Here is a 133,350-nt window from a genome sequence, read left to right on the forward strand (position 1 = left end):
AATAAAATCCAAAGGCACCCTCGCACAATTTTTGAGAATTTTTCCTCTACTAAAAACATGGGTCTAAGAAAATTGACAATTTGGATGAATATTTATAATTATTTTTTAATTTATCCAGTCAATTTTAAAAATTAAATATCTAATGTTAATTAAAAAAATATTAATAATAAAAATAGCCAAGTCAAAAATGTCAGCTTCCTATTCAACTACTAGACAAAAAAAATCCTTGCCATATTTCCACCACTATACCAAATCAATGCTTTTAAGGGGTGCCACGATATCACGACTATCTCTCAATTTCATTGACTTTCTTAATATTGACTTAAAATCTTCTAATAGATCTAGTGGCTAAAATATTTAGAGAGTATTTAAAAACAAAAAATAAATCGGCACTTTTCTAATATACATTTCTAATTAAACTAACTATCCACCAAATTTAACAATTTGACACGCAGCATTAATTCATTACTTTTCTTAATTTTATAATTCACACGGTTTTATTTTTATTTATGATAATTATTAAATATAACACGGACTTTTAATCTTTTAATAAATCTAACGTGTAAAAAATATTAAAGTTTTGTTTTTCCGTAACGGCACTATTATGCCACAAATGTCTTTAAATTCATGTAAAATTCATTGCTACGTTTTAGTAGGATGTAATTTATCTTTAACATAATCAAGATTACATTACAAGATTAATTATTTTGTTTGGTTTAATTTTAAACTTATAATATAATATAATTTGGATTATAAAGATTAGTGAAGTTTGTAATATGAATTATAAAGTAAATACTATGTAATCCGATTACAGTACAAGGTCACCGTTTAATCAAAATTAAAATACCAAATATACCTCTAATTCGTTGTCGATCGTCGTCGCCGTAGGTCGTCGCTGGCCATCGTCAATGCTGTAGTGCCGATGGCGGCTGCTAGCTCCAGTAGAGGTGCAACAGCTAGAGGTCACAAGATATTTTTATCATTTTATAATAATACAAATTACATTCCTTATAAAAAATAATGGACACCAAACAAAATAATATAATCATTATCATAATCAAAGATTATGTATATTATATTAACAAATGTAGTAATGTAATTAAGATTACATTACATTACATTACAAATTAGATTATATTACACTTAATCAAACATCGCCAAATATTAACACACATCCAAACGAGATTCATCGCTAAATATGATAAATTCTATAAAAGTTTTAAAATTTATTAGATGAATTATATACTTTCATAAATATAATTTCAAAATATTTAAAATATATATTTTGATAAAATTAATAACACATTAAAGTAATATAAATTAGTTTAGGAGTAAAATATTTTTTTTGAAAAACAAATGGTGGTAAAAAATATAATAGTTTTAGTTGAAAATGATCATATAAAATTGTAATTAAATTTAATAGTAATTTTATCAAAAATATTGGATTATTATTTTTGACTCATTTGGTTAAATTTAACCGACATTTAAATTTTATCTTCGTATAATAATTTCAACTACAATTATTATTTATTACTAGCGATCATACGCATGCATTACGTGAGCTAGACCCCTTGTACCAAGTGAGGCAATGCATTGTGTGAGCTAGGCTCTTTATACCAAGTGAGATACTATAAGGAGAGATATGAGGAAATAAGAATTGATATATAGAAAATAATTTAGTATTATCCTTACTTTTATTTTTGTACTAGGCAAGTCTTTAATATTTTTATAATTTTATAATTTTATCCATCTCTAGAGGTACTTACAAAAATCCCACCAAAACTATACATGGTTTTGCCTAGCCTTTGATTACATATGTAATATAATACATGAATACGTGAAAATAACCGACTCTTTTTTATAAAAAATTAATTTAATTCTTTATATTAAATATTAAATTACACTTAATTAATCTTAGTCAAAAGACGATCCATAAATTGGATAAGGGTGACCATGTAATAGCACAACACTAGAATGATGTTAGATAATTTTAGCAACTATAACAGACCTCCTTTATAAAAAATTAATTTAATATCTAGATCTATGATTGATGTGTTGGTAGAAATTACTAATAAAATTTGAAATTATTTTAACTGTGAAAAGAAAAAAATATTAATTTAATTTTATTTAAGCTTCACCAAAAATTAATTAATATAGGAGATAGATTCTTAATAAAATAGTAAAATAAGATATAATAATTTTGCAATCCTTTCATTGCTTTAAAAACATTAGTCCAACAACAATAAATTTTATCCTATTTCATTGGATCAGTTATGTATGCTTTATCCTTTATTATATTATTATTTATATTTAAATAAACTTTATAAAATTCTTTCTAAAACGGTCAGTTAATTTTAAACTTTTTATTTTTTTTAATTGGCATATTTAATTTATATTTGGCTCTGTATATTTATATTTAATTTATGTCTATTAGTCTTGGTTTCTTAACTTGCTCATCAAGATAATACAGATAACCCATTTTTAGGAGTTCAAATCCTTTGTCTCCAAATTTCTCTGTCCCCGTGTCTTCTTGTCGATCGGACGAATCAGATTATATTTCAAGGATGCTTTACACATCATGAGGATACTGTACACATCTTAAAAATATCATAATATCATGAGATATAATTTGGAGGGATACGAGGATAGAGAAATTTGAGATTTGAACTGCATTTTTAGAACAATCTCCCGTTAAAAAAAATCATCTCGTAATACCTCACATCAAAACATCTTTCGAATATTTGACTTAGATATTTGACGATATTGTAATTTATTTCCTTAATTTCTTCAATTTTACAAAATGGTCCTCAACGGCTCCTATAATTTATCGTTTTGCCCGAATTGGCGTCAAACAAGCGCAACAGAGCTTTGGTCGTCTCAGATCTCAGCGGCGACTCCTCTCCTTGCTTGTGCTCGGTCCCTCTTCGCCAAAACCTCTTCCCTCATCGCCGTTCTTCTTCCTCTTCCGGAGGGTGTCGTGATTGGTTTGTGATGACGACCGGTGAGGCGGCGGCGGCGTCTCCGAAGGTTGGCGGCGCGTTCTCCAACCGCCTCCGGCACGTGGAATCCATGTCCCTGCACCCCTCGGGCGCGGGTCGGATCCCACACCTTAACGCCGTCATCCTCGGTGAGCCCCTAGAATCCGAGGAGAACGACCTCGTCTTGCCGTCACAAGAATTTTCCAGCCAGGCCCTCGTCTCCTCTACCGAACAGGTGCGTGCTGCTTTTCCTTGAACTCTTCGGTTCGAGCTTTCTTGAGAGAACTTCGTTTTGTGGGCTTGAAGGTTCCTCCTTTGTTGGACAGTCCGTTGTTTTGTTAAGTAAGTTTTGGTTTTTTTAGGTTTACGTAAGTTTTATTCTTTTGTGGAAACCTGGAGATTGTGATATTTGCTATTGTACAGAACTAGTTGTGTGTGTGTTTTTTTTTTCCGATTCGGAAGAATGCGAAAACGTTAAAATGAAACGTTGTTTAGTTTCTTGGATAAACTTGTTTTGCCTTTTTTTTTTCTCCGCATTAATATCACGTATCTTCAGTATCGGAACATGTACGAGAAATCGATAGAGGATCCAGCTGGATTCTGGTCGGAGATCGCTTCCCAGTTCTACTGGAAGGAGAAGTGGAATCCGGAGGTCTACACCGAAAACATTGATGTGAGGAAGGGAACCGTCAAATTCGAGGTGAGTTGTCTTACACTTAATCTTGTTTGGTGGAAAATTTTGATCTGCAAAAGACATTGACTTGATGATAACAGTGGTTCAAAGGAGGCAGAACGAACATTAGCTATAATGCTTTGGATCGAACCATCGAAGCGGGTAATGGTGGAAAAGTTGCTATCTATTGGGAAGGCAATGACCTGGGTGATGACGGGCGCTTGACTTACGCTGAGCTATTGGAGAAGGTTTGCCAGGTATGCTGTGGAGCATTCCCAAGTTAGGTTCAATAAGTATGAAGTTTATCTTGTTCACTATATTGTATTTTCTTGTCATAGCTCGCCAATTATTTGAAACATGTCGGCGTGCGAAAAGGAGATGCAGTTATTATTTACCTGCCTATGCTGACAGAGTTGCCAATTGCAATGTTAGCATGTGCTCGTATAGGTGCAGTCCACTCAGTAAGTCGATGAAATCTTCTCCCAAATTTTCAGTTTAGATTTGTTTTAAGAAAAAAAAATATTGATTACAAGCTCCATTCAGGTGGTATTTGCGGGCTTCTCTTCTGAATCACTTTCACAAAGAATTATTGACTGCAAACCTAAAGCAGTAATAACCTGCAATGCTGTGAGGAGAGGTTCCAAACCTATTCATCTCAAAGAGATAGTTGATAGCGCCCTCAGAGAATCTGTCAAAAATGGTGTTACAGTAGGTATGTTATTTATTCGATTAATCTTCTGAACATGGTATGGAGCACCACATACCTATTAAGATGTGCTGTTCAACTGCGTACTTTCAACTGCTTTTACCATCCTCAATGACATGGATTGAATTTTGAGATGATTTTATTAAATTTATCTCAGCTTTTCATTATAACTAAATTAATTTTTTTGGCTATGTTGTGCATGACTGAGTGTTTTTGTGTTTGATTCATTCACCTGACTAGTTTGTGTCGACGAATGAGAAAGATGTAACAAGTCATTCTTAAATGTTGTTTTTAGTATAAATGGCATTCCCAAGGCAATGTAATGCATTGTTTGACCTGTATTTTTTTTTTTTTTTGTCAGTGTTTGCTCTCAAGACTCAGCACTATTTATGTCTGACTGATATCTTTGTTCCTTCATTGATGGAATCTTATTCTGCACCTTTGTCACTTTTGGCATGAACAGACCTGTGTTTGACTTTTGAAAACAAATCAGCCATGAAGAGAGAAGATACCAAATGGCAGGATGGGAGAGATGTCTGGTGGCAGGTCTGTGGACTAGATTGCTCACTATTGACATATTGCAGTTGTAACTTTTGGCTTATTTTGTTCTGACGTCAATTGTTGAGGATTTGAACTTAGTTACAAATATTTTCTTAGTCGCCTATTTTTGGTTAGCAAGTAGCACAAGAGACTTCATCGTTTTGTGTTTGTATTGTGAATTCAGGATGTTGTCCCTCTATTTCCAACAAAATGTGATGTGGAATGGGTTGATGCAGAAGACCCACTCTTTCTCCTGTACACTAGTGGTAGCACTGGGAAGCCAAAGGTTGCAAATTTAGTATTAATGGGTTTTCACCATTCTTTTGTACTAAGTACTGGAGACTTATGCCTTAACATATAGGGTGTTTTACATACAACTGGGGGATATATGGCATATACAGCAACAACATTCAAGTATGCATTTGACTACAAACCTTCAGATGTATACTGGTATGCTTACCTCTTTGTCTCTATGGGTTACTCCAGAGTATTCTTTGAAGTTAGTTTTCACAAAACTTATCTGTTCTGCAAATGGATTAAGTATTTCCTATCTTTTGAATTAGGTGCACTGCTGATTGTGGCTGGATAACAGGGCACAGTTATGTTACTTATGGCCCACTTTTGAATTCAGCAACCATTGTGGTGTTTGAGGGGGTAAATAGTGTCTTTCCTCCTCTCATTTTTACATAAATTTTTTCCTATCGTTATCTTTGTAGCAATTGGCAATGTATAGAGAAGTCATCTCAGCCCAATTATGAAGCGATTTTCATTCATCTTATTGAAGATGTGTGATTCCATAGTCTTTCTAAAATCACATAAACAAAATAGTTCATCTTGCTAATTCAATGTGAACAATTCATTCAGGCTCCAAATTATCCTGACGCTGGACGCTGTTGGAATATTGTTGATAAATACAAGGTGACAATATTTTACACAGCCCCTACCCTAGTGCGCTCCTTAATGCGCGAAGGTGATGCGGTAAGAATCTTGTTGTAATTTTATTTATGATTTATTAAGAATCTTGTGTAATTTCATTTATGATTTATCATTAGTTTCCTTCAAGCAAAATGTTTCCTGTTTCTTTGATACTTCCTAGGTTTAGTAGATACTGATATATGAAATGCATATCTTCGCATCTTGTGTTAGAAGTCTTAGAAGTAAACATGTGCCTGTAATCTGACATATCAAATCAGCTTCTTCTCTTATCATATGCATCTCAAAGTCTATTTTGTAGAAGCTAAATTTTCTGTCACTTGTTTTTTTTTTCTTGTTTGGTCCTCTCAGGAAGTACCACTCTTTAATTCACCAAGCAGATGTGCACTTCTTGTGTCCATCTATGTGATAACACGGGTTGTTTGGTTATTGATTATATAATGGACAAGACAATATCCCATAATAGCCTGTCAAATAACATTTATATGACTGATTCTGACTACCAAGAAACTAATAGACTCAAAGCAGTATGTTTATCCTGTCACATGTAGCAACAGAACCTATTCCAGCAAAATGACAGACCCGAATGCCATTATTGGTCTTGTTAAAGGTAATGGCAAATCATACATGACCTCAGTTGTATTCTTGACCAAAACAATAATTTGATGAAGTACTTTCCTTTCATGGAATATTATGTGCTCCCTAACCAAAATGGGGTTGAGCTGTATCTTTAAACAGAATCTGTCATTAATCTTGTTCATGACCTCAAACAGTATTCATGACCTCTTCTTGTTCATGTATGTTTTGGGTTTACTTCACAGAATCTGTCATTAATCTATGAACTACCAATTTGACCATCTGATTCTATTTCACTAACCCTTCGTTGTTTGCAGTATGTCACTCGCTATCAACGGAAATCTCTCCGTGTTCTTGGTAGTGTAGGCGAGCCAATCAATCCTAGTGCATGGAGGTTCACCTGGACCCTTCAACTAGCTATCTTCTTCTAACTTTTTTTTCACTATAACAGCTTCCTTAATATATCTTATATACATTGCTTAGGTGGTTTTACAATGTTGTTGGGGATTCAAGATGCCCTATATCGGATACCTGGTGGCAAACAGAAACTGGTGGCTTCATGGTAAGTGGGCTCTGTTCCATCCATGGTTTTCTATTGCCAGTTATCTACTTCGGTGGAAACACTTGTATTGTTTCCTGCAGTTTTAAGTTCATCACTTATTAAATTTAATTCTCTGTTAATCTGAGCTGTATCTTTAAATCCTATAATTTGATTACAGATAATCTGAGCTGTATCTTTAAATCCTATAATTTGATTACAGATTACGCCTTTGCCTGGTGCATGGCCTCAGAAGCCTGGCTCCGCAACTTTTCCTTTCTTCGGAGTTCAGGTATGTATTAATCAGACTTATATATATGGAAATAGTCTTTAAGCTGTATTTAGTAATACTGTTTGAGAAAGTACTGCAGCCAGTTATAGTTGATGAGAAAGGGAATGAGATTGAAGGTGAATGCAGTGGATATCTTTGCATCAAAAACTCATGGCCTGGTGCATTCCGGACACTTTATGGTGATCATGAAAGATATGAAACCACATATTTTAAACCTTTTGCTGGTTATTATTTTACTGGGGATGGATGTAGCAGGTATTTTTTCCCCCCTTATTGGGTGCCAATTTTATATAGGCATAAACTATTAGGAGACAATTTACTGTGTTCTAAAATTCTTTAAGACTTTCTATTGCAGATGGGTGTTCTGGTTCTGAATTTAATTATGGCCACTAACATGGAATGATTTGAACATGACACCTAGTCAATATCTTATTATTTGATTAGCTGTACTTTTTTTTAGAAGTGTTAGATATTAAGGAGTGCAATATACTCTCTTTTTTTTTTTATGTACCAACATAGTGCTGGATACCATCTCACTTGAGAATTTAAATATTATAGCTCATCTAAATTTTCTCACAAAGTTCTTATTGTGAAAATAACATGGTTCTCATCAGTATTAACTGTATATTAATTTGTTAGGGACAAAGATGGTTACATTTGGCTCACTGGAAGAGTTGATGATGTCATCAATGTGAGGTACTCTAAATAAATGGCTGCAAACATATCACTACTTTTTGGATAGATATTATCAACCACAGAATTTGTTGAGCATTTTATCTTATGGGGTTGACGGGTTAGAGAATTTCTTTTATTCTTTGCAGTGGGCATCGTATTGGCACTGCTGAGGTAGAATCTGCCTTGGTTTCTCATCCCCAATGCGCAGAGGCTGCTGTAGTTGGAGTTGACCATGAGGTATAAGAACACTATACTAGTTGTCTGCAGCCTATGCCACTTCAAGCAATAAGAACTTCATTTGTAGAAAATCTGATTGCAATAATTTTTCCTGTTCTCAGATCAAAGGTCAGGGAATTTATGCGTTTGTGACTTTAGTGGAGGGTGTTCCTTACAGTGAAGAACTTCGGAAAAGTCTAATTTCAGTAGTCAGAAATCAGGTGTGGTTTTCTTATCATTCCTGGTTACACAATCAACTGTGGGCATCTATAAATAATTTGACTTACAGAAATCTTCTTTGTTATTTTGGATATGTTTTCGAGTTTTATGCCTCATGCTCTAGAATTAGGTTCAATTTTCTGGCTCTATGTTTGCTACATCGATAGTGATGTGTCATATTTATTTCATGAAAGTTGAAACAAAACGTCTCTAATCTTAACTTTCCAGGCTATGCATGAAGGTTTTGCATATCAATGCTATGTAAACTGATTCAGCAAACTGATCATAGTTTTGCATCTCACACTGAAAACTAACTGCATTAAAAATTCAAATGGCCAACTAGGGATTGATTACCTGATGATTATCCACATTTAAGTATTTCTGAACAAGGATGGCATTACTTTATTTCCTGGTTATGTTCAGAACATGGATGGATGCTACCTTGGTCGAACAGTGTCAATGCTACTACGGATCCATCATCTTTGCTTTGATTTTGTATAGCTTATAGTGCACTCATTTATCAGATTGGTGCATTTGCTGCCCCCGACAAAATCCACTGGGCGCCTGGACTTCCGAAGACTAGGAGTGGAAAGATCATGCGGAGAATCTTACGAAAAATTGCATCTAGGCAGCTAAATGAGCTTGGCGATACCAGTACGCTTGCTGACCCAAGTGTTGTGGAACAGCTAATTTCACTCGGTGATTGCTAGTGAAGGAAAGGTGATTGTAACAAAACAGTCAGAGTATAACTTAATGCATATTTCTTGTGCTCTTTTTGGGAATTTTAGCATGGTAAAGAAATGTGAGGCATTGTGTGTCTGGTTTATTGTAGTTTTTCTGGATGCTACTTCAATTATGTTCTTATTGCAATGCAGCCATTTGAAATTGTTACAAAATTAAATAAAAGATCAAGGATTTTCACCCTGTTTGAGTAAAAGTATAAACATCTATCTAGATATATTGACGTCCTGTTTTATAAATATATATATTGCAGTCATTTGAAGTTGTTTCTTTTAGTGCCGCTGAGTTCTAGATTGAGAAAGTTGGCTAGTGAAGATTGATCAGGAAAGAGCGTGGCTGAGTTCTGTTATGGATTAGGCTTAGGACGATCGAAAGGTTTGGGGGCTCCTTGAAGTGGTTCGGTTGGATTACATTCAAATTATTCAAAATGTGTTAATTGTAGTAAAAAGTGTTCACGTTCATCTCAGATAACTCTCGTAGTTTAATTAGGAAAGGAGTTAAATTATGTGAAGGAAGTTAAATTATGATGTTGACTTATAATTAACCGTCAAGTTAGCTAGGAGATAGAAGGAATTTATTTTTTTTTGAGAATATGCACCCGTCAAAAATTAATCTATTGTTCTATTATAATAAATTTATTTACTCTTTAGTCTTGGCGCAACAGTAAAATAGTTTTGTGATAAAAAAATTCACGAGTTTAAATCCTAAAAATAACCTCTTGCAAAAAGTAAGATAAGACTATATACAATAAATCTTTTTCCGAGATCCTGCATGACATGAACTTTGTGTATCGAGTTATTCTTTTTTTAATGCTCTGACCAACTGGACATCCATGAGACTATCTAGAATGGGCTCATAAAATGGCTGTAGGTGGACAAGGACATCAATGCTTCACCTTATTAAAAATATTTGGATGGTTTTAGGGTTCAAGGCTCGGTGGTAAAACACAAACCATTTAAAAGATCAAGATTTGATTTTAAGCACAAGATTCCATTTTATTTAAATTTATTTTATAACTGTTGAAAAAAAAACATAGTTTAGAAGAGACATGATGAAGTTTGAAAACTAGGAAGAACGCTACAAATTTACAGGTCTAATTGTAGAAACACCTAATAATATGAACAATTTTTAAGGACAGGTGGTATTAACTATATCAATCTTAGACAATTCTCGTTCACAAAACTCCTATGAAGTCGTCAATAGCTAAAGTAACTGGGCAATGAACATACAAAATGGCTGTGTTGCAATGTGGAATAGGAACAAAAACAATTTCAAGCAAAAAAATGTAACCGCACAAGCGTGTTGGATATATATAAGTGGAATATGATGCAAGAAATTATAGTGATGAAAGATTTTCAAAGAATACGAGATTCTATATCCGGGGTACTATCCGTTCCACATCGCATTTATTTGAAACTCTTTACAAATACAAGCACCATCAAGGTGTTCATGAAAAATAAAGGAAACTAGAATTACAAGGCGTAACATAACATTTGTAACATTATCTGACAGAAAAAAAAATTATCCCAAAATCCATTACAGTTCCCTTCATACCGATGCATTATTCTCTTTACCGTTACGTGATGTTGAATCTTTGACATCCAGTTCTGGAGTAGCAATACCATTCAGAATACACTTGAGCTAAACTAATTTTGTGGAGTTTTGAAAAATCCCATCAGTTGGCTCAAATCTGCAACCAGTCAGATATCCCTTCTGGAAATACAAGCCCCCTTGGGCAAAATCTTCAAATACCATCTGTTGAATGTCAGAATGGACCTGGCTATAATCCTCCAATTTACACTTCCCGTTTCACAGGCCATAAAAGGGCAAAAAGAATTGAAGTTTTTTGCAGTCAATTATGTAGGATTTGGAAAATTACGATGCCTGTCAGCAAAATCTCTAACGATGCGCTTGAGAGTTCTCCCCCCTTTACCTAGCATGTGGCCATGATCACTTGTACCAGTTTTACTGGTCTTGCTCTCAATATAATCTGAGGCTGCACTAGACAGGGCCTTCAGCCATAATGGTACGATACTTTCTACCTCACCTTGCTTCAGATACTCTGAAGGGAGAAACTGCACCTATTTGCATGAAAAATGGAAATTAAAATGGTAAAGTTTGTAATCAGATGTATGGACAAAATTATATTGTGCTCATGTCAAGTAGAAAATGAAGTCAATACAGAAGGTGCTTTAAATAACAATCAAAAGAGCTCTCATCTAGAACAAAGAACAAAGTAAAAGACCAGGTAAATTTGCAGAATAGGAAAACACCAAGTACATAGACTAGCCTTTTCACTCTTTGCAAACTGTTTCATAATGCTGCCAAATGCTGCAAATGAAAGAGTACAGTTTTTTTTGGAAAAATCATGCTAGAATCTAAAATGACATTTCAGGCAAATTATTAATATTTTTCCTGAATTACAGGATTCTCCATCTTTCAATTCTAATAATTTTATTCATAATGTAACTACTGAAACAATTCTATCCTTGAGTCAAATCCATATTATCTTCAATTCACACCGATGTGATGACTGAGTTGTTATGTAGGATGTCAAATTGTTCAATAAAATTTAACAAAAATAAAATCCAGTGGATATAATAGACGATATTCAACTTTATCAATAAGCCATATTATATATCCACTAAGTTTACCACATCAACATTCAATAAGCCGTCTCATAATCAACACCACGCACCACAAAAACATTTTTAACTTCAAGTCAATAATTCTTTCTCAGTGACCAACCATGTGAAAGACTTCTTTTTTTTTTTTCATTTCCACCTTTACTCGAGGCTCTAATGCAATTGGAGGCCAACTTTCGACTTAAGTCTAGGAGTGCAATTAAGCATGGCAAGTTGGCTGTTGAATCTGAGGATTGCTACATCTTATGCGCTAGAGGGACACAATATTTTCTCTAAACAGAGTCATCTAGCCAGAGCTTTAACTAGATAATTTCTAACTTTATCCGAGTTTCTTTTTACCTATAAAAAAAAAAGAACAGCCCGGTGCACGAAGCTCCTGCCATGCGGGGTCCCGGGGAAGGATCCATTGTATTTTACCTATGCTTATAAATAATATTTTGCATTGGTTAGCTCTTCATTTTGAATATTTGGTTTAGTTTTTTCCGCTAGATTCTTTCTAAATCTGTTTCTAGTAATCCATGGTATGCCTCAACATATATTATGGAAGTAGTAATATGAATTAAAGAAGGATTAGATGCTATCTTGTCATCTCTGATTGAATTACAATCATTGTTTAAGACAATCGCCTAGGCAGTTTAGGCACGAGCATTTCACCTAGTTGTTAGATGGTCCTTGTTAGGTAACTCTTTTAAAAGTAGGCCAGATAAACCATCTAGGGAACCTAGGCAATCTACTTAGAAGGCACAGATGGGTCTAAGGCAAATAAAATAAAAATTTACAAGTTTCTAATGCATTTGATATTAAAAAACAATCCTAGTTCTCCCCATTAGCCTACATCACTCCCCTTGTTTATTTGAGCATCCCATGTGACTTCTATGTCATTTTTTTTAACTCGATGTTGGTGTCCTACACTAAATTTTGATCATTTTTCTACCATTCTTTTTTATTCTCTTCCCTAGATGAGTTCTCTCTTCTCCGGTCTCTTTTCCAAATTTTACAATTAGTTTTCTTGGTTGCAATGTGAAATTAAAATGTTTTTTTATTACTTGTTTGTTAAAATTCATACATGAATATTAGTCATTCTTAATTTACCATATTTCTTTTCTATTTTGATATATCTTAATGATAATTGCTGAGGCCTACTGGCTGGGCACTAGGCAATAGACCCCGTTTACTGCTTAGAACCAACTTTTAACACCTTGTGTGCAATCAGTTGATTCAGATCCAATTCCTTGGGTCACCTTAGCTCCATTGCAAAGGGTCTCAATGCCAAGAATCGTGTAGTCTGATCACATAGATGTTATGAGATCCCACTTCATCCATTCTATTTGATTGTGAGTTCCCTCAATCCAAACTGCAATTGTGTGAATGTCAAGTGATCCGGCAGTTAGAACGGGGGACCCCCATTCTGAGGGGTCCATGCCACGCTGGAGTCAAAAGGCCAAGTGGCCGACCGGATAGGCAGACCAACCGGTGAATAGCTGAGGCAATAGGTGCCCTGACTAAAGTTGGGGTTTCGACGCTCAATGAAACAATGTCTAAGAGCCGAGCGGAAGGCACTCGCCCGGAAGTCTCCCCAGCATTTCAACGCAAGCGACAGGCGAGACGTGAGGGGCGTGCCGCCCAGCCGGCGCAGGGGATGAAGGCCGTCCGGACGATGGTCTCCGTCCAGCCGGCCGGACGTACGTCCCGGCCGACGGTGGGTAAAGGAGAACAGGAACATCTTCTGACAGCCGTCAAGTCATATGGCTAAGCCATACTCCTAGTCTGACAGCGGGGTGTCTTGTTGTCCCATCGAAGGTGCGATGGGACTGTTGCAGTATGGCGTCAGGTAAGCTTTCTGACAAACACATACCGAGGTATGGGCTGCGGACACGTACGCGCCTCGGTGGGCGTGTAGAGGCTCTTTCACCACTCTATATAAAGAGCCGCAGACTTCGCCGGAAGTACGCATTCTACAGGCTTTGGAGCCACCTTCTTTACCACTTGCTTGCCTGACTTGAGCGTCGGAGGGTCGCCGCCGAGAACCCCTTCCCGGCCCGACTTCTGTGCAGGGTCGCCGGAGCTTCGTACGACCAGTCGAGGACCCACATCCGCAACCGGAGAGCGCCACATGCCCAGCGTCCGTTGAGTCAGCCGTTCGGACAGGACCAATTTGGCGCCGTCCGTGGGAACGCTCTTGCATCCGATCGGCAGCAATGGACGAGGCTGGACGACAACACATGGTGACGCTCTCGAACGAGGAACTCGACGCTCTGATCGAGATAAGGGCCGCCAAGCTCGTGGAGCAAAAACAGAAAGCCACAGCCGAGCGGCCGGAGCAGCAAGCAACATCAGCGTCTGGTGGTCGAGCGGAAGCACCACCGGCCCCCGTTGCATTTCATCGAGCCCTATTCCGCACCCCTGAAGCCGTACCAGCTCATAGAGATAGGGGATCTTCTTCGGATGAAGTGCCTAGACGGGATGACAGAAAGGGGAAAGCCCCCCGAGCGGACGCATCACCTGAGAGGATTAATCGCCAATTTTCAGAGGCCATTCTGCAAGATCCTCTGCCGAAGCACTATGTGCCTCCGACGATCGGCGAGTATAATGGGACAACCGACCCAGATGATCATCTGGGTAAGTTCGATAACACAGCTACTCTCCATCAATACACGGATGGAGTAAAGTGCCGAGTTTTCCTTACCACTCTCTCGGGATCGGCTCAACGGTGGTTTCGGAGGTTGCCGGACGGATCCATCACAAGCTTCAAGGACTTCCGAACGGCCTTCCTCCACCATTTTGCAAGCAGCCGACGCTACCAGAAAACGAGCGTGAGCCTGTTCGCCATTAAGCAAGAAGCCCGTGAATCGCTCCGAGCTTACATCCAGCGATTCAACAAAGTGGCGATGGATATTCCAACGGCCACTTCGGAAACCATGATGAATGCCTTCACACAAGGCCTAGTAGATGGGGATTTTTTCCGATCACTCATCCGAAAGCCGCCCCGAGATTACGATCACATGCTGCACCGGGCTAACGAATACATCAACGTGGAAGAAGCGCAAGCGGCAAGGAAAAAGGAAACACCAGCCGAGCGGGCTCCTCCGGCCGAGCGGAAACAGCACGCCACTCATCAGCCGCCTAGAGGACCAAGGGCCGAAGCAATCCGATCCCCCCACGCCAGGTCCCATGTGCAAGAGGTAGCTGCCGCCCGGCCCAAGCCAAAGAAGAGATGGACCCCGATGTTCTGCTCCTTCCACCGGACGGATACGCACAACACAAGGGATTGTCGAAGTCTTCCCTTCGTGGCTCATCCTGTGCCCCGGAATGCCGGACGACGGTCTCCCTCAGTCGACAGGCGACAGAGAACTCATGAAGCCGATCGGACGCGAGCTGGTAGGCCACAGCAACAAACTCCCGATCGACATCGTTCTCCAAGGTGAGAGCCGAGCGTCCGAGAGCGGTCTAGACCGTCCGCTCGGGAAGAAAAATATAAGCAATACTTCCCGAGGCGAGATCAACGTTATTGCCCGGCCGGAGGAGACTCCAACCGAGCTAGAAAGGCGGGCGTCCGTCAACTCCAGATAGCAAGGAGAGAGCTGAAGGACCCGAAATTAATTTCGGCCCGGGACTGGAAAGAGTTGAAGTACCCCACGACGATGCTCGCTTCATCAAAGCGGTAATAGCCAATTATACTATTCATCGCGTATTAGGGAGCTCGATCAACATCATATTCAAGAAGGCGTTCGATCAGCTGCAAATTGATCAAACCGAGCTGCAGCTCATGACAACTCCGCTCTACGGGTTTACGGGTAACGAGGTTCAGCCGGTCGGACAGATCCGGCTGGCTACCTCGCTGGGAGAAGAGCCGCTCAGGAGGACAAGAACAACAAACTTCGTGGTGGTCGACTCTCCCTCGTCCTACAACGTCATTTTGGGACGACCGGCGCTCAGCGAATTCCTAGCGGTCGTCTCAACCTTCCATCAGAAGATCAAGTTCCCCGTGGAGGACAAAGTGAGAGAAGTACGGGGAGACCAGCTAGCAGCTCGGCGATGCTACATCGAGATGGTCCGAGCAGAAGCCAATTCCGCTCGGAAAGCGCCCCTGATCGAGGTAAACGCCATCACCGAAAAGCCACCCTCTTTAATTTATGAAGAAAAAGAGGAAGTGCAGATTCACCCAACCCGATCGGAGGCCACGACTTTTATTGCGTCCGATCTGGAGGAGAAGCAGAAAGAGGAGCTGATCCAATGCCTCCGAAGAAATCATGATGTTTTCGTCTGGTCGACACATGAGCTGCCCGGAATTTCGCCGAACATAGCGCAGCACGAGTTGCATGTCCGACCGGACGCTCGGCCAGTAAAGCAAAGAAAAAGAGACTTCAGCGCCGAGCAGAATTCCATCATCCGAGCAGAGGTGGAAAAACTTCTGGAGGCCGGCCATATACGCGAGGTGCAGTTCCCGAGCTGGCTGGCGAACGTAGTATTGGTCTCAAGCTTGCCCGAAAGATTTTTATCCTCTGCCCCGGATAGATCAGCTGGTGGACTCTACGGCCGGCTGCGAATTAATCTGTATGCTCGACGCCTACCAAGACTATCACCAAGTGCCGCTCGCCCGTGAAGATCAAGAAAAAGTCAGCTTCGTGACGGCCGACGACACTTATTGCTATAATGTGATGCCGTTCGGATTGAAGAATGCGGGAGCCACATATCAGCGCTTGATGAATAAAGTATTCAGAGAGCAGATCGGGCGGAATCTAGAAGTTTATGTGGACGACATTCTCATTAAGTCAGTCCGAGCGGCCGATCTCTTCAAGGACATGGAAGAAACCTTCCGAACGCTACACAAATATGGAATCAAGCTAAATCCCCATAAGTGCCTGTTCGGAGCAAAAGGAGGGCGATTCTTGGGGTACATAATGACCGAGCGGGGCATCGAAGCAAATCCCAGTAAGGTGAAAGCTCTGCAAGATATGCCGTCTCCAAGAAATACAAGGGAAGTGCAGCGTTTGACCGGTCGGATAACTGCTTTGTCCAGATTCATCTCCAAAACTGCCGACCGGAGCCTCCCTTTCTTCAAAATCTTGCGCAAGACCACTAAGTTTCACTGGGATGAAGAATGCAATAGGGCATTCGAAGACTTGAAGGCATATCTGAACTCTCTCCCGGTATTAGCCAAGCCGACTGTGGGCGAGCCACTTTATATGTACTTGTCTTTAACCGAGCATGCAATCGGCTCGGCTTTAGTGAGGTCGAGCGGAGAGGAGCCTGTGTATTTCCTTAGTCACATTTTAAAAGATGCTGAATCTCGCTACACTGGGCTCGAGAAGTTGGCTTTCGCTCTGGTTCTCGCCGCTCGGCGCCTTCGTCCATACTTCCTGGCGCATACGATCATTGTCAAAACCAACAGCCCGCTCGGACGTGTTCTACTAAATCCAGAGGCATCCGGGCGGCTCATCAAGTGGACGACAGAGTTAAGTGAGTTTGATATACAATACCAGCCCCGTTCGGCGATCAAAGCGCAATCCTTGGCCGATTGTGTGACTGAGGTGCAAAGGCCGGAGCCGGAAGCTATGTGGAGAATATTTGTGGATGGGTCGTCCACTCGGCTCGGAAGCGGGATTGGAATATTGTTACTCTCCCCTCAAGAAGAGAAGATGCACTTATCCGTCCGGCTGGATTATAAAGCTACCAATAACGCTTGCAGGCAGCTCGGCATGTGGGAGCCGGTCGGGTAACGCTTCACTTGGATTCGCAGTTGGCCGCTCAAGAGCTCTCTGGTACCTTCGAAATCAATAATGCTCGGCTCAAGCTTTACGTTGAAGCCTTCGAGAAGCTCAAAGCCGATTTTAGAGAAGTTGTTGTCCAGAAGATACCCAGAGCAGAAAATCAAGCAGCTGATGAGTTAGCCAAACTCGCGAGCTCAATAACGCCGGTCGCCATTCAGCAGCCAATTGAAAAAGTACTATTGGTGGCACACGTCGACCGGATGGAAGGCCTCACATTTCCAAGCGACTGGCGGACACCCATCATAGAGTTCCTCCGCTCGGGTGCCACACCATCCAGTGAGTATGAAGCCCAGCTGCTAAGGAGGAGAGCCGGTCGGTTCACACTCATCGGCGATCAGTTTTACAAAAAGGCTTTCTCACGCCCATTGTTGAAATGCGTGAGCTCGGAGGACTCGGCTTACATCCTCCAAGAAGTACATCAAGGATCGTGCGGAGGGCATCCGGGCGGACGATCGTTGGCCAAGAAGATCCTCTTGGCCGGGTACTTTTGGCCAACTTTACAAGCAGACGCCGCTCGAACCGTGTCGACGTGCCTCTCATGCCAGAAGTACCAGAACTTCAACCACCGACCGGCAGAGGAAATGAAGGCATCAACAGTTTCATGTCCGTTCGATCAATGGGGAATGGATATTGTCGGTCCATTTCCGATGGCGACCGGGCAGCGGAAATTTTTGCTAGTGGCGGTCGATTATTTTTCCAAGTGGGTGGAGGCCGAGCCGCTAGCCAAGATCACCGAACAGATGGTCAAAAAATTTATCTGGCAACACATCATCTGTCGGTTCGGCATCCCTCGCCGATTGGTTTCCGACAATGGGCGGCAATTCACAGGGAAGATGCTAGAGGATTGGTGCAAAAGCTACGGCATCGAGCAACACTTCACGTCCGTGGCTTATCCCCAGAGCAACGGTCAAGCCGAAGTAGCCAATCGGGAAATTCTTCGTATTCTGCGCGCTCGGCTCGACCATTTGGGAGGAAGTTGGCCGGATGAAGTGCCGAGCGTCTTATGGGCCATCCGAACGACGCCGAAGGAAGGGACGGGCGTCACGCCGTTCCATTTGGTGTATGGCGGCGAGGTGGTCATTCCGGTCGAAGTCGGCGTTGAGTCCGTCCGGATCCAGAGCTATGATGATGGCAACGTCGAACGGAGGAACATGGAGCTGGATTTGGTCGACGAGGAGCGAGCCAAGGCGTCCGTTCGGCTGATGGCATACCGGCAGCGGATGAAGCAAAACTACAACCGCCGCGTAATCCCCAGATCCTTCCAGGTCGGCGATCTCGTCTGGAAGAAAGTCAAGCCGGTCGGCGACGTCGGCAAGCTTGAAGCTCCTTGGGCGGGCCTATTATTTGGAGGATGAAGACGGGCGGCAGCTGGATCGACCGTGGAGTGCGAATCATCTCCAGCCTTATCGAGCGGGGTGAAAGGTGCACGAATGTAAATCATTTTTGTATATGTTAGTCGCCCAGGTCCTTGTAATGCAGGAAGCAAAATTAATTCAAAGGATGGCCAAGGGTTCCGCCGATCGGCAATGTCGAAGTTAGCCGTAAAGGCCGTTGAGCTCCGACGTTAAATATCGAGAGACGAGCCGGCGTCTATAAACGTCCGAGCGGAAGACCGTCGAGCTCCGACGTTAAATAGAGCGGAAGGCCATCGAGCTCCGACGTTAAATATCGAGAGACAAGCCGCGTCTATAAACGTCCGAGCGGAAGACCGTCGAGCTCCAAATTTAAATATCGAGAGGTGAGCCGGCGTCTATAAACGTCCGAGCGGAAGACCGTCGAGCTCCGACGTTAAATATCGAGAGACGAGCCGGCGTCTATAAAAGTCCGAGCGGAAGGTCGTCGAGCTCCGACGTTAAATATCGAGAGACGAGCCGGCGTCTATAAACGTCCGAGCGGAAGACCGTCGAGCTCCGACGTTAAATATCGAGAGACGAGCCGGCGTCTATAAACGTCCGAGCGGAAGACCGTCGAGCTCCGACATTAAATATCGAGAGACGAGCCGGCGTCTATAAACGTCCGAGCGGAAGACCGACGAGCCGGCGTCTATAAACGTCCGAGCGGCTCGCATGCGAAAATCTAGCGAAAACCCCTTGGAGGTAAGGCGCGAAGCAAAAGATGGTTAATCGGAATTAAAAATGCGAGCAAGTGAACAAGTGACGTTCGTGCGCCGAACGGCAGCTCAGTCGCATAATGAAAGATGTTATTAAAGACAATCGACTTGTCTGACAGAGCGTGGGGCCGATCGGAGGAGTTTTAAAGAACACTTTCGTTATGACGAGAGGAAAATTTCTTGCCAAAACAAAAGCTGAAGGAAAGGAAAAGATTATCTATTAAGCACAAGGAAGTTACAGCAAAGATAAGTTTGGTCGAACGGCGGGGATACAAAAAAGTTCATAAGAAACACTCCTCATGCGTCGAAATCAAAAAGAGCATCAGGGATGGCGCCCATCACGGTCGCGAGGTCCTCGGGAGGGATGGTCAGCTCGGCGGGCAGGTGGCCTTTGGCCTTTAAGTGATCCACAGCCGCTTTGATCGCCTCTTCAAAGGTGAGGGAGATCTTGTCAGTAAATTTCTCCCCAAAGGCATCCGAGCGGACAAATGTCTTCCTCACCTCGTCGGAGCGAGCCGACTCCCCCTCTTGATACTCTTTGAGCTCGGCGTGGGCAACGTCGCTGGCAGCTTGGAGATCCTTCAATTCTCCATCAAATCTTTGAAGATCGGCCGAGCGGCTCTCCTTCTCAGTGGCCAGAAGAGCATCCAGATCCTTGATGCGTTGCTCCAGCCCTCTGATCTCCACCTTCATTCGATCCATGTCATCGATGGCCTGGCGCTTCCGAGTGATCGCCGTCTTGATATCCTTATCTCGTTGTTTGACCATCGCTTCGAGCCGAACGACCTTGCTCGCTAGATCGGAAGCCCATTTCCGTTCGGCTTCCAGTAGTTTTTTGGCCTTCTCCAGAGCGGTCGTCGACTGTTGGCTGTCCTCCGCGGCTTTGAGTTTTTTCAATTCATCCTCCAGCTCGGCCAACCGATTGCTAACGGCAATCTGCTCCACCCAGTTCTACGAGCAAAAGTGAACAGGTTAAAAACTTAATTCAAATACACGAACAAAAGAAAAGAGCATACCCCGGTGGCCTGTTGAAGGTTGCTGTCGCCGAGCTGCCCGGGAGTCATCGCTTTTATTCGGCGCCGAGCGTCCTCCCAAGCTTTTGCAAGAGGGCCTGTCAAGGTGATCTGCTGCTCGGGGACCACTGGCCGATCAGCAGCAGCCATATATTCCTCTGAGGGGAGGCGCAGGACGGTTTTTATTAAATTTGAGCCGCTCGGCTCATCCCGAGAAGCATCGGCCTTACCGGATGGCCCACCGGTGGATGAGGAAGGAAGCTCGCCCAAACGCCTGATACGGCGCAAAGTTCTTGAAGGGCTGGACGGCGGCACCTCAGAACTTGCCCTCGGAGAGCCATGTGGGGTCGGGGTACTCTCTAGGGAAACAGTCCCGGACAACACCGGAGCATCCGCGCCCCGCTCGGGCTGTGGCTCATCCAGCGGAATTGAGGCAGATGCAGACTCCAGGCGTCGGCGCTTCCGAGTGACTAGCGGAACATCATCGGCCGAACGACCCTCCACCTCGGCTAGGGTGGAAGGTTCTGTGTCGCCCGCTGCCTCGTCATGAGAGGTAGTAGCTGCTAAGGCTTCAGGGGCATCCTGAGTCCCCTCGCCTGATTCGCCGGTCGGATCGGCTAGATCAAGGCCCCGCTCGGCGACCTCCTTGTTCTTCACCGCCTCAATCTGAGCGGCTTTCAATTTGAGCTTCTCGGTCGCCTTAGCACGCCACATGACTTCAGCTGCAGAAACAAAGATTAAATCAATTAGAACAAAAGAAAAAGGAGGGATGAGAATCGCTTACTCATGCTGCAGGGCAGATCGGCGGGGGTAGAAGACAAGCCGAATATGCGCATCACTCCCGGAAGGAGCAGCTTGTCAATATGGTAGCGCTGACCAACCAGCCGTTCGGCTGCATGAAGGTAGGCCGCGTCGCCTCTAAATTTGCCGAGCTCCGGTTGCGCTGGCATCGCCGTCTGCCACTTGGTGCGAAAAGTTGGCCGCTCGGGAAAACGTATATAGAAAAAAATGCTCCTTCCAATGTTTGTTGGAACTCGGCATGTTATCGAAGAGGACGAAACCTATCCTAGACTGGAAAACAAAGGTGCCCCACTCGGCTTGCTTGGGATAAAAAAAGTAGTGGAAAATCTTAGGGTCGAGGAGGATGCCGTTCAGCTTGAATAAAATTATCACCCCGCTCAGCAACCTTACAGAGTTCGGAACCAGTTGGCCGAGCGGGATGCGGAAGTAATTGCAAACTTGCAAGAAAAATTTATGGGGTGGGAAGCGTAGCCCGGCCAAAAATTGGTCTCGGAAAAAAAGAACTGTGCCGGGCGGCGGTTCATGAGGCCGATCGACTGGTGTGGCTAATACTATTTGGTGGTCGGAAGGAATGTCGTAAGTCCGAGAGAGACGCAACGCGTCTTCCTCGTCAAAACGGCTCTCCATGGTCGTGTACCATAGACCCGGAGCGCCGCCGGTCGACTGCGAGGTGCTAGTCACGGTCGAAAGACAAGAACACGGGACCAAAAGGGAAGGTTCAAGCAAGGAATGGAGGAAAACCGACTGAAGGAAACGATTAACAGAAAGAAGAAAGCGTTGGGAACGAGAAAGAGGGTCTTACGAGCAAGAAAGATGATCGACGGGAGCCTGGGGGTTGCCGAAGAGTTGAGGGGCGAGGTCGCCGGAGAAAAAAACGAGCAGAGGAGCGCCGGAGGAGGATGAAGCAACAATGCGGCAGAAACGGAGTCGCGGGCTTTATATCGCCGCCCAGGAGCAACCTCCACCATCCGATCCAGGTCGTCAATAACGAGGTCATCATCTAGCCGTTCATTTCAAACGGCGACTGTCCCATCGGAAGTGACGCCACCGCCATACGCTGACAAACGCACGATCGCCACGTGTCAACAGGATATTGGCCGCATTTAATGAGCTCCCCTTACCGTGCGCAGAGCACGTGATGGGTAGTAGGGGAGAGCATCGGACATGGATTCCAAGAGAACACAAGGCACGGACAAGATACCGCCGAACGGATGAGTATCCCTATGCCTGTCCGAGCGGCCTAATGCAGTGATCATTGCTCGATCAGATCGGCAGTCCAGTCAGTCGGACTTCGCCTCCTTCGACTAGACTCGAGGGGGAGGCAAGTGATCCGGCGGTTAGAACGGGGGACCCCCATTCTGAGGGGTCCATGCCACGCTGGAGTCAAAAGGCCAAGTGGCCGACCGGATAGGCAGACCAACCGGTGAATAGCTGAGGCAATAGGTGCCCTGACTAAAGTTGGGGTTTCGACGCTCAATGAAACAATGTCTAAGAGCCGAGCGGAAGGCACTCGCCCGGAAGTCTCCCCAGCATTTCAACGCAAGCGACAGGCGAGACGTGAGGGGCGTGCTGCCCAGCCGGCGCAGGGGATGAAGGCCGTCCGGACGATGGTCTCCGTCCAGCCGGCCGGACGTACGTCCCGGCCGACGGTGGGTAAAGGAGAACAGGAACATCTTCTGACAGCCGTCAAGTCATATGGCTAAGCCATACTCCTAGTCTGACAGCGGGGTGTCTTGTTGTCCCATCGAAGGTGCGATGGGACTGTTGCAGTATGGCGTCAGGTAAGCTTTCTGACAAACACATACCGAGGTATGGGCTGCGGACACGTACGCGCCTCGGTGGGCGTGTAGAGGCTCTTTCACCACTCTATATAAAGAGCCGCAGACTTCGCCGGAGGTACGCATTCTACAGGCTTTGGAGCCACCTTCTTTACCACTTGCTTGCCTGACTTGAGCGTCGGAGGGTCGCCGCCGGGAACCCCTTCCCGGCCCGACTTCTGTGCAGGGTCGCCGGAGCTTCGTACGACCAGTCGAGGACCCACATCCGCAACCGGAGAGCGCCACGTGCCCAGCGTCCGTTGAGTCAGCCGTTCGGACAGGATCATCAAGTGTTTCCACCATGAGTTCGAGAATAGCGTGGAATCTGCTACTTGAAAAGTCCTTTACTATTGATCAAGAACAGTAGACCTAACAGTACAACCATTATATAACCTCATTCTGACCAAAATTCTACTGAATCTGGACTCCTACTCACACTTCTCTAGATCAATAATGATCTAGAAATTCCCAGTGACAACTTTGACATTGCTTCCTCCTATTTTATCATCATCCCCTCTCTTCCTACGCCAGGTTGGTCCCATCAGTGCTGAACATAGCAAACTGCATTGCTAGAAAGCTTGTGTGGGAAATTCAAACTAGCTGTCAGAAAATTGGATTGATCCCAAAGATTCAAATTCAACATATCCATTCTGATTTGTCAAATTAGTCCAGATTTATCAAATTCGAATTTTGCCCAAATGCAAAAGATCATGAAAAGACTTTCCAAGATAAAATTGGATTTTTTTTTTCAAAATACTTTTGCCAATTTGATAGGCCTTGCTGGATGAATACATCAAATCTAGATAAATTTAATAAATCTCGACAGATTCAATCAACTAGGATGGACATGTGAAATATGGACAAACTAATAAATTAATGGGCCAGAACTCGACTAGATAGCTTTTCACTCTAGATCTGATAAGTGGTAACTATACCCACAGACGAGTGTCAAGCATAATAAAAATATAGATAAAGACTTTCGTAGGGGTTCAAGCTCTTGAAATAAGTCTACTGGTCTTAATAAAGGCAAAAACTCTTACATAATGCTACCAGATTTTGCATCTGCAATCACCTTACATCATCAATATGTCTGTTTGGCATGTTTTTTACTACTTATGAAGTAACCAGCCAATGACTCAATGGTCATTTTGCAATATTCATTGTCTTATGAACCAGACCAAACAGTAAAAGATTTACGCTAATCCGATTAACATAGGATGGAGCTAGGGGAAGGGGAGGACTTGCAGCCAGACCCCATGGGCTGATGAATCCCTATCCACTATTCTGAGATTTCCAGAAACAAAAAGTATTTTAAACTACTAACAAGCAAATGCTCAGAGATAAATATATGTATGCGGAAAGAGAAAGTGGATTACTGCTGACTGCAACCAACCACAGAGAGTGTCCCAACAAAGAACTGCCTTCCATGCACTATTCCCACAGAGACTGCAAAATGCGGCCAATTGCTGCAAAATTGTTGCAGACTTGTGTACCTGAAAAATAGATCAAAGTCATATAAATCCCAAGACATAGATTATAGTTTAAGCAAGATCGAACTATGGGCCATATCAAGCATATTGGAGATTCAAATGCTTATCAAGCTACTATTAACAGAGGGCTACAAAGGATGAAGGTTCTGTGCTTCTACAGACTAAATGGCAGAAGAAATTCCTAGAGATTTTATTTCATCTGCTACTTTTTCTTACTGCTATATTTGAATGATATGGCATTCTTGGTACCAGGTCTCACCTAGGAGAGCAGCTATGCCTTTTATCAAACAAAAAAATTGTAAAAAGTACATACAAGAAGATAGGGTTAAGTAACAATTAAGGCATATGAATGAGGTAATAATACAACTGATTAGAGCAATATATTCACACATATTCCATCTTCGAGAAGTTCAGTAGTCTAAACTCTGTATAAGAGAATCAAACACATCCTCAGCATTCCATACTTGCTTATATTAGATATCAATCACTACTTTCTCACGAACAATTTGATAGTAGAAAAATCAGCACAGTAGTTAGTTCCCACTGTAAAATGTATCAATGCAGTGACTATGTATACTTACCCTTGACATTGCTGACACGCCAAGAAGAGCATATACAACATTAGATACAAGACCTTCCCCATTTTGTGATAATATACGAATTACTACTGCATGTAATGATACTTCTGTCATACAAGCCAAAGATGCCAACAAAGATATGAAACTGACCTCCAAGAAACCTGCAATAAGTTAGTGCTTCAGAGAGCTGTACTATTTTCTTCAAGAAAAAAAAAAGAATATGGAATTTTCAGAAGTTGAATGTTGCCAGTTAGAATTGTCTTTTAAAACCATAAACTAAAGGAAAACAAATTGCCAATACTCTGTCATTTTTTTAGGATTCATTTGCTATTTTTTTTTTCAAGAAATTACTTATAAATGCATGTAAAATGAGGTCAATTATATTCACATCATCTAGAATTCAAGAGGAAAAACTATAAAGAAAGCATGGCACTTTCATGCTGGCAGCAAAAAAAAATTGAATGACCTACAAAAGCGGTTATTATGAACATGGTTAAAGAAAATGAGAAAGAAATATGATAGTTTAGTTTGCACATAGAAGAATTTATAGTCCCACTCACTGGACAAGTATGACATTGCAGCAAATGCTGCCCCACGATGCATGGCTGTGGAACATATTGCAGCCTTTTGGAATGACAATTCAAGTAGGGGCCCAGATGCAGCAACAACATCCTGAGATAAAATCAATAAGCAAAGGATCTTTTGTCTACTTATTTAAAAAACTTTTGCAACTAAATGACTACATTCTGCTGTTAATCAGACAGATGGAAGACCTTGGGACAGCAGTGGACAAATATTGATGCGAAGTTATTGTAAGCTTCAACCAAGTCAGGTTCTTGGTCACATATGTAAGAAGAATTGAGAGCTGTTATTGATGATGCCGAGGTGAATCTCTCAAATGTGCTAATGCATAATGGTCCATATTCTTCTATATTACCAAATTCTTCAATAACAACAGTAGCTGAGATTTCATTTATGAAAAACAGAGAATCAAATATAGGAAAACGGGTAAATAAACACTTTACTACCACAAAAATAAATAAATAAATATTAATAGCCATTCTCAAGAGGTTCTGATTTGAAAACTTTTCCTAATTTAAATTGGAGAATTCAGTTCTAGCACAATGAGATTATGAAGATAATGAAAGTTCATCCACTAGTATCATGGCAAGAAAGATCCGGTACCAATTTTATTTAAAATCCAAAAAGGAACAAAAGAAAGCCATAACAATATCACAATAGTTCTTTAGTAACTCACTAAATATGACAATCCCATGAATTCTTTTTGCGCTTAAGTTATATCCCCTGCATTTTGTATTGGTGGATATAGGAAAGCAAGACAAGTCAAGAATGCTAAAGATTTTAGTCTCAGAAACAGAATAAACAAAAAGAAAATAAGTGAAAGGAACAGAAGATGGCACAAATGCCAAAGGGAATTCTTTTTTTATCAACAACCAACGAGATGTCATCTAGAGATCTAAAAAGGCATGAAATTGACTTTTCATGCCAACATTCAGAATGATGTCATGTCATGAAAGAATTTGAAGTTTTTTTTCCAGTATCATGAGAAAACTGCACAGCAGAATGAAAACTAAGGATTGCCTTAATCAACATTAGAAAGTATGTATACTTTTGAAAGATAGCTAGCTTTTTTAACCAACAATACATACTTTCATAGATAAATATGTAGACTAGTGCCAGTTATTTGCAGCTTAGTTATCAACATGAAAGGAGACAAAAGTAAACTCATGAAACAGACCTTTAATTACTGCTCCATTTCACTGTTTCCAGAAATCTGAAATTAGAAATCACAATAGACCTGTTTCTTGGTTGTTCTAGTTAAGATGGATAAAGTAGTGTATTATTGCATATAAATACAACAGTATTTGTAGCCCATAAACGTAATTAATTCTATCTAAAACCTAGGCATAAGGCTAGGTATGTCTTAAACTAGTTTACACTTTACACTAATATCTGTATGCAGATGTTCCTCCTCGAATTGGAACATACATATTATCTGTGTGCCAATTTTGTTACATAAACTAACAAAAGTCTCAAAACAGACACCATCTTGAAGCATGAGGTGGGAGGCAAAGGAAGTAGTCACCAGCAAGCTTTGAAATTTAGAACCGCACCGGAGTTCAGTTAATGACCAGAATTATATGACTTTGGTACAATATGTAGACAGTTCGATAGTCCAGAACCGTCAATTTGACAGTCCAATAAGGTTGACCCTTAACCTTAACCGTCCAAGATGTTTACGGTTCACAGTTCAAAACATTATGGTTCGGTTTATAATTCACAACGGTTCAAGATTATTATTATTTTATTTTTTAAAAAATTATGATTAGTTAGGGTAGTAATTAAAATGTCGAGAACAAGGCCTAGGAGGAGTGAGCGTCCGCCATGGTTGGGCCTTGCCGGGCTCCGCTACACAGCCGGTTCTCCCACGCCACCATTAGAGTTGATCTCGACCTCACTTGGCAACACCATCTCCTGCACCGTGACGGAGAAGTACTCCCGAAACGGGATGATGGGAGAGGTAGTTGTTAGGACCCTTGGCGACCGGCTAGACAAGGGTGAATAGCCCCTACACAAAATCAAACAAAAATACCTTCCTCAACTTATAACTTAAACAAACACTTGCATAAAAAGAATAAGGAAACCAAAAAGACATAGACACAGAAGTTTTTACTTGGTTACAACCGGGGAGGTTGTTAATCCAAGGAAGTAGAGCGCACTAATATCTCTTTCAGGCGTAGAAGCCTCTTTACAGCAATGATCGCACAAAAAGAAGAAGCTAAATGAAAACTAGAGGCGTACAAGTGTTGTTGCAAGACTGCTTGTTATATCTTAGCTTCTTGGACCAAGGCTGTATTTATAGCCTTGGTCGGGGCACCTGGAAGGGTTCCAGGCGCCTGGAGGGGGATAAAATTTTATCCCCTTCGCAACGGATCGTGGTCAAACGCGATTCGGATAAAACTTCATTCCGGACGCTCGGAGTCTGAGCGTCCGGACTGAAAGTCAACCATGTTGACTTTTTCCAATCCAGGCCTTCTGCTCCGGTTCCGCTTGCTTCGGTCCAGGTCTTCCGCTCCGGCTCCGCTCGCTTGGGTGATTTCGACCATCCGGAATAGGGCTCACACGAACCCAACTTCCGGCCTTCTCGAGCAAGCTTCCGCTTCGACTTCTCGTCCCTCGAAATCGCCGCGTGCTTCCTTCTCGTCCGCCAGCATACTCTTTCGCAATTTTCCATCCCTCGGACGCACCGAGCCCGTCGGCTCTCTCCCGTGTCGACCTTCTCGCTAGCTGCGTCTTTTGCTCCTCGAGCAATCTTCCGCTACAGCTTCTCATCCCTCGGAAACACCGCACGCTCCCTTCTCGTCCGCCGGTGTACTCTTCTACAACACCTCATCCCTCAAACGCACCGAAACCGTCGGCTCTCTCCTGCGCCGTCTTTTTCGCTAGTTGCGTCTTTTGTTCGACTTCTTAACTTGTTTGATCACATCAAAACAACATTGGGGTACCAACAGTAGCGACGTCAACGATCAAGCGTGGAGCCAATATGCGTGCTTACCCTCCCACCCCTCTGCCACTCATCGCGGTTGGAACCGAGAGTCGCGCAGGCCAAGCTTCACCCGTCAGCATGCGCCGCATGTACTCGCACCGCCGCCTCCAGTCCTCAATCGTGACATCCTCATTGACGAACTCATCAATGTTGGTTACCTCAAGTCTGCCAAGTCGATGGTGCTGCAAATGACCAAGGAAGAAGTGTTGTCGGACGTCACCACCTTCAATTCACTCCTTCAGGCGCTCTGTAAGTTTGAGGAGATGGATTTCTGTGTAGAGCTGCTCTAGGAGGCAAGCGACATGGGGCTCTGCCTGAACATCTCAAACTATAAGGTCTCGAGGCTTCGTGTCTTGTGGAGCCACCACTCTATGTCCTCCGCCAGAAGCCCCATCGCTACATTGTGCCGTCACCCCGCAAGACCTGACCTAATAACTAAAAAAACATACACAGTTGAACTAACTGCTCAAACTGCCGATTCATGATTATTTTTGAGATTGAACCGAAACAAGCCCGCCCCAGTTTGGACCCGCCCTCGGGTCAGGGCTAACTGTATCTTGCTGTGCCAATACAATTTTAGTATTATTTAAAATATAAAATATGTTAACAAAAAAATATTTTTATTAATATTTGATTATAGATGTTTACTATTGAAATATATTTGAAATGTTGAATATTAAATTCAAGTTTTAATATTACCTAGTGAAATGTTTGATGTCATAAAAGTTGATTTAGGTTTAGCTGAAGTCCACCAAGTAAACATAGAAAGATTAATTTAATTATATTTAAAATGGATTTAATTTAGATTTATTTTGATCGAGTTAAAATTAACCCAAAGTTATATATAAAATAATTTAATTCATCAATAGTTGTATATTTTATAAGGTTAGAAATTAGATTATATTTATTTCTTTTATCTTTCCTAACTATCTGTTTTCTCCATCTTTAAAGAGTTTTTTTTTTTCTTTCTGTTTACCTTGTGGACGGATAGAGGGGAAAAAATTACTCATCCTCAAGGAGGTCAAGAGTTTTTTCTCTCTATTTACTCTCGTGGACGGATGGAGGAAAAGAATTAATAGAGAGGAAGGAATTAATCGTGGAAAGAATTTTAAAAAGCTGGAAATATGGAGGAAAAGAATAAAGGAAAGAAAATATATAAAAAAAACTTGATCGAGAGGTTGCAATGGCTTGCCACCGCAAAAAAAAAATTAATAGAGGGGAAGGAATTAATCGTGGAAAAAAAAAGATGGAAGTAGGGGGAAAAGAACAAGGAAAGAAAAAAAAAAGCATAAAAATCTCGTGAGGTCGCAATGGCCATGCTTGGCCTCTGCAACATTACGACGACTACCACAAGGTTGCGGCGGTCTCACTTGGCCGCCAAGCCTCCACTAGGTCGTTGTTGCTTGAGGCTTTGAGCCTATTTCAGTGTCAGTTGGTAGGAGGAACGGTAAATTCCACTTGTGTCGACCGACACAACTCGACATCTTATTTCCTTGGTCACCAATGGAAAAGAAGTTGGGAGTTTCCAAATAGATTCCATGGATCTAAAGACCTCTTGGATCCCATTGGAAAGTGGATAGGATTGGAGGTTGAACACATGATCCGAGGGAGGAAAGTTAAGTTGTGACAAGATGATGATCCATCAAAGTATTCTTGCCCAACATTTAATTTAGAGGTGTTGTGGTAGATAGAGGAGGATTGCCAAAAGATTAAAAAAATGGAGAAAAGGGAAAGGTTGAAGAGGAAAGAAAACTAAGGTTAATGTAAGAAGGGAATACAAAAAGGAACAAGAATTATGATTTTGACAGACACTAGAAGAGGTAACATCATCATGGCCTCCGCCTTGGTTGATTGAAGAAGGAAAAATAACCCTCAAAGAGAAACTAGCACTAATTCAAAATTAAGAGGGATGAAATGTTATTTTATTGCATAGAGGTACAAGTCATATATAGCCCATAAACATAATAACTTCTATCTAAAACCTAGGAAAAAGACTAGGTAGTAGGAATGCCTTGGACTAAATTACATCTAATATTTTAATCTAGCATTTTTTTTTCTTAACAAGAAATAGTGTTTCCATACACAATGATGCATGCTGATCAGAAAACATAAATCTGTATCACGCACCTGTTCTTATGTAGCAGTCGTGAGTTTGGAACAATAAAAAATTTGTAGATAAGCAATCTAAAATTTTGGGGAGTAGCATCAAAAAATGTTGACCTGAAACCATTGTTGAGATTCCGTAACTATATGGAAGTCTTCCACACAAATATATCTAAGCAGGCACATGTATGATTACCTGAAGAATGCACGGCTAGAGTAAGCGATCGACAGGCTGCTGCAGATAAACCGGCACTTTCCATGTGGGCTGACCCAAAAAGTTTTTCTAGAAGTGGCCAAAATACTCCAAGAAGAACCAAAATCGTATCATCCTCAACTTGATCGGCTGGAGGAGTCACTAGATGACCAAGAACAGATCCTATCCTGAACATTTCTGTATTTCATCAAGGCAAAGTGGATACTGAAATAACATACTAATAGCTTAATAGATCAACATTTCATTTAAGCTTTAACCAGACTATTTACAGTTACATTTAAACCAAGTGGTCATTTATTGCACAAAAAATTACATCTGGACTTTGGTTTTGTTAGATCAGCAAAAATTATTAAAAATGATTACCCTAGGTAAACCCTCTACCTTAATATAGATTACTATTGATATTTATTTTTTACATTTGCACCCCTTGGGTTGATATACTTATAAATGATCCCTATTTAATTTAGGGTTAATGGTTATGTCTAGCATAAAGTTTTGATGTTTTTACAAATCTAGGATGAATGTAAAATTTAAAAAATTTATATACATTCTCTAGGTTTGAAACAAATCTGGCAAATTAACAATTTAACGCAATACAGAATATTTAATTAAAAACTATAATCAATTAACACATATGTTATACATGACTAATTTGACAGTTACAGAAAAAATATCCCATGTTTAATCAAATAACCAATATGTTATTATTTTTTTGTTTAAAAATTCTTATAAAAATGTTATAAAAATTCTTATAATATGCAGATAATTTATAAGAAATATTCACCTAACCACGCGGAGGTAAAGTAGAGAGCATCACAATGAAAAAGAATGGTAAAGAGAATTTGACCATAAATAATTAAAGAAGGCAACATGTAATTTATGAGGTAGCACATAATGAGAATGTTATCATCCTAAAACTTAAGAGGAACTTTTATATAAAGCAATAATGTATGAGAATTTTCTCAACCAAATACCAACTTTTTTCCTCCAACAACATTATTTTGATAGGGAGCATTAGCACGCAAAGATTGATAATGGATAAATTGATTAGATAGAAAATACTGCAAGCTAATTAGAGAAATATTTCAAAAACTTCAAGATGCTCAACAATGGACACTTCATTCTAGAATAGTCAATAACAAAGCATTTGAATTCAAATTTTAAACAAATCTTACTTGGATCCTAAATATCAGAATGCAACAAGGTGTAGAGAGACACTTGTGGGCACCATCAGGAAATGAGGATGCTAATTACTTACCTAATCGACAAGGCTCACACTCTAAAGTCAAGAGATTGACAAACCAGGAATCATTTTTTGTAGCTTTTGTAAGCAAGGATAACCTAGGCAACTAGGGATTTGAAATAGAGAAGAATCAGTTACTAGAGCAAATGAGTGTCTAGCCTTTGCCAACTGATATAATCCTTGAGGCTTGTTCCATGTACCAATCACATTTTCTCATAGTTATATATACGGTCCGTCACTTAAACTGGCAAAAAGAACAAAACCGGATACTTCTCAATGTTGAGTTAGTTCATCAATCATATGCAACAAAACACAAACAAAAATCTGGTCAGACCGACTGTTTTTGTGAAAGTTGGTTGGACTTTATGAAACCAGGTTGGTCCATGTCAACTTGTCATAACTTGAAATGTAAAATTTGCACATTTTGTAATTTCAAAAAATTAACTTGGGATAAGAAAATAATTTCTTGTCATATCTTAACCTATCCTAATAATAAATATATACAAAAAATTCAAATCCTCCATTTAAATACAAGGGCAGTTTGATTTTCTAAATTTTGTATCAATGAATATTTCATGTGTACTAGTAAATTTTTTTTTTTAACATTATAGGTATTAGTAATTTTTATTTCAATATAACCCTCCTCTAGTTTGTTTTTTTTTTTTGTACTTTTTATAACTATGCATCAAGTTATCATGTAATAAAAGGGATGCGTTTCTTTGTGACATGGAATTCAGTATCATAATTTCTTAATCTTCTTCATTATCTAAATTTATTCTTCATGATAAAATCAACAAAATTAGCAATTAAACTAATGAATCTAAGTCAATCCAGGCAATTGACTCAGTTGAGTCAATGCGGGGTCCACATGTAGTTCAGCCAATTGACCCACTGGTCCAACCACTAACACAGCTTGTCTGGTTTGAGTTCAAGTTCAGTTTTTATAATTATGCCTTTTCCATCCTAAAATCATGAGTAGAAACAGAATCAGTAGCAAGAGCTAATGAACAATTCAGTGATTTAGCGAGTATGCTCACAAATAATAAATTAAAAGAAAATTTGGTTATATGAAAGGGGGAAAAAAAAGTAGCAAAAGTGGATTACAAGCAACTTGATCCATACCCATCACATATGAGAAAACCCATCAGCTTGAGTGGTATGAAACAAATGAGGCATTGAAGTATGATCAAAGGAAAGGGATATGCTATAAGATATGCTTAAAGGTGCCAAAATCTAGAATCCGAGTGCTCAATCTAGTAATCTGCACCATGCAAGTGCTAGAATTACCACCATGAACTAATGATGATAAAGACTAGCATAGTGTACACTAAGTGGTCTTCCATTTAATGAGTTATTGACACTCAACTGATAAATTACTGTCTGAAGGATTGCTACCGAGAATATTATCCGAAGCAATTAGCATAAACTGACTCATTCTTCACTGCTATAGCAGTAATATTCTTCTGTATGTTAAGTAGGCTGAAGAACAAATAAGATTAAGCCAAATTGGCAAAAGCAACACCAGTGACGAAGAATTGAATCCAATAGACTTGAGTCACTTGAAATCTGATTTTGGTATGTAGAAAGGAAGAATAGCACTAGGCCAGCAAGACGCAGATGAAAAATGTTCACAGCTCAGAAGGGAAATCTGCATAGATACAACTGATCTAGAGGACTACAGCATCAGGAAAAGTGGAAGAGGGAAGAAGACAACTGAAGAGGCTGATCTAGAGGACTACAGCATCAGGAAAAGTGGAAGAGGGAAGAAGACAACTGAAGAGGCGTAGCATAAGATATGCAGTCTCCAACAATTTCTGAAGAAATCTGATGATATTTGTTAAAACCAGAATCCATTGCCGGCCTGGAAGATGAATGCATGTTAACTGCTACAGGTGGCTTGGGAGAAGAATCAGTGTAAATCCCAAACGTAGATCAGGAATCTGCTATAGATGAGCAGAAAATCTTGCTCCATTGCAGAAAAAATCGACATCAAACAGAGATCAGATTTGAAGTGTGCTGGAGGAACCATCAGGATGTGCCAATCTTATTGGGAAGCCTAAAAGCTGATGCTGGAAGGAAAACAAAGCTGAAGAAGGCTTTGTTCCAGGAGAAAGGCTGCTGTTCTGCAGGAGCACAAATAAACTAATAGCACCAAAGAATATCGGCAGCAAACCAACAGGAAGATGTCTATGCCAGCAAAAGATATCCATGGTCCCTTCTTCCTTAGAAGACCAACAAGGAAATCCCTCTGCTCACAATCACAGAAGCAGCAGGATTGGAAGAATTGAATGAGTCAGCTGGAGTTGAGATACATGAAGCTTCAAGCAACCACAGTTTAAATTGAAGAAATGAGTGAGCAAGCATTTGATTCCCAAGTTACATGAGGGGCAAGGGGAGACTCAATGCCATGGATCTTTGCAATGTTAGATGGAAAAGAAATATTACAGGGAATTATTCTAGATAGTCCCCTACTGAAATTAACAACGTGGACCTCCGAGTTTTATCGGAGCTACTAAAATGTAAAATAAAACCAGTTGAAAAGAGAGATTTGACTCTCTTAGTGGCATAGCAAACAATACCTATGACTAGGCTTTCCTAGACAATTCAGAGGGGCAATATTGCACTTGAGTTTAAAACAATTTTATCGTACAAAAGAGCAAATATCCTCAATATAATAGAGTTAGAAAGAAAAAAATATTAAATGGAACCAACCTATATAAACCCCTCACAGCAGAACTCAAAGATTGTGCATATGCAGAAGGATTGTGCTTCAAAAGTTGCTGACTATCGGCATCTACCTGATAATGGAAACAAATATGTCAAAACTGCGTGAGCAAAAAAAGTATGTAAATTCAGATGGCAACATTGCATAATTAATTTATGTAGTTTACATAAAAATAAAAGAGAAACTGCCACAAGCTAGTTTTAGACTTTCACTGACTCTCGCTTTCTTGTTAGGCATGAATGCTTCTATCATTAATAATTATATATTTTACTTTTTGCACTTGTATCAATTATGGCAAAGCGATATCACGTCTTATCCTTTTTTATGTTAATTCATGTTAACCTTGTCATCCAATCCAGTTCATTTTCCTAGCCTATCAGATTCATATTAATACTCAGTGTCACATATATAGACCATGTCAAGATCACTAGGCAGCCTAACAATCATAAGGTTTATTTGGTGTAGATGTATGAAATTATTCCAACAAATTAAAAAGGTTGGATTTTTTTGATGGGAAAAGATAGTAGATACGCTAATAAAATCAGTTGGAAGGTGCAAGACAGTCATCTTCACAAATGAAGAACTTGGTTGTTCTCAAGTACAACAAAGTTTCTTGAATAAATAAAATATATTCAATTGTCATCATGGTAATAATCAAGATGTTTCTGGCCCAACTATTTAAGGTTTTCTAAGCAGATCTCCATTGAGCCCCAACATCACTTACTACAAGTCAAATCAAACGAATCAATAAAAATTATATTACCTAGAATTTTCTTTGATCTCCTTTTGCCGTTTGTCCCTTTGTATCTTCTACTCTAATCAATTTAATTCATCTAATCTACAAAATCTATTGCTACCTTTCAATATGTTCACACTGCAGCAATCTATTTTCTCTAATTTAACATCAGTTGAAAATTCACCCAAGTGCTTCTGAATATCAATATTATTAATCCTTCCACATCTATAATCGCATTTTCATGTCTACTACATTAAGATGTTTTTGCATGTTGTTATCCACCACTCTAATCAATAAAAGGATGGTTAGTAGTACTACAGATTATCTAATTTTCATTTTAGCTCAAGGAACACAAACGTCCAACGATCTTCATTTCAACTACCCAATCTTTGTCCTATTAATGAGATCTTCCTTAAGTAAATTCAAGATATCTAAAACCATTATTAACATGAAATTCATGTCCATCCATCTTAATTATTTTCTCAATTATTTTTCTATAACTGAAATTAATCATCTTATATATTCAGAGTAGTTTTACTTAAAATAAAATTTTGAGCTTCTAAATTTTTATCTTTGAAGATTAGAAATGAAGATTTTACCTTGAATGTATAGAGAATTCATCCAAAACTACCATAAAAAGGTAAGAACTTACAACTCTCCTGTGATCTAAACCTGTGATTAAAGAAGTAATTTAAAACCCTCTCAATAGCTCTAACATTAATAATGGCATTATCATACGTTCTCTTTCTCACAAAATATCATTACTATTCTTCTAAAAATTCAAGATAATAATTTTCTAGGGACTAATCACATGTATTTGCAAAATCAGTAAAAATCATATGCAAATCTTTTCGATTTCTTTGTACTTTTGAATAAGTTATCTTGTCATCTAAAAATCTTTGATATTCTAAATAGAAAAAAACAAAAATAATTGTTCCATATCTTTTTCTCCTCTGAATAATTCTTCTTCAAAATTGAATGCAACACTCTCTTCTCAAAGTTGGATGGCATTACTCATTAACTTAATCTCCCTACAGTAGATAAATATTGTATATCACTTCTTTTCTCATAAATTGATAATAATTTTTTTTTTCTTTATTCCTTGGGCATCTCATTTCTCAAACTTCGGTTGAATACCAACCTTAACCAAATTATACTATGATTCCTAAGCTATTTCAAGAGGAATATCATCTTAAACTACAGTTTCACTTTCCATAAGTTTCTTTAGAACTTCTTTAATCACATTTGATCTAATATTTCAAATATATCAATGATTCCTAAGCCTTCTGTAATCTCCAATCTTCAAAGCTAGATTTTTCTGTAGCGTAATTAAAAACGTGCAAAAATAATTTCCTTCTCATCTTTCCTTAATTACATCTTAATCAACAAACATTTTGGTTTTCATCTTTTATGCATCAAATATCACCTAAATTACTATATCTTTAACTAGAATCAGCAATCTAATAAATATCTTTCTCCTTTTTCTTATTTCCTAGATCATGATATAACTTATGTTTTAAAGATTGATATGCTTACAACATCTATACCTAAATTTTAACAACTACATAACATTTGTTCCTCTATGATCATAAACTCATAAATACTTGGAAAATTATTTTTAGTGTCTTGTAAATTTCAAGTGCCAGAAGTTTCAAGTAGACACAAAAATGGACAATGAAAATTTCCCCTATAAGCATATTGAGCATTCTTCCAAATCAATTTCTGCATCTAAACCTTTTCTTGATTTTTGCTAAATTGAATCATTGTATCTTCAGACATAAGGAACGGGATAGTTCAACCATAGTCCATTTGCAAAACCTATTTTTAATTAACACATCTTAGGGAGAGGAATGCCTGAAACAAGCTGGGGAAATAATGCAAGCTAAATAACATACAAGTTTCTCAATGGCTTTGTAGCTAGAAGAAAGTAATCTAGACAGTGAACTCTTCTTCAGCTCCTTGTTAACAATTGTATTGAGTGTAAGAGTTATTGCACTAACAATTTCCTCTTCCTCTTCATATGAAAGATTCCATTTCTCCAAGTCCTAGATATGAAAAGAAGTTACACAAAACAAATAAACAATCAATATCAATTTCTGAAGAAAACACCAAGATTGCCCAAATACATAAAAATTTAAAAAATAGAAAGCTTCCAAACATCTTCCAATATTTTAGATAAACACTCTTGATTGTTTACATGCCTTATAATCTTGGACTTATAAGCATTGGATGATCATAGCTTACAAGACAGATGGTCTCCCCCTTCTGAAATATTCATAAAGGCTTTAGGAGGATGGTTTCATCAATACATGTACAACTATGAAAGTGATATTTCAGCATCTTTACAGGCCTACAATTTGTCAATGGTTCTATCTATCTAGAAGATACAAGTACTTTTTGGGTAATCGGTGAAATCTATTTTTTCATGCAGTTTCCCTATAACAACAGGATTAGAAGACAGAAAACCACAATTTCACTAGATGAGTAATCGGTTCTGCCTATCTACATGTGACCATCATATTTTATCATGAATGAGGCACTAGGTGACATAACTAGGCCCCATTACTCATCGAATACTCCCATAAACCAAAAATCCTTGACAAGCACAAGTTTCTTCCACACATATATGTTTGTGGACCAGAGCTCTTACTCAATGTCTTTAACTCAAGCATCTGCGATTATCCAGTTACAAAGATTGAAGATGACAAGTTTTCCAGATTGAATAAATACCAACAAACTTTATCAAGCTATAATGCCACAATTGACAAAATAAATTGTTGCCTACTATCAAGTTCTGGGAATTGACAAAATAAATTGTTTCCTGCTATCAAGTCGATTCTTTGAAATATTCTAATCTATGTGAAGATCAGTAAAAGTGTAGCTTTTGTGTCTTAAAAGATTTAAAACTAATAGGAAATTGCAGTAAAAGCATAGCATCTCATCATTTCATACTCATTTAGAGGACGGGAAAAAAAAGGATCTGTCTGTATAGCACATTCTTACATTGCCACTGTAGCCAATTTTCATGTGAAAGGAATATAACATAGATACATTCAGATCATGCAGAACCCAAGTATATAGTACTGCTATAAAATTAACAGCAATAAATCTTTCACAGCAGAGAACAAGATGGACATTCAACATCTACAATCAAATACTGATAAAGAACTTAAACTTAATGGTGGAAAACACTATTCAAACAGATTACATACTGTAAAACAGTGAATACTAGAGATACATTGGAAGTTTCTTGGCAACATGGCCTGAACTAGCAATAGCGGATGTTAATTCAGTTACAACTTACAATCATTTCTGAACAAGGATGGTAATCCTCATTGCTTATTATCAAAACACTGAATAGTGGCATGAATACATTTTTGGCTGCAGATGGATATCAGCATCAGACAAAAATTTCAAGCTATAGATCATGCAGTTTCTTGTTGCACCTTAAATTGCATGTATTACAACTACATCTATAGTATTTTGTTACCTCGCCTATCCAGATCAAAACTTCAAGATTTTGTAGATCCTGCATAACTGCTGAAGCATCTTCACAAAGCTTACGCAATGCTGAGGAACAAGCATTTGAAGAAATTGATTTTTGAATCCCCGAGGCACAAAATAGACTGAAAAAAAATGATTAGAAAAGCAGATGTTACAATTATGAGAACTAAGTAAAGCTGCACTCCTGATTGTTCTCAAATAGATATAGTATAAGATACTAACAGCAGTACTCTGATGTTGGCTGAGGGAGAAGATATCCACTTAGAGTAGGAACCAACAACCTCTGCTACAGCTTTGTACACCTACCTAGGTACAAGATACATTAGTGCTCTGTACAATGTGTCACATCAAAAAAATGATAAATAGAATTATAGATAATGCAGCGGAAGAAAAAGGTTTTTCCTAGGCAGTTTGAGAGTAAATCTTACAAAGAAAAAAAAGTCATCATGCCCATCGGATGCTTTACTTGATAGAATAGATACCAGCTGCATTACCATTGAGAAGTCAATTGAATCTCTACCTCGGACAACTGTGTCTGCAACCTGATATAAGATGGTGAAGATCTATGTGCCGGCATAATTTAATATGGGCTCCATATAACAGAGCCGTATACTGCAAAAAGTGATTATTTTTTAATAGTTCTACAACACATTCACAAGAAACTAGAAAGAGCATATACTGCATAAATACTGAAAAGACAGACACATACGATTCTATGGGCAACATTCAAAATTATCACCTCCTTCCCCTCCAACTCCACCATCTGCCACCTCCCTAACATCCACATCTCCTCCTTCTTCCACTTCACCATTCACGTTCCCATTTCCTACCTAGATGGATCTCAACTCACTCTTCTCAACATGATCACTGTATCCACCATTTGCCTAATTCCTCACCCGAAGCAATTCACGCATCCTCGTCATTGTCGACATCAGCGCCCTAGCTCCCTACCTCATTGCTTCCAATTACATTGTTCAAGCTAGCATCAAAAGGGTCAGCATCTGGCATCAAAAGCCCATATATAGCTTGAATCTTGGCTGATAAGAGGAGTCCTCCGACAAGGTGATTGCCCTAGGGAACATAATGACTTGCACCACAAGCTCCAAGATTATGATCCTGCAAAAAAGGAAACTCGAGACTGGGACACATCTGGATATGGTGAGATCATAAACCCTACAATGAGGGAGTATGACAGTGGCGCATTGGCCAGGAAGGGCATTTGTGGATTTTAAGGTGATGATGGAGTAGGTATGGAAGTTGATTGATTGTCCCATTCAAAAAAGGTGTTATCTTACCTGTGGACATTTGTCAGTATGCTAGTGGAATTGTTCAGTGGTACAACAACCGAGAGGAGCAAGAATAAGGTGAGCATGTTCATGTCTGTGGGAATGATAGTGGTCAAGCTCATTGCTACACAATGGAAGTGAATGGAGAAGAGTTTACAAATATATTCCATATGGGCACCTGAATATTCCATATTCTAGATGTTGTGTGGATGTCAAATCATTTTTTAAGTGGTAAATTGAGGGAAAATTAACATATGCTTGATTTTAACATTAAATAAGAACATCGTGCTACATTAGAGAAAAACGAAAGTTTGCACTATACTTGAGAAAGGCGCAAACTTAATATATTAACTCTATATCAGCATAGTGTTCTTATCATTTGGTGAAGCACAATGTTCATCATTGTTATAATTTTTTAACCTTTTCCTACATCACACATCAAACAATTTTATTCTATTGACTATCTTTTAAAAATTTTGTTATCTATTTTGATATCACTAATCCTACCAATATGAAAAGGAAAATAGATTTCTGGATTTATCATATCATTACAGATTTCATAAACTATGGTTACATTGATACAAACCATCAATCAATAAATGCACTCCAAGATAAAAGATATGAAAATGCTGTGTCAATAGGTATAAAAATAATTGTCAAGTTAAATAAAATTGCCCTATCATGACATGATTAATAAATTTACCAATGAAATAGATAATTATCATATTCCCAAAACTACTTAATTAACATTTTCCTGGAACTACTACTGTGAAAAAAAAATATTCTAGTTGCAGATATTGCACTGTGCTTCTATGTCAAGACTTGAGAAGGTATAATTATATAAATGCACAACCAAGGTAAATCAAGCAGTTGTTTTCATAATCTATTTAGCATGTTATATGATCAAGGATATTGCAGTCATTTCCAAATCGCTTACCACATTCAAGGCAAACATTCTAGCTTCAAATTCTACCCAATGGACAAATGAATCAAAGGAAGGACATCCAATTGAGAAAAGCTGCAACAAATGATTGTGAAATAGTTATTGCACAAGTATTAGTTTTCAAAAAAGAAGAAGAAGAAGAAGAAGAAGAAGAAGAAGAAGAAGAAAATGTTCAGATTTAAACATAGGTAGACATAAAGGCAATGAATGGACATTGCCGTATCAGTAACTGAATTTTTATTCTGGGTATCAGTAGAAGGATTTAATTTTAATAATGCAAAATAATTTTAAACAACTAGATTGAACCTCAGTTTTATTTTACTGTTTCAATTAATCATGTGTCCCAACTATCTTAAATTCTTTAATGTTAAAGTTAAAGATTTATCTAAATTGAAGTGGCATTTTAACCATATAAACTTAAAAAAATAATGGAATAGCTTTGGCAGCAAGTCTTATGGTTGCATTGTGCAACTTAAGTTGACATGTGTTTTTAACGTACGCAAATAGCATGGAATATGAATCAATTCAAATGGCATTGGAATGGTTTAATTGGAATGGTAAACCAAACCTGACATAAGGCATGCCATCTCAGCTTCCTACCATGCAAAATAATGTTCTCACCTTCTGAACGAAAGCAGCAGGACCCAGAATTTGACAGATATCAATCAAAAGTTCCTCAAGGTTCAATCTGAAGTGAATCAACCCATCGGGTATGTCTAGGCTATCACTGTTGTCTGATCCAGTACCAACAACCTAGCAGAAAGATAGCACATCCATGTTAGTCAACAGAATAAGATTATTAAAACTAGAAAAACCTTTTTATGGAAAAAAAAATTCAAGGCTTATGTTAGTCAACAAAATGAGATTACACAACCACCAATATTAGAAAAATATAGACCCAAGCCCACATTTGTCAGACATATTCTTTGTGAAAAATCAAGAAGATAGAAGCCAAAGGAATATGTTAAAATTCATACGTTTTTTATTCAAAAACCTTGACCGATAGACATCAAAGGAAGACTCATGCCAAGAATAAGATTATGCAATGAAGAGTAAAATGATTTAGCTAGAATTTGTCACATCTTCAGATATTAAAATTAAATGTTTCATCATATCAGGTAAAAAACTGCCATTTTGTTTGATCAGCTGCATATTATCATACAAAATCACATTCAGGTAAGAAGAGACTATTCTAAATACTCATTAGGATGAAACCATGGACTTGCTATGGATCCTAAGAGGTGAAGCAAAGCATGAAAGGAAGAATAAGAGGTAGTAGTTGAGAGAAACCTAGAGTCAGGGAAAAGGATGTATACATGCAATGATTGGTATACTAATGCTTTGGTGGTTATGCCCGGAAATGATCCCCCTGTTTCTCCTGATTGTTTCTCTTGCTGAATTTTCTTGTCCAATTTCCTTGCTATTAAAAAGATGGCAAGTGACCATGTTTAATCAAAAGTAGCAACAGAACAAAGAACAACATAATCCCTCCTTCAATCAGTACAAGCAAGGTTTAAAGAAATGAGTCTTCACCATCTGGCATTTGTCATTTTTATTGGTACAGTTAATCGTTAATTTCAGGCGCATGGTCTAATAGAGGGCAGTTTGGTACACGAAGGGTTGGACCACATTGGGTCTATTGTACGCATCCTTACAATGCATTGCAAGAGGCTATTTCTGCGACACAAACACCTCAAGGTCACACGGCAATAAATTTATCATTGCGCCAAAGCTCCCCTTTAATAGATGGATATTAGTGTCAGTATGGTGCAAAAAAACACATTACACTCTGACATAGAGTTCTTTTAGACATTATTTGGTTTAAATTTTTTATCGCGAGCACAACTACTGTGAACTGTTTGGTGCATACCCTTTGTCTATATACTTTGAAGTTTGAATCATAGTCAACACGTTACCTAAAATGAATCACACTAAAGTCAAGAGGAAGACCTTATTTTTCTCAACTGTAATAAGAATGACATGTCCAACAACAGATAAATTCAGTATTATGTCGCTATTGTTAATAGTACCACATGCAAAATAGTTGGTGAATTACATGATAGAAAAAACAATGACATAGTTGCAAGTTCTTAGCACGATTACAATTTCAACAAAAAGAAAAACAACAAAGGGGAGAAAAGGATATAAAACCTGGGCACGCAATAACACTGCATCTAGCAATGCTGAGAACACAGGGAAGAACATGTCTTCCACAGTTTTCCTATTTGCATTTTGAAAATCTACTCCCAGAAGATAATTTGCTAAGCAGCACCTGAAATTAGAAGAACATAACCATATTAAATATCTCAGTCTAGAAGAATGAACATAATTAATCATCCATCAGCAATTAACAGCATAGGGCTTATCTCAGTATTTCATATTACAACTTTTTGAAACAAAGATATTGATCATAACTATTGGGGAAATAGGTGAGATAGACTGGGATCAACAATTCATCTACTAGCTTCAGATGTGCACAGGCACAGAGCCCTAGGCCTGTACTGCAATTAAGGCCCAATCACTTGGAAAGTGGAAACTCCTTTTTGGAGTTATTCTTAATGGGATCTTGGCTTTTTTTTTATATGAATGTGGATTTTCTCACTGTGGAAGTGTTCAATAGTCTGTGTTTGGAAAGCGCTAAACATGGGAATTTCATTGTTTTTTTCCACCAATAATGAGAGAAGAATGAAAGTGCTCTTGCAAAAGGTGTGCAAGATGTCCAATTTTCATTGTAGTTTTGCTTCCATTTGGGCTTATGTTGAATCACATTTAGATGCCAATGATATTGACCATTAGAAGATTAAAGCACAAGACCAAGATAGCATCTAGAAGTGTTTAACTTGATAGGAACAATATATAGCCTCTGATACTCAGAAGTGCACAACCACATAGAATAAATATGAATTAGCTTGAGTTGAAAATTTCTGAGCCAAATCTTATATGAGTTTTGTAGTATACTTCTTTAGCAAACTTTTACTCGAGATTGGCCTATTTACTTACAAAATCAGTCTGGCATAGGGTACTCCAGAATGTTAGTCTTGGTAGTCTAAAAACAAGTATAAATAGATCACAAATCAAATTATCTGAGCTTTAATTCAATAGCAGGAGAAACTCCACAGCCACTTGGAACTAACAATGAAACTGCTTAACTTTGCAACTTCTTAGATAATAATGAAGACACATGATGTGATATTACCAGAACTGCAAGGTTGAATCTGCAATCTCCCAGTCACAGCTAGAATAAGTCACACAACTGTGATGAAAGAGAAATTATCAGCAGAGGCTGACAGCACAAAGAAAACAAAGTACAGTTCACTTGATAAATGAAGATTCAAGTGCCAAGTATGCTAGGACATTCCATCTCAACATGCAGAACAAATATTGGTCAAAATCAAGTGAATAGTAATAATATATCATCTCAAAATTATAACAATATTACCTCAAGAGTGCATCTGCAAGTGTCAGTGCCTCAGCAGTTGCTGTTGCAATAAGAGCTGGTGCCTGCTATGTGAGCAGAAGTCAGTAAATGTGGAGAACCAATCTAGGCAGATTATTGCAGAGTTGTTGCAGATTTATTGCAGATTTGATTATTACAGATTTGATTTGATATTGTATAATTAGGAAGATTTGATTTGATAATAGTTGTAATTGATTAGGAGATATTATGCGATTTCAATTACTTAAATAGGAATATGTAATTTGTATATAAAAGGAGGCAAGGTTATTGAAATAAAGGTGAACTTTTTTTTAGAAAACCACGTGGTATCAGAGCGAAGTTTCCTTGTGCTGCCCAGCCGCCTCTAGGGTTTCGGTCTTCATCAACCATCGGGGATTCTGATCTTCGAGGGCAACAATGCTTTCAGTCTCTCTTCCACCTACTTACTAAGACTGCCGCCAATCATGTCGGACTTCGAGCAAATGCCGGTAAACTCTTCCATAGTCAACTCTGCTCCAAATCACCCCATGATGCCGACAAACTTCTCCACAATCAACTTTGCTCCAAATCACCCCATCATGCCGCACTTTCGAATTCAACCAGAAACTATCTTTGGCTCAATTACCATTGACAAACTGAATGGCCACAATTATCTTCAATGGTCACAATCGGCAATGATGCTCATAGCGGACGAGGAAAAGATGATTATCTCATGGGTATTAGAGAACCAAAAAAGGCAGTCCGGAGAATCGAGTCTAGAAGGCCGAAAGCAACCTTGTTATGTCATGGCGGCCAAAAGAATTCACATATATCTATAATGATATGATATTTTCAACGTGGGACTTTGATTGTATTCCTAATAATGACTAATCAACTTTATGAATGCAGAAATTGGTAAAAATTTTCTATTGTTGACGACTGCCCAAGATATATGGGAGGCAGTTCGTCGTGGTACTTTCTCTAACCAAGACAACATTGCTGAATTATTTCATGTTGAAAGCACACTCCAAGACTTCAAGCAAGGTAATCATCAGTAACTACCTATTTCACAACTCTCAATCGGTATTGGCAAAAGGTGGATCTCTTTAAAACCAATAACCGGAAGTGTTCCGAAGACGAAACGTATTTCAAGAGATTTGTGAAAACCAAGAGAGTGTTCAAGTTTTTGATGCGACTTCATCAGTCTCTGGATATAGTAAGGGGCAGAATCCTCGGCACAAAACCACTGGCATCGAGAGGCATTTTCAGAAGTCCAAAAGGAAGAAAATCGTATGTGGGTAGTATTGGGACAGCCAAACCCCAAATTCAGTCTCTCAAGTCAACTGAAGCAAGTGCTCTCGCTACCCAGAATCCCGCTAACAACATGAATGACAATCAACCGAAGAAGGGACACCCATGGTGTGACTAAAGCAAAGACACACCAAAAGACACGTGTTGGAAGCTTTATAGGAAACAGGTGGATTAGAAGTTCTCCTCAGACTGCGAAGCAAAGGGAAATGTTGTAGTCACACCCACAACACAGTGTGACAACTCAGTTCCTTTCTCTAAGGAACAACTTGATATTCTCCAATAGCTCATTTAGAAGGCAAACATATCACCTCCATCAGCAATGCACATATCTACCCACTTCCCGTGGATTGTGGATTCTGGCACTTCAGAACACATGACAAGTGATAGATCACTTTTCTCCACTTTTTCACTATGTGACAAACCCCAATCAGTGCGTATAGTAAATGGGACATGTGCTAAAGTAGTTGGGACAAGAACCGTTCATCTCTCAAGCACACTAACTCTACATTCTGTGATATTTGTTCCTGAACTTGATTGTAATCTTGTGTCTATTAATAGATTAAATAAAGATCTCAACTGAGACTAAATTCCTTAAAACTCTTGTGTTTCAGGACTTGAGCACGAGGAAGACGATTGGTAGTGTTAAGTTTCGTGACGACCTTTATTTCCTTAATGCCTATCTATCTTCAAGTCATTTAGTTAGTCACAAATGTCAGTTGAGTTGAGTTGAGTTGAGTCCTGGTGAGTCCAATAAAGAAAGTGATATTATGATGTTGCACTTTCGACTTGGTCATCCCAATTTTTCATATTTAAGGTACTCGTTTCCCTTGCCCTTTATTAATAAAAATCTGAGTTTATTTCAGTGAAGTTTGTCAAATTGCAAAACATACTCGAAACACTTGCTCTCCCCGATAATATAAGCCTACACATCCTTTTTCTCTCATCCATGATGACATCTGGGGACTATTTCGTACCCCGAGTCACAGGCTCAAGGTGGTTCTTACTATTGGCTAATGATCACACTAGATTATGTTGGGCATTTCTAATGAAAGACAAATCAGAAGACAAGCACATCTTCCAAAACTTCCATGTCATGGTAAAAACCAATTCAAAAGTGATATTCAAATAATCAAGACCGACAATGCCAAAGATTTTTTTCAATTTTGAACTTGGCTCATATCTTAAATCTCATAGAATTGTCCAACAAAGCTCCTATGTTGACATGCTGCAACAAAATGGTGTGGCTGAATGGAAAAATCATCACATTCTTAAGGTAGCCCGATCCCTACTATTTCAAGTTAATGGCCCAATCACATTTTGAGGAGAAGCAATCCTCATTCAAACATCACACTCCATTGCAGACATTACAAAAATTGTTTCCCCGGTCTCGCCTTATCTCTAACTTCTTCTCAAACTCTTCGATTGCATTGCTTTTGTGCATATTCACTCTCAATAATAAAGCAAGTTTGATCCTCAGGCTCATAAATGTATCTTTCTTGGTTATTCCTTTAAAAAAAAGGATACAAATGTTATTCACCAGTTCAAAAAGTTCTACAACACTATGGATGTTACATTCTTTGAGACTATTCCTTACTATAATACTACAATTTGAGGGGGAAACAATACCAGTGAATTGCAGTATTGGGAATGGACACCCTTCTCGGGTCATCATCGTTTGAGTCTTCTGTTTAGCCTTCCCCAAAATCTGGTGATCCACCATCTCCAAATCTTGATAGTCACCCTCCTCATTCGCCAGGTGTATGAAAGAAGGAAACATCGAGTGTTGGTACTATCTCAACACTTCCAAGAGAATTCCCCAAGCCAAGTTGAACTTGAATCACAACAGGAGATAACAAATTCTAGCCGATAGCTGAATTTTACATTAAATCTATCAATTGCACTTGCACACATGAAAGATGATCGTGCGCTCAACACCCTCTTCACAGTTGCATTTCCTATTGATATCTTTAGACAGAATCAATATTCCTATTTCTGTGGATGAAGCTCTTAAAATTCCTGAATGGAAGAAGGCAACTCTCAAGGAATATAATGCACTAGAAAAGAATGGCACATGGGTGATAACAAGGCTACCACTAGGAAAGAAAACTATGGGGTGTAGGTGGTTGTTCTCAGTTAAACAAAATGCAAATGGGAGCATAGATCAATACAAAGCACACCTAGCGGCGAAAGGATATACTCAATCATATGGAATTAATTATCAAGAGACCTTTCCGCTAGTGGTTAAACTCTACTATCCATTGTTGCCAACTTGGAGTGGCCACTATATCAGCTTGATGTTAAAAATGTCTTCCTTAATGGAGCCTTGACTGAAGAAGTATATATGGACATCCTAGCAGGATTTGAGATAAGTGATACAAAAGGAAAAGAAAAATATACAAACTTAGAAAGGCATTGTATGGCCTGAAAGTCACCGAGAGTATGATTTGACATATTCACAAAAGTCTTAAAGAATGATGGATACTCAGTCACAAGTTGATCACACTTTGTTCACTAAGTACTTCTCATAGTTTTAATTGACTCAAGTCTCTCATGTCCAAAGAAATCGAGATCAAAGACTTGGGGCACGTAGGGTAATTCTTGGGAATGAAAATGGTCCAGAGCAACAAAAGCATATCTATTTCCCAAAGCAAATACACACTTGATTTGTTGCGTGAAACTGGAATGAGTGGGTGTAAGCCGACTGAAACTCCCATGGATCCCAATACTAAGCTTATGCCTAGAACTAATGAATTAGCGGCTGACAAGGGCCAATACCAACAGTTAGTAGGTAAGCTAATCTACCTAACTCATACACGTCTCGATGTAAGTTTTTCAATGAGTCGGATGAGTGAGTTTCTAAGTAATCCATCTATAGATCACAGTGAGGCAGTGAATCATATATTGAGATACCTGAAGAAAGATCCAAGGAAAGGTCTTATGTTTAGAAAATCAGGTAGCAGATCTTTAGAAGTATATACAGATGCTGATTGAGCGGGCAGAGTCTCCAAATGATAGAAGGTCTACATCAAGATATTGCTCTTTCATATGGGGAAACCTAGTAAAATGGCGAAGTAAGAAGCAAATTGTGGTCGCTAGAAGCAGTGCAGAAGCTGAGTTTAGAGAACTAGCCTCGAGTATTTGTGAGGGGATATGGCTAAAGCGGCTGCTCAACGAGTTCAAAGTTGAGACATCAAACCCTACTCAAATCTTATGCAACAACTAGCCGACTATCACAATTGCCAAGAATCTTGTCCACCATAATCGTACCTAATATGTGGAAATTGATCGACATTTCATTAGCGAGAAAATTGAAGATAAATCAATCACCCTAAACTACATTCCATCAAAGCATCAAGCAACTAGTTGACATCCTTACCAAGGCCTTGTTCAGACCTAATCTAAGTGAGATGAACACGATCCTTGGGTTGGAAAGCATCTACCGCTGAGATTGAGGGGGAATGTGGAGAATCAATCTAGGCAAATTCCTGTAAATTTGTTGCAAATTTATTGCACAGATTTGATTTGATATTGTATACTTAGGAAGATTTGATTAGATAATAGCTGTAATTGATTAAGAGATATTATGTGATTTCAATTTCTCAAATAGGAGTATGTAATTTGTATATAAAAGGAGATAAGAATTTATGTAATTTGTATATAAAAGGAGGCAAGGTTATTGAAATAAAGGTGAAGTTTTCTGGAGAAACCCACAATAAATAAACATTATGCTGTCCCATATATAATTCAGCATGTTACAAATTTCTGGTCCCTTTAGAAACTATCATCGAAAGAAAACATGTTCAATCAGTTGCATCAACTTCTGTCCTAATCAAATAAGAATGTATTCCTGCCTTCAGAGAATCAGCTAGGTTCTAGACGGAATCAGTAAACCAACTAGTCCACCTCATTTACAAGTGATTCCAGTTAAAGGCAGTTAGTAAATGTAAAATAATTTAATAAGTTAATCCAATAAAATGAACTTCCGTTGAAAGTAAATACAACATGTACTATTTGAATTTTAAAAATAAAAAGACTCACAGCTTGTCCGATTTCAGACATCAAGCATGCAAGGCCACCAATTATTTTCTCATCTTTATTAAGAATAGCTGATCTCAGAAGCACATCTTTTAAATATTGTATTCTAATCAATAAGACCTGTGGTAAGCCCTGTAGAGATCAAGATAAGTTGAGCAGTTAAAGTCAGAATACTAGCAGCAGATGAAAGAAAAACTATAACTTGAAATCCTGTATCCATTCCGTAAATTATCAAAATTTGATAATGATTGGCATGTAATCTCGCATGTGCAACCTATGTCGCTCATGCTGATGAGTACAGGTTATGCTGAGACTTGGCACACTTTGGCATGCTACAACACGTGTCAAGTACTTATTTTTTTATTTTATATAGCTTGTTTCCCTAAAATTTCAATTCAATTAATTATCTAATCACAAGAGACTATTATTAACTTGCCAAGTGTCCCACTTCATGGCTAACACCTACATCCTCCAGGGTTGTCACTAATATTAGTTTTAGCTAAATCTACAAGTATTTGTCAGCATTGACCATACGTTTTCTATTTGTATAAGATGAAATTATTTTAAAAATCTATGAGCGTAATTTGTGTAAGTTGGTGAAGTTAGGAGGGAGGGGAGCGATGAAACTTTCCTTTTTTCTTTCAGACTAACATGGTTTTAAAAAGCATTACATCATAATATAGAAATAGAATTGTAATAAATTCCAATAATCAATCTTCAAGAGAACTCAAAATTCTTTGATAAACATATAAAATGCAAAGGAGACTTACTTCATACCGACTAACTAGCTCAATTAAAACTTCAACAGCCACATCGAATGAGGATGAAACCTGTCCAAAATTATGCCTACATGTTTAAGTGAATGAGTACTGCATTAGCTTACTGTGGATGGGAATGAAAAGTTAACCTGCAAGGAATTGAATACAAAGCTAAGTAGTGGATGTGTGGGTAAGGAAGCAGGTGGAATCTCTGAAAAGCATCCCGCACGTACCTGCAGTCCATAAAAATCTTTGTTACAGAGATGATAAGAAGGAAAGGTAGAATAAAGACTTTATGATTTTTATAGAAAGAAAATGAACAGGTAACAAAGACATGAAATAAAGAAAATAGTAGATACATCAGTTAGCACAGAGGTAGATCCAAGAAAATTAAGGAAATTATGAATGCTGCAGAATTATTTAGCCAGTTCACAGCATAAGTGAAACTCACATAGAGTAGAAAGCTTGTCAAAGAAAAGAAATGAAAGGTTAACATATCTTCTGGGGAATATTACTAACCCTAATGACATACTTAACTAAGTAGGTAAGGAGGAGTAATCATATGTCCTTCTTAGAAGTAAGTTGGGCGAAGTCCAAATTCAAATGTTTGATGTTTTGGGAGATCAACTCATAAAGAAAAACAATGTCCAATTGGCCTAACTCAGCATACTCTTGATTGTCAACCTAATTAGCAAACATCAGATAGACTCATAATGGTTGACCACAATGCAATTAAGAACGACAAAGGTACAAGCACTCACCCAACTAAGCAAGCATCGTAATACCCTCCTGTTTTTCTCTTGAAGCTTAATCTCATTGTCTAATCTTTGCTCCGATTGAAGCAAAAGGAACTGAAGAACAGTGGGAGTATGAGAGAGGAGCTGCAAAACATAGAAAGTTCATTGATGACAAGAATCTAAAACAAAAGACTGCAACTTCAACTTACTGAGTGAAGCTTTCATCAAACCTCTCGTGTGAATTGGCTTCTTTTCTCTGTGCTAATATTGCAATCCCAATTTCTGTTCTCTACTACTTCCTCAGGGAGAACAGTGAGCATCTCTAGCACTGCAAGGTTCCCATTCTCCTGGGTCTCATGCTGGTGCAAGCTGGAGAAGAGCTGGTCAATGGGCATGCTTTGCTCAATTGACCGTAGAATGAGAGCAGAAAGTGCGAGACATATCTGGGTTAGAAGCTGCAATTATCAAGAGAAGACGAAACAAATCCTTAAAGTTTGCACTTTTGAACCTGACCAAAAGAATGAACGAATGAAAGACAATAATGCTTCGATTATTATGACTATCAGATCCCGAGAAAACCATCAATGGACCAAATCCACAAACAGTTTAGAGACGGCAAGCACCAATGGACATCTGTTGAGGATCAAGTTGCAATACGTGTCTTCTTCCCATAAGAAGAAGAAGAGAGCCAGATATATAGGCACACCTGTGCGGGTCCCGAGCAGAAGCGTTGCGCAGCGAGAATAAGTGCGTTGAGCAAGGCGTCTTTGGCAGCCAGCTGCAAGTAATAGCCTTCATTTTGAACCTAGGAAACAAGGGCATCGTCATCAGTATCGCACCTTCGACGCGAGAAGAGGAGCGGAGGAGTTGAAAGTTCATGCAGAGGCACCTTGCGGCGAAGTATTTGGGCAGCGAAGAACTCGACCTCAAAGTCAGAGGGGGCGGCGGTGGAGGTGAGAATGGAGGCGGCGACCTCCCAGGCAGAGTCGGACTGCTGGAACTGGACCAGCCACTGGTTGGCCGCCACCCGGTTGCAGGACTCCCCGTCGTGGTTGAGGACGTGCACTGCCTGGGCCACCTTCCTCTGCAGCTCGCCGCTGCTCATCATGGAACGAATCCAGCGGCAGTGACGGAAGAAGCCGTACGGAAGGCCGTAGCTCCGGATTCGCCCTCCCGCTACCAGATTGTATCAGGAATTGCCAGGGAAGGGGAGAGATGATGGGGAAAGGATCGGACGGTTGGGGATCGGAGACTTTGCTGACAGCGGAGGCGGGAGAGAGAGAGAGGCGCTTCTCTGGCATCCAAGGGTTTTGATGAAGCTTCTTGTCGCCTGATTGGGGCTTCTCTTCCACCCTTTTTACTCCTACGCGTCGATCGGGCGCAAATAATATAAATGTTTTTCAACAAATTTATTCTTTTTTATATTTATATTTTTTTTTCAATATTTCTGAATATTAATAACCACGGCTTGCCTTTTTTTTTTTTTTGTTATTTTAATATTAATATTAAATTATTTCACAAATATTTACGTAGAGAAACATGTAGTAAATACAGCATATTTATTTATATTTATATTTTTCAAATTGGACGCGTAATCATAAAAAACTAGACTTGCAACCATGAAGAGCTAGGCTTTTAGATCACCCATCATGAATATTTCCTGATTACTCTGATGATCAATAGGATATTTCCATGGATCATTCCAAATACGATGTTATCTAATTCAATATTTTTTATTTAATTAAATGAATCAAATAGGATCATAGGTATGATTATGGATCATTAGGCTCAATTCATACTCAAATAGAGTTCGATTATCATACAATACACACCTACTATAGTTGAACTATTGATGAAGTTGGTGCGGTATTGATGAAGATGATGCACCATACTTCTTACAGAATATGAAACTGGGTCGTCTATCATAAAATTAGTCAAATTGTAAGATTTGAATACTTGATATATAAAATAAAATATTAACTCATTTTCTTAAATTTTATATTAAAAAATGATAACTCCATATTGCTTGGATGACAATTTAAATATCCTACCGTTGCATCATAACCTCGAGGGCATCTTAAATTTTATATTAAAATTTATTTATGAGAGCTTTCTAGTCTAGAAATTTACTAAGAACTTTCTTTATAAATTTTATTTATCGTCTCATAAATATTATTTACAGAAAATTCATAATTTTATTCATTATATATATATATATATATAATACACTAGATACCGACATAAGTCACAAAACTTCAATTTGATACATTATTATCTATACTTAAAAATTCAACCTGCTTAATTCAAAATCATCAATTACTCAGAACTAAGTTAGATTAAATCTTACACAGATCAAATTGATAGAATTTAATCTTCAAACTGAAATTAAAGAGGAAGCATTGTAACCTCACCAAACAATTTCCCCCCATTAGATTTCTATACAAGGAACATGGAATTAAGTATTACTCTTAGTAACTCCCTTAACATGATGAAACAAGAACACAAGGTTGCATGATTAGCAGATCTCTGTTGATAGCTGTGACTTTTGTACATATTCAATGCTTATTAGCAAGAAAGCTCATTTATTGGCAGCAAGAGATAGTAAATATAGAAAAACAGTTTCCGCAATCTAAAGAACAAATATACTGGTGTTTTTAACCCAAAAAGAAAACGGGTATGTACTATCGTTTCTTTAGTTATTCCCTCATTTGGGAGTACTTATTTCAGCTTCAAATAAGGCACAGCTATGAGGCTTCAGTTCATAAGATGATGATCCTTCGTACTCGTGTACATTTGTATCAGAACTACTTGAAAAGAATCCAGGAAATTCAAGGGAAGTATCAACAAGACGAAACCAAACGCTTCCATCCAACTGCTCGGGTAAAACAGTAGTCTCTGGTTGATCACTGGCATTAAAACATATAAACAAATTGCCAATACTCGAATTTGAGTTATCAGATTGCAGTTCTGATTTTAAGACCACGGCCAAGAAATTGGATATCGAGTCATCCCATTGTGGTTGAGATTGATTGCTTCCATACCAAACAATCTTTTCTGCTTCCAGAAAGTGTTTTCTCTGGAAAATATCCTTTCGCCGCACTCTAAGTGAGCTTAAGAATGCAATGAACTGTCTTATTTGTCTACTAAAGCCTGTTCCTTCACGAGTCCAATCTATCGGCTTCCTGTCCTTGTACAATGGTGAACCTCCAGTAGAGTAACCAAATTCATCCCCCATATTCAGCACTGGAACACCCAGCGAAACAAACAGGATGAACAAGAAATTCCTTGTTTGTTGAAGGCGTGTTTCAAGCACAGCACTTGTATTTGTAAGACCTTCATCACCACAATTCCAGCTAAGTTCTGAAGCAAGATTAGCACTGCTGAAGCTGACCAAATCGACAAGAGGAAGCCCAAAGTTCTTTGTCACAAAATTGAAAGAAAAAGCTGGGCCCCTGGAAGAAAATAAATCACCACTACCACAAAGTCTAGAAGCAAAATCACCTAAGTGATCATTACCTCTCAAGAAGTTCCTCACATCATTGCAAAATCTCACATTCATCTCTGCCCAATGATTCCAGTGAGGAACTTGGAATTCCTTGTATGACATGTTAAGAGGAGACCAGCAATCAGCAATAATCTTTGTCTTTGACAGCACAGGATCAAATGCTATAGCTTCCATCAAAAGTGGCCGCGATAAGTGATTCCCATGTTCTCCTTGAGACATTAAAGAAGAATTAAGGAAGCAAAAGCCATCTATACGGAACTCAATCACCCAATACCGGAGGCTGTCAATAATCAGTTCTTGGATGAAGGAATTATTGCATTTCAGTATAGTATTAGTTTCTGATCCATGCTTCCCCTTGTCGACTTTGTAACACAAAGAGCTATCCATGCCACAGAGTGATACTACTTGACATCCCTCCCCAGTATGTGTATAAACAACCTCCATCAGGACCTCTATACCTTCAGCATGCAGTGCCTTGATCATCTCCTTCATAGAATTGGTGGATGAAGCTGCACTTCGCTCTTCACCATACTGATGTGCCACTGAGAAGAAATGATATGGAAAGTAACAACCTTTCTCAATATTAAATGGAAATATTGGCTCTAGCAGGATTGAATTGACACCAAGCTCTTTAAAATGTTGTACTTTCTTGCTCACGCCAACAAAAGTCCCAGCAAGATCTTCTGATAGCCCATTAGACTTACCCTTGGTAAATTGCTCCACATTTAATCTGTAGACCACCAGTTCCTCCATTGGCAAAAATGGATGGGAATCACCATCCCAATTGAACAAGGTTTTCTTCTCCAGTGAACCGAGAAGCAAAGATTCACCTTGCTGAGGATGAAGATTTCGAACTATTTTCGCATATGGATCTAGCAGCGGGCGATGTGCATGAAATGCATCTCCTCTTTTTGATGGTTCCTTGCAGTAATAACCGTAGCTGGCATAGCCCTCAATGCTCTCCACAGTGATATGCCAAACATTGCCTGTGCGATTGACGTAAGGGTCCAATTCAATCTCTAGTGATGGAACCTCTGCTTTCTCATCATAGAGACATAGTATAACCTTCTCAGAAGTCCTTGAAACCAAAGAGAAATTGACCATTCCATGATCAGAAAAGGATACGCCCAAGGGAGCAGGATACCCTCGTCCAAAGCCCACAGGCACGCGAAAGTTCGTCTTTCTATGAGTTCTAATCTCCACGTCGCCAGAAGATAAATGCAGCAAAAATGACAGAAAAAAGGGAGCTTTTGCGAAAGCAAACTCCAAATCCAATGCGTACCTCCCAAAAGAAATTCGAACAAAAGGAACGCTAATCAAATTCGTCTCACTTTTGGCATCTTCAACAAGTGACCGCGAGGAACCAGGCCCAGCTACTTGATAAATCAAGACTAGGCCGTCATCAAAGCTGGAGAAAACCTCAATATGCACCGCAAAGCTCACACCTTCAGCTCCCACCACCACCGCCTTCACAAGGTCCCCTCTTTCCGACCTGAAGGAGTAGGAGAACTCCCTCGTCTTCACTTCTTGAGCTACGTCTCTTATCTTTGCCATGATCCGCTGTTGGCGGAGAGAGATCAAGGGGGCTGCGCAAGACACTGAATTAGGGGATGTAGGCGAACCGAAAACTGCAGCTCTGAGGCAGAAATTATCTTTATAGATGCATCTTCCGAGGGGTTTCAAATTTGGACGGCGCCGTCCCAAGAATTCAGCAATTGGAACGCCGCGAGCCTGCGCCGCTGCGGTAGGCAACCAAATGCTCGCCATAAGAAGACTATGGGTATTTGGGAGTAAACAAGGACAGCGATGGATGGAGCGCGTATAGGGGGAGCGAGAAGGGAAAGAAGCAGTATTGTACAGGAGAGACGAGAGGAAAAGGGATCATGGGAGGTAGCGGTGGAGGAGGAAGACGAAGACAACGCCAAGCGAGGGCGATTTTTTTTCTATTTTCTATTTTGTCTTCTAAATAGATGTGTATTTGTCATTGATACCTTTGCTATATCACATACAAATAGTAAAAGGACTCCTATTATATCTGCGTTATTTTTTCTTCTTCTTTACAAACTAAACTTCTTATTTGTATTGTGGCGATGATAATCAAAACTACTCGTGAATTTTTCTAATACAATTTTTTGACATAAAATAATTTCAATTAAAATGATTGTGATATTAATCAAAATTATTTTAAATTAATAAAAATTATTTCAATCGTTGATCAAAATTATTTTAAATTTTAACTAATATTGAAATAGTTTGGATTAATATTAGATACATTGTTATCCGTATTAAAGTATTTTGATAATATTAAAGAAATTTCAACAATGATAATTGAAGTAATTTTTACTAGCATTAGAATAATTTTAAGAGATTTTTAACTAATTTAATTTTAATTAATGTTGGAACAGTTTACTAATTTTAATCAAAGTGGAATAATTTTAACTAATATTAAAATAGTTTTGTTAAAAATATATTTTTGAAAAGAAAAATTAGTGAAAAATTAGAGCATATCTTAGACCCTATGACAATAAATAAACACATAAATCATGAAAGATATTTTATTCAGATCAACTCTTTATATACTTTATATAAGAGATCAGATCTCTAATGAAATATTTTACATTAATATTTAGGAAAACCCTTAGAACTAAATAATATATGGTACTATGCTAGTGGAAATATTGAACTAGACTAGCGTAGATCGAAATACTCGCAAACAGAAAAAAAAAATCATGAGTAAAATCATAAGTTTACCTTCACGACCAAAATACCAATTCAACTTTAGATGGTCTTACAAGGAAGGCGACGTCGAAGACCGCAGAAGTTGGCTACCAACAACTTAAATCCTTAAGGATGCGATAAAAAAATACTCTTAAAAATCAATGTGAAACTCCTGTGATACAGGATCGACAATCTCCAAAATTATTATATATATATATATATATACAAAATTGCTCCCCTACGGTTTGGTGCGGCAACGATGAGTTGGACATGCCACGTCATTTTAGTTAAAGATAAAACAAAAAAAGCACATGGAAAGTAAAAAACCAAAGACGCGACCTAGGGTTTCTTTTCCTTCTCTCGCCACCATCTAGGTTTCGTGCGTCGCGGCGTTCCTCCCTCTCCGCCGAGAAGCTTGCGCGTTCGCTCTATCGTCGCTCCTCCCTCTCCCGGCGAGAAGCCTGCCGCCTCCCTCTATCGTCAAAGCTTACCGTTTCGCAGCCGCTCCTCCCTCTCTCGTCGTCGCAGGAACAACTTTACCGCGATGCACGACAAGCTCCTTCGCCATGACGCACGACGTGATCCATCCTCTCCTCCCTGTGTGACCTCTTGCCCGACGCGCTCCTCTCCTCCCCACCGTTACATCCTGTGAGTTTACCCTAAAATTTTCAGGCCAAGTAATTGACAACTCCTATAGAAAATCCACTAAGACTGAGTCAAGCATCAACATTTTGGAGATGGCAAACAAAGTTCTAGTAACTTAGATTGAGTTCATGATGGTTTTGAATGCAGGGAAGTTCTAGTAATATAATTTTGGGTAAAAACTGCTGGTTCTAGCAACACGGTGTCAAACACCAACATATTTCGCCCGACGCGCTCCTCTCCTCCCCATCGCTACATCCTGTGAGTTTACCCTAAAATTTTCTAAGTTGGACGAGTTGTATGTGACGCCTTGCTTACAATAGAAATTGATGTTTTCCATTTCGCAACTGCTACAAACATAAACTTAAGCAGTGGTTGAAGATTTTACATAAGTTGACAACACTGCTCCATAAGACGATAAGCTTGATATAATTTGTTAAGTATCTATTACTACTTTGTAAATTTCAACAAATATTTGATACATCAGTCTTAACTACATGAGTATTGTTTTGAATTTCCAAAATCTGTATTTTTTTGGATCCTACATCACTGAAATAAATTCTTGTGATAAATTTGTCATAGTAGGATCCTGTATCAAATAGTGATGCAGGATCTTGATCTGTATTTTTGTCATAGTAGGGAAATAAATTTCATATCGATGCAAATATGTATTCTTGAGTATTTCATGTCACTGATAATGTCCAACTTGTTCTTGCTCAGATCTTTTTTTCTGCTTTATACTAGCAGGGAATTAAATTATTTTGCTTATGTTATTTTGCTTTAAAAAATGGTTAGTTTGCTTCTTTATTTTGCTTTAGAAATTACATGCTTTGTGTTGCTTTAGAAATTGCATGATTTGTTCATTATTTATTTATCTATTGTCAAATATAATGTAAGAGCGCACAGAAATGGAAGAAAATAGAGTTGATGATCAAGAATTCATTCCCCAAGTTGCAGATGCTCGAAAGCCAAAAATTAGAATGGAATTCCCATCACTAGAGGATGCATATTCGTTCTATAACCAATATGCTTGAGAAGCCGGATTTAGTTCAAGGAATAGCACGAGCAGGAAAAACAAGATGACAAATGAAGTGACATGGAAACAAATTATATGTTTTAAAGGATATACAAATCTAATGCGGAATAATAAACATCCAACGTGGCGCAGTTATAACGGGTTGTAAGTCAAATATTGCATTTGCCAAGAAACAGACAGGTCCTAGTTAGGTTATTTGTAACTTCATAGAAACCTATAATCATCCGCTCTTGACTCCATCAAAGATGCATTTGCTATGCTCACATCGTAGTAAAAGGACTCCTATTATATCTGCATTATTTTTTCTTCTTCTTTTCAAACTAAACTTCTTATTTGTATTGTAGCGATAATAATCAAAACTACTCGTGAATTTTTCTAATACAATTTTTTGACATAAAATAATTACAATTAAAATGATTGTGATATTAATCAAAATTATTTTAAATTAATAAAAATTATTTCAACGTTGATCAAAATTATTTTAAATTTTAACTAATATTGAAATAGTTTGGATTAATATTAGATACATTTTTATCCGTATTAAAGTATTTTGATAATATTAAAGAAATTTCAACAATGATAATTGAAGTAATTTTTACTAGCATTAGAATAATTTTAAGAGATTTTTAACTAATTTAATTTTAATTAATGTTGGAACAATTTACTAATTTTGATCAAAGTGGAATAATTTTAACTAATATTAAAATAGTTTTGTTAAAAATATATTTTTGGAAAGAACAATTAGTGTATGATTAGAGCATATCTTAGGCCCTATGACAATAAATAAACACATAAATCATGAAAGACATTTTATTCTGATCTCTTTATATAAGAGATCATATCTCCAATGAAATATTTTACATTCATATTTAAGAAAACCCATAGAACTAAATAATATATGGTACTATACTAGTGGAAATATTGAACTAGACGGGCATGGATCGAAATACTCGCAGACAGAAGAAAAAAAAAATCATGAGTAAAATCATGAGTTTACCTTCACGACCAAAATACCGATTCAACTTTAGATGATCTTACAAGGAAGGCGATGTCGAAGACCGCAGAAGTTGACTACCAACAACTTAAATCCTTAAGGTTGCGATAAAAAAATACTCTTAAAAATCAATGTGAAACTCCTGTGATACAGGATCGACCATCTCCAAAATTATTAGAGATAATCAGACCTGAACATCTAGATCATCAAAGCATATATATATATATATATGCAAAATTGCTCCCTTGCGATTTGGTGCGGCAACGGTGAGTTGGACATGCCACGTCATCTTAGTTAAAGACAAAACAAAAAAAGCACATGGAAAACAAAAAACCAAAGACGCGACCTAGGGTTTCTTTTCCTTCTCTTGCCGCCATATAGGTTTCGTGCGTTGCGGTGTTCCTCCCTCTCCGCCGAGAAGCTTGCGCGTTCCCTCTATCATCGCTCCTCCCTCTCTTGGCGAGAATCTTGCCGCCTCCCTCTATCGTCGAAGCTTGCCGTTTCGCAGCCGCTCCTCCCTCTCTCACTGTCATAGGAACAACTTTGCCGCGACACACAATGAGCTCCTTCGCCGTAACGCACGACGTGATCCATCCTCTCCTCCCTGCGTGACCTCTTGCCCGACGTGCTCCTCTCCTCCCCACCACTACATCCTGTGAGTTTACCCTAAAATTTTTAGGTCAAGTAATTGACAACTCCTATAGAAAATCCACTAAGACTAAGTCAAGCATCGACATTTTAGAGATGGCAAACAAAGTTCTAGTAACTTAGATTGAGTTCACGATGGTTTTAAATGCAAGGAAGTTCTAGTAACAATTTTGGGTCAAAACTGTTGGTTCTAGCAACACGGTGTCAAACACCAACATATTTCGCCCGACACACTCCTCTCCTCCCCACTACTGTTGGTGCAATATCCCTCAGGTCAAGGTTGACCTGGTTGATCAAGCTTGAGTCTTGGTTTGGGTTTCAATGTTTAACAATACAAGACTTCGATGATGTGGACAAGTGCAGGTGCAGTTGTTCATTTGGGGAGATTGTTTGGTATAATTCCCCTCTGATCAGGGTCTGATCAAGTTGGTTGAAGAAGAGTCAAGTAGGTCAAGGTTGACCAGATACTTGACTGGGAATTCCTAACTGGGATGTTAGGCAAAAATAAGTCCTAGTGAGTGAAGCTAGGCAGATGAAAGTTCTGGTGAGTGAAGCCAGGCAGAAGAGAAGTCCTAGTGAGTGAAGCTAGGCAGAAGAGAAATCTTAGTGAGTGAAGTTAGGTGAAAGACCTGGTGAGTGAATCCAGGCAGAAAAGAAGTCCTAGTGAGTGAAGCTAAGCAGAAGAGAAATCCTAGTGAGTGAAGCTAGGTGAAAGGCCTGGTGAGTGAAGCCAGGCAGAAGAGAAGTCCTAGTGAGTGAAGCTAGGCAGAAGGGAAGTCCTGGTGAGTGAAGCCAGGCACGGGAAAATCCAGATGGGTAAAGGTTGACCAGACATCTGGTGAAAGTCCAAGTAGGTCAAAGGAATTGACCGGATACTTGGCAAGAGGAGAAAAGTCTAAGTGGGTCAAAGGGTTTGACCAAACACTTGGTGAGAGAGTCTTAGCTCGTTAAGGGTGACCGGATGCTAGGTTTTATGTACCAACAGGTTATGGATTGATCGGATGTTGGTTTGGGGGCTTGGGACTTGGTTTTGGGCAAAAACCAATGTCTGGATCGATCAGCCGATTGATTGGCTGATGCCCAATCGATCGGCCGATCGATTAGGAAGGTCCCAGTGACAAGCCTCGAGTGGGTAAGTCGCAGAGCGCACAGAACGTCTCTGGATCGATCGGTCGATCGATCCAGAGACCTCAATCGATCAGTGGATCGATTGGGGTGGTGCGTTCTTACGCGATAAAGGTTGGATTGATCAGCCGATCAATCCAAGCATTTCCCGCAGAGCACAGAGGCGCTCTCGATCGATCAGCCGATCGATCCAAAGCCTCCTCGATCGATTGGGAGCAATCCAATCGATCGAGATCCTACCGTTGGCGCAGATAAAGGTCGTTGGCGTGCGTCTTCTTCGGTAGAACTTGCACTGTTCATCTCCGATCCTCTCCAGTGAGCACAGCAGCTCTCCACACGTCTTCTCCACTCTACCGCCAGTTCTTGAAGGGTTCTTGGAGCAAGGTTTGCTAGTGATCCAAGATCAAGAGGCGGGCTACAACAAGAAGTTAGGGTTAGGGTTTTCACTACATAACTTGTAAGCTTTTGCTTGTATTTTATTTCCCTTTTCTTCTTCTTGTATTGAGAGTGTTATAGGGCTTCTCCGCCTATGGTAGTTACCATAAAGGAGTGTTATTCATAATGGAGGGTGTGTGTGTACGTGGATCCTTGGATTAGTCACCTCTTGTGAGGTGGATACCAAGTAAAATCCATTTGTTAGCGTTGTATGCATTTGTTTCTTCGTATTTCCGCTGCATATCTTTGAAGAAACAACAACGAAGCACACGAGGAACGCGCCAAGCTATTCACCCCCCTCTAGCTATATTTTCGGTCCCAACAAGTGGTATCAAAGTAAGGTTGCTCTTCACCGGAATCATCGCCGGAAGGGACAAACAAAACAAGCAAAGCTAGAGGGTGAAGAAGTTGGAGCAAATTCATCAAAGTCAAAGAATTCACGAAGCTCAACTTCAAGATGCAATTCCAAGATGGACTTGGATTTGACACGAGGGTGGCTCCACCATACGCTTCAACAAGCTTCGATCTTTAGAAATCAAGGATCGAGAATTTCTTAATGGTGGAGATAGAGCAATGGTTTGCTCTCATGGAAGGTTTCGAAGCTCCAAAGAACTCCAAGGGAAAAGTCCTCAAGAAAAGCAAATGAAGCAAAGAGCATATTCAAAGGAGCGAGGCAAATGATAAAGTGACCAAGCTTTTGGTCAACTTATTGCCTAGCCACATTTTGACTCAAATTGGAGAGTTCAAGGATTCCAAGGAGCTATGGAGCAAATTGACATCAATTCATGAGATCCCTTCCACTGCACCAATCCAAGAAGAATCCAAAGAGGGTGACTCATTGGAGCAAAATCAAAAGGAAGAGGAAGAGGACTCTGAAGTTGAGAGATGCTCAACTTCCAAAGAAGAAGAAGTCCAAGAAGCATCATCCTCAAAGGAGTACAACCAAAAGAACAAGGAAGGAGCATATTCCTTGTTTAATGTGCAAGAGGATGAAGAAGAAGAAAAAGAAGAAGCCTCCACCTCTAGGATTGAGGGAGAGCAAATTTCGATGACACCGGATCAAGGAGAAGAAGAAGTCTCCACATCCGGGTCAAAAGAAGAAGAGGATGAAGAAGCTTCCACCTCCACAAGTCAAGCAAAATTAAATGGAGGAGTATCATCTTTGGATCAAGAGGAAGCCTCTACTCTTGAGTCAAATGGAGGAGCAAATGTCACCCCTACACAAGAAGGTATAAATAGTTCACTTAATAATAAAAATCATATTATATGTTTTGAGTGTAGGGAAAATGGGCACTATAAGAGCAAGTGTCCCAAATTGGCCAAGAAGAAGGGCCAAGTGGCACAAAAGGGCAAGGAGAAGCCCAAGGAGACCATCCCCAATACAAAGAAGAGCAAGGAGCACATTGTGTGCTTCTCTTGCAATCAAAAGGGGCATTACCGAAGTCAATGTCCTAAGGGGAAAAAGGCGGTCAAGGCTCAAGGAGAAAGCTCAACTCAAGAGGGAGCCTCCAAGGTAAAAATGAATGTATCATTCATTGAGCCTATCCCCTTAAATAATGGTGAAAAGCATGATAGTTTTAATTTATATCATTTCAATGATATTTACTATGAAAATAGGAGGCATGATAAAGTTAAGGAAAATCATGTAGCTTTTCATGCTAAATCTTCTCAACCTAGGTTTAAAAGGGTAGATAGGAATTTAGGCAAGAACCCTAAGGATTCTAGGTTTTTGCTTAAGAAAAAGAAAAATCAAGATTTTAGTGAAAAAATCTAAGGTTGAGGAATTATGGAAGGAAAATCAAGTCTTGAAGTCAAGACTTGATAAATTAGAGAAGCCCCTTAGAAAAATCACAAATAGAACACAAGGGTCTAAGGGTAAAAACCTAGGTTTAGGACAACAAAAGTCATCAAATGGCCATAGAGGTTTGGGATACAAACCAAAGGCTAAGAAGGATGAAATTTCTTACCATAGGATTTCATATAGTTATGGAACCAACCCTAGGTCTAAGGGTCAAGTCAAAAGTACAAGGGAAGTTATCCCTAGGAGTATTTTTGCAACTAAAGTGACTAAGACTTCTAAGAAGTCTAACATGTTGGTTGCTACTCGGAAAACCTAGAGGTTCCACTGTACAAAAATTTTGTACAAAGGTCTGAACCTTTTCCTAGCTACCATGTGTTCTTTTAAATTAAATTTTGGATCGCCTGCGGAACTTAACACGTTTGATCCAAAACTTAATCTATTTGTTCTTTTAGGTTTTGACATGGATCTCCTGCGGAACTTAACACGTTCGACCCAAGTCACCTTAAGTTATTAATTCCATTAAATATTAATTTCCATAATTGGTTCCCAGTACTGACGTGGCGAGGCACATGACCTTCTTGGATATGGGAGCAACCACCACCGACTAGACAAAGCCTTTTATGGAAATCTAATATTTAATTTCCTAAAATAACTTTAGGTTAACCGAAAAGAACAATCAAATCACAAGGAAAAGAAAAACAAAAGAACACTATATCGAAAACAAATTCGAAACTCTAGAATCGTATGCCTCTTGTATTTAGTATTATTTCCAAAAATAACTAGTATGATGCGGAAAGAAAAAATACTAGTTATACCTTTTAGAAAAACCTCTTGATCTTTTACCATATTCCTCTTCTAACCTCGGACATTGTGTGGGCAACGATCTTCCGAGATGAGAAACCACCAAAGCACCTTCTCCTTTCTTCAAATTTCGGCCAAGCACAAAGCTTCCAAAAGATGAAGATCTTTTCCACCAACCAAGCTCCAAGGGATGTAGGCTTTCTCTCCTTCTTCCTCAAGCTAGATCCGGCCACCAATTAAAACTCCATAAGCATGAAGAGGTTCGCCCACAAAGAGAAGAAGAAGAGAAGAAGGAAGGGCCGGCCACACCACCAAAGGAAAGAGGAAGAAAAATAGAATAGAGTCGTTCACCTTGAAGCCTCCTCTACCCCCTCTTTTATAATCCTTGGTCTTGGCAAATAAGGAAAATTTAATAAAAATTTCCTTAATTCTTTTTCCATTGAAAAGAAAAATTATTTAATTAAAAATAATTTTCTTTTTCAAATACAATGGCAGGCCACCTCAAGCCCCAAATCAAGGAAAGTTTTAATTAAAATAAGAATTAAACCTTCCTAATTTGTTTCCGGAAATTTATAAAAATTTCTCCAATAATTTAATCCCTTCATGATTGGTTTATAAAAAGGAAATTTAATAAATTAAAATCTTTCTTTTAAACATGTGGATAAGAAAAAAATTATCTCTAAAAATTAAAATCTCTTTTAATCTACAAATAAGGAAAGATATCAAATCTTTTCTTAATCTTTTGTAGAAACTAATAAAAGAGAATTATTAATTTTTTAAACTTTCTTTTAAATCATGAACATGGTTAAAAAGGAAAGTTTTTACCAAAATTAAAATCAACCTTTTAATCTACAAATAAGGAAAGAGATTTAGCTCTTCTCTTAATCTTTTGTAGAATCTTATAAAAGGAAAGATTTAAATTTTTAAATTCTCTTTTAAAACATGTTATCCACATAAGAAAAATTTTAAAAAATAAAAATCCTTTTTATTTTAATTTGGGCCGGCCACACCAAGCTTAAACCCAAGCTAGGGCCGGCCACCTTGAAGCACCCATGAACCAAACTTTGGCCGGCCCTAGCTTGGTCTCCAAGCTAGCTTGGCTGACCCCTATGGGATGGGTAAGAAGGTGTGTATAGGTGTGTATAGTACTCTATAATTAAGAGGCTACGATAGGAACCGAGAGGAGGAATTGGTTTTGGTCTCCCGATAAAATTAAGCATCCCGTGTTCGCCCCGAGCACACAACTTAATTTTATCAATAATAATTCATTCCACTAGAGAACTATTATTGAACTACCGCACCAATCCCAAATTACATTTTGGGCTCCTTCGTATTATGAGTGTGTCAGTCTCCCTGTGTTTAAGATAACAAATGTCCACTAATTAAGTAAGTTACTGACAACTCACTTAATTAATATCTAGCTCCAAGAGTAGTATCACTCAACCTTATTGTCATGTCGGACTAAGTCCACCTGCAGGGTTTAACATGCCAATCCTTATGAGCTCCTCTTGGGGGCATTCTCAACCTAGATTACTATGACACAGTTTCCTTCTATAATCAACAACACACACTATAAGTGATATCATTTCCCAACCTATCGGGCTTATTGATTCATCGAACTAAATCTCACCCATTAATAAATTAAAGAAATAAATATCAAATATATGTGCTTGTTATTATATTAGGATTAAGAGCACATACTTCCATAATAACTGAGGTCTTTGTTCCTTTATAAAGTCAGTATAAAAGAAACGACCTCTAATGGTCCTACTCAATACACTCTAAGTGTACTAGTGTAATTATATAGTTAAGATAAACTAATACCTAATTACACTACGACCTTCCAATGGTTTGTTCCTTTCCATCATGGTCGTGAGCTACTGTCATGATCCTCTGTGTGTGACACCACACACCATGTTATCTACAATATAAATTAATTGAACAACTATATTTATCATAAATGTAGACATCTGACCAATGTGATTCTTATTTCTAGATAAATGTTTATACCGAAAGCTAGGCTTTTAGTATACACTCTAACAAGTCTAAGGGAGGAATTATGGAAGGAAAATCAAGTCTTGAAGTCAAGACTTGATAAATTAGAGAAGCCCCTTAGAAAAATCACAAATGGAACACAAGGGTCTAAGGGTAAAAACCTAGGTTTAGGACAACAAAAGTCATCAAATGGCCATAGAGGTTTGGGATACAAACCAGAGGCTAAGAAAGATGAAATTTCTTACCATAGGGTTTCATATAGTTATGGAACCAACCCTAGGTCTAAGGGTCAAGTCAAAAGTACAAGGGAAGTTATCCCTAGGAGTATTTTTGCAACTAAAGTGACTAAGACTTCTAAGAAGTCTAACAAAGTCACTAAAAAGGTCACAATGGAAGAAATCCCTAGGGTTGACCTAGAAAAGGTGACCAAGGCTTCTAATAAGCCAAACAAGGTCACTAGAAAGGTATCTAGGGAAGTTATCCCTAGTGAATACCTAGAGCATCCAAGGAGTACCAATAGGTTTTGGGTTCCTAGGAACATTTTCTCTACCCCATAGATGGGTTAGAGAGTGTCAACTCTAAAAAGAAGGGTAGTTAACCCAACTTTGAAGAAATTGACACTCAAGGAGTATTTTCAAGGTTATTATTAACCTTTAAAAATGAAATGGATTTATGATTTACTCTTTGAAAGAGTAAAAGGTGCCAAATTTGAGAAGTATTGATTTTATTTTAAAATGACACATATTGGGAAAACATAAGGAAATACCAAGTTGAGATTTTGGTATTTTCTTAGTGTTACTCTTGTGGAAGAACGAAATATGCCAACATTTGAGGAAAAAACTTAATTTCAATTGGCATAAGTTAATCAAGAGAACTAGAAATAACAATTTAGGTTTTGGCATTTTCTTGGAGCGTTTAGAGGGCAATCTAGGTTTATTTTTTTAACTTAGCTAAGGTTTAAGGACACTTAGATAGATAATCTAGGTATTTTATTTATGCTAAACCTCGCCATGATTATTTGCCCATTATATGCCATGACATCATGATTATTTTTGCATTCATACCTTATGATGAAAAACACAAAAATATCATGTCATGACATACATACATCATGTAGTTATAGGAATCTTTCTTTTGAAAGTTATTTCATTTTGATGTATGTCATAACATTATCATGCATTATGTTTATTTCCTTAAAATTAAGGACAAATGACATTTATCAACAGGTGGTGTCAACAAGTGACATTCTAGGTGGATGTTCAATATCCACAAAATGCCTAGATAGATATGCATGATCCCTAGACTAGGGCAAAACTAAAATTTTACATCTCACAAAGACCTATAAGATGACTTATATGTGTTTTGTACACAATAGATACAAGTGAGATGTTAGGATGATGAACAAAACTCAACATGCTGATTTAGTGCATTTCCTTGAGTTTTAAGTTCATCAAAACACATAGTTATGTGGTTTCCCATCATTGGGAAAGCTAATGTACAAGTTATGTGCATTAAGCCCAAGGAATATGGTGGGATATTGGTTTTGAAAATGTTTTTAAAATGCTTTTGGAAAACCTTGGTGAAGGCTATCTTTTGATAGTAATCATTATTGAAAAGTTAGACACAAATTTGAAGAAAACACTAAAGTTTTTATAAATTTTCAAGTTTATGTCAATCTTTGAAAATATGATGTATTTTCATAGAAAACTATTTTTTCATGATAAATTATACCCTAAATAATGTCTACACAAATTTTCATGATTTTCAGAATTTTGTAGATTTTTCTAGGGGTTTCTGAAATTCACTGAAAGTAAATTTCAGAACTATCAGGCCTTCAATCGATCACCCTTATCGATTGAAGGGTCTCAATCGATCGGGCGATCGATTGAGAGCAGGCTTCTCGCGAACAGAAGCCTTCTGGATCGATCCACCGATCGATCCAGCCCTCCTGAATCGATCAGTGGATCGATTCAAACTGGTTCAATCGATTGGAACCCAACTCCAATCGATCGAAGATGCTGAATTCAGCTGGGAAAGCTTATTTTCAGCATTTTGAACCTAGTTTAGTCTAGGTAACCATTCCTAACCCCTCAAAATATATTTGTATACATAAAAAGAGTGTTTTCATGCTGAAAACATGGATGGATTGGTTGAGAAAGACTAAATTGAAGTTTAGGTTGAGGTTTGATTCAAATTTTAAACTTTTGAACCTCAAAACTTCTAAATTTGGGTTTCCTAAAGGTTTAGGGATTCCAAGTCATTGTTGGTGCAATGACAGAAGGTACGACCATGTCTTTAGGGGGAGGTACTCTTTAAAAACATGAAAACTATTTTTCATACACCTTGGAAGGTGGTTAACCTTCTTTAGTAAAATGCTCAAGGATGAGCATTGGATTACAATGGAGAGTGGATATCTTCATTGTTTAAGTTGTAAATACTCAAGGTTGGGCATTTGTCTACATTGGGGGTGAATGTAGGGTTGATGATAATGAAGGGTATGAGACCTTCATTATCGTGTTGATCACAACGAGTGAAGTTGTGAACAACGATGAGCAACTCTTCAGGGGGAGAGTCTCAAAGGGGAGAGTTTTCAACAAGTGAATTTGTTGATGTGTGCCAATAGGGGGAGAATGTAGGGTTTAAGTTAGGCCTTCATTATCTAAGAGGGAGTTTGCCTTCTTAGTAGGAGAATGTAGGGTTTAACTTACGCTTTCATTACCTAGTGGCATGAAGGAAGTTGAGGCTATGGGAATTAGTCTAACTTAAATGAGGTATTGTCAAACATCAAAAAGAGGAAGATTGTTGGTGCAATATCCCTCAGGTCAAGGTTGACCTGGTTGACCAAGCTTGAGTCTTGGTTTGAGTTTCAATATTTGACAATACAAGACTTCGATGATGTGGATAAGTGCAGGTGCAGTTGTTCATTTTGGGAGATTGTTTGGTGTAATTCCCCTCTGATCAGGGTCTGATCAGGTTGATTGAAGAAGAGTCAAGTAGGTCAAAGTTGACCAGATACTTGACTGGGAAGTCCTAACTGGGATGTTAGGAAAAAAAAGTTCTAGTGAGTGAAGCTAGGCAGATGAAAGTCCTGGTGAGTGAAGCCAGACAGAAGAGAAGTCCTAGTGAGTGAAGCTAGGCAGAAGAGAAATCCTAGTGAGTGAAGCTAGGTGAAAGACCTGGTGAGTGAAGCCAGGCAGAAGAGAAGTCCTAGTGAGTGAAGCTAGGCAGAAGGGAAGTCTTGGTGAGTGAAGCCAGGTACGGGGAAATCCAGATGGGTCAAGGTTGACCAGACATCTGGTGAAAGTCCAAGTAGGTCAAAGGAATTGACCGGATACTTGGCAAGAGGAGAAAAGTCCAAGTGGGTCAAAGGGTTTGACCAGACACTTGGTGAGAGAGTCCTAGCTGGTCAAGGGTGGCAGATGCTAGGTTTTATGTACCAACAGGTCATGGATTGACCGGATGTTGGTTTGGGGGCTTGGGACTTGGTTTTGGGCAAAAACCAATGTCTGGATCGATCAGCCGATTGATTGGCTGATGCCCAATCGATCGACCGATCGATTGGGAAGGTCCCCGCGACAAGCCTCGAGTGGGCAAGTCGCAGAGCGCACAGAACGTCTCTGGATCGATCGGTCGATCGATCCAGAGACCTCAATAGATCAGTGGATCGATTGGGGTGGCGCGTTCTTATGCGATAAAGGCTGGATCAATCAACCGATCGATCCAGGCATTTCCTGCAGAGCACATAGGCGCTCTGGATCGATCAGCCGATCGATCTAAAGCCTCCCCAATCGATTGGGAGCAATCTGATAGATCGGGATCCGACCGTTGGTGCAGATAAAGGCCGTTGGCGTGCGTCTTCTTCTGTAGAACTTGCACTATTCATCTCTGATCCTCTCCAGCGAGCACAGCAGCTCTCCACACGTCTTCTCCACTCTACCGCCAGTTCTTGAAGGGTTCTTGGAGCAAGGTTTGCTAGTGATCCAAGATTAAGAGGCGGGCTACAACAAGAAGTTAGGGTTAGGGTTTTCACTGCATAACCTGTAAGCTTTTGCTTGTATTTTGTTTCCCTTTCCTTCTTCTTGTATTGAGAGTGTTGTAGGGCTTCTCCGCCTATGGTAGTTACCATAAAAGAGTGTTATTCATAGTGGAGGGTGTGTGTGTGCGTGGATCCTTGGATTAATCACCTCTTGTGAGGTGGATACCAAGTAAAATCCATTTGTTAGCGTTGTATGCATTTGTTTCTTCGTATTTCCGCTTGCACATCTTTGAAGAAACAACAACGAAGCACACGAGGAACGCGCCGAGCTATTCACCCCCCTCTAGCTACATTTTCGGTCCCAACAACTACTACATCCTGTGAGTTTACCCTAAAATTTTCCAAGTTGGACGAGTTGTATGTGCCACCTTGCTTACAATAGAAATTGATGTTTTCCATTTCACAACAGCTACAAACATAAACTCAAGTAGTGGTTGAAGATTTTACAGAAGTTGACAACACTGCTCCATAAGACGATAAGCTTGATATAATTTGTTAAGTATCTATTACTACTTTGTAAATTTCAACAAATATTTGATACATCAGTCTTGGCTACATGAGTATTGTTTTGAATTTCCAAAATCTATATTTTTTTGGATCCTACATCACTGAAATAAATTCTTGTGATAAATTTGTCATAGTAGGATCCTGTATCAAATAGTGATGCAGGATCTTGATATGTATTTCTGTCATAGCAGGGAAATAAATTTCATATCGATGGGAATCTGTATTCTTGAGTATTTCATGTCACTGATAATGTCCCACTTGCTCTTGCTCAGATCTTTTTTCTGCTTTATAGTAGCAGGAAATTAAATTATTTTGCTTATGTTATTTTGCTTTAGAAAACTGTTAGATTGCTTCTTTATTTTGCTTTAGAAATTACATGCTTTGTGCTGCTTTAGAAATTGCATGATTTGTTCATTATTTATTTATCTATTGCCAAATATAATGCAAGGGCGCACAGAAATGGAAGAAAATAGAGTTGATGATCAAGAATTCATTCCCCAAGTTGTAGATCCTCGAAAGCCAAACATTGGAATGAAATTCCCATCACTAGAGGATGCATATTCGTTCTATAACCAATATGCTCGAGAAGCCGGATTTAGTTCAAGGAATAGCACGAGCAGGAAAAACAAGATGACAAATGAAGTAACATGGAAACAAATTGTATGTTTTAAAGAAGGGCATATAGATCTAATGCGGAACAATAAACATCCAAACCCTAATCAAGTAACAAGGGAAAGAGCACGTGGCGCAATTAGAACGGGTTGTAAGTCAAATATTGCATTTGCCAAGAAATAGACAGGTCCTAATTGGGTTGTCTATAACTTCATAGAAACCTATAATCATCCGCACTTGACTCCATCAAAGGTGCATTTGCTACGTTCACATCGTAGTGTTTCGGTAGCCAAGAAAGCATTGACAAAATAGTTTTCAGAAGCCAATGTACTAACTTACCAACAAATGCATTTATTAGAGATAGAGTATGGAGGCCCTGAGTGGGTAGGTTGCACAGAAAAAGATATTAGAAACTTTGAGAGAAATCTTAGGGATAAATAAAAGGGTATTGATGCTGAAACACTTATTGAGTTTTTTACATCTGAGCAAGAAAAGAATTCAGCTTTTTTCTTTGATTACGAGACTGATTCAGATAACAAATTTAGTAGGTGCTTTTGGGTTGATCATGTATCAAGAAGGGCATACAGTGTATTTGGTGATGCAGTTGTATTTGAAACTACATATAACACCAACAGATATGACTTGATTTTGGCACCAATGGTAGGAGTTAACCATCATCATCAGACGATTCTTTTTTGTTGTGGATTTATTAGTGATGAGAAAACTGACTCTTTTGTTTGGTTGCTTACAAAGTTTTTAGAAGTCATGTCTAAAGGTGCACCAAATATTATCATCACTGATCAAAATCCTGCTATGACAAAAACTATTGAACAGGTATTCCCTCAAACAGTGCATCGATATTGTTTATGACACATATTGAACAAATTCCCAGATAAATTAGACCCTTTGACTTTTGGAAACCACTATCACAGCATAAAGAATGTCATTATAAAATCTACAACACCTTATGATTTTGAGAAGTCATGGGAAGAGACTATCAAGTGTGCTAACCTAGAGAAAAATGATTGATTATCCTTGATGTATGAATTACGACACAGATGAGTTCCAGTATATTTTAGTCATGTATTTTTTGCAGCAATGTCAAGTAGTCAAAGATCTGAAGGCTCACATGCATTTTTCAAGAAATATATCTCAAATAAGAACTCATTAATGGATTTTATCACCCGTTTTAATAGAGCACTGAGACACCAAAGATACAATGAGTTAGTTGCAGATCATATTGATATAAATGAGCATCCCAAGGTTAAAACAACCTGGCCAATGGAAACTCAAATGGTTAAGCTATACACAAAATAGAAATGATTGGAGTTTCAAAGTGAAATGACCGAGAGCTATAGTTATTATGTGCAACAGACATTTATAGGAGTTACCTCAACGATTTATCATGTGATAAAATTTCAAAGTTCTTCTTCCTCAAAATCAAGAGTGCTTATGCATAACAAACAAAGAGAATACATATCGTGTAGCTGCACGAAATTTGAGTTTGAGGGCATTCCATGCAGACATATGTTAGTTTTTTTTCGTATCAACCAAGTGTTTATTTTGCTTGATACGTATATACTCAAACGATGGGCACGAGATGCAAAAGTTAGAGCAATATATACTTTAGGGGAGCAAAATTTCATTGATGATTCAGATTCAGAAAGGTATTTGATGTCGAGGCACTCGAGGTTATCCTATAAAACTTCAGTATTAGTTGATGATGCATCTTTGAGTAATGAGAGGGCAACCTTCTTCGATGAACAATTTGATTATATCTACAACAAAATTCAGGAGATGTCCATTATTACAACATGCAGTGATAGAAGTCAAAGAAAGAAATCCATTGATGAGGGCATTGATATTATTGATTCTTCTACAATAAGAACTAAGAGATGTGGGAAGAGATTAAAATCATCAAAGGAGACATTAACCTCAAATTTCAGGCTTTGTCGTGGATGCGGACGTTGGGGAGTATCACATGACAAACGTTACTGTCCGTATTTACAACAAGGGTATAAATCGATTAATTTTACATTTTTATTATATTTTAATATATTTTGTATATGACAATGTGTCAATTATCAGAACAATTGAAGATAATAATCATATCAATCTTGACGACACATATGAACCTGATTTGGGATCTATAGCTGGTACTATCAAAATTTTAATTTGTTAAATTATAGTGATTTATTGTTTATTGAGAAAATGAAATTAATAAATTATCTTTATTGTTACAGGTTCTAACAACATGCGCTAGGATGTTGATTTCTGCAAGTATTTTTCATGGTAATTTATGTGAGCATCTTTATTGCACTGGTTTGTTGATTTCTGCAAGTATTTTTCATGCATTAATCCAATATATGAGTAGAACAAGATGAGTTTGCACGTTTTGTTTTCCCTAGCGTTTACAAAATGAGCTTGAACATTTTCAATGCCTGTGGTCAGTGTGGTTCTTTCAAAATATATATTCACTAAGATTATTTGTTGTTAATTTATGAAGCATTCATATCTTAATTATATATTGCTTCCTTTTTCTGGATTTCTATATATTTTCAGCTAGCTATTATGTGCTTCCTTTTTTGGTAGATATGAAGCACATCTTTGGGATAACAGTTGCAAGCAAGAAGGCCAGACGAGGAAAGGGCACTAGAATTTGCAATACTTAATGTGCTTCTTTAATTTGCAATACTCAATGTGCTTCTTTAATTGCCATCGATATTCACTGTTGGCACTAGAATTGGATCCTATTCAAGATGAATCTCATGTTGTTTGTCTCTCTTCACATTATTTCTCTGATCTTGCACTTTGTTTAAATTGGATCCTATTCGATATGATCTATTTTTTCAAAAAGGTCAAATTTTGTGATTTTTTCATGGAAGAAGAAGAGGGGAATCAAATATTGGCTTTGGTAGGTTGCGTTCGCGGCGGAGGTGTTCGTGGAGGTGGTGGCGGGCAACTCCATCTTCAAGAAGCTGGACTTGCAACAGATAGCAGAGGCCGACGGGGGTGTGCGTGGCAGTCATCGTCTGCGCCGCCACCTTCACCTGGATCTCCAGTGCTCGTACCAGAATCAGGCAGATGATCACGCTTGGATGCAACAGCTTTGTCGATTCCCTCATCGACAATGCAGTGGAAGCCCTGTTCTGCGACAGCGAGCTCAGCGATTGGTCTGATGAAATGTAAATGACGATGATGATAAACTTCATCGTTCGAGATGAGAAGTGAGAAGATTTGGATTGCTAGAACAGAATAGTTATATATAGATATTAAGGATTGGAGTTGATCTCCATCAGTAAACTATACAAACTGCATACCAGAAAAGAAAGAAGAAGAAAAAAAATTGGAATTTGAAGTCTGGAAATCACGGAACTCATCAATCAACATCGAATAAGTTTATCTAATTGCCCTTTTCAACTTCAACTCAGATAAATTTTATCTTTAACACAAACACCATTATCATATCACAATTATAACACCAACATTATGCAACAGTGTTTAATATTTCCAACACCAACTAACAAATTAATTTTGCATCCAGAATTACAAACATTTAGCTAGTTACATTACAATATAAACATTACTTAACACTAACTAACAAGATGAACTAACAACACAATCAAGATTATGGCTAAGAGAATCAAGTTAACCATCACTAATATCCAAATGAATTTCGGTACTTGGATTATTCTTGGGTTATGTCCATGAAAAACATTGTGTTCACTTTCACTATTACTAGATGAACTAGTATCGGGTGTCACCCAATTTTGCCATCCATGTTGCCTACAGCTGTAATACTGTCTTCCAGAATTCTTGGTTGATCTATAAACACACACCAATGTTCTTTGTTCGTAGTCCCTGCATGTTATAGGTTGAAGTCTTGTATTTTCAATGCTGCTAAAACTTAATGATGCCATGAAATAACAACCTAATAACCAAATTTTCATTACTTAGATTAAAAAAAATTATAACATTCCGCCGAAGGAATATTGAAGATAATTTGTTATGGAACTAACACTATAGATTATGTTTATTTCAAAAAGAAGACAAGTTGGAGCCTTGTGCTTAACCATACAGAAAGATGAGTAGTGTAAAACAACTCATGGTAACTTATTATATGAGAAGACATCAAAATCAACCAACCACAGGAGCCTTGTGCTTAACCATACAAAAAGATGAGTAGTGTAAAACAACTCATGGTAACTTATCATATGAGAAAACATCAAAATTAACCAACCACAGGAGTCTTGTGCTTAACCATACAGAAATATGAGTAGTGTAAAATAACTCATGGTAACTCATCATATGAGAAGACATCAAAATTAACAAACCACAGGAGCCTTGTGCTTAACCATACAAAAAGATGAGTAGTGTAAAACAACTCATGGTAACTTATCATATGAGAAGACATCAAAATCAACCAACCACAGGAGCGTTGTGCTTAACCATAAAGCACAACTTGATGTGAAAGTACAGACAGAAAATCTCTGAAGTAAAACCTTAAACTATTTATCTAGGTTAACTAATAGTAATAATAGAAGATGCAGGAGCATAGTCAGAAGATTTTTGAAATAATAATAGGTTGTGAAGTAAAAGGTAACCTTAAACTATCAATAAGGCAGTTACAAATGCGAGCAAAATGTTGGAAGAGAAATATGTTGGTGCTTGACACCATGTTGCTAGAACCAACAGTTTTGACCCAAAATTCTGTTACTAGAACTTCCCTGCATTCAAAACCATCGTGAACCCAATCTAAGTTACTAGAACTTTGTTTGTCATCTCCAAAATGTTGGTGCTTGACTCAATCTTAGTGGATTTTTTATAGGAGTTGTCAATTACTTGGCTTAAAAATTTTAGGATAAACTCACAGGATATGACGGAGGGGAGGAGAGGAGTGTGTCGGGCGAGAGGGCACGCAAGGAGGAGAGGATGGATCACGTCGTGCGTCGCAATGAAGGAGCTCGTCGTGCGTCGCGGCGAAGTTGTTCCTACGACGACGAGAGAGGGAGGAGCGGCTACGAAACGACAAGGTTCGACGATAGAGGGAGACGGCAAACTTCTCGCCGAGAATGGGAGGAGCGACAATAGAGGGAACACGCAAGCTTCTCGACTGAGAGGGAGGAACGCCGCGACACACGAAACCTAGATGGCGGCAAGAGAAGGACAAGAAACCCTAGGTCGCGTCTTTGATTTTTTGCTTTCCATGTGTTTTTTTTGTTGTCTTTAACTAAGATGATGTGACATGCCCAACTCACCGTTGCCGCACCAAACCGCAAGAGCAAAACCACATGGGAGCAATTTTGTATATATATATATATATATATACTTCCAAATTTCTAAGGCTCCAGCACTGCAACACGATCCACACGGTCGCTTGCTTTCATCTTTAACGGATGTAGCCAACCAGTGAGAATCATTGTAAAGGATTGAATAGATCAGTTGGCAACTTGAACATGCAGCCAATCAGTTACTAAAGCACATCATATCTTGAATGGGGAAAAAAAAATACAAGCAAATATTATAAAACGATCAGAGTAGGTTAGAGACAATTTTGCAAGTAGTGAAACCCCAAACACATTGCAGGCTTACACAGCATGCTTCATGAGCAAAACAATAACACCATTAGCTTATCAAATCTGCATTACTTTAGCTTTCCAATTTGGGAGCTCTTCCAGTTTGGAAAATGGAATTGAAAACAACAAAAAATGGGGAAAAAAATTTTTTGAAGAAAAAAAAATGATCAGGCAAAGACTGATATACCATGATCCTACTCATAGGAATATATAAGACTATCCGACTAAATCTACAAATAACTAGATTGGTAAGTACCTACACAGTCCCTTCCACCGCTGCATTTGAAGAATATTTGCTGATACAACTATTTACAATGAGGCCAATCACGTTGCTCATCTTCAAAGCAGAAAACTCCCTTTACAGAATCACCAGTCAGCTGAAGATTGAGTACTTCTAAGAAAGTATCTACGTGATTGATCCTCATAAACAGCCTAGATATATGTAATTCAATCAGAAGGGCGTGAAATTAGATTTCCATAAACAAAAATTCAACATGTGCAGTTCACAATGTCACTGATAAAACTTACCAATTTAAAGAAAAATCATCTTGGTCTCCAATAGCCACACCCTGCCAACCAAAAGGGTTAACTTTACAACATGAAAAATTTGTGGAATCCAAGGAACAATAAAATAAATAAATTAACACGTGATCAAGAAGGTATTCTTGAATCACCAATACCACCTTCCATTCTTGGAGCTGGAACTTCTGGCAATCTTGAAGTTGGTGCAGAGAAATTTGACATTGGTGGACGTGACCAACCACTACATGCAATTGGAGGAGGTTCTGGTGGATGGCCATAATGGGGCAGAGAAGCAGATGGTGTTTCAATATTGCCATAGACGGATGAACCTTTAAAAGGAGAGGAAGGTAGGAAAAAAAAATCAGGTATACAATATAAAATTTTCTTCAGAAAAAATACAATGGTACTCAAACCACAGATGAACACAGTACCAGACTGAGTAGCTGGAGAAAAATTGCTTCTTGCTACTATCTCATTTTGAAACTGCCTACCTGTAGCTTGATCAGAATGAAAATTCCCTCGATGGACATTATCCTGTATATACTGATATCTCTCAGGGAGAGGATAATTACCACACATTTGTGGTCTTTGCTGAGGTTCAGCTTGAACATAAGAAAAGTGATTTGAAACTGTTGGTGGAGGCGGCTGCACGTGGTAAACTGTATCTGTCAAAGTAGTGCTAACTGAGGGCTGCAAACTATTCTGAGAATGTACAAATGGATGAGTAGTAGTTCCATAAGAAGCAGATACAGTTGGTGGAGGCATCTGACCAGGAGTACTACCATAATTGGGAGCATAATATGATGCAGGCTTAGGCATCAAACTATCATGTTGATTCGTATGTTGTTGGGTAAAAAGATGAGGCTGTTGGCTTTGCATGTTCTGTGTGAATAAAGTAATGATTCATAAATAATACGGACTAGGAATATTAGTTTAGAAATTTGTTTGACTGATACTCACAAGGGCATTTCCAGTAGAATGTAAATCAGCAGCATCATTAAGGCTCTGACTTCTTAAATGACACTGTGAGGCAAGACCATGTCCATCTGAACAAGAAGAAACTGGAGGAGGAGATGATGGCAGCGGGGGTGGGGATGGTGGTTTTGCATCTGGAAGTGGAGGAGCAAAGGGCAATGGATATTGATGATTAGCTTGATGATGAGAATTAAAATCAGCAGCACTTGCAACAGGACATGTTGAGTTTATGCTATCTTCACAGGGAGGAGATACATCCTCCATCTCAAGTTCAACATCGACGTCTTCCAATACATGTCGATTCTTCTCAGAGGAAGCATGTGCCTTTTGATCAATTGGAGCAGATCCTTCAGGTGTGACAGCCTCAAAGCTTTTTTCATCAGAAGAATTTCCATCATCTTCAAGCACATTAGCTTGCAGCAGGCAAGGAAGTTGAAAATTTGTGTTGCTGATGTTAAGAAAACAATGAAAATAAACAGATTAGTTGGGTCAGGGTACATTACTAGTACTACCCACAAAAATGGAAAGAAAATTAATAAATGAATAATACAGAAGTTCTTTAACAGTTAAATAAGCAAGTATAAGGAACCTAATCATCCTACAAATAATAATCCTAGAATTACACTAAAACTTTCTGCGCCAATAAAGAGAAAAGATGAAGTCATATCCACCAATTAATACCCTTTCCAATAGATTTCACATGCAGTACATAAGATATATATATATACATATACACATCAAATGTAATTCTCCCATTTTAGATCCTTATACTAACTTCTGCATGCATCAGCAAAAATGATTAATTTATGTAAAGCAATCATGAGAGGAATTACACCTTCCATACTCATCAACAAGCATTCCCTCCATATCCCTGACAGGATCATTAATAGCCCTCTCTGTTTTCAATGGACGTCGAGAAGAAGAGCCAAATGGAAATTCGTTTGCAGAATCAAGTTCTCGCATGTGATAACGAACCACTGATTCTGGCAAGGTTTTTCTTTCAAACCATAATCTCAATACCTAGTGCAACAAATGGCAGTCGTTAGGATTAGCATTACACAGTTAAAAAAAAAAACATGAAAAAAAAATCCTGATGTCCTTGCCTTAAGGCATTGCCTACGATTCTCTGATGCAGCATTTCCACGAGGGGCAGCAAAGGACAAAAGGCGTGGAAGCACTGATTGGACAAGAGAAGGGTAAACATCGCTAGCTCCACCTAGAAATTTAAAGAGAAAGCACTACAAATTAACTATCACTACAACATCAATACCAATAAAGCAATAAAAGAGAACAGACTCGACAAAATACCTTTCTGAATGTGAGAACATTGAGTAATTGAATCCACAAGGAAGAAAAGATCTACCCTTTTGTGCAAGCTTTGTTCTCTTTCTAGATACTGGAGTATTAGTTCAATTACCTAGTAAGATTATTAACATGCACATGAGATAACCATTTTGATGCAAACTAAGATGACAAGAAAATATGACCATAACAACCCAAGAGAAGACCTTCTACATTTATCCAAATAACTTTAAAAATCGTTCATGATGGCAACATTGTGAAGTCAAAAAGGCTTCATTATCAGATTGTCAACCATATGATTGTTGGTGCTTTATTTGTCAAACCATCTATCATATAAATGAGTATAGAACAACATGCACAATCTAATATAGACATCAATAAACCACTTGATAATTCTCGCCAGATGGAGCTTAATTTAGTAACCTATGCATACAAGTATCTAGAGAGGGAGAAGAGATGTCACATCAACAACTCATGATTGTAAGTAAGTAAGCAATAACTCACGTTTTTCCTTCATGTATCTTTGGAAACCCTGAAACAAACTTTCAGACACAAAAAGTGTAGGTGAGATTCTAAGAATGATTTGGCTAACAATGAAACATGAAAGTCAAGTTACTACCATACAAGAAATTATGTTTCCTACAACTTGAGGACAATAAACATTGATACTGCAATCTAGGAAGGCAATTTTAAAACCATGTTTGGACCCACTTAGAGATGACAGACATTCTCCAAAAGCTACGTCCTACTTGAGAAAAAGCAAAATGATTAGTGGACAAATTGATAAGAGTTTGTTCCTTAATTTTTTTAAAAAATTTAGTCCATCTATTTCTAGCTTGCCACCTATTAACATCATGAGTATATTCCTCAAGTGTTGGACAATAAATTCTTTGACCATTTAGTCACTCAATGTAATTTATCTGTTAATAGCAACCATCCAGCATGCCTCCACAAAATTTTGACACTAACGGCTTTAGGCAAGAAAACAATGTTTCCACAATAATCTTAAACATCATAATTTGCAACAAGAAACTCTTGCATTTGGAGAATAAATGCTGGTGACAAAAAATGTTGCAAGTGTCAATACGTTGACACAAAATCTAAAATCAAAACAGCACAGAAAAAACAATCATGTGTTGGAATCTAATAAGAACAATTGCTGTAAAAAAATAACAATTCATATATGAAAAAAAATAAAACAGTATGAAAATTAAGATATTTGAAAGCAAGCCAAGTGAAAAAAAAATCATCAAAACTAAAGTAAGAAAAAGAAAATGCTCCAAACCTCTCTAGCCATTCCATATTTGGCACAATCAATTGCAAGACGTGTTGCTCTGCCTATACTCTCTTTTGTTCTTGATAAAGTCCACAACAAAGCTTCAAAAGTTTTCCTTGCTGCACTTGCTTCTGGACGGATAGATTTGTTTGTTCCTTTCAGCCGAATACTAACATGAGGACCTCTGCCGTCATTCTGGAGAGCATGAATCCCATCATCAACAGTCAATTTATGGTCGGCCAAACCATTACAAGGTATACCCTGCCCGGGAGAATCTTGTTTGTGGACTAGGGATGGGCTTACTACTGTATCTGGAATGAGTTTACTGTCTAAATAGTTATGAGTAAATGAAGTGCAGTGAGACAAAGTTCGCTTGAACTGAGCTGCAGCAATCAATTCTTTCATGGGTGTCAAATCTGGAGAACTGCATCTACCATTTGAAGTTTCTTTTGAAGAACAATGCCTAAATGCAAAAGAAGCAAATAGATCTAACAATTAGACCATTAAATATTAAATTACTAGTCTATGCCAAAGCAAACTGGATTAGTTATCATAGTAGCAGCACATTACATAGATGATAAAAAAAAATGCTGGTGGAAAGGTTTATCAAGTATCAACAACAACAAGCGACTACTACATCAGAACTTGATCATTAAAAAGGATCGATAGAAATTCCTACAAGAGACTTCTAAATATCTTAGACCTATTATATTGATGAAGAGGAATAAAGGACAAGTATTGAAACAGAGAGTAGCTTCTGGAGTGGTGTGATATTAGAGCAACACTCATTGAATTTAGAAATCACATGAAAAAGTTAATGTAAATAAGAATAGTAACATCAATCAATGAAGTTACTGGGAAAAAAAAAACTAATATTCAAAGTAAAGGGATGCATCTCAGTTAAGAGGATAGAATGATAGAAATATAAATTAAGATTAAGCTAGCATGGGCATGTTAAAAGGTGATCAATTAATCAAATAATAAGACATGTTGGTTGAATTAAAATTACGTGGTGAGGTACGAGGCCATAGAAAATTTTAGTTGATATAATTATATGCAATTTAATGTACCTAGACATCACAAGTCATATAAACTTACTCGGAGTTAAATGCAGGGATAAGGATCAATGTAGCATATCCCATTGGGGACTACATGTGTGATGTTGATCGTATTGCCCATAAACATTTCTCAACCAAGACCTACAGGAAAAATGAAAAGAAACAAAAATGGACCATTCCTTTCTTATGCCATCTTTGACTGATAATTCATGCCTAGATATCTCAACCTAATTCTAACAAGTGTTTATAGTAATTGGTTGAGTTTGTTTTATTTACAACAAGCTGGAGTAAGGGATGAACTATGATATTTATTAGGTAACATGCCAGAGCATATAGCTAAACATTCAACACGGTGCTGGAAACTTGTCCAACTTCTTCTTTGTTTTCTTGTATTACTCTTGAGCTCCCAATAAATAATTGCTAAATGATAAATTGAGATAAATAATATAAAAAGTTCCTTGGTATTTTAACTTCTCAAGGCATGCAACACTTCTAGTTCACCTCAATTTGATTGGATCAGTCATGTCTCAAACTACACCCAAGAATAAACATGTTTCATCTAAGTACTACCAGCATTTAAGTAATTATTTAGTACCAAATGCAGTCATTTGGGGTTTTCAGCCAAACAAATATATTACAGAAAATGCAGCCATTTTGTATAAGGCACTGGAAAGAAAGATATTGCCTATCCAAATCTTCCGTCTATTAAAATTATTTCTCATGGAACATTCTTTTAGATGTTCATTGAAACACATATTAACAAACTTTGATTGAAAATGAGCAAATTTAGAGGGAAAAAAACTAGATATACACTTGGATTCACTCAGTTAAGTTGAGGTTCACAAAGTTGAGTTGGGTATCATCTCAAACATTTGGAACCAGAACGATACAACAATCAAGCTCTAAGAAAATTAGTTAGACTAGGTAGATATAATACTAAGTAACTTATGTCTATTCTTCCTGACACTACTCACTCAAGCTATAGTACAGATACATATCATTCTCAGATTGTTAGATAGAAATATAAATAGATATCTAGAAGAGATTTAATAAAACTATCAACACTATATTCTTTATAATCTGTATATGGGCATGCTGATCTTCCTGGACATGACAGACATCATGAACGAAGTAGCAATCATCCTCAATGTGTTTATTATGCTCCATTGCTTGCAATATAAATAGCCATAACAATCTATATCTGTTGATAGTGTTGTTAAAACCAAGATAATAAAAAAAAGGACTTGATCTACATCCTCACAAGTTGTGGATGCCATTTCTCTACACTTAGCTTCAGCAATAGTGTGCTACAACACATTGTTTTCTGCTTTCCTATGTTATCAAGTTACTTCCGACTACACAAGGAATCATAAAGTAGCCTGAAGTGCTGCATATTACTTTTATTTCAACATAAACTACCAACCTAAAACACTGTACCATGTGGGATAAAGACTGAATGATCAGTTTTACCACATCTAAAGCCAACTTGAGCAATTTGATAGAACTTTTCAAACCACATTTGATTGTTTGAGACCACAAATTGTGTTTTCTATCATAAATATTTTAATTTCCTCCTGAGCAACAAAACCTAGAAATTGCTCCATATAAACTTATGTAGAAAGACCGTTGTGCAAAACTGCATTTTTGACCATTGGCCTACAATTTAGCAACATGGAGGAATATCATGAAGTAATCCACACCAATGGCCTTTGTGTATCCTTTGGCAACCAATCTTGCTTTACAGTGATCAATTTGGCCATTAGATAAGAATTTAACGGTGAATACCCATCGACAAGATACACATTGTAGACCAATAGAACAAGAAACAAGTTCACATGTTCCTTGTGATAAAATCATAAGCATCTCCTCATCCATCATCTACTTCTAATGGGATCTAAGAGCTCATAGTGTAACCTAAAAATCTTCATAGATAAGAACATAGAAAGGATAAACTTAATTTTTTCAAAAGAAATAAAATTGGCAATAGGAACAGTGGAACTACCTTTGTCATTTTTAGGGCAATAGGTACAACAGTGTGACAATGTCTGATGGGAGGGAGTCGATGTTGAAGGATCTAGAGGCAAAGTTGATGGAGGATATGAGTCTGATGAAAATTTCTTTGATACAACTATAATTGAGTAATAGATGTTTCTAGGAGATATGAATGTAGTTGATGGTGAAAGTGATATGGTTTTGAAAGACAATGAAGGAAAATCCCATAAATATAATAGCCTAAAAAATATGACATAGAAAAGACATAAGAATGATAAGGCAATGGATCATAACACCAGTAGCGCATTTTTTTTAAGCAAAAAAAGATGTGAATAACTCTAGGATCAAGCTTGTTGTATCAAGGTATAAACATAACATAAACAACTGAAAACTCTCAAAGGTGAAGAAAAGACAAATCCTTCAACCATAAATTCTTAGAGAAGTCTAGCCCTTGTGGAATACATTTTTCCTGTGAGAGTACAACTATAAATGTTCATCTCTTATTTTAAAAAAATAGAGAGAGAACATCATTGACGAAGCTATTGTTAGCTCAATATTGTTGAAAAGCCATGAAGAGAACCCAAAGAAGACAAGAGAGTTTAGCATCAGTGGTTGGTGAGGGTGTACCATGATGGGCAAGATGCCAACAATAGAGAATAAGGGTGTGTTTGGTTTACACATGTTCCATTTTCATTTTCTGAAAAACGCGCGTTTTCTAAAAAATAGAAAATGACTTTTCGTCATTCTCTATTTTTCCAGAAAATGCTATCTATTATTTTAGAAAACAGACATGGAAAATACAAACCAAACACCATTTTTCAGAAACACGCGTTTTTCAAAAAATGAAAATGAAAAACGTGCAAACCAAACGCACCTAAGTTTTTTAAGATTTAGATGAACATAACAGCGAACAAGTTAAGGTTGAGTTTTTTATTTAAGAGAAGAACAAGACAAAAGAGGGAAAAGCACTCCAAGTCAATGGGATTGCGAAAAAGGAACCAAGGAAAGCATGCTCACAAACAAAGAGGAGGGGTGGCAGAGTGGTTGACTGGTTACGAGTGTGTAGGGGTGAGAGAAAAAGGGGCATGTTGCATGAGAAGTGAAGTAGGGGCGGTTTAGATCTGGCAAGCAACAATCAGAGGCTTACAAAGGAGGTTGAGTACAACCTTAGGAGGCGGTGAAGTAGGGGCGGTTTTGATCTCGCAAGCAACAATCAGAGGCTTACTAAGGAGGTTGAGTACAACCTTAGGAGGCGGTGCCAAGACACTGATGGCTTGTGAAAACTAGGTTGTGAATGGATTTTCATGGTGTTAGGTCAGTTGTAATTGGGAGACGAGGGGGGATAGTCTATCAAAAGAATCTGAAATATGTTCCTACATGTATTTGATCTTCCACCTTCTGCCAGGAGATAGTCCATCAAGAGAGGTTGAAGTATGAAAGAAAGAGTTTGCTACACATGTTTGGACTTTTACTTTCTGCCACGGGTTGTGGGGACCTAGAATTGTGTTGGGAAAAAGTGTCAATGAAAGGAGATTCTCTCCATGTTGGGAGTGGGAAACAAGAGATGGGGTTTGGTTACACATAGGATTTGGTCAAGCATGGGTCATGCTTTGAAATCTTGTACCATGTCGGGTGACACAATAAAAAAGTACCATTCCACTAAATTATCAAAACTCGATACTACTCTACATAGGCAATGTCTCCTTCCACTGCTTCCTCTCCTTCCTCCTTCAATATCCAATTCGCTACCAACACTATGCGTTGGAACGTTACCACAATAAGAACACATTATTGTTCCTGTCAAAGGCTGAATCTTCAGCGCAACTAAACATTTTGAACCTTGGCATGGGCAAGTCGTGAGAATCATTAAGAGGGAAAGGCAGCAGCAACAGAGAAAGATGAGAAACTAGAACGAGGAGATTAGGAATTTCTTTAATAAGTAAATAACTAGTGGAAGGGCAATATTGACAAAAAGCTCTTGCTGTCTTGGTAATAATCTAAGAGGCAGCTCTTAGGGAAGGTAATTGCATAAAATGGAATCGATGGGATAAGCTTAGATACAAAGAAGTTGGTATTTTATTTTATAAACTTTGGAATATGAATTTACAAACTCCACCATATCTAAGTAAATTTAGAACTAAGTGGTTTATGCATGTTCCTATTTTTTCGTTAGACTTTTGCCTATTCTTTGCAGCACAAGTGTAATTCCATTTTAGAGCATTCAACTTGTAATGTCTTTTACATCAAAACTTGAGTTACAGTTTAAAATTCATATGAATGTTTCCTTCAAAAATGAATTTGGAGAAGGTTTAAACAAGCAAATTTAACTAAAAATTTAGTTAAACAAATACCCAACAGGAAAGTGGACAAACAAGGATAAAGAGCATATACAACTATATTTTAAAGATGGAATTTCTACCTTTTTCTATATTCATAATTTACTTCTGATAGCTAAAAGGAAGTTTTAAAGGGTAGCAATATTTGTCTTAAATCATTCATCATAAGATGAAGAATAAATTGTATTAAGAAAAATGAGTAACTACTGATAAAACAACAAGTATTTTTAGCAAAAAGCAGCAGAAGAACACAACTGTTAGCTGGCAGTTAAAATCCAATGCTAAAGCTTACATGTTACCAGTTTGACAGTCTTCATCAGACTGAAAACTAGAAGCCCTTGTTGCCACAGAAGCACTGCTTGTCATTGAGACCACATCTGTAGCTGATACAATTGAAACAGCTTCATCATGACGAAAAGGATGAAGACCCTCTCGGGCAGTCAAAAGAGAACCATCCTTGTGCATATTGGAATCAGAAGTGTCATCCCTGTTAACCTCATTCATCCTCACAATACCTCTTCCTTCCTTGTTTCCCTTTAAGTCTTTATTTGAATTGTTTAAGTGGAAGCATACTTTATCAGACATATCTTTAGTGGAGGAAACTCTAACTTCGTCTTCTATAAATTTCAAAGAATAAGCCTGTGGACTTTTCTTTTCAGTAGTAACAACTGTGAATTTGGACATAGTACCATTGCATTTATCAAGGCCCCCGACAATTTCATCGCAGTCAGTGTGTGGGTCGCTGACAATTTCAGGGCAAATCTCACAAGACTCTACTTTAGAAGCTAATGGAGATTTGATTATATTCTGCAATGGCAAGGTTGATTCATTAGTTGCATGTACATGACAATCAGAAGCATGTGTACTCTGCAATATCTCAGGGATGGCAATCTTTGCGTCAGAAGAAAAATTAAAGGCCTTTGTTGCCTCTGTCTCACAAACATCCAGAGATGCAGTAGATTTTGTGGCCTTTGATGATTCAGGAAAATCATTCATAGATTGAGCAGTATTAGCAGACATAGCTTCTAGGGCACGATGTAGGCGTTTTGATGGAGGCAAAGCTGCTTCAACATCCAGAGAAGAAACATTCAAATGATACTTGGTCGTCCAGAAAATATGGTTTGTTCTTGTAGGAGAGTTATTATTTATTGATGAATTATTTAACTCTTCCTTAACGAACGTCCCATTAAGATCATCATCATTTCCTGAACTAGATGGCATATCACGTCCATCAAATTTATTCACCTTTGACGTGTGCAAATTCTCATCATTACCAACAAGCTCACCATGCTGTCTCCCAACCTCTAGTGGCTTGCCCATTCTAACCCTTGCTCTTTTCACCAAAGGAAGATGTTCATCTCCATCTCCAGGGCCAATTATTTCTTTCATTTCAACAAACAAATTGGGTGAACTACTACTAAGGACAACTGGTAAATCATTTTTTTTAGTTTCTGAATTTTCTGTAGCCTTTTCTCGATCAGTTTTCCTTTTCTTATTGACTGGAGATTCCAAGCAAAATTTGTCATTTTTATTTGACCTTTCTTTATTATCCAAGTATTGGTCTGTAGAGGCATCAAGATGACAATCAGAGTCTACAATGCCTGGAGTGAACTTGTTGAACTCATGTTTTAATGCTACATCAGCAGCAACTTCCTTGCAACAACCATTTGAACTAGCAGAGTGTGACAGACCATGCTTGTTATTGTTTTCTGGATTATCATTTTGGCTAGTATCAGGAACAAAAGTACCAGATAGATCAGAATCAGACACCGAAGAGGACTCAAGAGCTTTTGAAGAATCAGCAAGTAAAGAACTCCTTGATCTCTTAAGTGTTGGCACAGTTTTTGGCAAGAGCGAACTTTTATGAGAAGAATCCTTCAATCTTTTCTTCCTCGAAGAACTAGTGACTAGCGGGTCTTGTCTAATTTGATCGAGGATGGACAACTTTTGAATTTGCACATTCTTCGGTGAATCATCAGCAGTTGAGTTTGCAGAAATTTCTTCAAAGTTGATCCTATTAGTGTTTTCTATTAAGTTACATGCCGATTCTAGCTCACAGTTGGAGGCTATATGTGAGTGAAACTCCAAACTGTCATTAAAATTAGAAGAATTGCTTGTGGTTCTTACACAGTTTATATCTTCACCACATGACTCATCTTCATCATCTCCTGAAATAGATTGATCTGCATTCTGCTTCTTCGAGGTTTCATAAACATCAATTATCTCATCAAGTGCTCGCACAAAATCAGCCCCTTTACCTTGACGCTTAAGCAAAAGAGTTTTCTTTTTCTCTTCAGTGAAAGTTTCAACGTCGGTGCAATTGCAGAAGGCACTAAACAGTCAATTTCACATCAGAAAGACCACAAAATGTAAAAAAAAAAAGAAAACATATGGGAAATTAAATCTATTAATAGGATGTAACATACTAGTATCACATGGCTAAAAGTAACTGAGTTCTTAAAGCATCATAAATATTTAATCATAAACACCATAGGGAAGTAAATAAACCACAAATAACAAGTCATGGTATGATCAAAATTTAGAGAACTTCAAGTCTATTACAGAAAACAAAACACATGAAACAGGTTATATAAATTATGTTAAAATCAAGATAGAAATATCCTGAAATAGGTTAAAAAAATAGGATATGGGTTATACAAGGCATTAAAGTACAAACTTGGCCATTTGAGATAGTAGATTAGATGTGTGATATCCATAGTTTGAAATCTTGTACCGTGCTAGGCGAAACATATCATTCTAATAAATCACCGAAACTAGATACCACTCGGTGCTAAGGTTCAAAATCTCAAATTGTGTCATAGTTTTGGTCCTTGGAAAGATATTGTTCCAATATCACGCTCTGATACATGGTACCAGGACATATTAGATGTTGAAGGAGGAAGAAGATGAATCAAAGAAAGGAGACATTGTTTGTTTTAATAATTTATGAGAATGATATATTTCGACCATTTCATCCCATCTGGTATAAGATTTAAAATCATGCTCTGTACAAACAATATCTTCTTCCTATGCTTCATTTCCTTTCTTCTTCAACTCCAATCCATTATTGATACCATGCATCAAAACATTAGCACAATACCGAAACACTACTTATACAACATATTACTTTAAATAAAGACATATTGCGGAACCTTAGCGCAACGGTAAAGTTGTTGCTTTGTGACCAAAAGGTCACAAGTTCGAATCCTGGAAATAACCTCTTGCAAAAAAGCAAGGTAAGGCTGTGTATCCTTCCCCGGGACTCCGCATAGCGGGAGCTTCATGCATCGGGCTGCCTTTTTTTTTTATATAGTTAATTGACTTTGATGCTACTGTTAAGAGGGCTTTTAACAATTAAGAGGTTGTACATTCATATTCCGCCTATGACTTTTGATTAATATTCCAACTAAGGTTAAACAATCACTAAAGGAATTTCCAACTAAGAAAGTGGGGTATCTTTGAAAGTTTATAAAAATTGGGGTTTTACTTGGGGCTCTTTGAAAAAGTGAGGTGGGATTTAATGATACATTTACAATGATTAGAGGGTCATTTAAGACTTTTGCTCTTAGTTGCGACTTTATCTTTTTCTCAACGAATGGCAATTTGAGAATAGCAGAGGAAGATGGGTTGAAATATGCTAGAGAAAACCAACAATGCAAGAATACAAGGAGAGTCCACAATAGCTCATTAAAGGGAAATAGGAGAAGGTAACAACAAATGTGATGGCGACACAAGGACTACAACAGATGAAGCAAAAACAAATAATGCAATAAGACTAAGTGATGGAGACAAGTGACACTTCCCTCTAAAAGTCAATAAACGCGGCAATAAAAATTTCAAAGCCAATTTTTAATTTGACATACTTTGCAAAATGATGAGACTATATGGGAAATAATGTAAAAGTTTGAACATTTGAAAGTCAAAATTTGAGAAATCAAAAAGAAGTTATATAGTTCAACAATTCAGAGAAGGTTCTAAAATTCGTTAGGCGCTAATCGAGCGCTAGACCAGCGCCTAGCGTCTAGGCCGTCTAGGCGGGGATTAGGCGCCGCTAGGCGGATTCCTTAGATTAATAAGATTTATTAGAATTTTTTAATTTTAAATATAAAATATCAAAATATAAATTAATTAATAATAGTTATTAGAATTTTTAAATATAATATTATTAGAATATAAATAAATTAATTAAATTAATTAGAAATTTTTTAAAATTTTAAATATAAAATTGTGAATATAAATAATTAATAAAATTTATAAAAAGATTTAAATTTTAATTATATTTTTTATTTAGTTTGTTGAGATAATTTAATTAGGGGTATAAAAGCCTATTGAAAACCTTATTTAAGTGAGGAATTGTTTAATTAAATAAATAATTAAAAAACTTAAAAAAAAAAAGAAAAAATAAAAATCGCGAACGCTGAACGACACGCGGGACGCGTCCGCTGCCGCCGCCGTCGGACGCATACGCAGCCTCCGGACATGTCGCCGGAAGCTTCCGACGACACCGGAAGCTTCGCCGGAGGCTTCCGGCGGCACCGGAAGCTTTAGCGTCGCATCCTACACCTGCGCTGGACGCGACCCTGGCACCACTAGCGCCGCCGAAAGCCTCAGGCGAAGCTTCTAGTGCCGCCGGAAGCTTCCGGCGACGGATCTGGTTGCGACGGATGCGTTCGTGAATGCGTCCAGTAGTGGCGAACGCGTCCTGTGTCACGTGATGTGGTGCCCACCGACGACCATCGGCGCCCAGCACCGCCTAGGCGGCTGGGCCGCCTAGGTTGGCCACCCAACACCTTTCCGGTGCAGTTGCCGACCGCCGAGCGCCTAGGCGGCCGCCTAGGGAGCTTTTTAGAACACTGTTATTCAGCAATTCTAATCTTTGATAGTCAAAGAGTCTTTAATCCATTATGTTTTTTAGTTAAAAAATCTAATATGCATATTTGGTGTACTGCTAAAATAGGAAATAGAAAGTGAGTTTCTAAATAAAAAATCAGATTATGATGCAATCTACATAGTGTGATGCCTAGGATACCTTAAGTGTGATGCCTAAGTTTCTACAATCTTTCTAACACTTTTTTATCACCAAATTACATAGTCCACATACCTTCATACAATCAAGCTCTCTTCTTGTGTCGCATCACAAAGTGTAAAGAGACCCATAGAGGTCAGCTCGAACAATATAAAATAACAATAGAGACAACTGTTGAAGAACATAGAAGGATCAGCTTGTCAAGTATGTCAAGTGTCAACTGAGATGGTCCTGTTGATGGCCAATTGATGTTACTATCTGGTAAAGATGCTAGTTGGAGCAATTGGGATGTTCTCATTTTATCATTATTCATTGATAAGAGGTTTATGAAAAGGGTGATCCTATTAGTGTTGAGAGTAGTAGTTGACTATGCAAGGGGTTGCAATTGAGTTGGAGGGGAAACACACAATAATATACCATGCCAAGGATATTGGAAAGATGAGTGATGGCCAACAGGTGCAATCAGAAAGAGACAATGAGGTGTTTGGTATTCTGCAAAAGATATTGCCCTTCAATGAAGGAGCACAATGATTGCAACAAGTCGATAATGTGATTGACAATAAAAAAAAAACAAAAATCGTTAGAGGGAGGGAAAAGAGATAGATGGTTATGACATCACTTGATGCAGAACAGATACAGAGAGGAAGTGGCAAGCAATAGGAGGAATTATAGAAGGGATATAAGAGAAGAAGATATGACAGGGAGTATAATTAATGAAAAATTAATATACTAGAATCAAGTATAATAAATAGGAAGTTTCATGTAGGCATTAACTAACTAAAAATTACCAAGGAAACAAGAACTATCGCATCAAACCAATTTCTGTAGCAAAGGCTCAAGCATAAATAGTCATCATATGTTCCTTAAAATGAAATTGCTTCTATTAGAGAAGTGGACAAATCAGAAAAGTACTTTTAGCTTCATAATTGCAACCATTTCTGGTTATAACGGCATGGAATAGCATAAGGAAAAACTAAGGGACTCGGCAGAAGATTCATTCTTGGTATAGTTTGTACCTTAAGGCTCCGTTTGGTATACATGATAGGATAGAATTGGGTTGATTAGGATAGGATTAAAGGTAGAATAAATAATCCCTCTTGAGGCTAAGGTATTATGAATCCTACCCCTAATCATCCATAATCCTACCCCTAATCAACTCTACCAAACGCTTGATTAAAAACTTTTTGAAAATATAATCCTATCCTATCATACATACCAAACGGAGCCTAAGGCTCTTAGCATTTGAACTTTATTAAGAATATTACTGCCTTATTAGTAACTACACCAAGATATATAGAATTTTTAGCTTTTTGTAGATTGTTGGTGTCTAATACCCACTAAGTTATCAAGGAATTACATCAAAATAGCCTCCCATCTCAAACCCAAGCGTTCAACAATCAAATATCCTTATTCAAGAATAATTAAGCTTTCTTCAAAATAGCTTCCCACCTCTGAATCAGTATTGTAACAACCACAGTGTCTTTCTTTCATCCAGGTTCTGAAATAGGACCACCACAGTTGTTTTTTACAAGGAAAATACTAATTCTTAGGCTAAATTAGAAACATTCTACCGTGTTGCATTTCTTGCAATACAGGCCTCCAAAAATGGAGGTTTGAACTCCATATTTTGCAAGAAGTGTTGACAAACAAACAGATCAGAAGATGAGACCAATGCGTTAGGTTACTGGTGGAAAGAGGCCAGAATGCACGAAGGAAATAAGATGTTATAAAGTATAACCGGAACAACGTTACAAAAATTAGTATTTATCATTCCATATACCCTTAAATTCCAGTGATCCAGTACTCACACTTGTTTGGTTCCGTAGAAGTAAACGAACAACTTTTTACTCACAGCGGAGAAGCCCCAGCTCTCTGGTTCGCTAATCTGTCAAGCACCAAGAGAGCCCATTAGCAAGTACATCAAAGTCCACCCGTCCAAAAAAATTAGGGTTTATTTTAATAAAAAAAAAGAGAACAAATCCAGTTCCCCTCTTGTATACACAATCTATTACTGAAAACAAGTATTTTTCAACTAGATCCCCAACTGAATGGAAAACATAGCCTCAAATTATGGTCTTTGTTTGCTCCGTTTGCTCCCTTCAAGAAGGGTAAGTAAAAGCACTTGACCTCTAAGCCTAATAGCGGAGCAATTTGAGAAACGCAACTGAAAAGAACGATGCAAGGACGGAAAAAAAGTACCACAGCGGGCCATGCCGGGAATCCCCTCATCTTGGCAAGAACGAGATCGCCGACCTTCCATTGGCGCTGGGAGGCGGCGGCGGCGGCGGCGGCCGCCCTTCCAGATCCTTTTTTCCTGCTGGAGCCCATAGCGAGGAAGAGCTTCGCAGTACCCCAGAGCGCCTAGGGTTGCTAGGGAAACTGCTTCCGGGATCTGGATGAGGGATGCCGAGGGAGCGGTTCCCCCCTCCTCTCTTGTCGGCTTTTCAAGAACGAGAAGGCAGGTCTGGCGGCGGCGACCGAGGGGTGCACAGGCATCGAATCGGCGGCTTGCGACGGAAGGTAAGGGAAGTGAAGGGGAGGGGAGGGGAGGTGAGGCGGCGGCGGCGAATTTGTGGCAGAAGGGGCGACGAAAAGGCAACCGAACCGGACGCTGGCTCTAATTGTGTTTGTGTGGGTAGGAGAGGAGAAGAGAGGCGGAAGCAAAGCGGCGAGATCTTTTTTCTTGCCTTTTTGGTGGGTCTGATTGTGGGGAGGGGTGCGATTTCGTTCCTATTTAGCCGCCTCTCTCTGTGTCCCTGACTCGCTCGAGTTGGCCATGTATATGCGCGACAACGCATACGGCGGAGCATACGCTCGCAGTCACACACCCTTTGTTGTTTCCAGCTAAGGACTACTACTGAAGAATTTATTAACACGCGGTGCTCGAAATAAAATGCAGTGGGCTAATAAAATAAAGTAAATGATACCGTTGCAATTTGCAAGAGCTCTTCTGGTCAAAACTTCTCTAGTATCAAGCGACTTCGCCACTTTTTATTGGTAGTAAAAAGATGTAATTTGTCACTTAATGATCCTATAGGATCAGTTTCATGATCATGTGTAAATAAATAAATTAGGAAACTATAATGTAATTCTTAATGATCCTATAGGATCAGTTTCATGATCATATGTAAATAAATAAATTAGGAAACTATAATTAACCCATAAAAAAGAACTTTTTAACTTCCACTTCTTACTGAACTAGTAATTAAATTTACTAAATATATATTTCACATAAGATACTTTATAAATAATTAAATCAGGTAGGTTATACTAATTTTACCCTCCCATGTATCTCTGTAGCAGTTGCGTCCTTCCTCGTGGCAGCTGTATTCTTCCGAACCAAACGATGTATCCAAACCATGCTTGTTTTCTTCACAACATTTGTCCGAAGCAAAACTGTCTCCTAGTAATGGTGTAGTTTCTTCATTAAAAAAAAGTGGAGAAAAAACCTAAACTTTTTTTTTTACCGATTCTGCAACACGTGTTTTTTCGATCGTATGCGGGGCATTTCCTATGGTTTTCAATGACTACTCAACGAAGACGGACTACCATCCCCTCCCGACCACCGAAGTTCCAACCGGTGAAACATTTCCGATGGTTTGCAATACGCCAATTTCGAGTCTACTAGTGGGGTGAAACTTAGATATGTTATTTTGTCTATCAGTGTTCAAATCTTCTAGCTGAGCAAAACATCCTTAAATCCGAAATGTGGGCTTTGATTTGGTGTAAATTACTGTTGAACTAGCTCTAAAACTCTCGATATAGACTCACTATTCTAAAATTCCAAGCAATCCAGAAAACATCTAAAGCACCAGTGAAATCTAAAACCACCCTACTTTGGACGAAACTTTTCACTCTGATTAGAGGCATGTATGTTTGCTTTTACGAGATTTTAGATGTTTTTTTTCACTATTTAGTCTATAAACTTGTATGAATATTAACATTGCAAATTTTATAAATGTTTTTTTCTTACTAGTGTTAACACTTTATTTTATGCATCTAAAATGTAGTATTTTTTTTTATCTAAAAGTCAATTCCTTCTAAATGGAAAAATCCCAAAAGATAGTACAATAAAACTCATATTATGATTTTTCCATTTCCTCCTCCCGACTATTGTGTTTTTGAAAAATTTACAATCTTAATACAATTTTTGTATTCACAATATAGTTAAATTTTTATTATATTAGAGATTATCTAATTTCTGACGAAAGACTCTTAGTTATGATACAGACTATGGAATCAGAGAACCCAAGCATAAGCGTTAATCCAAATATAAATATGAGTACCAGCAATATGACACCTTCAACTTCCTCTAGTATTATGGTTAATACTGGAGAGATTATTAATTATAACTTTAATTTGAATGAACAAGCTCCTAGTGTTGAGAATAACCCAGTACATACGAATATATTATTGGAAAAACTCTTTGAAGATACGTGAACTAAACAAGAAAATAATGATAATAGAATGGAATAAGCAATTGAAAAGGATATCTCCATGGATGAATTCTTAGCAAATGATATGCAATATGTTGATGCAATCGACTTCCAAGGTTTTAATGTCCGACAAATATGTTTAATGGAGCTTGACCAAGGGAAGTCCTAGTCGTGGCTAGGCAAGGGTGAGAAGTTAATTGAGTGACTAGTCCTAACTACGGTTAGACAAAAGAAGTTCTAGTTATGGCTACACAAGGGAAATCTCGATAGATTGTGGAAGTCAGGTAAAAGGATTTGATAGGTCTGGAGGACTCGATATTGAATCCCTGGTGGACCGATCCAATGCTGAGTCTTGGTGAGTGAAGCTAGGTGGAGAAAATCCTAGGGGGAGGTAACCTTAGGTCCTGGTGAGTGAAGTCAGGTGGAGAAAACCCTAGAGGGAGGTAACTCTAGGTTCTAATGAGTGAAGCTAGATGAAGAAAATCCTAGGGGAGATAACCTTAGGTAACAGGAAGTCTTGGAGGAGTGAACTCCAAGCAAGGTTGATCGGATGGTTTCCGATCGACTGCGCAAGATCGACCAAACCAGCGAATCTTGGTAAATCTAAGTTAAGTTTTACCATAGTATTCTATATTATCATTATTGCTACTAACTAATGTAGTATTGCAGGAAAAGTCTTAGTGGATCAGGTGATCAGACGCTAAGCAGAGAAAGTCTAAACAAGTATGGAGGATCAAATGTTTGGCAGATAAGTTAAGGTAAGCAACTAGAGAGGAGCGATAGTGAGGTTGTGTTCTGAAAAAAAACAAACCCTAGGTCACTGATCCAACTGAAGAAACCGAGAAGGTTTCCAAGTTAAGATCAACACAGTATTACTGTCAAATACTAATCATGCATCATATAGTTGTGCTAACCTTTGTTTTACAGGGATATTACTGTTTAGCTCTGTTTTACAAAATCGACCTGATTAGTCGATCGAACTAAGGGATTGGTCAACCGAACCAGCAGATCGGTCGACCAAACCTTGATGATATGGCACTGAGCATATATCAGATCAAGCCGAAGTAGGATGATCAGTCGACCGAACCTGGGGATCGGTTGACTGAACGATCACCTCATTAATGATGAATTAAGTGTGAATCTCAACGAACAGGGAAAGTTTATTGTTCAGTCGACCAAACCATTAAAGCTCATAAATACGCAAGGATCAAATCTCAACAAAGAAAGAAAGCATAGGGTTTAGTCGACCGATAGGAGGCTCGGTCGACCGAACGGATTAGATGATCGATGGGTTTATCAATTGACTAAACTATGCTTATAAAAGGAGAACTCGGGGTCTAAGACAGTAATGAAGTTTTTGTTCACCTCTATGCAAAGTCTCTGTTCTTGTTACGACTCTACAACATATCTTGAAACAAGCTACTAGGGCTGTAAATGAACCAAGCGTTCGTGAACAAGCTTGGTGTTCGACTTGGTATAAGCTTGTTTATGTTCGTTCAATATATACAAAATTGATTAAATAAACATGCTTGAAAAGCTTGTTAAGCTAAACAAACAAGCTTGAACACATATGTGTTCAGCTCATTAACGTTCGTGAACAATGTTAGTGAACAATGTTCGTGAACAATGTTGACAAACCATATTTATTAATAAAACTCTTTTAAATATGTTAAATAAACAATAAAATAAGTAAATAAATTTAAATTATCAAGCTCAATAATCAATCAAACAACTAAAAGTTTCAAATAATCAAACATGCTTAAATTGAGAGCTCGAAAATTATTGCAAGTCTTTTTAAGTGCTATCAAAATTATTTTCAAAATTTTTAAAAACTTGATAAGTTTTTCAAAAAGTTAAAAATAAAATTTTATTTTAACTAAAAACATTCCTATTTTTTGAAAAATTTACACTTAGATTTCTTTTGGTACCCCATTTTGTATGTGATCAAAGGGGGATAAGGGAAGCTTATGTCTAGGGGGAGGTAGTTTTAACTTTTTAAATTTTTTGTACTTTAATTGTAAATTTATTACTTTTACTTTATGTTAGTTTACCCTAACTTAACTTGGGTTGCTCACATCAAAAAAGGGGAGATTGTTGGTACCCCAAGGTTGTTTTGATGTGATCACACAAGTTAGGTTATGTCCTATTATGTTCAATCCTATGTCTAAGTGTGCAGGAACTTAGGAGCACAGGATGTCAAACAAAAGACGTAGCTAGCGAGAAGGACGACACGGGAGAGAGCTGACGGGCTTGGTGTGTCTGAGGGACGAGGTGCTGCAGAAGAGTACGCGGGCGGACGAGAAGGAGGCGCACGACGTTTCCGAGGGACGAGAAGTCGGAGCAAAAGCTTTCTCGAGAAGGAAGGAATTAGGTTTGGATGAGCCCTATTCCGGATGGCCGAAATCACCCACGTGAACAAAGCCAAAGCGGAAGACCCGGACCAAAGCAAGCAGAGCCAAAGCTGGAGGCTCAGAGAGAAAGTCAACAAAATGTTGACTTTCTCCTTCGGAGCGCCCAAAACCATTCTGGGCGCCCTGAGCAGTCCGGTGCTCCCGGAACCCTTCTGGGTGCCCGGAAGCCAAGTTTTATCAAGATCAATGTGGACTTTGACCGACGCGTCAGGATAAGGTTTTATCTCATTCCAGGCGCCTGGAACACTTCCAGGTGCCCCCAAACAGGGCTATATAAGCAGCTTTACTACTAGAAGCTAAATACAATGAGAAATACAAAGAAACAACACTTGTGCGCTCTTATATTTTTTGTTTAGCTTCTTTTCTGTGCGTTCATTGCTGTAAGAGACTTCTCCGCCTGAAAGAAATTTTTTAGTATATTTTTTCACCTTGAATTAACAACCTCCCTGATTGTAACTAAGCAATTCGCTGTGTATCTTTTTTTTCAGTTTCTTTATTATTCTTTTATGCAAGTGTTCATTTTATTTAAGTTATAAGGCGAGAAATGTTTTCTTTGTCTTAATTTGTACAGGGGCTATTCACCCCCCTCTAGCCGGCCGCCAAGGGTCCTAACAAGTGGTATAAGAGCAAGGATGCTTCAGGAGGACTAATCGCCAAACGAAGCACACGAGATGGTCGGACCGAGCATTTATCCACCAAAGTTCGAGGAAGAATTCATGAGCTGGAAAAAGAAAATGGAGGTATTATTTAAAACCGACTTTGAATTACTTTTAATAATGAAATTCAATTTTGTAGCACCCGAAGGAAAGGAAGAATACTAGTGGATAAAGAAGGTGCAGGCCGACTTCATGACAAACTACAAAGCAGAGTTCCATCTACTGAGCATTCTACCGCTAGAAGAAGTCAACCGGATTGACGCCTATGACTTAGCAAAGGAGCTTTGGGAGAAGTTCCTTGAACTACATGAAGGGACGTCCAAAGCTAAGCTCGTGAGATGAGATCCGCTAAGGAATCAGTTAAACAACATAAAACTGGAAGCAGAAGAAACCGTTGCACATCTTCACTCGTGAATGAAGGAACTCATCACTGGACTCACGAATCTCAGAGAAGGTAAGCAACCGAGATTCACTAAGGTATGCGCTTAATGCATTTCCTAGAACTACAGAGTGGGTACCATTAATAGATACTTACTATATATATAAAGATTTAGAATCTGTTACCTTAAAAGAGATGTTTTCAACATTTGAAGTCCAGGAAATGAGATGTACAGATCTAAAGAAGGAGCTAAAGCACATGTTGCCTTTAAGACAAGGATGGACGAACAAGATTCAGAATCTTCTCTCGACGACGAAGAAACGATAATGATGGTAAGACAATTTAAAAATTATTTAAATCTAGAAAAACTAACCATATATAGGGTATAAGAAAGAAAAGAGCAATCAGATGCTACCACTACAATGAAGAAGGGCACGTTAAAGACAACTACCCTAAGTTAAAGATCAATGATAAGGATAAAGGAAATAACAAGAAGTCTATCTAATCTAACAAGTACAAGATGCTAAAGGCGACGTGGGACGAAACATCATCCGAATCATAAGTTGAAGCGGTTGCTGGACTTGCGTTAATGGCAAATCATCAAGACGACGAAAATGAAGCAAGCTCATCCAAAATGAGCATCGATGAAGGGGGAGTGACATCAGAAGAAAGTAGTTCAGGGGGAGCTTTGGATAATGAGATCGACAAGGTAAGTCAGGTACAATCTCTTCCTCCCGATAAGTTATTTAAATTTGTTAAGTTATTATCTAAAGACAGTTGTAAATTAGAAAAAGAAAATAAAGAATTAAATTAATTCTAGCCAAAACCTGCTTATTAGAAGATTTTGAAAAATTAAAATTGATAAATTGAAGACACAAGTAGAAAACTTGAAAAACCATACATGTTTAATTGTTCAAACTCAAAATTTTAAAAGACTAAGTTGGTATCTTAGATTTCACGGGGGTCAAATTAGAAAAATTCCTAAAAGTTATATGCCCTCAAAATTTCTAATTAATCCAATTAGCTGGAACCTATATTGGCTTCAAAAGTCTTGTCTAAATTGAACTTTAATTTGACTTAGGGCTTTCAGCAAGAAAATTAAATGTTTAAATTTCCTTAAGAGGCTTTGTCTAGAAAGTGGTTATTGCTCCAATAACTAAGAAGGCTTAATGCCTCACTACAGCTTGGAAGCCAATTAATGAAATAAAATATTTAATTGACTAACTGATAAAGCATTTAATTATAATTAAATAATACTTTAAATAAGTACTCAAATATTTTTTCAGTATTTTTAACTTAGAATTTTTTTTAAAGACTTAAGGTATTTTTTGAAAGTATCAGCTTTACTTTAGCAAAATTATTTCTACAAAATTAGTTTTTGAAAATTTGTTTAACTTAGAAAATTATTGATGTTACAATTTTTTTTATATCAAAAATATCTTTTTACTTAGAATTTTTTTTCTAAAATTATTGCAAGTCTTTTTAAGTGATATCAAAATTATTTTCAAAATTTTTAAAAACTTGATAAGTTTTTCAAAAAGTTGAAAATCATATTTTATTTTAACTAAAAACTTTCCTTTTTTTGATAAATTTACCCTTAAATTTCTTTTGGTACCCCATTTTTTATGTGATCAAAGGGGGAAAGGGAAGATTAAGTCTAGGGGGAGGTAGTTTTAACTTTTTAAAATTTTTTGTACTTTAACTGCAAATTTATTGCTTTTACTTTATGTTGGTTTACCCTAACTTAACTTGGGTTGCTCACATCAAAAAGGGGGAGATTGTCGGTACCCTAAGGTTGTTTTTGTTGGAACCACAAGGTTGTTTTGATGTGATCAACAAGTTAAGTTAGGTCCTGTGTGTTTCTAACCTTGTGTCTAAGTGTGCAGGAGCTTAGGAGCATAGGTAGTCGAGTGGAAGATGCAGCTAGCGAGAAGGACGATACGAGGTGCGTCCGAGGGACGAGGCGATGCGGAAGAGTACACCGTCGGACGAGAAGGAAGCGTGCAGGGGTTTCGAGGAACGAAAGCCGGAGCGAAATCCTATACATTACATTGAAAAAGAAAGCCCAATTTTGTCGCGAATTGGGCATCAAATGATGAAATACCAAACCCCTCCTACGCTAATGTAGCATAGGAATGACTCGGGTCGTCCGCCAATGAAAGTAACGATAGGATGGTAAACTTAGGGTCGTATATTATTCCTTTTTTTTAGGGTTTTTAATATGGAATTGGGGTTTGGGTTTTTGATTCTAAATCTAAGAAATGAAAAGCAAAACAAGTAAGAAACTAATCTAATGCTGGGATGAAATTTAACTAGGTGTTAATAATTAATCCACAACGCATTGTCACTCTACGATATGAGTTAACTATCAACACAATTAAACTAAGGATCAAAATAGTGAAACATCAAATGAAATCTAATCTAAATAATAGAAGACAATGCAAGTAATAAAGCTATGTCTACCCTAACTAACCATTGAAGATTTTCCTACACCGCATTGTCACGCTACGATACAAGATTATCTATCAATGGACATAACATGAAATAAAGCATTAACGAAACTAAGAATGTAATGAAACCTAAAACATGTAACAAAACCTAAAACATTAAAGAAACTCTAAGCTAATCTATCCTAATTGCATTCGATCAAAACTAGAACCTAACGAAATTTAAAGAACAAGACAAAACAAGAATTAAACAAACTAAAATGCATCAAATTAAACCTAACTCTTGGTTGAAGCAATTCATCGAACACGTTGTAGGCATGAAACTAATTAAGCATAATTAATGCAATTTAAACATGAAAGGTCAAATTAGCTACAAGCATTCAATAATAAAACTTCAACACAAGCAAATTAACAAAATTAACAGAATTAAGCCAAGAAAATCTAAACTAATCCAACCACAATCCACACTTCCACTTCCGATTCCAACAACTATCTCCACCGTCACACGAGACCCGGCTTCGGAACCCCCAAAAACCAGTGAACAGTAGCTCTCTCCGGTTGTTGCACACTTCGACAATAGTGAGGATGATGAATGAATCCTCCAGCGAGAACCCCTCTGCTGGAAGCTGATCGGAAATGGAGATGGAAACACAGCCGGACCTCCCTTTACCTTCTTGCTGTCGTCTGAACCCCAGACTGAGAAGCTGCCAGAAGGTTGCCGGAATGTGGAGGTCTCACCGGAGAACCCCTCCGGTGAGGTGGAGATCATTGCTGCCAAAGCCTGCTGCCGCCGTCGAGTATTTTCTACCTTTGCCGCTGGAATTAAGCAGAGGAATGTGGGCTGTGGCTGGCCGGCCGGCGGTAGTGAAAGCAAAGGAGAAGCCGCCGGCCGGAGAGAAGAAAGAAGAAGTGGAAGAGAGGCGGTGTGGGGAGTCGCCGCTGCCCTAGCTTGGCGCGAGGAAGAGACGCGAAGAGAACAAAGAGGAATAACCCATAGTGCTCTGTGAGTGAGTGAATAAGGGAGGAAATTTTCTCTCTTGCAATCTAGGCCGTCCAATTAAATGAAGAGCTGATCTTGGCCATCCATCTTGTGAGGAGAAGAAGAGAATATTTCTTAATGGGTTATCGGATCCGGATTAAGAAAGCAGATCCATTAAGGATTGAATCCGGATCCATTATGAGAAGTGAAATTGGGCTTTTGTAATTGAGCTTGAGGAATGGGCTTGAGATGAGGCTTTAAATTAACCCTTGGATGTCTTGATCTCGATCAATGGTCTAGATCTTCCCACTTCCTTCCCTACAAATAAGATGCACATTTTTTAGATAAAATACCAAAAAATATAGGGAAAACTATATCAACGCTCCAAATAAATCTCAACTCATAAAGCATGTTATAAATACAAAATTAAGCATACGAGAGAGTATAAAATGCCAAGTATTAGAGCCAAAATAGTGCATCAAAATACAAATTATCAACTCCCCAACACTTATTCTTGCTCGTCTCGAGCAAATCAACAAAAGAAGAAAATAACAAAATGCATTCCCCTAGCAATTCTTAATCAAGCTTAGAAAATAGTGAAAAGAAAGTTACCAAGGAGTGTCCAATTCAAATGACCAAAGCATTCATGGATTCAATTCATACATCGATTAACAAAAATGATAACTTCAATCCATAATAGATAAACTGAAAATGATAATAAAATAACCTCACAAGGAAAGCGATGGTGGCTCTCCTCTCATATACATGCAATAGTGGAGCTCACTCAAACTACTCATGATAAATACACTACCATAAGCTTGCTTTGCTTCTAATCTCCACCACTATAAACATAAGAGTGCACAATAAAATAATGAAGGCATTATTTGAAATATAAGAGAAACATGAATCAAGCAAATGATAGTATAAGAGAAGAAATAAGGAAGATAAAGTAAGTTATTGGTGGAAGACATGGACATATTGGAATGTTACATAAATGAGTACAAGAGAATAATGCCCCAAAAGTATCTCATCCAAACTTCCAAGCTAGCTCTAAAAACTCAATAAAAATGTGAACAATCTCTACGATAGCTTTTCAATAAACAATCACTCATGATCTACAATAAAATCCAAATTTTGCTACCATAAAGATTGTTACTCACAAAAAATTCTACCATCTTTCACCAATACAATAAAAATATGAACAACTCCTACTCTAGCATTTCACACTAAAAATCTACACATGATATGCGATAATATCTTAATATTGCTAAAGTAAAAAATTGTCACTCACAAAAATTCTACCACAAATGAATAAAAATGACACAACATGTCAACATTTTTCACAAATCCAATAAACATGTAGACAACCTCTACTATAGCTTTTCAATAAAAATATCACTCACGATATACAATAGAATCGAAATATTGCTACAATAAAGATTGTATCTCTAAAAAGTTCTACCACACACACAAATACAAAAGGGCACAACATGTTAAAGCTTTTTTTTTTTTTTTTTTTTTTTTTTTTTTTTTTTTCAGTTTTCACTTTTTTTTTTTCTTTTTCTTGTTTTTTTTCCTGATTTCACTTTTTTTTCTTTCTTTTTCTGATTTTTTTTCCTTTTTTTTTAATTTTTTTTCCCAACATGTTGTGCCTCTCTTTTTTTCTCAACACGATGTGCATCATTATACAATATCATCAATAGCTGAAATAAAAAGATAAAGCATGGTTTACCTATGGTGATCAAGCATGGTTCACCTATGCTTCCACTAAATTCCACTAATTTATTTCTCTCCCCCCACACTTCAATTTTTGTCTGTCTCAGGCAAAACACTCATCATGTAACATCCAAGATATCCACATCCATAAGAAGAATAGAGGGAAATAAATGAAAATAAATGGAAGAGAGAAAAGAATGATATGATGGATGATATGGATTTTATTCAAGAAACATATGATAACAAAAGGAATGAATAAAGAAAGTGAGATATCCTTCATAAAAATCATGCAAACCTATGATAATGTGGTCTTGAAAGAATTAAGCAAGTTCTATAGTAGCATTAACCACAAGTGCATCACACATCAATAGGAATAATAGACTCAAAAATATCCTCACTAGGTATATCAAAATTATCATCTCAATCTACCAACATGAAATCCATTATCAAGTTGTAATCACATGCAATCCAAGAATCCAATCATGACAATAAATCATCAAATTCGACAATCAAATTTAACTAACTTTCACAATTTCTAAAATGATAAAAAGAACGCATAGAGAATTTATTATGAAAACCGACAAAGCAAACTCAAAATGAACTACTAAACAAAAGCAAATAAAGCAAACAAAGCTACCAAAGTAAAGAAATATATACAAGCAAAAAGGAAAAGTGAGATGGAACAGACTCCCCTGAAATTCTGGTGGTCGGAGTCGATTCAGTTCCAGAAGCCAATCTAGAAGTGGAATGGTTGTAGGTGAAGTGAAGACCGCTCCCTCCACCTTTGACTCCTCAAAAATTTTCTTCGGTGGACGAAGACAGTTCAGTTGGAGTGTCCACTCCAGAAGCTTCATTATTGCATAAAATGTTAAGGCTTTCTTCAAGTGGTAGCATGCATCCTTGAATGATTTACTGCAAATGAAATATCTGAAAAATTCCTGTGAAATAAAAAGAGGATGCAAATCCTGCACGCATACTGAGTAAGATATATCAGAAACAATATCAAAAGTAATAGAGCATGAATCAAAAGATGTATCACACCCACTATAATTTCCTAAAGATTCAGAAGAAATATCAACCTTACCATCTTGAAAGATACCTGGAGGCTTTAGTATAGTGAATGTGGCATCATCTTGGTCAGGTGAAAGAACTGGCTCTGGATCAGGTACAACCAATGGAAGTGATTCTTGAGTTCCCCCTACACTTCCATCGTCACTAAGTAAAATAGTAGTAGACTCAACTAGCTCAAATGGTGGTGGAATAGTCGTAGGAAGTGATTCTTGGGTCTCCCCTACACTTCCAGCATCATCTCCTATACCTACAACATCAAGACTATCTGGAACAATATCATCAACAACAACAATATCAGAATCAATTACAACATCATGATATAAAAAACTAGAAGAGTCATATAGAGTAGCAGAATTAAAGTCAGGAATATCACAAACTCTACAATCCATCTCCTCAGAATTTGATGCAGTAGATTGATCTGATTGCAACTGTAACTGTGTTGATGAATGTGTTCTTTCTTGGAATTGTGTTTCTTGATGTTGTACAAGTTTTTGTGACTGCTCCCTAAAATCCTGCTCAGGCTGATGCTGAAGATATGACTGATAATGTTGAGACCAATCAGAATTCCCTTGTTGTGTGTTCCCATACCCGAATCCTGCAACAAAATTATACCTGTCCTACTGAGGAGTCTGATAATACTGAGGATCAGGCTGGTGATACTGGATCCTGGTCGGGAATACACTGGCAAAGGAATGAACATCTTCAGTTATCATTGGTCTAGTCCCATACTGCTGATAATTTACAGCCATAATCTTTATAAGTTCTCTGGTCTGAGTAGATGTCTTGTTCACTAGAGCCCCTCCACTAGCTGCATCAACCATACTCCTGTCCATGGGACACAATCCCTCATAGAAGTACATAATCAGTAGTTGACCGCTTATTTGGTGTTGAGGGCAACTAGCAACAAGTCTTTTAAATTTATCCCAATAATCTTGAAACGGTTCTCCTATGAATTGTTGGATTCCACAAATACTCCTCTGAATAGCTGTGATCCTAGAAATAGGAAAGAACCTCGCCAAAAATAATTTCTTCATCTCGGTCCAACTGGAAATTGAATTGGGTGGGAGACAATACAACCAATCTTTTGCTGAATCTGCTACTGAAAATGGAAATGCTCTAAGTCTAACATCTTCTTCTGATATGCCATGTGGGTTCCATGAAGAACAAACAATCTCCAAATCATGCAGATGTCTGTTGGGATTTTCACCAGAAAGTCCATGAAACTTCGGTAATAGATGTACTATTTTCCATAGCTCGAAGTCTACTTCCAAATCAGAATATCTGATGCAAAATGAATCAACTGACAAATCTGGTGCCCAAAATTCTCTGAGAGTCTTTTCAGTGTTCTTCTTCATTTTGCCTGACAAATCTGAAGGTCTGATCACACTGAATCTCTAAAGCTGCTGATAACACACAGATTTCTTGGTCTTTCCTGAACATTCATGCAAATACCATCAAAAGACATAGGAAATAGAGAAGATAACACACATGCATACAAGAGATGAAATAATTAAGCCCCTAACAATATTTTTGAATTTTTGCAACCACAAAAATAGAAACAAGAAAAGAGAGGAAACAATGAAACAATCCTAAGATTACCAAACATCACTACTTGTCCCCGGCAACGACGCCAATTTGATATCCGCCCAATTTGTCGCAAATTGGGCATCAAACAATGAAATACCAAACCCCTCCTACGCTAATGTAGCATAGAAATGACTCGGGTCGTCCGCCAACGAAAGTAACGATAGGATGGTAAACTTAGGGTCGTATATTATTCCTTTTTTTTGGGGTTTTTAATATGGAATTGGGGTTTGGGTTTTTGATTCTAAATCTAAGAAATGAAAAGCAAAACAAGTAAGAAACTAATCTAATGCTGGAATGAAATTTAACTAGGTGTCAATAATTAATTCACAACGCATTGTCACTCTACGCTATGAGTTAACTATCAACACAATTAAACTAAGGATTGAAATAGCGAAACATCAAATGAAATCTAATCTAAATAATGGAAGACAATGCAAGTAATAAAGCTATGTCTACCCTAACTAACCATTGAAGATTTTCCTACATCGTATTGTCACGCTACGATACAAGATTATCTATCAATGGACATAACATGAAGTAAAGCATTAACGAAACTAAGAATGTAATGAAACCTAAAGCATGTAACAAAACCTAAAACATTAAAGAAACTCTAAGCTAATCTATCCTAATTGCATTCAATCAATTAAGCATAATTAATGCAATTTAAACATGAAAGGTCAAATTAGCTACAAGCATTCAACAATAGAACTTCAACACGAGCAAATTAACAAAATTAATAGAATTAAACCAAGAAAATCTAAACTAATCCAACCACAATCCACACTTTCGCTTCCGATTCCAACAACTATCTCCGCCGTCACACGAGACCCGGCTTCGGAACCCCCAAAAACCAGTGAACAGTAGTTCTCTCCGGTTGCTGCACACTTCGACAATAGTAAGGATGATGAATGAATCCTCTAGCGAGAACCCCTCTACTGGAAGCTGATCGGAAATGGAGATGGAAACACAGCCGGACCTCCCTCTGCCTTCTTCTTGCTGCCATCTGAACCCCAGACTGAGAAGCTGCCAGAAGGTTGCCGGAATGTGGAGGTCTCACCGGAGAACCCCTCCGGTGAGGTGGAGATCGTTGCTGCCGAAGCCTGCTGCCGCCGTCGAGTATTTTTTGCCGTTGCCGCTGGAATCAAGCAGAGGAATGTGGGCTGTGGCTGGCCGGCCGACGACAGTGAAAGCAAAGGAGAAGCTGTCGGCCAGAGAGAAGAAAGAAGAAGTGGAAGAGAGGCGGTGTGGGGAGTCGCCGCTGCCCTAGCTTGGCGCGAGGAAGAGACGCAAAGAGAACAGCGAGGAATAACCCATAGTGCTTTGTGCGTGAGTGAATAAGGGAGGAAATTTTCTCTCTTGCGATCTAGGCCGTCCAATTAAATGAAGAGCTGATCTTGGCCATCCATCTTGTGAGGAGAAGAAGAGAATATTTCTTAATGGGTTGCCGGATCCGGATTAAGAAAGCAGATCCATTAAGGATTGAATCCGGATCCATTATGAGAAGTGAAATTGGGCTTGAGGAATGAGCTTGAGATGAGGCTTTAAATTAACCCTTGGATGTCTTGATCTCGATCAATGGTCTAGATCTTCCCACTTCCTTCCTTACAAATAAGATGCACATTTTTTAGATAAAATACCAGAAAATATAGGAAAAACTATATCAACGCTCCAAATAAATCTCAACTCATAAAGCATGTTATAAATACGGAATTAAGCATACGAGAGAGTATAAAATGCCAAGTATTAGAGCCAAAATAGTGCATCAAAATACAAATTATCAGGCACTGCGTAAGAGTACATCGACGGACGAGAAGGAAGCGTGCGGGGGTTCCGAGGGACGAAAGCCGGAGCGGAAGACTGCTCGAGGAACAAGAGACGCAGCTAGAGAGAAGGACGACACACGGTGCGTCCGAGGGACGAAGACTGTGGATGAGTACGCCGGCGGATGAGAAGGAAACACGCGGTGATTCCGAGGGACGAGAAGCCAGAGGGAAGCCCGCTCGAGAAGACCGGAAGTTGGGTTCGGGTGAACCCTTTTTCGGATGGCAGAGATCATCCAAGCGAGCGGATCCAGAGTAGAAGACCCGAACTGAGGCGAACTGAACCGGAGCAGTGGTCCCCGGATGAAAAAGTCAACACTAGTTGACTTTAGGGTCCGGGGTGCCCGAAACAGTCCGGGGCGCCCGAACCAGCCCGAGGCGCCCGGAACCCTTCCGGGCACCCGGACCGTGAAGTTTGACCAGATCGAGCTTTGACTCGATCTGAATGTTGGGGGATAAAATTTATCCCCCCCAGGGCGCCCGGAACCCTCCAGGCGCTCCGACCAAGGCTATAAATATAGCCTTGGTCTAGAAGCTCTTCAATTAGTTCAGAAATTGTAACAACGCTTATGCGCTTCCACTGTTTAGATTAGCTTCTTTCTTTCTGTGCCTACATTTCTGTAAAAGAGGTTTCTCCGCCTGAAGGGGATAGTTGTGCGATCATTTTCCTTGGATCAACAACCTCCCCGGTTGTAACCAAGTAAACATCTAGTGCCTCGTCTTTTTCTGTTTTGATTTATTGCTTTTCTATTTTATATGCAAGTGTCAGTTTGAAAAGTCGGGAAGGGTTGTGTTTTATTTTTACAGGGCTATTCAACCCCCCTTCTAGCCGGCCGTAACGGTCCTACAAGTGGTATCAGAGCCAAGGTGCTTTAGGAGGACTGACCACCGAACGAAGCAACGAGATGGCCGGACCAAGCATCCATCCGCCTAAATACGAAGGGGACTTTGCCACCTGAAAAAAATTGATGCAGGTATTTTTTACAACAGATTTCGAATTAGTTTTAACAATGGAATCTGGCTTTGTAGCTCCAGAAGGTAAGGAAAAATGTCAATGGACAAAAAAGGAGCAGGTTGAATACGTGGCGAACGGCAAAGCAGAATACCATCTGCTAAGCGTTCTTCCACCTCAAGAAGTCAACAGGATCGGACACTACGACTCGACAAAGAAACTTTGGGAGAAGTTCCTCGAGCTGCACGAAGGGACGTCCGAAGCCAAGCTCGCCAGAAGAGATCTGCTTTGCAATCAGCTCACCAGCCTGTGACTTAGGGAAGACGAGACAGTCGCATATCTGCACTCGAGACTAAAAGAAATTATTACCGGACTTTCGAATCTAGGAGAAAAGGTAAGTAACCGAGATTCGCTAAGGTACACTTTAAATTCCTTTCCTAGAAATACCAAATGGGCATAATTAGTAGATGCATTTTACATTTCTAAAGATTTAGAAAAGATTTCATTAGAAGAATTCTTTTCAACATTTGAAATGCATGAGTCAAGATGTGCAAGAATGAAGGAGCCCAAGAACAACGTCGCCCTCAAAGCTTCGAGAGACGAACTAGAGTCAGAATCCTCTCTCGACGACGAGGAAATGGTAATTGATCCTGTCCGAACCAGGGGTCAACGAACGCTGGGGATGTGGCGCTCCCTGCTGGATCCTCGAGTGCTCCGGCCAACCTGCAACAAAACCGAGCGAGGGGGGGTGTCCCGGCGACGGCCCTCCGACGATCAAGTCAGGCGAGGGAATTGATGAAGAAAGTGGCTGCAGGATGAAGACTCTCGTACCTCCGGTGAAGAAATAGAGACCTTATATAGACCTCTCGAGGGAGCCTGGGCGCGCCAATCAAAGCAATCACCTGCTTTCGACCATGCCCAGGTATGGGTCTGTCAGAAGGGCATCCATAAGGTCATACCGCTACTGTATCAACCTCTCCATGATGTGACGGCAAGATCCTTTATCGTGAAATCTTGTGTACGGCATAATCATCAGACTTGCCTTTGCTGACATCCCATATCCTGAGCCGAACGAATAGGCCGCTCGGCTAACCTTTGTATCCTCGCCCTTATCCTGGCCGAACGGACCACCCGCTCGGCCCTTCGATTCTAGCCGGGCAGACACCCGCTCGGCCATTCAGTCCTCCCGCCTTGGCGTCGGAAACCCAAGCCTATGGTTGGGTTATCTCTGGCTCCGCTCGGACCTGCTCAACTGCTTGACGCGGCCATTACCCGCTTAGTCAGCCCTCCATCCGTCCTCAGGCTGGGACCCTTCAGGAAGTGGGTCCCCCATTCTTACCGCCGGATCACTTGCCTCCCCTTCAAGTCTAGTCGAAGGAGGCAGTGAGTCCGACTGACTGGACTATGTGTCCGAGCGGGCGGTCGTCGCCTTACCGTCGCTTATAATATCCCTTGAGCCGTTCGGCCCTTATGCCAAATTCAGCCGCTCGGCTCTTCGTTTTGGATGTCTTGGCGCTCAACGTGGATGTTTGCTTGTCTAAATCTTCTCGAAAATCACGCAAATCCTTTTCATTAAGTCGAAGCATGCGCGGTATGGGCGCATTAATTGCGCCTGGTGACAGAGCGCCACGTGGCTCTTCTCGCGTGGCGGTGATGATCCGTATGATGGGACGCCGATTGTTTTGAAATGGACGGTTAGATGATGACCTCGTCTCTCGTGACCTGCATCCGACGGACGAGGCCGACCAGCCTCGTTCGCATAAAGCCTTCGTCTTCGCCCTTACGCTGCATTCTCTGTTTAATTGCGCGTCCTCCGTCGAAGGTGCCCGCGGCTGCATCGTTCCGGCTGTCCTAGTTCTTGCCTCTTGGTGGTTTTCGGCTTTCTGGTGATCCTCTCCGTTCATCTTCCCTCAGTAAGCTTCTCCCTTCCTTTTGTTCGGCCTTTCCCTTTCGCGGGGAACTCCTTTCGCCCCCTTGCTTGCGAACCTTTATCTGTCCTCCGTTTCCGAGTTTCTTTCGGCTTCCTTCTTTCTTTTTCTGGGTACTTTAGTCATGGCGAGCACTTCCGTACCCGCTGTTGATGTTCATGGTCCCTGGTATATGACCATGGAGAGTAATTTGACGAGGAGGGCGCTCGGCGTCTTGTTCGGACGTACGGGATCCCGGACGACCATGAAATAGTTGTAGCCGACCCGACCGACCGGCCCCATAACCCGCCGATCGGTACCATTTGTTTTTTTCTGGACCAATTCCAGGGCGGCCTTAGATTTCCTACCCATCCGTTTATTTTGGAAGTTTGTAATTATTTCCGCATCCCGCTCGGCTAACTTGTGCCGAATTCCTTTAGGCTACTGAGCGGGGTGGTCGTCCTTTTTAGGCTGCACAGTATCCCACTCGACCCCAAAATATTCCACTTCTTCTTCTACCCCAAACAATCCGAGTTTGACACTTTTATTTTCCAAAGTAGAATAGGCTTCAAATTTTTTGATAATATGCCGACCTCCAACAAGCACTGGAAGGAGTTCTTCTTCTATATACGGCTTCCCGAGCGGCCAGCATTCCGAACCAAATGGCAGACCGCTGTGCCGACCCAGCCGGAGCTCGGCAAATTCAGAAGCAATCCAGCCTACCTTCATGCGGCAAACTGGTTGTCCGGTCAGCGGTACAAAATCGACCAGTTGCTTCTCAAGGGGGTGTTGTACATTTTTGGATTATCTCCCGTTCGGGCCAATCTTCCCTACCGCATGGGTAAGGACTCTTTACTCACTTCGCCTTTTTTGTCTAACTGATTTTAATTTTTTCTACTGCAGCTGAAGTCATGTGGCGCTCCAAGGCTACTGATCATCTGAAATTGAAAGCCGTGGAAATTGAGGCGGCTACCAAAAAGGAACTCGTCGAGCGGGGTCTAATCCCCAGCCGCCCGGCAGCTACAGGAGAGGGGGGGACGCAGTCCGCCCCTGAAACAGAAGTTACCCAATCCGCTTCAACGGAGGTTGAGGCGGATCCTGTTTCCTCTGCTCCAGCCGAGTTGGGAGTCCCCCAGGCCGGGGATTCACCACTGGAAGTTCGGAGAAAACGTCGAAGAGACCCCAGCCTTCCGCCGACTTAAGAGGGCGAACCACAGGCGCCGATCGAGGTCGCTTCGCCAGATCGCACGCCGTCGCAGATCGGTACCTCAGTGGCCTCGCCCACCGCACAGCCCTTTGGCTCTCCTCCACGGACTCGTCGTTGCTTACGACGGTTGGGCGAGACTTCAACCATAGGGGAGTCCTCGGGCCAGGCGACTGCGGCTGAGGAAGTGCCGGCCGGCCATCCGACCATCAAGACTACCCTTCGATTCCCATCGGAGGAATATTTATTGTCTTCCGATCGGCCATCAAGCCCCGTTCATGAAATAACCTTGACGGGTCCGCTTGCCAAACTTTTCGAGGACGCTCAGATTCGGGTGGCCCTCATGACGCCTAAGCAGCTCGGCGATAACCACATGCAACAGGCCACTCAGGTAGGTTCATTTTTCTTCTTGTGCCCTGCTACTGTTTGGTTCCTGATTTTATTATTTCCCTTACAGCATTGGGCCGAGCAAATCGCCACTAGCCATCGGCTAGCCGAGCTGGAGGATCTCATGGAAAAACTCCAAGTCTCGGGGGGTCCATCGGCCGAGCGGGGGAAACAAGCCCTCGAGGCCGAACAGAAGAAGTTCGCCGACCTGGCTACAGAGGTGGCCCGACTTGAAGACTTGGTGAAGAAGCGCGACGGAGACGTGAAACGCCCCAGTAGCCGAAAGAAGCGGGCGATTGCTGATCTGGACAAGATGAAAGTTGAAGTCCGAGCCCTAGATCAGCAATCTAAGAAGCTAGAAGCCCAACTAGCTGCCGAACGGGATGAGCGCTCCGCTGAACACACTAAAGCAGAGGTGGACCAAAAAGTTCTCCAAGATTCACTAATTGCCTCCCGAGCGACGCTCAGAAAGTACAAGGAGGGGGAGCCGAGTCGCCTAGCAGCAGCGCGCCAAGAATACCTCCGCTCGGAGCGGTTCGGCGAAAAGTTTGGTGGCAACGTCTCCTCAACTTTCGCCGAGGCGGTCAAGGTCACCATGGCGTACTTGAAGAAGGGTGGCCACCTCCCGGCGGAAATGCACATTCCCGCCTCCGATCTGGCGACCATGATAGACGACATCCCGAACAGTTTCTTTAACTTTGAAGACCCGGAGTGAGGCGAGTTCTTCCAAGTATTTTCTGTATTTCATCCGCTTTGCGGATGTAAAATTTTTGTACGCGCCGTTCGGCATAGTTGTGTTCCTTTGCTTGTATTTTTGTTTGCCCTTCATTGCCCTTCTTTTGTCTGTTTGGTGCTCATCCGTAGAGTCAGTTAAGCTCCACGTGTTCCCCACTTGACGACCGATCAGGTTAATCAGTTGACTTGTTTTCCTCGAAATCGTTTAGCGCTTGGCTATGCTGTTTGCATTCAGTGAATGCGAAGTATTGGCAAACTGATGGCCGATCGGACTTAATCAATTTAGTACTTGCGAACGCTCGTTATTTGACGTCCTTAGTTTCGTCCAGTAAGCTCACAGTCGCGGGTTCGACTCTCGATCTTTAACGTCGGAGCACGACGGCGCGGATATTTATAGCCGGTCGGCGCGGCTCTCGATCTTTAACGTCGGAGCTCGACGGCGCGTATATTTATAGCCGGTCGGCGCGGCTCTCGATCTTTAACGACGGAGCTCATCGGTCGTCGGTCTTCTGCTCGGGGATTTATAGACGCCGGCTCGTCTCTACGGTTTAACGTTTGGGCTAGATGGTCTTCCGCTAGGAGAGTTTATAGACGCCGGCTCGTCTCTACGGTTTAACGTCTGGGCTAGACGGTCTTCCGCTCGGAGAGTTTATAGACGCCGGCTCGTCTCTACGGTTTAACGTCTGGGCTAGACGGTCTTCCGCTCGGAGAGTTTATAGACGCCGGCTCGTCTCTACGGTTTAACGTCTGGGCTAGACGGTCTTCCGCTCGGAGAGTTTATAGACGCCGGCTCGTCTCTACGGTTTAACGTCTGGGCTAGACGGTCTTCCGCTCGGAGAGTTTATAGACGCCGGCTCGTCTCTACGGTTTAACATCTGGGCTAGACGGTCTTCCGCTCGGAGAGTTTATAGACGCCGGCTCGTCTCTACGGTTTAACGTCTGGGCTAGACGGTCTTTCGCTCGGAGAGTTTATAGACGCCGGCTCGTCTCTACGGTTTAACGTCAGGGCTAGACGGTCTTCCGCTCGGAGAGTTTATAGACGCCGGCTCGTCTCTACGGTTTAACGTCTGGGCTAGACGGTCTTCCGCTCGGAGAGTTTATAGACTCGGCTCGTCTCTACGGTTTAACGTCTGGGCTAAACGGTCTTCCGCTCGGAGAGTTTATAAACGCGGCTCGTCTCTACGGTTTAACGTCTGGCTAGACGGTCTTCCGCTCGGAGAGTTTATAGACGGCTCGTCTCTCGCTTTAACGTCGGAGCTCGGTCTTCCGCTCGGAGAGTTTATAGACGCCGCTCGTCTCTACGGTTTAACGTCTGGGCTAACGGTCTTCCGCTCGGAGAGTTTATAGATGCCTGCTCGTCTCTACGGTTTAACGTCGGGCTAGAGGCGGTCTTCCGCTCGGAGAGTTTATAGACGGCTCGTCTCTACGGTTTAACGTCTGGGCTGGACGGTCTTCCGCTCGGAGAGTTTGTCGGCGCGTCTCTCTGGTTTAACGTCTGGGCTAGACGGTCTTCCGCTCGGAGAGTTTATAGACGCTCGTCTCTACGGTTTAACGTCAGGCTAGACGGTCTTCCGCTCGGAGAGTTTATAGACGCCGGCTCGTCTCTACGGTTTAACGTCTGGGCTAGACGGTCTTCCGCTTGGAGAGTTTATAGACGCCGGCTCGTCTCTACGGTTTAACGTCTGGGCTAGACGATCTTCCGCTCGGAGAGTTTATAGACGTCGGCTCGTCTCTACGGTTTAACGTCTGGGCTAGACGGTCTTCCGCTCAGAGAGTTTATAGACGCCGGCTCGTCTCTACGGTTTAACGTCTAGGCTAGACGGTCTTCCGCTCGGAGAGTTTATAGACGCCGGCTCGTCTCTACGGTTTAACGTCTGGGCTAGACGGCGCGGATATTTATAGCCGGTCGACGCGGCTCTCGATCTTTAACGACGGGACTCGTCGGCCTTTCAAGACTAACTCCTTACCAGGTCGAGCGACCTTGGCCTTCGTATCATATCCTGCGCTAGAACAATATTTATGCCCGGCCGAACAGCACAGATCATTCGCTTACGAGTTTAAATATATAACCCTCCAGGCCGATCGGCTCGGGGGCCTTCGTTGGTCGAGCGCTTGGCTCGGTTATTATACCTTCGGCCGAACGGCTCGGGGCCTTCATTTTTTCATTGACGGTGCCTTATATTTGTTCTCTTGATTTTTCATTTCTGCATTTCAAGTATTCAGTCGAAAAAAGTACACAGGATGATTTACATTGGCACACCTTTCACCCCGCCCGGTAAGGCTGGAGGTGGTTCGCGCTCCACGGCCTATCTAGCTGCCGACCGTCCTCATCCTCCAAATAATACGCGCCCGAGCGGAGCTTTTCGATGATTTTGAAGGGGCCTGCCCACGGAGCTTCAAGCTTGCCGACGTCGCCGACCGGCTTGACTTTCTTCCAGACAAGATCGCCGACCTGGAATGATCTGGGAATGACGCGCCGGTTGTAGTTTTGCTTCATCCGTTGACGGTACGCCATCAGCCGAACGGATGCCTTGGCCCGCTCCTCATCAACCAAATCCAGCTCCATGTTCCTCCGCTCGGCGTTGCCTTCATCGTAACATTGGACCCGGACGGACTCGACGCCGACTTCAACCAGAATGATCGCTTCACCGCCGTACACTAGATGTAAAGGTGTGACGCCCGTTCCTTCCTTAGGAGTCGTTCGGATGGCCCATAAAATGCCCGGCACTTCATCCGGCCAACTTCCTCCCAAGTGGTCGAGCCGAGCGCGCAGAATACGGAGAATTTCCCGATTGGCTACTTCGGCTTGACCGTTGCTTTGGGGGTAAGCCACGGACGTGAAGTGTTGCTTGATGCCGTAGCTTTTGCACCAATCTTCTAGCACCTTCCCTGTGAATTGCCGCCCATTGTCGGAAACCAATCGGCGAGGGATACCGAACCTACAGATGATGTGTTGCCAGATGAACTTTTTGACCATCTGCTCTCCACCCACTTGGAAAAATAGTCGACGACCACTAGCAAAAATTTCCTCTGCCCGGTCGCCATCGGAAATGGACCGACAATATCCATTCCCCATTGATCGAACGGGCATGAAATGGTGGATGCCTTCATTTCTTCGGCCGGTCGGTGGGAGACGTTGTGATATTTCTGGCACGAAAGGCATGTAGATACTGTCCGAGCGGCGTCTGCTTGCAAAGTTGGCCAAAAATACCCGGCCAGGAGGATCTTCTTGGCTAACGAGCGTCCGCCCGGATGCCCCCCGCATGATCCTTGATGCACTTCCTGGAGGATGTAAACCGAGTCCTCTGAGCTCACGCATTTCAATAACGGGCTCGAGAAGGCTTTTTTGTAAAGCTGATCGCCGATGAGTGTGAACCGACCGACTCTTCTTCTCAGCAACTGGGCTTCATTCTAGTCGGCTGATGTAGCTCCCGAGCGGAGGAACTCTATGATGGGTGCCCTCCAGTCGCTTGGAAATGTGAGGCTTTCCATCCGATCGACGTGCGCCACCAGCAGTACTTTTTCAATTGGTTGCTGAATGGCGACCGACGTTATAAAACTTGCTAGTTTGGCCAACTCATCGGCTGCCTGGTTCTCCGTTCGGGGAATCTTCTGAATAAGAACCTCTCGGAAAGTAGCTTTAAGTTTTTCAAAGGCCTCAACGTAGAGTTTAAGCCGAACGCTGTTGATCTCAAAGGTGCCAGAAAGTTGCTGAGCGGCCAATTGTGAATCCGAATAGAGAGTCACCCGACCGTCTCCCACATGCCGTGCTGCCTGCAATCCGGCTATGAGGGCCTCATACTCTGCTTCATTGTTGGTGGCTTTGTAGTCCAGCCGGACGGATAGGTGCATCTTTTCTTCTTGGGGTGATAGCAGCAATATTCCAATCCCACTTCCGAGCCGAGTGGAAGACCCATCCACATATATTTTCCACATAGCTTCCGGCTCTGGCCTTTGCACTTCGGTCACAAAATCAGCCAAGGATTGCGCTTTGATCACCGAGCGGGGCTGGTATTGGATATCAAATTCACTTAGTTCTGTCGTCCACTTGATGAGCCGTCCGGACGCTTCTGGATTCAACAGTACTCTTCCTAGAGGACTGTTCGTCCGGACAATGATGGTGTGAGCCAAGAAATATGGTCGAAGGCGCCGAGCGGCTAGAACCAAAGCAAAGGCCAACTTCTCGAGCCCAGTGTAACGAGATTCGGCATCTTTTAAAATGTGGCTCAGAAAATACACCGGCTGTTCCTCGCCGCTGGACCTTACAAGCGCCGAGCCTACAGCATGCTCGGTGGAAGACAGATAAATATAAAGTGACTCACCCCCGATCGGCTTGGCTAGTATAGGCAGAGAATTACGATATGTCTTCAATTCTTCGAATGCTCGGTCGCATTTCTCGTCCCAGTGAAATTTAGTGGCCTTGCGCAAAATTTTGAAGAAAGGGAGGCTCCGGTCGGCAATTTTGGAGATGAATCGGGACAATGCGGTTATCCGACCGGTCAAACGCTGCACTTCCCTTGTATTTCTTGGAGGCGGCATGTCTTGTAGAGCTTTCACCTTGCTGGGATTAGCTTCAATTCCCCGCTCGGTCACTATATACCCCAAGAAACGCCCTCCTTTTGCTCCGAACAGGCACTTCTGGGGATTTAGCTTGACTCCATATTTGCGTAGCGTTCGGAAGGTTTCTTCCATGTCCTTGAAGAGATCGGCCGCTCGGGCGGATTTGATAAGAATGTCGTCCACATAAACTTCCAGATTCCGCCCGATCTGCTCCCTGAACACTTTGTTCATCAAGCGTTGATAGGTGGCCCCGGCATTCTTCAATCCGAACGGCATCACATTATAGCAATATGTGCCGTCGGCCGTTACGAAGCTTACTTTTTCTTGATCTTCCCGGGCGAGCGGCACTTGGTGATAGCCTTGGTAGGCGTCGAGTATACAAATCAATTCGCAGCCGGCCGTAGAGTCCACCAGCTGATCTATCCGGGGCAGAGGATAAAAGTCCTTGGGGCATGCTTTGTTCAAGTCCTGAAAATCAATGCAGACTCTTCACTTGCCGCCCGGCTTGGAGACTAATACTACGTTAGCCAACCAACTCTGACTCGTATATGGCCGGCTTCCAGAAGCTTCTCGACCTCCGCCCGGATGATGGAGTTCTGCTCGGCACTGAAATCTCTTTTTCTCTGCTTTATCGGCCGAGCGTCCGGTCGGACATGCAACTCATGCTGCGCTATGCTCGGCGAAATTCCGGGCAACTCATGTGTCGACCAGACGAATACATCATGATTTCGTCGGAGGCATTGGATCAGCTCCTCCTTCTGCTTCTCCTCCAGATCAGAGGCAACAAAAGTCGTGGCCTCCGATCGGGTCGGGTGAATCTGCACTTCCTCTTTTTCTTCATAAATTAAAGAGGGTGGCTTTTCAGTGATGGCATTTACCTCGATTCGAGGCGCCTTCCGAGCGGAGTTGGATTCTGCTCGGACCATCTCGATGTAGCATCGCCGAGCTGCTAACTGATCTCCCCGTACTTCTCCCACCTTGTCTTCGACGGGGAACTTCATCTTCTGGTGGAAGGTTGAGACGACCGCCGGTCGTCCCAAAATGACGTTGTAGGACGAGGGAGAGTCGACCACCACGAAATTTATTGTCCTGGTCCTCCTGAGCGGCTCCTCTCCCAGCGAGGTAGCCAGCCGGATCTGCCCGACCGGCTGAACTTCGTTACCAGTAAACCCGTAGAGAGGGGTTGTCATGGGAAGTAGCTCGGCTCGATCAATTTGCAGCTGGTCAAACGCCTTCTTGAACATGATGTTGACCAAACTCCCTGTGTAAACAAATATGCGGTGAATAGTGTAATTTGCTATTACCGCTTTAATGAGCAGAGCGTCGTCGTGGGGCACTTCAACTCCTTCTAAGTCCCCGGGCCCGAAAGTGATTTCCGGTCCACTTGCCCGCTCTTGGCTGCAACCGACTGCGTGGATCTGGAGCTGCCGGACGCCCGCCTTTCTGGCTCGGTTGGAGTCTCCTCCGGTCGGCCCACCAGCAATAACGTTGATCTCGCCCCGGGAAGTATTGCTCCTGTTTTCCTCTTCCCGAGTGGACGGTCTGGACCGTTCTCTGGACGTCCGTCGATTCTCTTGTCTTGGAGATCGGTGTCGATCGGGCGTCTGTTGATGTCGCCTCTCAGCGCGGGTCCGGTCGGCTTCATGGGTCCTTTGTCTTCTGTCGATGGGAGGAGACCGTCGTTCGGCATTCCTGGGAACGGGATTAGCCACGAAGGGAAGATTTCGACAATCCCTCGTGTTGTGCGTATCCGTCCGGTGGAAGGAGCAGAATATAGGGGTCCATCTCTTCTTTGGCTTGGGCCGAGCTGCAGCCACCTCTTGTACGTGTGATCTGGCGTGGGGGGATCGGATTGCTTCGGCCCTCGGAACTCTGGGCGGCTGATAAGCGGCGTGCTGTTTCCGTTCGGCATGAATAGGTGCCCGCTCGGTTGGAGTTTCCTTTTTCCGGGCGGCTTGCGCTTCTTCCACGTTTATGTATTCGTTGGCCCGTTGTAGCATGTGATCATAATCTCGGGGCGGCTTTCGGATGAGCGACCGGAAGAAGTCCCCATCCACTAGGCCTTGGGTGAAGGCATTCATCATGGTCTCCGATGTGGCCATTGGAATATCCATCGCCACTTGGTTGAATCGCTGGATATAAGCTCGGAGCGATTCACGGGCTTCTTGCTTGATAGCGAACAGACTAACGCTAGTTTTGTGATATCGCCGACTGCTTGCAAAGTGGTGGAGGAAAGCCGTTCGGAAGTCTTTGAAGCTGGTGATAGATCCGTCCGGCAGCCTCCGAAACCACCGTTGAGCCGATCCCGAGAGAGTGGTAAGAAAAACTCGGCATTTTACTCCATCTGTGTACTGATGGAGCGTAGATGTGTTATCAAACTTACCCAGATGATCATCCGGGTCTGTTGTTCCATTGTACTCGCCGATCGTCGGAGGCACGTAATGCTTGGGCAGAGGGTCTCCTAGAATAGCCTCTGAAAATTGACGATTGATCCGCTCGGGAGATGAGTCCGCTCGGGGGGCTTTCCCCTTTCTGTCATCTCGCCTAGGCATCTCGTCTGAAGAAGATCCTCTATCTCTTCGAGCTGGTACGACTTCAGGGGTGCGAAATAAGGCTCGATGGAATGTGACGGTGGCCGGAGGTGCTTCCGCTCGGCCACCCGACGCAGACGTTGCTTGTTGCTCCGGCCGCTCGGCTGCTGCTTTCTATTTTTGCTCCACAAGTTTGGTGGCCCTTATCTCGACCAGAGCGTCAAGTTCTTCCGTGGAAAGCGTCACCGTGTGTTGTCATTCAGCCTCGTCCATTGTTCCCGTTCGGATGCAGGAGCGTTCCCACAGACGGCGCCAAATTGATCCTGTCCGAACCAGGGGTCAACGAACGCTGGGGATGTGGCGCTCCCTGCTGGATCCTCGAGTGCTCCGGTCAACCTGCAACAAAACCGAGCCAGGGGGGTGTCCCGGCGACGGTCCTCCGACGATCAAGTCAGGCGAGGGAATAGATGAAGAAAGTGGCTGCAGGATGAAGACTCTCGTACCTCCGGTGAAGAAATGGAGACCTTATATAGACCTCTCGAGGGAGCCTGGGAGCGCCAATCAAAGCAATCACCTGCTTTCGACCATGCCCAGGTATGGGTCTGTCAGAAGGGCATCCATAAGGCCATACCGCTACTGTATCAACCTCTCCATGATGTGACGGCAAGATCCTTTATCGTGAAATCTTGTGTACGGCATAATCATCAGACTTGCCTTTGCTGACATCCCATATCCTGAGCCGAACGAATAGGCTGCTCGGCTAACCTTTGTATCCTCGCCCTTATCCTGGCTGAACGGACCACCCGCTCGGCCCCGCTCGGCCATTCAGTCCTCCCGCCTTGGCGTCGGAAACCCAAGCCTATGGCTGGGTTATCTCTGGCTCCGCTCGGACCTGCTCAACTGCTTGACGCGGTCATTACCCGCTTAGTCAGCCCTCCATCCATCCTCAGGCTGGGACCCTTCAGGAAGTGGGTCCCCCATTCTTACCGCCGGATCAGTAATGATGGTAAGAAGATTCAAGAAACTTTGTAAATCCAGATCTACTAACCATCCGCAGGGAAAGAAGAAAAGAACAATCCACTGCTACCACTGCGACGAAGAAGGGCACGTCAAGGACAATTGCCCCAAGCTGAAGAACAAGGACAAGGAGAAGGAGAAGGGTAAGAAGCCTATCCAAAAGCGAAAGACCCTAAAGGCGACGTGGGACGATACGTCATCGGAGTCGGAAGTCGAGGCATTCTCCGAACTTGCTCTAACGGCAAGTCATCAAGACGACAATTGCGAATCAAGCTCTTCCGAAATGAGCATCGAGAGCATCGATGAAGGGGGAGCCACGTCGGAAGCAAGCAGCAGTTCAGGGGGAGAAACGGACAACGAGCTCGACAAGCTAAGTCAGGTACGTTCTCTTCCTCCCGACAAACTTTTTAAGTTTGTTAAGTTATTAACTAAAGACTGCTGTAAATTAGAAAAGGAAATCAAAAATTTAAAAATAATTTTAGCTAAATCCTGTCCTTTAGAAGAATTAGATAAATCAAAATTAGATACAAATATATGATACAAAATTGGATACAAATCCTGCCCTCTTTTTTGCTCGTGGCTAGTAACTTCTGAAGAAGAGGCTTGCACTCAAGGAGTTGTCATAGGAGCTCGACGTGGATACAAATAGAGGAGAGGTTCGACAATGTCGCTACGGTTGATGCCCTTCTCCTTACAGGTCATCCGTAAGATACACCTAGCATAAATTTACTTTCTGTAAAAAATTTAATTATGCGATCATGTTTGACATGTTGTATCCTTGTATGTATGTAGTACATGTAATGTAATAATTTAGGAATTATTATTATTTTATTTTCTGCTACACATGTATACGAAACATGTTTTAGCATACACCGCACCAGGCATATCCCAACACATGAACCATGAGTAGTTTGAGTGAGCTCCACTACTACATGATTTTAAGAGGAGAGCCACCACCACTTATCTCGTGAGGTTTAATTTATTATCATTCTCGGTTTATCTAGTATGGATTGAAATTATCATGTTTATTAATAAATATATGATTTGAATCCATGAATGTGTTGGATCGAGACGCGCTAGAGGGGGGGTGTGAATAGCGCTCGTGGCTATTTTGATCGTATCGGAATCGTAAAACTATCAAAGTAAATATACGCAGCGGAAATAACGAATGCAATCACAGAGGGACACAAGAAGTTTTACTTCGTTCGGAGCCTAAGGCGACTCCTACTCGAAGGCCCGCGATCCTTGATCGCTTTCCGTGGGCAACAACTATAAGCTCGTAAAATGTACAATAAGATATTACAATTGAAAGAACTAAAACAAATTATACCGACAACAATAAAGTAGCAGAATCTGAAGCTCCGGGTTGTCGGGGACTTGTAACAGCACTTCTGGGTGTTTCTAGAGCAGCTTGTAGCGTGAGGATTGCTTGGAGTTCGTTGTGCTGGTGCTGCTGCTCGAGACCCCTTATAAAGGGTGTTCAAGGCGCCTTGAAGCCCTTCAAGGCGCCTTAAACAGGCTGAGTCACCCGTGGAGATCAGCACAGACTTGGTCGAACTTCATCCAGTTCAAGGCGCCTTCAGCCTACCCAAGGCGCCTTCAACCTTCGACCCAAGGCGCCTTGAACTTCATCTAAGGCGCCTCCAACCTTCTGCGCTGGCTTTTCCTGATTCGCACCCGAGGCGCCTCCAAGCTCCATGGGCGCCTCGGACATTGAGTTGTAACTTGCTCCTTTGTTCCTGCAAAATGTGTTAGTCCCAAACACATACCCTGCAAAATAAAGTTAGCACAGAAACATAATGAATGATAATAATGAAAGTTTTTACAGCATTCGAACTGTCCGGATTTCCCCTGAAACCCTAGGTCGACCCGACGCCTCTTGTTCCCTCTACGGGAACACGTCCTCACCTACTCCACTCGGAGATTTACTGTTGCCAGTCGATCCTCCGGATCGATTGGACTTTTGCTCAACACTCGGCGCTTCGACTTTCTGCTAGACATCCGCTTCCGGCTAGTCCAGTCTTTCACCAGTTCGCAACACGGGACTTTCCACCTAAGGGTTACCACCCCCTAGGACTTTTGCCTGAAGCCATCGACCTGCCAAGACTTTCCGCATAGGGTTACCACCCCCTATGACCTAGGGTTACCACCCCCTAGGGTTTTCCCTTTGCCTAACCGCAGCTAGGACTTTTCTCCACCTAGGGTTACCACCCCCTAGGACCTAGGGTTACCACCCCCTAGGGGTTTTCACCTGCCTAACCGCAGTTAGGACTTTTCCTGAAATACTCATTCAACATGTTAGATCACAACACACCTTAACTTTGAATCCTTTGCCATTATCAAAACTCAGGTTCGATCGTTAGATGCTTCCCGCACCAACAATATCCCCCTTTTTGATTATGGCAACCCAAATTCAAAGTTAAGTAAAAACAAATGCATAAAAAGGTTTTAAGTGAGCAAGCTTAAGTATATAAAATCAAATCAACGCCTAACTTAAGCTAACACTTAAACTTTTGTGAAGCTCCCCCTTAATACAGGGTTTCCTTTTTAAATTTTTACTTTTTTACTTTTAAAGTTTACTTTTGAATTTTCTTATTCTCCCCCTTTGCCTTTAGCACTTACAGGATAAGTGCTAAGTTGAAAAATAACTTTTCACCTAAAATTTTGAAAGCACTGAGTTAAAATTTTACAAAACTATCTGAAGGGTAACCTAGAAAATATCTTAGCAATAATATATAACGTTAGGTTTCAAGGTTGGCTAAGTTTGAAAAAAAATTTGAAAGTTGCTCTATGAACCACTTAGCTAAGCCTTTTGCAAACATTGAACTTTGAAAATGTAGCTTAAGTGAAAAGTGACTTAGCTTAATTAAAAAAATTTGTTAATTTTTAAGTTGAAGAGAGAGAGTAGCTAAAATTTTAATTTAGGTTATTTATTCAGTTGGTCCTTAAGTCCAAGCATGAGTCAAGTTGAATAGCAATGTAATTGATGTTGATCAGATATCAGAGCCCTAAAGTATAGGCATTTTTAACTAAAAGATTGAGTATCCTTTGCCAACTGTCTAACCTTGAGTTACTTTTAATTTCTTAGTCATCTCACCCGATATAAATTGTCAATCAGGGAATCCTATAATTGATGTGAGATGATTTATTGTTGAATTTAAAGGTCTGGTTTAACTTTGTGTTAGCTTCAGGTTTAGCTTTGAGTTCAACAAGTAAGCATTCTTTGGATAAACTTCTGGGCTGTGGTGAGTCATAAGGAACTCATTAAAGTAACCATGCCTTCGAAGTTTCCAAATAGTCCTACCCACTGAACTTAGTACAAAACCTTGGTCTAACTAGTTAGGATCTATTTAAGGGTAGCTTCGGTCAGTTTCACTTGGCCAAATGCACCAGGTCGAAGCCATATCTTCCTAAACATGCGATGCCCAAGCTTCCCTAACGTACTATCATCCAAAAATTTCACCAGTACTAAGTTTCAAGGTAAATCTAACCTTTTTTTTTTTAATCTATCCTTAATTACCCTACCGGGTAGTCTACTCTTGTTTACCCATTTCGGGTAGATTAAGTTCGGAGGTGCCAGATAATCTGGAGCCTTCCTTTTAATTTGATTTAATTATTTAATTTCGAATTTTGAATTTCATTTAATTCTTGAATTTAATTTTTGAATTTATAATTTTAAATTTTGAATTTCGAATTTCGAATTTTGAATTTCATTTTTGAATTAATAATTTAATTCTTGAATTTAATTTTTGAATTTATAATTTAATTTCGAATTTTGAATTGAATTTTTGAATTTATAGTTTAATTTCGAATTTTGAATTTCATTTATAGTTTAATTTTGAATTTGAATTGACTTTTTGAATTTATAGTTTAATTTCGAATTTTGAATTGAATTTTTGAATTTATAGTTTAATTTCGAATTTTAAATTTAGATTTTGTAATTTAATTTTGAATTTTTAATTTATATTTGAATTTTAAATTTAGATTTTGAATTTTAAATTTAATTTATTTTTAGTATCGTTTTTCTTTTTGCTCCCCCTGGATCACGACCTCGATGTGGTCTATCGAGGTAGTATATTTGATCCTTCGGGACCCAGTATTGACCAAATCCAACTTGATTGATCAATTTGGACTTGGGGACCCATGCTTGGACTGATTTACTACTTTGTTTGTTTATTAAAGATAAATAGGATTTATATTTCTTTTTACTTTTGTATCCTAGCCCAGTTCTATTGTAGACAACTCTTTGTGTCCCAAGAATTAGATCCAAATTCTTGGAACCCAGAGAGAACTTTTCTAGAGTAATTTTTAATTTGTTTAACTGATTTTTCAGATTTGAATTTTCTTTCTCAAGTCGTTGTACTTGAGTTGAATATTCAGTTAAAGATTTTGAGTTAGTTACTCCTTTAAGAGTGGTTATTTCTCTTAAAAGTGACTTAATTTTCAAATTTGACTTAGCTAATTTGCGAAGTAAATAATTGACTAAATTATTGAGTCTAGGAATACTTACAGCGGAGTCTGGTCCTTCGGAAACGGATGCGGATCCGTGGCTTTGCTTAGAGTCGGCTTCTGACTCGCTCTCGGATTCGCTGATCTGGTCCCGGGCCATCAATGCGAGTAAACTTGTTTGGTTGAGTTCGTCGTCTTCGTCCTCCGAAGAAGATTCGAGTTGCCTTTAGGGCATTCTTTCTTCTTTGCTTCTTGGCTTCCTTTTGATTGGGGCAGTTGGCCTTGATATGGCCCTTCTGGTTGCACCCGTAACATGTGACTTCAAATTTTATCTTTGATTGGGCCTCCTTGGATTGAACTGCCTTCTTCAGATCTTTCTTGTTGAATCCCTTCTTCTTCTTGTAGAGTTTCTTTACAAGATTCACAAATTCGCCGGCCAGTTCATCTTCTGAATCTTCTGAATCGGATTCGTCTTCTGATTCCGATTCAATTTTTCGCCGTCCTCTTGATTCCCATGTTCGACTCGTTCCTGCAACCAAAGCAATCCCTTTCTCGGATGGCCGTGCATTAGTCTGTTCATGGAGTTCGAATTCACTAAACAATTCATCTAATTTTAAGGAAGACAAATCCTTAGAGACTTTATAGGCATCTACCATTGATGCCCATAGTGTACTCCTAGGGAATGAGTTAAGGGCATACCTTATTATATCTCTGTTTTCTACCTTCTGCCCGATTCCATGTAGAGAATTCAGGATATCTTGAATTCGGGCGTGCAAAGAGCTTGCCGTCTCGCCTTCCTGCATTTTCAAATTGTATAGTTTATTTAATAACAAATCACGCTTACTTACCTTGGTTTCCGAGGTGCCCTCGTGTAGTTCGATCAGTTTCTCCCATAGTTCCTTTGCGGAGGAGAATGGACCGACTCTGTTGAGCTCTTCTTTGGTCAGACCGCATTGGATGGTGCAGGTGGCTTTGGCGTCGGCTTCCACCTTCTTGATAAATGCGGGCTCCCAGTTTTCACAGGATGTAGGCTTACCATCGGTACCAGGTGTCGAACTGGATCTTTAGATATATTTCCATTCGCCCCTTCCAATATCCGAAGTCTTCTCCGGAAAATAGTGGGGGGCGAACGGTGCTATATCCTTCTTGTTGGGCCATTTAGATCTAAAAGAACAAAAAAACAACAAGATCTATTCCAAGATTGAGTCTTGGATTAGTAGTGTGGGAAGAGAATAGTAATAATTACGAGCTCGAGTGGTGTTGCACCAACTTCGGGCAAAAAATCGATTCGTAAAAAGAAATTAGAATATAGCTATGAGGCTAAATTCTAATTGACTCCGAACAAAATCACGAAAAGAAAATTGTCTTGAATAGTGGTTGCACTGATTCAAGATGACCCCGCTTTGATACCAATTGTTGGATCGAGACGCGCTAGAGGGGGGGGGGGTGAATAGCGCTCGTGGCTATTTTGATCGTATCGGAATCGTAAAACTATCAAAGTAAATATACGCAGCGGAAATAACAAATGCAATCACAGAGGGACACAAGAAGTTTTACTTCGTTCGGAGCCTAAGGCGACTCCTACTCGAAGGCCCGCGATCCTTGATCGCTTTCCGTGGGCAACAACTATAAGCTCGTAAAATGTACAATAAGATATTACAATTGAAAGAACTAAAACAAATTATACCGACAACAATAAAGTAGCAGAATCTGAAGCTCCGGGTTGTCGGGGACTTGTAACAGCACTTCTGGGTGTTTCTAGAGCAGCTTGTAGCGTAAGGATTGCTTGGAGTTCGTTAGGCTGCTGCTCGAGACCCCTTTTAAACAGTGCTAGAGGCGCCTCAAAGCCCTTCTGAGGCACCTCAAAGCAGCCGACTCAGCCGCGTGGATCAGCGCTAAAAGCTTCTTCTCTTATCCTGCTTGAGGCGCCTCCATGGCCACTCCAAGGTGCCTCCAAGCCCTGGTCCAAGTCGCCTTGAGCTCCGTCTGAGGCGCCTCCAAGCTTGCTGTGCAACTGCTTTTCCTTTACACCCGAGGCGCCTCCAAGCTCCATGGAGGCGCCTCGGACATTGTTCATCCGAGTTGTAACTTGCTCCTTTGTTCCGCAAAATGTGTTAGTCTCAAACACATACCCTGCAAAACAAAGTTAGCACATAATGAATGATAATAATGAAATTTTGACAGTATTCAACTGTCCGGGTTCGACTTCGTTTCCCCGGAAACCCTAGGTCGACCCGACGCCTACTGTTCCCTCTACGGGAACACGTCCTCACCTACTCCACTCGGAGATTTACTTGCCAGCGCGATCCTCCGGATCGATCGGACTTTTGCTCGACACTCGACGCTTCCGGACTTTCTGCTGGACATCCGCTTCCCGGCTAGTCCAGTCTTTCACCTGGTTCGCGACACCAGGACTTTCCACCTAGGGTTACCACCCCCTAAGACTTTTGCCTGAAGCCATCGACCTGCCAAGACTTTCCGCATAGGGTTACCACCCCCTATGACCTAGGGTTACCACCCCCTAGGGGTTTCCCTTTGCCTAACCGCAGCTAGGACTTTTCTCCACCTAGGGTTACCACCCCCTAGGACCTAGGGTTACCACCCCCTAGGGGTTTTCACCTGCCTAACCGCAGTTAGGACTTTTCTTGAAATACTCATTCAACATGTTAGATCACAACACACCTTAACTTTGAATCCTTTGCCATTATCAAAACTCAGGTTCGATCGTTAGATGCTTCCCGCACCAACAGAATGCTTTGGTAATTTGAATTGGACAATCCTAAGTAACTTTTTTTCACTATTTTCTAAGCATGATTGAGAATTGCTAGGGGAATGCATCTTTAGTTATCTTTATTATTTTATTTACTTGCTCAAGACAAGTAAGAATAAGTGTGGGGGAGTTGATAACTAGTATTTTTTATCTATTATTGTGGTTCTTATTCTTGGCATTTTTATCTTCTCGTATGATAAATTTGATGTTTATATCATATTTTACAATTGGGGTAAATCTCCAATCGATTCCGAATTATCCGTTGAGTGTCACTAACTCTAGTTCAACGATGTAGATTATTTTATTTGAATCCCAATCGATTGGGATAAAGCCTTAATCTACTGAACTCATCAATTTATCCACTAATCGATTAGAGCTTCTGTTTCTTTTGGCGAAGAAGGCTGCATAATCGATCGGCTGATCGATCCAGGAGTACACTGTGCTTTTGTGTAAAAGCCTGGTCAATCAATCAATTCGTTACCACCAATCGATCGACTAATTGATCTAGGAGTGCACTGTGTTTTTGCATAAAAGTCTGGTCAATCGATCAACTAGTTATCACCAATCGATCAGCTGATCGATCCAGGAGCGCTATGTTCTTGCAAAGTTGCTTCTCAATCGATTAACCAATCGATTGCTGGCTTTCTAATCGATCAGTCAATTGATTGATACACATTTTACCTTTAATTTAATTTATACCTAAACCTAAATCATTTCAAGTACCTTATGCCAGATGAACCTCCTGTTCACTGGACTTTGTGCCTAGAGCTTCCTCATCTCCGAGTCTTCATGCCAAGAATCTGGTCCTCAACTTAGTTGAACTTCTCTTGCCTTGCATATGGTCTTCCAACCTGTAAGGGCTTCTCCTGCAAACTCACAACTCATATTTAGATTCAACGTATTAACTTAAACTTAAATAATTGTTTACACTTTGAAACTTCCAGGGCATGATTACACTAACAATATCTCCATTTTTGATGTTTAACAATCTATTTAAATTTAGGACAATTTTTAACATATCATAATAATAACAAAATGATAAATAATAATATCAAAATTAGCAAATCATCAAGTTATTATACAATTATCAAGTGAGCATGAACTTCATTTTAAATAAGCATAAACTTAAACTTATATCTCCCCCTTTTTCAAATATCAAAAAACAAAAATTACAAAAGCTCCCCTCAATATGTGTATTATTCAATTATGATATAAACAAAGTAGGGGCACTCTCCTAAGCACATGCAATTAAAATATAGAAGTAGATATAGAAGAAGATAGGAGCACTCCCCCTAAACTAAAGAACGATAGGGTACACTCCTACGTATCATGCAAACAAACACTATGATAACAAGACTAAGGTGACATTTGGTTTAGGGGTTTGAGAATGAAGGAATGGATTTATTCCCAAATCGTATGTTTGGTTGATGGAAATAGAATTAAAATTTTGGAATGAAATCCAAAAACTTAAGTATTGATGAAACTCACCTCTTCTCTTGGGTTTTGATGAGAATGAGAATGCGAATTAAGTTTTGGATGAAAATATCCTTAATATATTTATTCAATTTTCTTTTATATCACTTTCTCTCTCTTTGTTCTCTCTCATCATACTTTCTCTCTCCTTAATTTCTCTGATCATTTACTCTCCTTATTTTCTCTCATCACCCTTTCTCCCTCTTTTCTCTCTCTTATCACATTTTCTCTCTCCTCATTCTCTTTCATCATGCTTTCTCTCCTATCACACTCTCTTTTCTTATTTTTTTCATCACACTTTCTCTCTCATCATGCTTTTCTATCTTATTATACTTTCTCTTTCCTCAATCTTTCCCATCATACACTCGCTCTTCTTATTTTCTCTCATCACACACCCTCTCTTTTCATTCTCTCCCATCACACTTTCTCTTTTATCATATTTTCTCTCTTCTTATCCTCTCTCATCATGCTCTTTCCCATCACACTCTCTTTCCTCATTTTCTCTCATCACACTTTTCCTCTCTTCATTTTTTCCCATCATATTTTCTCTTTCATCATACTTTCTCTCTCACCATATTTTTCTCTCACATTCAACTTTCTCTCACATCTATTTTTTTTCTTATTTTCCTCTAAGGGTAAAAAAAGAAAATTTCAATTTATTTCAATAGAAAATACTCAACTAATTAAATATTATTTTTAAGAGTGATATTCATGCTCATACTTATTCCTATTCCACAATACTATGATTCTCATTCTTATTTTGATTCGTAGGAAAGAACTAAACGCCACGTAAATACACTATCATCACAAACATAAATCCATAAAAGTGACATATCATATATATATAACACAAAATAGTGTCTGAAGTGCACATCACAAAATACAAGTTAAACAAACATAGCCATACAAGAAGTGAGAACTACATGTCATAACGGGACATAAAAATCAACCATGTCACCCTCAGAGGGATCAGCAGTAGCAATACTCATGGGAATATCTATAACAGGTGGGACATCACTCGCTAGAGGGGAGGCTGAGAAGAGTGGCTCGACATC

General features: G+C 39.8%; 4 protein-coding genes, 1 long non-coding RNA gene and 1 pseudogene across 8 annotated transcripts; 2 read left to right on the forward strand and 4 right to left on the reverse strand.

The window, feature by feature from the left end:
* The first annotated feature begins 2,849 nt into the window (after window positions 1-2,849).
* LOC122052766 (acetyl-coenzyme A synthetase, chloroplastic/glyoxysomal-like) lies at window positions 2,850-9,283 on the forward strand. The gene is made up of 18 exons (XM_042614464.1): window positions 2,850-3,213; window positions 3,535-3,678; window positions 3,753-3,908; window positions 3,990-4,112; window positions 4,195-4,363; window positions 4,821-4,903; window positions 5,082-5,183; window positions 5,259-5,347; window positions 5,461-5,551; window positions 5,762-5,875; window positions 6,724-6,800; window positions 6,890-6,968; window positions 7,168-7,236; window positions 7,316-7,491; window positions 7,876-7,932; window positions 8,058-8,148; window positions 8,250-8,348; window positions 8,871-9,283. Exons 1-18 carry the CDS (start codon window positions 2,992-2,994, stop codon window positions 9,054-9,056), a joined length of 2,127 nt encoding a protein of 708 aa, XP_042470398.1. The 5' UTR covers window positions 2,850-2,991; the 3' UTR covers window positions 9,057-9,283.
* Window positions 9,284-10,460: 1,177 nt separating this feature from the next.
* LOC122052767 (transportin MOS14-like) lies at window positions 10,461-53,257 on the reverse strand. Of its 2 annotated transcripts, none has more exons than XM_042614465.1 (24): window positions 52,780-53,256; window positions 52,597-52,695; window positions 52,121-52,345; window positions 51,915-52,034; window positions 51,303-51,386; window positions 51,166-51,225; window positions 50,399-50,527; window positions 45,074-45,135; window positions 44,831-44,887; window positions 43,786-43,906; window positions 42,256-42,387; window positions 41,629-41,709; window positions 39,834-39,947; window positions 39,628-39,707; window positions 39,392-39,527; window positions 37,797-37,946; window positions 35,153-35,238; window positions 31,180-31,364; window positions 31,008-31,100; window positions 26,086-26,273; window positions 25,873-25,984; window positions 25,316-25,473; window positions 24,621-24,737; window positions 10,461-11,168 (listed from the first exon to the last, which is right to left on the reverse strand). In XM_042614465.1, the coding sequence occupies exons 1-24, from the start codon at window positions 52,996-52,998 to the stop codon at window positions 10,944-10,946; spliced, it is 3,033 nt and encodes a 1,010-aa protein (XP_042470399.1). In that variant the 5' UTR covers window positions 52,999-53,256; the 3' UTR covers window positions 10,461-10,943. The 2 variants fall into 2 exon arrangements, with proteins under 2 accessions (XP_042470399.1, XP_042470400.1); XM_042614466.1 differs by having other exon boundaries at window positions 10,995-11,168; window positions 24,638-24,737; window positions 52,780-53,257.
* Window positions 46,800-50,340, reverse strand: LOC122052768. Its single transcript, XR_006132090.1, has 3 exons — window positions 49,737-50,340; window positions 47,987-49,627; window positions 46,800-47,866 (listed from the first exon to the last, which is right to left on the reverse strand). It is a non-coding gene; the product is annotated as an uncharacterized LOC122052768 (long non-coding RNA).
* Window positions 53,258-54,556: 1,299 nt separating the features above from the next.
* LOC122052769 (isoamylase 2, chloroplastic-like) lies at window positions 54,557-57,388 on the reverse strand. Its single transcript, XM_042614467.1, has one exon. It carries the CDS (start codon window positions 57,160-57,162, stop codon window positions 54,595-54,597), a length of 2,568 nt encoding a protein of 855 aa, XP_042470401.1. The 5' UTR covers window positions 57,163-57,388; the 3' UTR covers window positions 54,557-54,594.
* Window positions 57,389-73,510: 16,122 nt separating this feature from the next.
* On the forward strand, window positions 73,511-75,935 carry LOC122050766 (annotated as a pseudogene).
* A 2,440-nt stretch (window positions 75,936-78,375) lies between these two features.
* LOC122052770 (protein HUA2-LIKE 2-like) lies at window positions 78,376-95,522 on the reverse strand. 3 transcript variants are annotated; one of them, XM_042614469.1, is made up of 12 exons: window positions 95,008-95,522; window positions 94,617-94,693; window positions 88,075-90,114; window positions 82,406-82,859; window positions 81,127-81,235; window positions 80,922-81,034; window positions 80,654-80,838; window positions 79,804-80,266; window positions 79,335-79,725; window positions 79,005-79,172; window positions 78,850-78,890; window positions 78,376-78,753 (listed from the first exon to the last, which is right to left on the reverse strand). In XM_042614469.1, exons 1-11 carry the CDS (start codon window positions 95,134-95,136, stop codon window positions 78,865-78,867), a joined length of 4,155 nt encoding a protein of 1,384 aa, XP_042470403.1. In that variant the 5' UTR covers window positions 95,137-95,522; the 3' UTR covers window positions 78,376-78,753; window positions 78,850-78,864. The 3 variants fall into 3 exon arrangements, with proteins under 3 accessions (XP_042470403.1, XP_042470402.1, XP_042470404.1); XM_042614468.1 differs by having other exon boundaries at window positions 79,275-79,725; window positions 95,008-95,521; XM_042614470.1 differs by lacking the exons at window positions 78,376-78,753; window positions 78,850-78,890; window positions 79,005-79,172 and having other exon boundaries at window positions 79,403-79,545; window positions 79,626-79,725.
* Window positions 95,523-133,350: the final 37,828 nt, after the last annotated feature.

Source organism: Zingiber officinale, chromosome 3A (genome assembly GCF_018446385.1).
Source record: "Zingiber officinale cultivar Zhangliang chromosome 3A, Zo_v1.1, whole genome shotgun sequence".
NCBI classification, from domain to species: Eukaryota; Viridiplantae; Streptophyta; class Magnoliopsida; order Zingiberales; family Zingiberaceae; genus Zingiber; species Zingiber officinale.

Bases quoted from the DNA above. Each gene is read 5' to 3' on its own strand.
- LOC122052769 (XM_042614467.1), bottom strand. From the start codon at position 57,162: ATGGCGAGCATTTGGTTGCCTACCGCAGCGGCGCAGGCTCGCGGCGTT.
- LOC122052767 (XM_042614465.1), bottom strand. From the start codon at position 52,998: ATGATGAGCAGCGGCGAGCTGCAGAGGAAGGTGGCCCAGGCAGTGCAC. The intron at 39,708-39,833 runs GTAAGATTTACT...GTACCTAGGTAG, and splicing joins ATGATGACTTTTTTTTCTTT to GTGTACAAAGCTGTAGCAGA. The intron at 26,274-31,007 runs GTGCGTGATACA...ATGAAATCTCAG, and splicing joins CGACTGCTACATAAGAACAG to CTACTGTTGTTATTGAAGAA.
- LOC122052770 (XM_042614468.1), bottom strand. From the start codon at position 95,136: ATGGGCTCCAGCAGGAAAAAAGGATCTGGAAGGGCGGCCGCCGCCGCC. The intron at 81,035-81,126 runs GTATTTTGTCGA...TTAAATTTCTAG, and splicing joins ATGTTCTCACATTCAGAAAG to GTGGAGCTAGCGATGTTTAC. The intron at 79,173-79,274 runs GTACTGTGTTCA...CTCCTTTTAAAG, and splicing joins TTCTCCAGCTACTCAGTCTG to GTTCATCCGTCTATGGCAAT.
- LOC122052766 (XM_042614464.1), top strand. From the start codon at position 2,992: ATGACGACCGGTGAGGCGGCGGCGGCGTCTCCGAAGGTTGGCGGCGCG. The intron at 4,364-4,820 runs GTATGTTATTTA...TGGCATGAACAG, and splicing joins CAAAAATGGTGTTACAGTAG to ACCTGTGTTTGACTTTTGAA. The intron at 7,933-8,057 runs GTACTCTAAATA...TATTCTTTGCAG, and splicing joins GATGATGTCATCAATGTGAG to TGGGCATCGTATTGGCACTG.